This window comes from Melozone crissalis, unplaced genomic scaffold (genome assembly GCF_028551555.1).
Source record: "Melozone crissalis strain CALT ecotype California unplaced genomic scaffold, PUWL_Pcris_2 ptg000042l_1, whole genome shotgun sequence".
NCBI classification, from domain to species: Eukaryota; Metazoa; Chordata; class Aves; order Passeriformes; family Passerellidae; genus Melozone; species Melozone crissalis.
Window position 1 is genome coordinate 44,793,513 of NW_026535820.1, and position 144,179 is coordinate 44,937,691.

Below are 144,179 nucleotides of genomic sequence, written 5' to 3' on the forward strand. Positions count from 1 at the left end.
ATTTTTAGCTGAACTTGGAAAAATAGGAAACATATTGTAGTTTAAAATAAATGTACATAATATACAATATATATATATTTATACACATGTGTATGTCTACATACACATATACTGATAAAACATTTAAAGTAATGTTTAGTTTTGATCAGTTCTCTGACTGCTGGGACTACCTGGCAAATAAATCTAGAAACAGAATTTGTCCACAATTAAATAATAATTTCCACAACTTAGAAAAATATACTTTTACTAAATAAGGTTTAAATTAATTGATTTATGGATATAGGATGGAGGATCATGGTTTCCAGACTCTGACATGATTAAATCTGAAAGGACCCAAGCTACTACAGACCAGTAACAAACGCTGCCCCGCAGCCAAACACAGAAGAGCACAGAAACACAAACTGCTGCCACAGCAGCACTGGTGACACCCAAAACCTCCCTGCTTCCCTCACCTCTTACACAGCCTTCATTTCCACCCAGCCTGAGTCTCCCACCCGACCTCACGCTGTATTTAAGGTGCACTCCAGCCACAAGCACAGCTCCGCAGGGCTGATGGGGATGGCTCCTTGCTCCCACTCAACACTGCCTTGAGAGCCAACAGATCATCAAAGCCCCTAATTTTCAGCTTGGAGGACCATCAGTACTTGAGCTTCACCACATGGATTTTGATCTACTGCATAGGTAAATACATTACAGCAAAACATACATCGGTGTGTGTGTGCGTGCATGTGTATAGAAGCATATATACACATGCACACACACGTGAGTACGTGTACATCTCTGTATAAAAAATTTCATGGAACTGTATCTGGTAATGTTATCTAGCATGATATCCTGCATACGTTATCTGATCTTACTCTTTTTTAATATAGAGGCACCAGAAATAATTATAGAGAACAAATCAACCTTTAAAAATTAAAGTTAGGTCAGTGGACAAGAACTTTGGTAAAGCTTGTCAATATTTATTTTTGTTTTATTCAAATACAGTCAAAGTCTATCAGTTGCCATCACCCTCTTCACAAGAGGAAAGTGCATGTCTTTTTCCTAAAGAAAATTATATGTAAGGTGGGACTTAATGATTCAAGAAAATTCTGAATTAAATGTTTATATTTTTCAAAAGATTACTATCTTTCCGATGGAATGAATGCTAAATAGAGTTCTTGTCCTGTGTGTATTTTATTTATCAAATGCATATATATATATATAAAAATATATATATATGTATGTCTCTGTTCATGTACCTGTGTGTGTATATACACATCCACACACTTTCAACATGAGAGAGGAACCTGTTTTTCTCCACTTTTTATGAGGAGACTCCCACGTTCCTCCCTGTCTTGTACCCTGTGCAGTATAAGCTCTAGTGATGAGGCCAAACAAAAAGATATAGTTCACCATAGTATATTAGTTTATGTAGCAAAGTCATTTTCAAGCAAGTAAAATAAAGCTCTGTATTCCAAACTTCTTTTCCATTTCTGATCAAGAAAAGGAAGGAGAAGGAGAGAGGGGAGGGAGTGGGGTTATGGCAGTAGCATTGAGCCAGTGGCACGTGGCGGTGTGAGCGTGCGAGCGCAGGTCCGCACACACACAGGCGCACAGGAGCGGGGCTTTGGTTGACAAATGCAGATTGTCCAGAGAAGGTGGATGCATAAGTAAGGAAGACTCTACAGTGATGCAATTGTATCTTTTACGCTTGCATGGAGTGAGAAAAAAAAAATTCAATTGGAAAAAAAAAAAGAAAAAAAAGAAGCAAAGACCTCTTTTTAGGTCCCTCATCAGTGAGAGCATACTCAGTATGCTAGAGAATTTATCTGAAACCTTTTAAATCAAGGCCTCTTTATTACAAAAATAAAAATGAACAAACAAAAAAGTATGAGAGACGACAAGATGCTGAAGCGTCACTCCAATCGTCCCTGCAGAGAACAATTGCATCCCATTTATTATTCATTCTCTTCTCTCATTTCTACGATGTCTGTCATTTCCTCCGTGTGAGGCATGTCGGTCATTGCAGAGTCTTCACCTTCTGCAGCTGTCTCATTCTCATTCCTCTTCTTTTTCTAGATTGAAACAAGCATCCAGAAACCTATCAGTAAGTTGTGCATGAACACTCTCCCATCAGCTTTGGACACTGAGGTGGGAGAAGTGAGGTGAGAATATGGTTTGTTAGAGTATGTTATTAAAAACTAGAATATTTGTGTCATATTTGTGGCTTGCCACTAACGACTTGGCTTAACTTAGAAGATTTCTGTAGCCTTCCTGGGGCTCAGTTTTCTCCTTTCTAACATAAATGCAATCAGGCATTTCTTATGCTAAGCGACATCCAAAACAGGCTTCAGCAAGACTGGAGGGAAGAGAGCATCTGGAATCTTTTACATCACAGACTTCTTATTTAAAAAAAGGAAGGAAAACAAAATGTGAGAGAAGAAAAGCTTCTCTCGGGAGGGAGGTGAGGTGGCAACCTAATTTCTCAAATGTCAAACTTCAGGAATTTTACAAGATGTGAGCATTCCGGCTTTTCTTAGTGTTGCTGATCCACTGTGATCTCTTGCCTCAGCAAAGGAAAGTAATATTAGAATATTTTTGGCCAGCAGGAGCAGGAGGTCATTCAAGAGTCCTATGATTCATCCAGGATGTCCTGGATTAGTAAAGCTAAGAAGAGTTCAGGCCCCTAAAAAACAAGTTGAAGCATCTGTTCCTTATTACCCATTTCTCAGCAGGCTGACTAGTTTTACTGAAAACAATTGTACAGCAGACAAAATATTCCCACAGGTATTATTGATTCAGCTGAGATGGGTGTATCAGAGTTCCAAAATTTCAGAGGTGTCTACATAACATTTGATCTGCAGCTCTCCAACTGCAGGTCAGAATAACCTGGTGTAATAGAGCTACTGGTTGGCTCTGCCACTGTGACACTGAATAAAGAATAAATTAGGCTGGCACAATTATTACTCCTATTACCTGCCCTCACCACTGAGAAAAACGAAGCGCAATGTCCCTGGCCAGAAAGACTCTGTGAGCTACTATGGTAACAAACTAGCAACGAGGATGTTGTGAAAACAAAGGTCAAGACAAGTCATTTCAGTGTCTTAAAGTTTTACTCTTTGGTTCTCAAGGCAAACATGATAAATTAATCATGACAGACATTATGATTCTTCTGTTGTCTTATGAACCTTGTACACTTTGAACTTGTGCCAAAGCCTGCACTGTCAACACATATCAAAACTGATTTTAGGTGGTTCCAATTTAAAGCTTTTAGGTATTCCATCTTCTGTAGTTTGGTTTTTTGTTTTAAATAGAAGTGGTAGGTATTTCCACTTGGCACTTTCTAAGAAGTCTAATTAAAAAAAAAAGTTACTGCATAGCTTATATTTTCTGTTTCCATCCACAGAGTCCTCCTGTACTACAGAATGACATACACACCTTGCTGGTTCTGCTTGGAGCTGGACCTAGAGCCCTACACGGTGCCTTGAACACATAACTGAAAGGGAACAACATGCAGGTACTGCAATGTACCCAGACACCCAGCCAATATTTACCCTGTGTTTGACCTAATTTAGTAGAATCTTTTTCAAAATCCATATTTCACTGCTACTCCACACATGCAGGATTGTAGTGCTTAAAGTATGTAAAAAAGCACCTGTTTAATTATTTATAAGCTCTAATTGTCAACTGCTGCAGGAGTATGTTTTGTTTTAAGCCACTCCTCTGGACAGCAAAAAACCATAAGCATCTGTACTTCTTGTTGAATTTCAGCAGAGCTGGTTTTATAAAGAAAAAAAAGTGTATATACAGAGATATATGTACTACATAGTGTATACCTACAGATGTAAATGTACATATACACTATGTAACACTACATAACACCTTCCATGGGAAAGAACTTGGAACTTTAAGGTTTCTTCCAATCCAAACCCTTCTGTGATTCTGTGATTCTATGATTCTATATACATATAGATACACATATTGTAAGCTTGGATGAGTAGTTCCTACACCCACATAAAGACGCTGAGTTGTACTGCAGCAGCTAATATACAGCACAAAACTGCTGGTGGTAAGGTCAGGATGTCCATGATACATGTGTTTAGAGGAGCAAGAGGCTCTCTGACCGAAGATCAGCACGTCCCATGGCCTAGATGCCCAATAACAGCTGGAGGGCACCTTTTGGTTTTATTTCAACCCAAAGACTTTCCAAGCTGCACACTTCTGAGACTTGACAGGGAAGCAAACCAAAGTGAGGATTCTGGGGAGTTGCATTGCTAAAGTGTAACTTAATCTGAAGTAAAACCCACTATATTCACCACCTGCTTTCATCAGATGCCACAGAGACTAATTCTTACCTGTTTCCTATAGACGTAACAGGCTGCTATTGCAACCATGGTGGATTCTCCTACAAAACCAGCGAGAAGGGATCCTACTCCAAGAGTGGCTCCATGAACTCTGTTGGAGGCATAGAAAGAAAGCAGTCATTGTTGTATGAGAGTGCATGATTCATAATTACATTTTCACTGGCATATATAACCACTCTGATGATAGAAGTATTTTCTTCAAAGACACAATACACTGCCTAAGAGAATAACTGGTATTTTAAAGGACTCGTTTGTTTTTAATGGCTACACTGTTTAGTAAAAGAAGCACACTGAATCAAATTATGGACTAAGAATTTAAAGTCTTGTACAGAGTGCTGTAGAATAGATTATTAAGCTTATAAACAAGATATTGTTCCATTAGCTTTCTTAACAGTGAGTTTAATAACATGGAAATAAATTCCCCTTAGGACACATTTTGCCTCTTTGACATTTGTGTATTTTTTCCAAAGGGACATCACAATTGTGCCTGTCTACAGCAGTCATGCTTGTACATTTGTAAATGTTTCTTTTCCAGATAGTGACACTCTCTAGGCCTTGTATCATGGTTAGTATGTGGAGAAAATGTTCCCAGCTATGCAAATTCAGCTATCCAGTGACAGGGAAGAGGAATGAAGAGGAAAGCAAATCCAGGGGTTCTGTGAGGAATAACGATTTACCCTAAGTAAGGCAGCACGATGAGACTGGTGATGAGGACGATAATGCGCAGCACTGAGCTGGGTGCCAACACAAATGTCTTCTTCAGAGTCATCAGCCAACCAGTCAAGTGTGCTCTGACAGTCACTGTTCATAAACAGGGGAGAAAAAGAAGCAAGAATAGTAAAAAAATAAAGTCAGTAATTTCATATGCAGCTTTTCCATGCAGAGAGCACTGTTCAGAAATAACTACTGCAAAACTTACTGCTGGTAACTTTGCACCCTACTAGAAAGCAAGTAGATCTTGTGTTAAAATTGCCCTAATATACTGATTTGGGAAAATGAAGAAACAAAAAAAAATCAGTTATGGACAGCACTTGTTCCTAAAAGCTGTTCTATTTAGAGAACAATTTATTGGTCAGTCCATTCTGTTTTCCTCATTAAAAAAACCCCAAACTGTCCCCTTCCTTAAAAAGAAGTTCTGCCAAGGAAAAATTTCCATCTGGCTCCTCTGTGGCACAAGGTGTAACAGGTACAAAAAGGGTATCTACATGTACTTATTATTGTATTTGTAGTTTACCTTTATTATGAAACTGTCTTGTCACATAAGCAGAAAAGACTAAAAGATGTTGCGTTTAATTACAGAGATAGAAATCTGAAACAATTTGATTATTGTTGTCCACCTTGTCTTGCTCTTTGATAGAAGTATTAACTTTTATTATATGATGCTTATGCTCTGAAGGAGCCACCGAGGTCACAGAACTTTTATTTTCTTTATATTTTTTTACCTGGAAGTGGAAAAAAGGAGAAGATGCGCAAAGGAACAACACACAGCTCTGCGAAAGCGAAGTCTACTCCAATTATGTCAACTAAAATCTTCTCTGACACGTTTGGCGTCCAAAACATCACAAAACAGAGCTAGAAAGAACAAAATTTTAAAAATCTTTATATTTCAGAAGGGAAGCACAAGAAAAGGTAGACCCTCCTGGACTAAAATATTTGTTTACTTATGAGTAGATAACTCTACTAATGGTAAATATACATAGTATAGATTTCTATTTAGCTTGCATTTGAATACATGTGTGTACATAAGAGAGATACCTTAACTTCAGAAGCAATTCCTATTCTTAATTTTCCTCACATACCAAGTGTGATGCATAGAGAAAGAATTTTTATGGTTTCTGCAAGTGGTTGTACTTGAATGGTGCATTGTTATTCAAACAGTAAACTCCCAGATTTTTACAGCACTTCATCTGGTTAAAACACTTGTACTCCTAAACAGATTATCAGAATTTTCAGTAACTAAAGATTTGAAGTCCTCCAAGACCCAGAGATCTGACCTGAATCTAAGACTAGGTGTTTAAATTTGCTGCTGGAAAGAGTGCTGTTGGTATGCAGTAAGTCTGCAGCAAGGCAAAGGTGTTCAGCACAGTCCTGCAGACATGGTGCTCTCAGGCTACAGATCCACTAAGTCTTGTTATTTTCATTAAAGAGTGTACTGTTTAGTCCATACAGGAAAGGAAGATTTCCATGAAAAACCCATGGCAATTGGTACAGTGGTAGTACATGCTGTTTAATTTTTTGGCCAGTCCTGAGGTTTCCATCTGAGCTGAAGGGGGTGTTGGCAGCTGCAGTTTTGGCTTCAGCTCAAGACATTCACTGAAGAACAGTCCTGACAGTCCTTACAGGACTTTCCCTATAAGAAAGCATATCTTCAGGTATAACTACTCTGTAATTTAATTTGATTTTGTATATAAAAAATTACTTCTTATTGTTATTCTTGTAACAATATTCTTATGACAATTATTCTTGTTATTCTTATATTGTTATTTATTGTAAAGTGAATATTATGGAAGTAAGCTGACTGAATGGTGCAAAACTGGGGACCTTAAATGCTCTGGCATTTAACCTGACTCCTCTTGTCACGTTACAAATCTGTGCACCCTGTAAATTATGCACATTGGCTGTACAATAGAGTCTGTAAGACTCTATAACCACTCTGTGTACAATTTAGCCTACCACCTAGGATCATAGCAGCTAGGTCTTTTCTTTTTATCCAGTTGTCACATCCCTACATGTTCAGATGACTTTTCAAACTAGTCTCTGAAGTCCTACCACCTCTTAGACAGCTGGGATTTCATTCTCATTCTTTGATAGGGTGTCAGAAATTGTTCTTTCTGCTTAGCCTCCAAGCACCCCGACTGCAGGAGCTTCCCAAGGCTTGTCACTGAGCAGCCTGTGGGAGGTCCCATGTTCTTACCTTCTGTGTGGTGAACAAAACATTTCACATTCCTGCATAAAGGTCCATCTTCAGTTTTCTTCTCCACTTCTTAGAGTAGGAACTACTATTTTTTTTGTTACAGTTGCATGTTTTACTTGACTAATTTGATGCTGTCTTGCAGTGTATCTCCATCACCTCTACACAGAACAGTAAGTGGAGGAAGGCAAGAGCAGAAGACAAAAGAACTGAGCACTTCTTGTGCCAATCTGCTTGTACAAGGTATGACTGAAGCAGAGGGGACATCTAGAGCAGAGGGGGTTGTATGGTTGAGAATTCAGTTATTAAAAAGTAACTGTACAACAACAGAGTGAATTCTTTCACTGCTGGAGACACCCTTAGGCAGACTGCAGTCACTTGCACTCACTGCAAATCATCCATAAAGCAGTCATACAGGGAATATTTTGTCAAATCTTTCTTCAAAGCCCAGGAAATAAAGTAAGATATAAAGATGCCCACTCTTCATTTATAATTTGCTCTTTTCATGAAAGCAAGGACCTTTACACAGCTTGCACTGCCCAATGCCATTTAGTGCCATAATGAGCAGTATAGTTGCTGCTGCTGCTGCCACATTCCACACGTGTATGCTAACAGCAGCGCCTGCCCACTGCTAGCAAAAGGCAAACAGCAGTCTTTCCCTCTGCAACAGCCACTGGAAAGTGTTGAATATGGTTAGAGAGGCAAGCAAATGAGTGACCAAAGGTACTGTACTCAATTCTGCTCTCTCAAGGTTTTCTTCTGGCCCTAATAGGAACAATCCCCACCCCGCTCCCACTGGAGTAAGGTCAGGTTGCCAGTCAGGGAGAATGCCTCACACTCAGGTGGTGAGTGGTCATTCCCCCTCAGCTGTTGCAAACTGCAGTCTCCCCCACCCCTGACCAGCAGAGAGCTGTGCTGGTAAATGGCTTCAAAGAGCACTTACACAGCAGCTGGTGGGTAAAGACTGCTAAGCTTAAGAATAAGCAGTTTGAGGAGGTGAGGCATGGCAGCAGAAGGACCTTCTATTTTTGTCTCAGCATGCTTCCATCCTTTTGGTTGCAGTACTGATAACTAGTTTCATTTTGCTAAGAGAGCCCTCGCTATCATCTTATGGGATGATATTCTCAATGCCCACAGGGAACAAAGCATCAGGAAAATAAATTAATGCTTTGCATCATTCGAGCCCTCTGCAATTCAAATCCTAGAGTGCTTGCGACTTTACTGTTTCAAAGACGAAATGTAGTGGAAAAAACCCAGGCTCTACTTCAGGCAAAGAATAACACTAAACATGCAAAGCAGGAAGGTATTTCAGTTGCTAATTTTGTTACAGATGGCATGTTCTGAAAATAGGATGAAGTCAGCTTTTTTGTGATTCTGAGTGGTCCTTAGGATGATTGCTGTTATCTCAGTGAAAGGTGATGCCTGACAGAAGACTGGAGAAGATGGTAAGAGTAGTCCAGGAAAACGTGGCACAGACAACTAGAGATTGGCTCTACTGGAATATGCAGTGCCAACTTCCTGTGACTCAGATCAGGAAAGATTTTAGGAAGTAGATTTACCAAGAGGTAAATTATTACTACTGTTACTAATTATTATTACTGTTTCCTATGTTTCTCCTAAGTTAACCCTGTTTTTTCCCCCCACTTGCATTTCTATGCACGTCTGCAAGGTTAAATATAGAATAAATGGCTTGGTTAGGGTTACAGCTATACCTTCATTTAATCTAATCAAGAGATGAAGACTAAACAGTGAAAGCTTCTGCAGAGGCAAGCAATGTGCATACAGAGTGGCACTGCAGCTTCAGGCTGCAATTGCATTTTGCTGTTGAGTGTTGTAACTGGCAACTCTGCTGAGGCCAAAGTATTTCAGTGTTTTGGGAATAAGGATTTTTCTTGTAGAATTCTAGCAACAGAGCTTATTTGATTTTCTGATGCCTTATGGTATGAGTGCAGCATGATATTAAAGGATAGTTTTGTTAAAGACTTTGATTATTTAACTGGAACTTCAACTGACCAGTGATGAGTGCTTTAAAAATACAGGAAGAAACAAAGGTGTCAACAGCAGAGGGGAATGCTACAGAGAATAAGCAATTCTGCATAATGACAGTTGCATGTATTATCAATTGTATTGTCAACAACAGTTACCTAAGCATTTCTGAAGTTGTTTTAGTAATTTCAATTGATCTGAAGGGTTTTGAGTTTTGGTATTTTGCCCTCAATTGTTCTACACTAGTAAAATTTGAAAAACTTTACTAAATGTGTCAACAACTCACAGCACCATAAGGAAACTAGTGCAGCTGTACTAGCTCACATCAAAGCTCCAGCTAGATTAGTACTATCTCCCTGCTAAAGGTCACTGGGAGATGCTGAGTGGAAGGGCATAAAAAGCAGGGCAAGTGTAGTGTAAGAGATCCCTTTCCCAGGCTGCATGGGAGTTATGGCTTCAGGAGCTCAGTAATCCTGGTGCACCTTCAGCCCATGCAGGTTTTATGCTCTGTTATCTAATATTAGTGATTTTTTTTTCAATACAGTTGTGCATTAAAGTAGAAAATGCTCTCACTTGTGGCTTAGACACCCTCCTCAAAGAGGTGTGCCTATTTTTATGTGGAACCTGGCTATCTTCAGCTAACAAATTCCATGTCTAAGCATATTCAAAAGTCAAAATTAAAAACTTTTGCTGCCACCAAGCCTAAGAGAATGCACCAAATCACTTTTTTCCAATAGGGAAAGTACAGAACTGCTAGTGTTCAGTTCAATTTATCTTTATTCTCTTAAGTACAATTATATCATTTGACTTTCACAAATGATTGTGATGAAAGATTGTTCATGAGATTTTGTTTCAAAGGCTGCATGTGTGAGTCTGAATGCTTCTAGTTCTTGAAAAATAACAGTCTTTTCATAGGCCTTGCATCTCCTGGAAGCTATTTCCATTTATTCTGGTTGCTGACAGGGATTACTAAACCTCAGAGACCCACTAGATAATGCATTATAATACATTATGCTAACAAAGGCTATTGTCATGTGTATAGCAAACTGCAGGGTGCCAGACTGATTTGCTTTTCAGCACTTGCAGAAAACTGCCTATTTTTTGAGACATTCATTGATAAATATAAAGCACAAAATAGTATCTCAGTGAGCTATGAACAACAGTACAACTTTTCTAGACTTCATGCAGTCTTCAGTAAGAAGAAACACTGGCAGATGACAGAGACATGGTATGGCTCTATGTTCCTCAGAAAGAAATTCAGGAATCCAAAATGGATGTTTTTAAAAATAGGTTAGACATATGCCAACCTGGAATGAGTCTGGAATAACAGTTTTATTGTGGAAGATGGTTAACCTGGTAAAGGTTATTCTATGATGAAATGCAGTTCCTATTTTTCTCCTGCAAAAAATCTCTCAGCAGATGTTTCATGTATTTTGTTAAACCTGATATATTTGCAGAAGTATGGCTGTCCAAGTCAAGTGTTTTACCCTAAAGATATTGTTCTATGTGTGTATTGAGGATTGCAGCTTAATTTAACCCATGCCTTGTTCATTTCCTATTACCATTTATGCTACATGGTGCCCAGTGAGGGCAGAGGAAACCTACTTTGAAAATTATTGCACATCTTAGCTTTGAATTGCACCTAGGGTCTTTGGGATAGTATCAGCTAAGTTTTGAACTTTTACTACTATGGAAGAATATAAATCACATGATTTAGCCTTTTGAACTGTGCAATAAACAAATAAAAAAGTAGCCTGAGTCTTATGTGGTTGGATCTCCTGATTTGCCAAATGTCTCCATGGTCTCCCTCTTCCTGACATAAACAGAACTTCCATAATTCTCTCTCCTTTCAGAGCTTGTATCGCACAAGATGAGCTGATTTCACAGATACATTTTTGAAGTCAAGACAGTATCTTGTTCTAGCTAGCATTCATGTCAAATGCTGAATTTCTCTTCTCTGTTCAATAATCTATTCTGTAAGATGTTGGGAAAAACGGTTGTTTAAATTGTTAGTGCTAAATAGCTTTCTTACAGCTATTTCAAATCCATACCTTCATCAACCTTGAAAATTCAGTTCTCTAAATGACTACATAGTACTGGAGCTTTTCACTCAAAATCTTCCTCCAGCATCTTATTGTTAAAAGAAACTGCACTTCTGTATTTTTATGAAGTAAAAGTAGAAAATAAGTAAAGACAGTTTGTAACTATTAACTGCTTACTCATATGGAAGCTACAGTAAAGTTAATAGTTACCCCCCTTTTCAGATTCCCCTGGAGCTGTGCTTCCGTGTTGCACAGAGGTGTGGCACAGAATACAAAGTCCTACTACCTCCTGAAGCTACCATGCACTTCTCAGGTAGTTGAAAAATACAGAAGGAATTCAACAGGGCTCTTATGAAGGAAGGCTATGCAGCTACTCATTGGTTTAAACACAGAAGAGCTTTTGTGTTTTATTGTGGGCCAAGAAATCATAAAGTCAAGGTTTTATCAAAAAGGCAGGATTGCCTGTTGACAGGAAATTGTATCCGATTTACCATGAAAATAATAAAGTAAAAACCTTGTCTCTAAAGACTTAAGGGGTTTTTTTTCAGTTTGGTTGGTAGCTGTTTTCTTTTCTTTTTTTGAAGAACGGTTGTATAAAGAATCATAAAGTTCTTTGCAATCTGTGGAGGAATTACTGGGTTTCACACAACACTTGAGGCCAGCATCACTGCCTGGCTACAGAAGCTTGCTGCAGACCATAACCTGGTCCTTGCCAGAGTGAGCCTGCAGGCTCGTGCTATCTCTGCTGTATTTCCTGTCAGACAGCAGCCTTTGCAGAGACACACCTGCAGTTTTGAGGAAATTTTGATACACAGCAAACAACCTGAATTCATCATCCCAAATTGTTGGAGACTCTGAGGTGTTAAGTCATGGACCACAGGATATTCTGAGCTGTAAGGGACCCACAAGGATTATCAAGTCCAACTCTTCAGTGAATGGCCCACACAGAGTTTTATCCCACAACTTTAGTGTTATCAGCAGCATGCTCTGACCAACAGAGCAAATCTCAGGGCCAAGGCTGCTGTAGTCTGATGCTCTGTTGAGATACATTATGATGTGTGTTCATGGGCCATGTAACTCAGAAGAGGTCAGAAATTGGGTCCTTGTGTGGGAAATGTGAAGTTTTGAGGAACAGATTGTCCAAAGCCCCAGGGAACTTGTTCTGACTTCAGAGCAGACACTGCTCAGCACAAAGGCTGGACCTGAGGCCTTTCCAACCTGAAAAATTGTGGAGTCCCGTGAAACAAAAAGCCCTGGATCTGTGAGCAGTAAAAATATCAGACTGCAGTCACATCTGAAACTGATTTATGATAATGACTTGAATCACAAGGACATTCTCTGACAATGATGATCCCTCAGGCACATGCAAGTCAGTATAGATTTCTGTGCATTTTGTGTTCTGTGCAGGGGGTGTAAAGCTGCAGTCAGCCTTCATAAAATTTGTCAAGTGGCAGAGGAATCAGAGCCTGCTTGTGGGAACATCCCCTAACTTTATATCTCCTCCTGAAATAATTGGTTTATACATATCTAAATCTCCCCCCCACCTCCCCCAGCTTTCCACAGTGACAGAACACTACATTCTTTAGAAATAAAGGCATGTCCAGCAGCTGCACAATTCACTGATGCTCTGATAGCATTAACACAATGCCACATCTGCTTTCTCCCCAGCTGCTGCTGAAAGTACTTAGGTGGTATTTTCCAGGCTGGGTTGGGTCACTAAATTGTTTAAGGTAGTCATTACATCTTCCCAATGAATTATGCTGCCTAATTTTTTTTTACAGAAAGAAGAATATTTTACTTCACTTCTAAGAAGCCTCAATAAACCAAAGATGTCAGATTTCTGGTCTCCTTTTAACTGTCCATCTCCCAGCTTAATAACTTTCTTCTGTCCCAAGTTTTCTGCACCCCTTGCTGCTCCTCCTACTGTGAACATGGAGTCTGAACAGAAACATTGCTGCAGGGACAATTTTTGATGCTTCCTTTTCTGCCTGCTCCAGCCACTCATGCAAAACAGACCCTTTGTGTGAAACCTGAACAATCATGAAGGAGACATTAATCTCCACCTCACTGGAGCAAACAAGAAACCTTTGTTCCAGGACAAAGGCTCAATGCAGTACCATGGATAGGACAAGGACCTTGGGAGGATTTCATAAAGTCTGCCTCTGGTGGTCCAGCATCTTCCTGTGCAGGCAGGAATGCTTCCATTCGTGCCTGAAACAATTTACTGAAATGGGAACTAAACCTGACCTTGAAAAGGTGAAAAGCTTCTTGAGCAACTGTCTGCCAGTATGCCCTTTTCCAAATGTTATTCTTTGCCAATATGCCATTTTCCAAATTTTTTTTTTTTTTTTTTGTGCCAGCAGCCTGAAGATTAAAAAAACAGTCTTGGAGTTAAGGGATGGGCAAAATCAAAGAAGTCAAAACAAATTGCTCCACTGGATGAGTAGATGAGTTTATTACTCTAAAAACTGTCCTTGACCCTCATATGGTCTACAACAATAAAGTCAAAACAAAACAGATTAAGTCTTCAAAGTTAATGCTGCTTTTTTAAAGTATGGATGTTCTTGATAAGACTTGTGAGATCTTTTTAATACACTAAGGCTGTAATGAGACCATTGGTGAAGTAAGATTTGAGAGATTTGGAGAAGTTTGGAGAGTTGTCTGTGTTTTTCATGCTCTTTCTTTGTATACTCACAAGAGATAAGGACACTGAACTCTGTCACCCAGGGAATTTCAAATACTGGTGTGGTCAGCAGCTGGGGTTGTGTCCCCTGAGAATGACCAGATTCTTGCTGTGACATTTATTCCTGTGGACTTTACTGTCTCTCAGTCCAAATTTGCCATGACTTTAGTAAAGCTGGGTTATAACCTTTGATAATAAAGCAATGCAGAGATGCAAAGCAAAGACAGCCAATAAATTATGTGAAAAAATGAACATAAATCCAGTGGCCTCTGCAATGGCTTCAACTTCTGACACAGAATGTCACAAGTAGATATGGTGGCAGCAAAATATAGTTCCTAAGTACATTTCATAGAATCACACAATATTCTTAGTTGGCAGGGGCCCACAAGGATCATTGAATCCAGCACTGAAGTGAATGATTCATACAGGGATTGATCCCACAACCTTGGCATTGTCAGCACTCTGACCAGCTCAGCTAGTCTCATTTTCTTCCATTTATCTTTAAACTCAGAAGGAAGAACTACAAAGAAGACTAAATTAAGCTATACAGGACTTCGGTTCTGAGAAAAATACAGTTTGTACTGTTCCTTAGAGTTGCTAGCCATGACTAAGCTCTTCTTTGTTATAAAAAGGTATTCTTGAAAGTAAGCAACAAATACCAGGAATGGAGATACACTGTAGTAGCTACTCTGAGATCTTCAGGGGTAATTGATTATTCTCACAATCAGAAAAGGAGATATTCAGGAAAAATTCCAGTTCAGGAAAGCTGTAAGCATGACCTTAGAGAGGGGAGGATCTACCACTGCTTCAACCTGGATGAACTGGACAATATACTATAAATTTGACTGCTGTAAACTATGTGGAAGGGGAATGATGATTGGCAGTATTAATCTGCAATTTGACACTGTGGGATGCATTAAAAAGAATTATAACTAAAACTCTAAAATTCTGCAGTCAGACTTCCTAAAAAAAAAAAACCACTCTCCCTCCCTGCCAATAAAAATCATTTAACCTTGGTCAACCTTAAAAGACAGCAAAGGCTCACCCTAGTTAATGCAGTAACACAAGCAACTTTAAGAAATTTGGCTCTAACATAACCTTCCATTTATAAATTCTAGTGCAGTGGTTGGTAACTGACCTTCTGGAACTACAACACCACAAAACACAACACAATGTGCCAAAAACATTTGTGCTTTGTCAGAACACAAGCATTTCAAAAACTGAAAAGCATTATTTCCATCAGAAACTTTCTGCTCCAGAATTAAAATCTGTGATTTCTACAAGGTAACTTAGTTTGTGCAATGTTTTAGTTTGAGCACATGAACACTGATAAATCCACAGATATGCTTGTTCACATGAAAGAAATCATCGTGATCCTTTTTTTCATGGTGTGGCACAGCTGTTTCTTCTGGTAAGGCAGAAATGCTTACAGCAGCCAAATCCCCAAGACAGAACAGATCAATGAGGTTTTTAACTGGACATCACATTGCATTCCCCATTTGCAGGGAAGGTGTTCAGTATCTGAAATGCCAAGCAACCTAAACGTATGGCTTGTCATCTTCAGACCATGATGCTATTCCCTAGGTCATGAGTCAAATTTTGTGAAAAAATGAGGCTTTGTGAATTTCAGTTCCTTTTGTATCTACTTGTTAGCTGCTCTTCTGCACCATCAATGCACAAAGACTACATCTTTAGCTCTCTCTTTAGTATTAAATATGCTCATATTTCACCACACACCTCTCCAGTACTGCCCCTTTTCTGAATTCAGACTTTGGTCCTTGTGGGCCATCTTCAGAATGCCTGCTATCTGTCATTTCCATAAGAGTTGAGATGGGGAACTGAGGAGGTTTTAGCATTCCATGCAGGTGAGATGTAAAGCACAGAGAAGAAGGGCTAAATTAAGGATCTCAGAAATCCCCACTTTGTTCAAGATTTCAGCCTGTGAACTAAGAACCAGTATTAGCAGCCTGGAATGTTTATAGCTACCAGAGCTATCCAAGTTGCAATTACTGGGTGATTTTTTCTGGTAGCAATCCTCTCAATACAATGAGGGAAGTACATGGCATCAGTCACAAGGAAACAGCTGTCTTTTTTTTTTTCTTGCTTCCTTTTTCAGCATCTGAATCACTTGAAAGCATGGGGATGAGGCAGCAGGTACTTGGCTAAAGGGCTTGTGAGAATGTAAGAGGAATAATGGAGTAAAAGCCCCAGCAGTTTCTTGCAAGGGTCAGAATTGCAAATCACTTTGCTCCTCTCTAGGAGCAAAGGTTGTGTGTGCTCATTTGATTAATGAGCCTTACTAAACTTAATCAAATGAGCACACACAACCCTTCTCCCCTGTTTGCTCAAATGCATGAAGGTGAAGGGATAAATTCAAGTATTTCTTCATTTTCTTGCTACCTGACAGTCTAATAGTAATAATGGTAACTGACCTTATTTTCTTTTGGAAAGGAGAAAAACTATCCATTTTTTTTGTGAAAACATGTTCACATGTACTAAGGCATCTAAAAATTAATCTCAGATCAGGCCCTGAATGCAATTTTCTGTCTCTTGGCCTTCTAGGTATTTTATCTCCAAAGCTGGAAAGAAAATGGAGACCATGATATTCCTTTAGCAACTGCAGCTCAGGAAGTGCATTCAGGGTGGCCAAATGCCATGGGACCTCCTCTCCTCCTGGGACCCAGTGGGAACTGTGCACTGCAGGGATCTGCCATGAAGTTATTTCATGCTATGGATATTCCTCTTCTACCTTCAAAAGATTTCAGTGAAATGGGAACGTGCTCCTTGGCATTTTTCAACATGCAAGCCTAAATCATGTTATCCTGAGTGCAAACTAAGGGTACCTACTAGGCCAGCAGTCAGGCTTGCTGCAGAGATGCAATGAATTATTTAACTTTTCTCCTTTAACTTCTGTCAAGAGTTGCTTTATGTCTCATTATTTAGCAGACAGCATAGTTGAAAACATCAAATACATCACTCTGATGCATGTAAGAGCTTCACACAGGATAGTTTATCAAGTGGAAAATGAACTTATTTGTAAGTGCAGAAAGGGATATGAAATGGTATATTTATTACACTACAGACTGAATATTTGAGAGCAAATGGGCCTATGAAAACTGTACAGTCTTTGGTGTCCCTCGTGGGAAAAATCAGCTGCCAGACTTAAGGCTGGGAAATATGATTTGCTGACTTCAGCTGGAAATTGAACAACAATTGAGTAAAGAGTGTTTGCAGAGCATCAGGGAATAAATCAATAAGGCAATGCTGTTGCAATAATACACTGAGTCGGTATGAATATTCTCCCTTTATTCATTCTGACTCCAGTATTATCTGCCAGGGCTACATTTCACTGGCTGGTGGAGCCTTGCTGATAAACTGGACAGAAGAGGCAGCAGCCAGTACCTACTTGGCAGCTCCTAGTCTGGCAGAGCCAAATCCAAAGCAGAGAGCAAAAGCTCAGGCATCTCGAGTTGTCTTTTAATCAGACAAGGTTTTCCAGCCTGAATGAAACACAGCTGCTACTCTTCCACAGTGTTTGACTCTTGCTCTAACAGAATTAAGCAGAAGCAGCAACTACTGAGTCTTGTCTTCTGTGCCTCTCATTTTTTCATATAGGGAATTTTCCCTGTTACACTGGCTTCCTGGTTCTTGAACAGGGTTTTCTTATCTCCTAGGTGCTTGATGATTAATACCAGAGCATAACCAAGCAGATGATGACTGAGAATTAGGAAAATGATGGGATGGCTTGCAGTAAACTCCTGTCAAATGGAACAAAGACTTTCCTCCTCCCCTCTTCAGGCTGGAACTGATCTCATCACAGGGATCCAGCAAGAGAAACACTGTGACTCTGGACCTCACCCTGCTGTTTTCAGGTGGAGATGGGGTCCCCCTATTGAATCTTTCAAGTCTATTCCCAGCATCTGTCCCTCTTTTTTTGCCCATGGTTGGGGGGAAATAAAAGATACACAAGCAAACAGGTTAAATGCTGCAGCTTAAACCTTCTGATGGTTATGATATTATATAAGACCTTCACTTAGAATGGTACTATGATGACATGCTTATCAGGTACATACATTATCCATTAATCTGTGAGATGAATACAAGTGCCAAGTGATGGTAGTTTATGCTGCTGTGCTACAAGCTATAATCACTGGAGAGCTGACAGAATGTCTGTGTGCTGCTCCTCCTAAGGGACTGATAACTACCAGCAGATGAAAGAAACAACACTTGCCAGTAGTAACTCCTCAAACTAGAGTTGCTCATCAGCAGGAGCCCTTAGAAATCAGTACTTTTTAATCCTCCACCAAAAGAACAAGTTATGAATTTAAACACTGCACACTATTTAAAAAAAAAAATCTAGCTTTTTATTTATAGAATCTAAAAGATTACCTGACAAGTAAAATAGAAAATAATTTTACTAGTATTAGAAACATTTTAAAGTTATTATTAGACTCCTCAATTATGAGCAAAATAATTGAGGAGTCAGTAAACCAACCCTGACTGTAAAGTAGCTGACATTTTGACATGTATTGACACACACACACACTCAACTCTCAGGGTTAAGCATATGAGCCAGTAAACTGACCAGCTGTCTGCTCCTACGTACATTGCATTTAAACTTTCACTGAGATTTAAATCTAATGCAGGTGACCTGGAATTTGAATTTGGTTACAGCAACACAATGCACATTAATCGGTTCAGCTTAAGTGCCTGAACCTTCAATTTCATTGGAACTTCATGGTGATGGTTCTTTTTATGTATTTTTTAAAGAGATTTAAAGTTTTCATTAGTATGTTTGTAACAAGTAAATATGAAATGTATAAATCTTGCATAAATCACACACATATGAGTGTAAATGTGAACACTTTCTCTGCACTCTCTTTTATTTTCGTTCTTTTGGAATAGAAAGGAATGAAAAACCACAGGGCAAAACTGAACATCAAAAAAACATGGATTTTGATTCTTAAGCAGTGTTTACTAATTAAATATAAAACAGTATTCTATACAATTAGTTTCTTCCCTTAATCAGTCTCTTTATTCATGAAAACTGCTACCTTCCCCAATTGTCCATAACCATATGTTCATTAAAAAAAAAGCAAAGCAGGATTGAAATTCCTTTTAAATAGCTGGAAAGAGCTTCGAGCTGTTTCTAATAGAACACATGTTAAAACTTAGAGGTACTGTGCAGCTCTCCTGCTGTACATGAGCTTGGTGACAGATGGATGAACATGGTGTGGTGCACACAACCCAGGCACCTTGAGCCTGTCGTACTGGGGAAGGGAAAACCTGTTGCAATCCACAGAACACTAGAGAATATGAAGATAACGGGCCACGTGTGTTGCTAACACTTCAGCTAACATGAACCATGCAGAAACAGGAGCTGGTGTTTGGAACTGTATCCCAAAAACCACTGTGGCCTGTTCCAGCTGATGCTGCTGGGAGACAAAGCTGAATCAAATTGCAGTTCTTGAACTACTGCTGTAAGAATTGATGAACAAGTAAGTGCAGACTATTCAGGGTCACTTTCAGTGCTGGTGAGCTGGGGAGCTTCCACAGTGCTCTCTGAGAAGCTGCTTTCTTTTCTCTCACCAGCACCCTGTTTGTTCCCCATGCAGTGACCTGCTGCCAGCCACACTGAGCTGGTGCTGGCTGTGCTTTTACCCCAGTGGCAGCTACTTAATGAGAGTGCTCAGACCTCGTGTTAACTAAGACATGACCTGCCTTCCAGCATGATTCTGAGATGTGAATGCTACTGCTGCCAGTCCCCTGGGAGAGCTGACTGTCCCATTTCCCAGTGCTGCCTGCACAATCGATGGCTGCCCCTCAGCTCAGGGCACACACACAGACATGTGAGAGGGCACAGCTGTGGCCACACAGGTGAGGCTGCAGTGGCTGCAGGAATGCCACTTTTGTACAGCAGCACTAACAACTGATGTCAAATCAGCCTGCAAAGCCTTGCAGTTCAGAGGCAGATGACCAAACACTAATCACGTGGCTGCCAGCAGCTAACATTAGCCAGGGAAAAGGATCTTAACTGACTGCAACTTCTGTGTCATCACAGAAGGCTTAAAATACAGCTCAGCTGGGAAATGGGGAGAAAATTGAAAAAGAAAAAAAAAAAAGAAAGAAAAAGAGAAAAAGAGAGAGAAAGGTAATTTGGCAATATCTGTGCCCCATCACAGTCTGCCTTGGAAAATTCCCTGAATTTTGCACTCTGGTATCCAAGCTCAGAGACACTACCAGTATTCTAAGAAATAGAATTTCTTAGAATGCTATGAAATAGAATTTTGCTAAAGCACAGCTTGTTTGCTATTACTCCCCTGTGTATGGCAAGGTTCCTTTGAGTAGCTTGCTCCTCACAGAGCCTGCCCCTCTATGCACAGCTCATATGTGAGGGAGTGTCTCCCCTGACAGAGCAAACCTTTGCTGCAGTGGAGAAATGCAGTAAATTAGCACCCAGACAAATTATTTTGGGATTTCTGCAGTGTACTGAGGCTGACACATCCCACAGCCAAAGGGATATGGGCTACAGATGTACCACTTTTCTGTTAAGTCTGTGTCTTCCCTTAGTTTACAACTGTGCAGCAACCTCAGGGTGATCTGCAGGGCCATCTAAACAGCACTGAACCAAAATGTTTAGTTCTTCAACAGCCTGATCTGCAATGGCAGCAACATTGGCATTTGGAGCAGCATCTCTGCTTCTATATGGAAAGAAGAATTTTTCCCAAAGTGCCTACTGGCAGTGAAGTAACAGATAATGGCAAACAGCATTATGGACACCCTTTAAACTGCATGCAAATTACCAAGCACGACTTACTTTTTAAAATCAGAATGGTCCTTTATTTGTATGGAAAAAATTCTACAGCTGAGTCTCTTCCCTCTGCTACACAAATTCCACATTCAGTTGCACAGTCACAAAACAGGGCTTTGGTAGGAATCCCCACTTACAACAAAAACCACATCAGTGTGACTAATCACAGCAGCTGTCTTACCTATCAGGAGTTTAATGCCTTCTACTTAAAGCCTTTAAATAAAACAGCTTGTCTACACATTTTTTACTGAGCAACACAACTAATTCTCATTTTTTGAAGAAGCAGCCTTAATACCCTAGCATTAATAGCAGCTTCAAAGCCATGAGACAGTACTTATGATCATCCTTGACAGAGCACATGTTCATGTTGCAAAGTGAGCCTGGAAAGGTTCAGGTGCAGCCTTTCAGATCCCATGAGAATTTAAACAAACCATGAAGTTATGTTTCTTAACAAAACTGTGTCTTTTTTTTCTACTCTGACCTAATACTGTCACTACCACCAACAGTGACAAGGTGCTTCTGTTGCAGTAGTAGGATTGCAGTACTTCTTGTGCAGGCATGACTGGTCTGTGGAAGGAGGTAGGACATTTTTCTCCCAGTTCCATTGAAATAGGATGTCTTTGATGATTGAAAGCTTCCCAAGGTTTTACATTGGAAAGGTGCTTCCCTGCAGGGCTGCTGCTTGTACTTAAAGCTTCACTGTTATTTTTTCGAGTGGTTAATGGACTTCCTTTATCTTTACATCTACTGGAATCCTTCTACAGATCATCCACTGGAAAATGCCCTTACATTACATGTTTAAGTACTGGATTTGTTTTGTCTTATCAGCCTGGGAGCCCCTAGCTCTGACCTGAAAGAACAAGATGGTACCAATGGTGATGTCACTAGTCTGTCTGCCATTTGTTGAAGTAGAGCCCCTGGATAAAAACACAGCTATCACCAATGGCCATGGGAGCTCACCTGGCCACAACAGAGGCAAATTTGAAGTCTACTTCCTTAGAGCCTGTGGCACAGATTAACATGAGCCATCCCAACATCTGCTGAGTTTGTGTGCTGAAGCATTTGCAGGCTCATGCCTTTGAATACAGCTGAATCTTTAGAGCTCATGTCTATTTTTCTGCTCTGTCTGTTGACAAGCAATCCTAAGAATCTGTCACTAGCTGGCAAAAATAGAAATGGGACAGGAAAAGCTATGGACCTCAAAAGTGTTTCTGGAATTTCATTGCGGGCAGATCTCTCATGATGAGCTCATGAAAGAACTGTCCTTGAAAGCAAAATGAGAACTTTTGGATACAAAATCCCAGGAAGTCACAAAACAAAAGCTAATTGAGGTAATTAAAAATTACTCTGAAGAGGATAGTGATGGTAATGTGAAAAGCTTGTAATCTATCAGAATCAGAGTAACCTGATAAATATCATGGGGGATTAATAATACAGTCAGTTCAGAGAAAACTCTTGAGATTGAAATAGTATTCTCAGAACAATTTAGGACAAGAAAAGCTTTCCCCTTTGTGGATCTGTAACAACACACAGACTTTGAGGGAGGCTCCAACTCTAGAGAACATAACTTTGGTCTGGAACAGGACACAAAAGAAAACCTCAAGGCATGTGATGGTAGATAACGAGAGCTAGGGTCTCATGGAAAGTCTCCAGACAATGGCCAATTCAGTGGAGGCATATGTCTGTTTCTTGCTCTAGGAAATACAAGTTAGAGCAAGAGCCACATGAAAAAAGGTCAAGCTTAAGGAAACTAAAAGACAGAGGAGATGCCACATTGGTTCATACAATTCTGTCTTTGGCGGTGGCCAGTTGTAGCTATTTAGGGAAAAAGTATAGGAAACAAAGAACAGAAGAAACGTAATTCAGCTATGGGTGGATTGAACTGATTCCTTTTCAACTGTGAAAAAACACAGAATTCTGTGTCCCACATTCTCAGGTGGGGTGGAGATGGTTACAAACATTTCTGGCTTGTGTGCTGTAACATTTCCTTTGACGTAAATTAGTTTCTCTTCATGCATAAACCACTTGCAACTCAGACATAAAGGTTCTACACTAAAATGAAGGGGAGAGAGAAATTCTGTCAGCACTACCATACTCAATAGTGAATTTTGTGAATATAGGGAGAAGAGAATTCCAAAGCACCCAGGTACCCCATGGAAAGCATGCAATGCTCCATTATTTGCTATTCCTACCACCTGCAGTTTTCTTCCACAACTGCCTGTTTGTTGCTAAGAAGACTGCAGAAACAGTGTTCTTGGGGAAAATGCACTGTATTTATGTGTGCAAATTGGCCGTTTTGAAACATGGCAGGCTCAGCAAAATTTCTCCCTGAAAACCATCCCCATGAAATGACACAGATTTAGATCCTTTAGTCAGTACCACCTCCGAGATTGCCCTTTTTAGTTACTCTTGAGAGCAAACAGAACAAATGTGCACCAAAGTACCCTAACATGAAAACCCAGCGCCAGGAGAGGCAGCAGGGAGCAGCTACTGCAGGGTCAATCCATGCTGCCTTTCTCACCATTCACAGTACATGAAAAATGCCCAGGGACAGGCTGCCATCCCACTGCATGTGACACAAATGCATTCTTTTGTGTTCCTGACACATTGGCTACATTAAGTTTTGTTCATTTTAAAAAAGAAACAAAAAGACATGAAAAGAAAAGCAGCTCTCTGATATCTTTTTGCACAGGATGCTGATTTGAAATGAAAAGTAGTGAAAATAAAGTGGAGTAACTCCAACCTTTTTGATATCTAGCCTGAGCTAATGACAGCTGATTTTCTTGTTACTCCAATACTATGATCACACTCCCTTCTCCAGATAAAAGCAACACAGCTTCACAAGACAAGACAACTCACCTTCCTTAAACTGCTAGTGCTTTTAGCATTAGGTAGAGGAGGCAATTTTCTGGTTGAGACAAAAACCACTGAGCTGAACAAAGGTTTCTTACCGTTAAGGACAATGCCATGCAGACAAAAGTGAACTTCTTGATATGTGTGGCTGTGACGGTGCTGTTGGTGTTCACCAGTTTATTGCTGGGGTTATTCTAGGGCAAGAGAGAGAGAGATAGACAGCATTAGCCTGGCTCCAGACTACCAGGAGCTGCTGGCACCAGGGCCATGTGCTGGACCTGACTGTCTGTCCTGTCCATGTCTGACTTGGCTTGTTTGCTTTATAACCTGGAGCTTTCTGAGCACTTTGTACCACTACAGAACATTTTCTGCTTAAACTGACAACAACTGCTGCTATGGTCACTGAGGGCTGAGTAATCTCCCTACTTTTCCAAATAATAAGTCCTATTTAACAAATTCAGTTTTGAAAAAGGTGGGTAGCTCTTTCTAAGAAAACACCACATGATTTTTTTTAAACCTTATTTTAATGTTTGTTGCATGTTTTTACAGGAAAAACTGGATTTGATTCCCTTTTACCACAAATTGGTACCAAATCAAGAATGCAAGCATCCTTACTGATCCAATTAGACAAGCAGGTAATATAAACAAAGCTTCTGGAACAGCTGGCTCCATTAATGCAGTTTAATGAACAGAACATAATTAGGGCTATTAGATGTTCCACCTTGAACATGGGCTCTGTACTCACATGGCAACAAAGTTTTATTTAAAACAACAAAAGCCTTCTTCCAAATGTCTAATATAGCAAATGAAGCTGAAGATTTAAAATTGCCCTTGGGGAATGCATAAAACCAAACTAAATGGTCTGTGAAAGGAGAGGATGGGATATCAAAGCAGGTTACCTTTAGGAGCCCTTAAGGAAGAGGCTGTTAGGTCATCTATTGCATTTACCCTGGGACTGCTTGATACACAAGTTTGTGCACATGCTGATAAAACCTGTACCATGAGATGTACATTTACACACCCTAGATGTGACTGGGGTAGAGCAGCAGTACCTGTCACAGAGTCAGCCTTCTCTACTGGGGTCACTTGTAGGAGAAATAGAACTATTGCAGATACATTTGGGGAGTGGAGCACTGTGAACAGTACATTATTTCACACACATTCAGGTGCTAGATGGAATTTTGCAGTTTAAGGCTTTTGTTCTGATCAGTGCAGCAACTGCACCTAGATAGCCCCACGTTCCTGCCTAAATACCTGCTTGGAAGTTTGGGTGCTTGAAGATGTAGGCAACCCAGACCCTAAAGCAGGAAGCCACTCCATCTGACCATTTTGGGAACAGGTTATGAAAACTCCCTGTAAACATTTTTTCATGCATCTGCTACTATTAATTGTGTTTCTGAAGAAATACTTTGCTTTGCTGTTAATTTTCACAGATGGATAAGCTTCGCTTACATCACTCACCACTGTTTAAATGAACTTTTTGCTGCATGGCTCAACTTTCTAACAAGCCTAAAATAACAAAGAAGAAATAAAGCACACCCAAAACAAGCCATCCAAAAGGGCTGCTAAGAAAAAGCTTTCTCATCTGTTTGTATCTCTCTGCTGTTATCCCTGCCCTTGCCGTACTCTGCCCTTTGCTCCAGCTCTTGACCACATACTCTTTGGTCATAACTCTTCCACACTATTTAGTTCTCAGAACAAAACACTATGGAGCAATAAGAATTCCCATCTAGTCATCAGATAAATAGCATTCACAAATCTCAAAATTGGTGCTGTACTGAGCCAGGTGGCAGGGTCCATTAGGAGCAATGGCATTATCACCATATAAAACAGCACAGAGAGCACAGAACTAGCATATGCCCGCTTTCTTCCAAAATGTCAGTAGTAACCCTCAGCCTGAATGTAACTGCTAGGCCATGGGGTTGCTTTGGACACAAAGTCTCATTAAAGACTGAAGTAGGACCCTGCATCTCTCTTACAAATGTGAAGAGAGATAATGATTTCCCTTGTGAAGACAATAATCTGACTTCACCAGTAGAAGCCCTGAAGAGGGGCATCTCAAATCCCATCAGTCAGTGTGCTTCTGATGGCCATCAGCATTGCCAACCTCCTGAATAACTAACAAAAGAAAATGGGAGTTTGAGTGCAACACACTGTTTTGGCTTCTGAAAATCACAATGGACACCTTACAGGGTCCAGAAATAAAAAGTGTTTCTATTTGGGCTCTTCTGAGAAAAACTTATGATAAGGAAACAAAGCTTTTGGAAGGCACAGTGACACAAGGTGATGCATGACCAAGGGAAAAGCAATTCTCACAGCAATCTTCAAAAACCCACTGTGGGCTTCAGGTTTGGTATTTATTGTCTGAAAAGTAGAGCGAAGGCAATTACACATATGGTTGCCAGGATGAAATACCCTTTATACTGCTGCTACCTAATTTTGTACATTTTATTGCAAATTGCTCTTACACATGGAACTAAAATTCCCATGAGTTCTTTTCCAGCAGTTAGATAAACTGTACCCATCTGTGCCTTATCCTAGCATTTTCTTCCTCACAGTGTCCCACTAGAGCCCTGTGAGAAGCCATTTAACTGAAATAAACAAATGGACAAATCCTGGTCAAATCCTGTCACCTCTGCAGTTGTCAGTGTATCTTTCACCAGCTAAATCAGACCTGAATTTAGGAGTCTTAATTGCTGCTACGACTGCTTGACAATAGTGCATTTGATTGTGGCTTGCATCAAATGAGGTTAGCAGCTCCTGAGTTTCCTGTCTCAAACTATTTTTATCTAGCAGTTCACTGGGTGTGCATCTGCAGTTCCTTTTGAGCAGCAGGGCCTCCAAGAAAACCTACATGTGATATTTTATCTGACAGATCAATTTAGTTGTACACAGGCAGGTTAGGAGGTTGTGATTGATTTGACTTCGTGTTGGTTATAAATTCTCCTTGTAAATATGGTGGATGATGTTAAACAGGGCTTGCTCCAGTTAGATATATTCCAGAGAAAACATATTTTTCATGAGTATTTGGAACCAGAAAGTTCAGTTACTAATTGGTAAATAAAGGGAAGGAGACAATGTGGCATTTGAATTCTAGAGTCACAGGACAGGATTGTTCTTTGCATAATATATGGACTAGTGAGTACCAGTCATAAATCAGAGCAAAAAAAGAGACTAAACAAAATTAATTTTTGCTCTGCGCCCAGTTCCATCCAGGAGCAGTCCTTGCATTCTTACATAATTACATGATTTACCAACAAAAATCTTCATAGCCTTGGTCATTTAAGTCAGTACTACTAAAAGAATGTCTGTTATCTCTGTTAGTGTCAGTCTGTGAAACACTCTTTGCTAAATATTAACATAAGCAAATGAACCCAAAGCCACTTGGGAGATACCACAAAATCCAGAGCAGAGATGTGAGCTTGCTTGCTTGCTCATTCAGTGATGACACTTTGTGAGAAATCACTTCATTACCTGAGTAGCTACCTCATAGTGAGAACTTTTTTTAATCCCTAAAATTACAGCACCTATCTATCCAAAAGGCAGCTTAATACCTTGTAACACAGAGCTAAGGTTAAAATCATAAATCAGACAACAGCTTGAAGCCACTGAAAGCCAATTAATTTTAACTAGATTTTAAGAAAACCTATCAGTGGAACAGCAAACAGAGAGAACTAGGAGAACCACACATGCAAAACCGCACCAGAGGTATTTATGACAGCCCTAACAGGGACACTCACCTTGTCAAAAGCAGGGTACACAGCTCTGATCTCTGTCAGCCAGCCATAGGGCATGTGTCCCACTGGATATGTAGCTGTCAAAATCGCCACTGCCTACGAATAGAGAGAGAGAGAAACATGAACCTCAAATCTTCAAACACAACAGTGAAACTAACACAGGGTGCTATTGCCCACAGTATCACCTCATTGACCTTGGCACAATGCAAAACCAGACCAGGGACTGGAAGCTTTTTGTTTCAGGAACACCATCAAAATGGCAGTCATTTGGTCTGGCATTTTAAGCTTATGAAATTTTTTTCATGCCATGAAGTTACCTAAGTCAACTTTGTCATTTCACCATCACTCTGATACTCTGAGATAATAAGTTAACTTGAGCTGTGGTGCACCCCTTACCAGGCCAACACCTTCCTCCCAAATTGCTTCCGAGTTATTTTACCTACAGATAGCTGAGCAGCAGAATGCCTTGCAGCTCACAGTAGTTTTGGATCATACCACATAATTTCAATTTACATACATTTTACTTGGTTATCCATAAATAAAATAGCTTCAGGTAAGGCATACTATATATAAATCATTGGATCTCAGTGGCTGAGTGAGTTTGGACATCAATATGACTGCTTGGAGGCAGGAGGCACTTATGAGACCAAAAAAATCTAGCTCTGTCCACTTTGGTGCTCATCAATGAACACCAGACAAAAATAATTCCAGGTGAACATTTTTATTATAAGAAAAAATTCACTACCTGAAATTTTAACATGTTACTGCCCTTTTACTCTCCCATAAGTTCAGTCCAAGAGGTTTATCAAAGACATAAACTCCCCTCCATATAATGTATGAAATATTTTAGTGTTTTTTCTGGCTGCTGAAGAAAAAGTCCAAATGCATGACCTTCATGTAGGAAGGGTGTTTAGGAGCTCTTCCTGTGGCTACCTGTAAATCTACTGTCACTCCAAGTTTTCTAGTCCTCAGAGCTGAAGTATGCATCTGAACTGAGAACTGCCTGACTCTCTTAACTCTAGAAATCAAAGTACTTGGGTGCCTTTTGTCTGCAGGTTCAGATCTGTAACAATCCATATTTCTGATTCATTTTACATCTGGCAATGGTAGTGTTAAGAAAGACCTTTTTTAACTACTGCTGTTTCTGTTTCACTCCCAAATTTTCAAAATACATTTTCTTGAGCCCATTTTCCCATTATAAATGTAACTGCTGTCTTTGCTTGGTTAAAAGATCTATACAAACACAGGACCATGTAGCAAGCTAATTTGTTCCCTGTGCTGTTTAAAAAGGGAGTGGAATGTGATGATATCCACAGAGAGGAAGAGAGTGGTATAGATCCTTCCCTGCTAATAACAGCATTAATAATGTTTAATGTACCTGGAAAAAGTAATTGGTTCAAATAAAACAAATTGGAATTTTAAGATAGTACCCTTTTTAATTGCACACCTTCCCATTACTGTATTTTAATCAGAATTTCCATCTATATGAAACCTTACTAGGTTAAATCAAGTAAGGAATATAAAAGCTATTTTGCTTATTTTCATTGTTAAATCCAAAAAGACTGCAAAGACACAGTTCCTGTTAAAGGAAAAAGTATTTCCCTACCATATTGTGTATGCTAGATTCTGCTTGGATGAAAGTGTTAAGATTTTGGTAGTGATTTTTTCCCAGTGTTTTTCCTCAATTAGTGTTATTCCAACATACATGCATGAAAATTTTCCTAAATGTCTAGCACCTGTGTTTGACAGATGAGAAAGGCCCCTATGACAGCCACCACCAAAGGGGCAGCCCAGTTACCACAACTGTGCTGGCAGTCCCAACAAAGCAGAGGGGGCTGGACAGTGCAAGTGGATTTGTGGTCCTCATGAACATGTTACAGCCTAGTCCTTCACAGAGACTTCCTGCCCACAGTGAAAGCTGCTTCTATTATTGAATAGGGGACCTGCAAAAAGTCCTGTGGATACAGATGCTCCAGACACTGGTGTTATCTGTATTGTCAGCACCTCCCTTTGCAAAGGCAATTATTTCAGAAATCAGAGAAAGTTGGGATGTGACCATTACTGTTAGTGTAAAACTGCCAGTAAATCCCCAGCTGTGACGAGTTTTTGGAGTCATCCTAATAGCAACAACATGGAACTGGCTAGCCATGAAATGTGATGCACCTAAAATTGAAAGTCACCAAGAAATGAAAAACTTATCTTTGCTAATTTTTGGCTCCCCTTGTACAAAGGCCACTGTTAACACACAGATTGATCCCTGAATCACACATGTAAAAGTTTTAAGTTTCCTAAGTTCTTTTCTCAGAGCTGTTTATTTGCAGTCCCTGGCACCTCCTGAGTGAGTGAAATACACCATATCATGTATGACAAATTTACAGCAGCTCTTTGAACTTCTCTTTTAATTTAGTATCTTACAGCTTTGTTTATCCTATGGCTATATGCATCTAGACATCCTTGCAAGAAACTGGCAGCAGAAATTCCCCAGACTTCTTAGGAGAATGGGTCAGCTTGTGGTGAGCATTGGTAAAGACTCTGCACCACAGTCAGAAATCTGCTTCCCAACAGCTGTAGGAGACTTACTGGAGTAATCTGAAATTCCTCAAGAGAAACAGGGTGCATTTCATATCCCAACCAAGGGGGAATTTTTTTTATATGTACTTTTTAGTGTCTCTGTTCTGTGTGATGCAGTGACTGTTAACAGTAGTTTCACTTCAATTTGCACAGCCATAAAGTATACATGACAGGAGACAGCAGGACATGGGACTACTGTAAATTGTCCTAAAATTCCTGGGATCTAAATGCTCCAGACTCTATGTACCCACGTGTAGAGCATGAAAACTTGGGATGCAGGCACTGTTCAGCAAAAAATTCTACTAGTCTCACTGAGGGTGAGGTCCCAGGCAGAAGGGCTCATAGTGAGAGTCCAGGCAATCTTCTTTTCAAGCATAAAAAGAGCACTAAAGAGAAATGTACTTAAGATAATTTTTTCTTGTCAGCTTGCCTGAGGAGAGAGGCACAGAGATAATGCCATGGAAATGATCATTTGCAGCAATGGAGAGCACTGCCTTTCTTACCTCCGTGGCTGCAGAACTGCCACCTAGGTCCCGGGAGACAAAAAGGTTGACAATGGGCCTACTTATTCGCTGAGTTGCCAAAATTAATGCCAAAGGCCACCAGAAACTCAGCATCTTCCTTATTGTAGCTTCTCCCTGCAACACAGGATAAAAAGAAAATGAAGTGAGTTTGGAAGAAAGCATGCAGTACACGACCAAAAGCATGGAGAAAGGTTTTCTGCTTTTCCCCTCCATTGTCAGTTTGGTACATTAATTTCAATAATTTTCAATATGAGGAGCCTAAAATATTTTCACTCATGGTAGCAATACTGATTCAAAAGATGTGTCATGGATCTCAATAAATATGCATAAGGTATCTATCTGCATAATTTTTTCTGACTACTAGACAAAGCTACATGAAAAACAATATGACATTTGAAGAAAAAGAGAAATTTTGATATCTCCTTCCATATGAAGTAAGGTGTTCCCTTAGTTCATGCTGTGCTGTCTTACAGCTCAGTACGGAGGTCCTCAGCAGACACATCCAAACTATGGAAGGCATTGTGTCACATGTGCTGTTGCTGGAATAATTTCCACCATGCCTCTTAAACTGAAAATGTTTTTCCTGCAGGACAGAGAGAAGGCCCTTCATGCACAGTGGTTTAATGCAGTATTACAACATAAAAAAAAAAAAAAAATCCACATAAAATTATTGAGTTCAAAAAACCACAAGCATGAAGACATACCCCCATTTCAGGCCCACTTCTGTCAGGAATAACATCATGTATGTTCCTGTAGTAGCCCAGGCAGAGCGTGGTGCACCGCACAAGTGCTCCCATGTATAGGGACAAGATTGGGATCAAGAGAGGCTCCCTGCACTCCAAGTGACTGTGAAGCAAAATGGCTACAAAAACAACCTGCAGAGAAAACAAACAGATGATTAACAAATTGTCTCTGTGCTTCTCCAGGGCCAACACACCTCCTGGCTGATTCCTGTCTGATTCCTACTAAGCAACAACTTGCATGGCTACAGTTCTACAGAAACTTTAGTCAGGATCCCTCAGGATTTGGTCATGTACATGAGAAGAACAGGAGTTAAATTCATACTCTATGACACAGGACTTGAAGTTTGGGCAGGTGACAGACTAGAACCCATAAATGGGAGAAGGCTGGCATGAAAGTCTGGCAGGGTCTGGCAGCAGGCATGTGGCTGAGGGTCACCCTTCCCAGGAGAATGTGCTATTCTGATACACACTGAGGCTGGAGACATGCTTCTAGGGTCAGCTTCTAAGCCCTACTGTTGTGGGGTTTTTTGGGCAGTGGGGAGGGTAGTTAAATTAAAATGCCAGATTTTTAAAATATTCACTTCAACATTTAGGAGCAGGAAGTCTTATGTCAACCTAATTTTCAGCTTTTTCGAGTGAAATTTCATTATTTCATTATTTGCTTTTCAGCTGAGAGCCACATTAATGTAAATTAAATGGAAACTTTCAGGCTAATGAACAGTTCATAATTCTGCCTCTTAAGACTAAATGCTCAATCTGTAAAATGTAAAGGAACTGATTAATATATTATTCTCTTTGTTAAGTACAGAGTGGATGAAATGCCTGTAAAATTCCAAATGACTCAGGATGGGGGGCACAACTGGAAAGCCAACTGTGTTTGGTGCTGTGAAGAGCGGAACCAGGACAATCCTGCCAGGACATTCTGACATTTCAAGTGAGTTACAAGAAATAAGATACACATTGTTCAGGTGCAGATTCTCTCCTTCATTGCTAGAGCTGTAGAAGTAGTTAAGAAAAACCACGCTCTGCAAATGTTCCTGAGGCAGGCCACAGTGCTTATGAGGGTTTTCAATCCTAAAAAAACATTGCTTTTCAGTAAATAGAAGCAAAGTCAGTCACAAAGAGTGTGCACATGAAGCTACCCAGGAAAAAGTGGCTACTGCCTGTGCCCCTACTTCCTGTGTGGGGTGCATATGTGGGTGCAGAGTTCTGGGCTATGACAGCCACAACTTTTTGTGTTCTGGATTTGCTCTTGCTCTGTGTAGTATTCTGTTGAGAGAAGATGACAGGTGTCTTATTCTTCACAACCCTGGCACCCCCCCTCACCAGCCGCTGTGGAAAGGGCACGGCCAAAATAAGAATTTGTTTCTGTATTTAGCTCACATGGCCTCACAGCCAGGGTCAGGAAACTTTGTGGGTCACATCGGAACAAGAGCAGACCCTGAGGGCTAAGGTCATTTGCAGTAATTGGTATTATCTCTGGGGATTTAGTGCACTACTGTAGTGGGGCAGAGCTGACAAATACAGAGTAGCAATTGACTGAACAGCTCAACCTGGTTTATGGTTTCCTTATGTTTAGTGGAAGGAAAATGCTACAGAAAATTGAACTGAGTGCCATTGACTTCATATTTCCTTCGATGTCGTACTGTTCTATCCTCTTTCTTATCCAGTCATTACACCATAGAGCTGGTAATGGGGCACTACAGCAACTGTTTACAGTTGCTGGGATTCTTCATTTCCAAATATTTTTATATGTTTTCAAATGAGGGCTGTATGTTGGTTCTTAAATGCTACAACATGTGTATGAATGTTGTTTTTTCAGTGTGCCTAACACAAAGCGATAGGATGGTTAACAACTCCCTTTTGAAAGTTCAAAATACATTTTGTCTTCTCTGAATCACCCAGGGGTTATCACCACAGACCCCTTCTGGAGCACTTCTGAGCCTTCACCTTTTGGAACAGTAATAAGTACTCAAAGGTGGCTTACACTGCATTTCCTTGGATTAGACACCCTGTGCACAACTGACAGATCAGCTGGAGAATCATGCCTTCACCTCCAGCTCAGGATTCACTGGAACTGTGCAAAGTGCTGGGGAGAATGTACAGAGAGAGAAAGATCTATTTCAAAACATTCTCTCAGCCTGAGGATTGGTAACAGCCCGTGGTCTCCTTGCCTGACCCTTCTTTCCCCAAATGTACACGTGTACGTACAGAACTTGTTTCTCAGCCATTATGAATACGGCTGTGGAAGTGCTCCAGGACACGACCCCAAGGCAAACAGCCTGGGAACTGACTTGATCCAGTCAAGTGAGACTGTCCTAAACCACAGCTGCCAGCAAACAGCCTTCACATGATGAACAGTCAGAGGGCAGCACACAAGATTACCTCCTCTGGTGTCTTGCTTGTGGAAGAGAGAGAAGGCACAGAGAGACTGTCTGTACTAGAGAGCTCCTGTTTAGGAAAGCATCTGCTCCATAACACAATGGGAACAGTGGCTTCTATGAGGAGCCTTTACCTGAGCTATGACATCTGAGATGGAGGCACATCCCACTAGGAAACTGTACTTGTGTTTCAGCAGAATCCCAGCATGGGTCCATGCCTGAAAAAGAGACAGAGAAAAGCTTGGGAAGTGATTATGATACTGTGATTGATTTCAGGTCCAAGAATGCTGTTTCCTGGTTGCTACACTGTACACAAACAACCTGCAGCAGTACCTGTTGTCAATCTGGGCAAACATTAGGCATTAATGCAGAGAAAGCACTGTTGCATTGAGTTCCTCAATGTTGTCAGGCTGGCAGGGAGAACAGGGATAAACTTACAGACTGTATAGACATTTCTGAGCACATCTAGTAAGAAAGCAGCCCTTCACAAATCAGATGTGCACAGGATGAATTATCATAGTAAATCTAATACATTTAATAAATCTAATAAATGATAAATCTAATAAATGCACCTGCTGGATGCGCCTCAGAAGTGTAATATTCATTGGCCCACTGAGTTACACTGAGTCCTGTCTGGAAAAGAAATCCAACTTATTTTAAATGATCCCACTTCTTTTATTGTCAGCAACTGTTTCAAGCAGACAAAGGGGTGAGAAAGTGGTGGAGGCATTAGCATGAGAAAGTTCTCCTCTACCAGTTTTACACACAGGTAGAGGCATTAAAGAGAGCTGCCACATTTTCAATGAGCCTGGTGACCTGGGAAGCAGCAGCTCTGCCCATGTGTGGCTTCCTAGCTCAAGCATTTGAGATATACTTGTGTTAGCTGTGCTTGCAAAAACTGATGGTAAGAAACATCTTTTTGACAAATTTGCTCTGAGAAATGATTGATTTTATTCCTTGTGAGCTCTGCAGGTCTGGGAATGCGTGGCAAATCCAAATCTTTCACTACAAATCAGAATGAGGTCACATATGGACAACCAGTGCAGCTCATCACAAGACTACCAGTGCTTTCCAACAGGCACATACTGTAACTCTGACAAGGCAGCTGAGGTTTTTGACATTTGTCATGATCTCTGAATGTTTAAAGTCCACTCAGACAATTTCTCCATGTAGCAGGAGATGAGTCAAGGTATGTAGAGAATTACTGCTCACCAAGGACACCCCTTACTTCTGCATACTTCAGTTTCCCATCAGGTAACAAAGTTTGTGAACTAAGGTCACAAAAACACAGCATTAACATTAAATTTCAGTTCTGAATCAGGCACTCACCATGGCATCCATAAAAGGGAAGGCAGCAAGATAAAGGAAGGCCCTCCGAGTTTTACTTCCCACTGATTCATCCACATGGTGCAGCTTATTGATAATGTAATACCCCAGGTCACTATATGCTGTAAAGAAACAAGGTAAGAATGAAAAACAAAGCTTGCATATGGACACTTGGGTGAGATATTCAGAAGTACCTGAAAGGCTGTAATGCCTTGGAGCTCAGACACACATCCACTTAGCAAGCAGCTGCAAGGGCTTCAGATACTGCAGCCTCACCAGCTGCTGTTTATGACTAAGAAGTGCTCTCATGGTTCTTTTTAAAGTAACCTTTGGCAGAGGCGTGATAACAAATGGCTGGGTTGGGAGATGAGTATAGTAAGTGCCACATCTGTTTGCTAAATGAACACACTGGTACTCCAGAAAATCTACTGCTCCTTCATTAAATCAAGGCTCTTTGTTAGAAAAGCTTTTTCACCAGGCATTGTGTATTTCATGGGATTCAGTGCCTTATAAATGCTGAAACCATCTATTATCACTGCATTCTCATGACATTACCTGTAAACCTGCCCAAAGCTGTAAAAGGATACAGTGATTTGTGATGGCATGCAACAAATCACACTTGTTATGTCTCTCCCTTACTCTGCCTGACAACCACCTCTGCCAGGACTGTCAGGACACTGTGCTTTGCTATGCAGTCCCTGGGCAGCCTTGACCTGCCTGAGTTCCTTCCTTATCTAGAGCCAGCACCTCCAGAGCCACAGGTCAGAACAAGGCACCTCTGGAAATCAGGGGGTTCCCACTCCTGATTGCCAGCGTGTTCTTCACCGTCCTGTCTCAACCCAAGACACCTTTTAATGTTGGACAACTCTCTCTTTCCAGGCCTTTCTTCTCAAAGTGTTGGGTTGAAGGCTCTACAGACATGGGAAGTCCCCACACAGCTCTCTGCAGAACTGCTTACAGTTCTGTTTGTACCCATGTTATACAGCTGTTTTAAAAACCTCAGTGTTCTCCCAATAACCAGGAATAACAAAGGCTGTGACTGGGGTCTGAACTATGGAGACAAATATAATATGCAGAGGTAAATAATACAAATCAGCTTTAACTTTTTATAAACTATGTTCTAGACCTGCACATCATTACTTGATTTCCTCTATACACTTGCAATAGTTGTTACAAGAATTATTAGGCTGTAAAGCCAATCTCCCCCAAGGCAAATAATGGCAGAATTATTTGTGTCTGGGGAACCTTATTTCACTTCTCTCCTACCTGAGTATTTTCTAAGTTAACTACTTCAAATGTGAACATCTATCTAATTTTCCATTTATAACAACCCTATTATTTTTGTACAAATCTTCATATAGGGTATTTCAGGAAAGATCCTTTTCATGCATGCAGGTCTCATAACTTGATTGACAAACGCTAACATTAGTCATCAAATTCAATCCTCTTAGCCTAAAACTGCCTTTCATAACTTGTAAACAATATTTGGAAGCAATTAAAGAGGAGTTTAGGTTGTCATTGTTTTGTGATGGCTTAGAGATACAGCAGTTAAATGATTAACAGAACCGAAAATACTATTTGAGTCCAAATAAGACAGTGTAAACAAGATAGTAAAATAAAAGAAGGTGGTATGACAGCACTGTGAACAAACACAAGCCTCATTCCAGATAACCAGGACTGCCCAAAAGCTGCTAAAAATGTTTAAAACTCCTCCTTTCCCTATGCTGTTCCCTATCTACATGTCTTTCATCTGAACTATAACTGTTAGACTCAGTCTCCAAATTGACTGAGTGAATCCCAAGTTGCTTAGCCATCTTCCTGACACACTCCCAGCCTTGTTTCCTTTTGAAGAGGGTTGGGGAAGAATTTTAAACCAGGACTCCAACTTTTCTTCAGTTCTAAGAAGGCAGTTTAGTCCCTTAAGTGCTCAGGTGCTTGTTGCAGTTCAAACATCAAGCACAGCCTCTTTGTATTTTTGCATGAATAGCCATGCACCAATCTTCACTTGGTGTTTTGAAAACTCTCAGCTACGAACGGTTTTTTGCATGGTAAGTCCTTGTGGAATCAGTAACCTTTTTGTCTCTAAAGGCCATTGTGGGTAGTTTTTTTGGTTGATTTACTATTACAGAAAAATTCACCGAATCAGAGGGTCAGAGGATGAACTAGTCTCACTTTTTAGAAAAGACTAATAGTTTATTGGCAGGGCATTCTCAAGGCACTTATGCCATTACAACTCATAGCATCACATTTTTAAGGTTTCTAGGGATATCAGCACTGAGCTCTGTACTCATGAAAGATTTTCTTTTTCCTCTCCCCATCAAAAAAAAGTTTAACTGCATTTTGTAATGTGATTTGGGTTTTAAATATGTAATGGTTGAACTTAAAACATTATTTTCAAAATAGTCAACTATTTCATATGTCAGTGAAAGCACACAATCACTTTCCCTGATGTCCATGAATGTTTTTGCCCTCACAAAGAAGGATTTAGCAAGCTGAGATTCACTGACAAACATAGAGGCATGTGTCACTGAGCCATGAATCAAGCAATTGCTGATGCAATTAGAACTTAACCTTGGCCAACCTTACAAACTTATTATGAAGAATGGTACAAAATTAATAACACAGACAACAGAGCCAGAGAGTATTACATGAATCTAAAGCAGATGGCACTTCCCACTTCTTGCATCATTTCAACTAAAACAGAAAAGTCAAGACAAGCTGCTTGTTTGCTCTTCTCTAGTACCTCATTTGTTTTGCTATGTCTAAGGATCTGATTTGCTACAGAGGCTAAGCAGGAATTCTTGCTTAGCGAGAATTAACTTTTGGTTTTTCCAGTTGAGTTTTAAGACCCAGGTCAAGAACTGACACTGAAAACTGTACACCTAATTGGAACTCTTGGTCCCTACACGGATTTCTCTACAAGCCAATTACTATCACACAAACTTCAGACACCCTTAAAACAACACACTTTTAATGATGCCAGCAATCTCAGACAAATACCTGTACTATAGTTATTTTGGAGCTGACTGCTACTGAGCATGTCATACTTAAATCACAAAGAAAAAACTCTCAGAGGAAGTGACACCATTTACTTCCAGACACGGAGCTACATATGTCAAAAATAGCTTTACCAGAAGAAAAAATCCAAAACATGATTTTGGATAAAGTGTGTTCTTTCTAGACACATTCCATTTACATACTTTGCTGCCAGTTTTAAAAATGAACTTGGAAACTTGAGAAGTAACAAATCTATTCAGCTGCTTGTCAGAAAGATGGTTCACATGGCCAAACGGATGCTCATGAGTTTCTCAACCACAGAATGTTCTGAGTTGAAACAGACACACAAGGACATGTGTGGCCTGTACAAGGACCAAACCCACAACCTTGGTGTTATTAACACCATGCTTAATGCACTGAGCTAACTTGTTCAACTAAGGGATTTGGGCAGATAGGAAAATACCAATGTGAAAAAACAATAGCAAAACTTCATTTGGAGATGCCACAGGGTATATAGATTTCCTTATGTCTTTGGTTAGCTTGAATGTAAAACAGAAGAGAAAGCCTCTGTTTTCCCATGTGAAAGCTCAGATTGGTGTTTAAGGTGTTGAGATTTTTCTTCTTTGCTCATTATAGTAATACATAAATTAAAGAAAACCAAAACAGCTTAGGAGCATCTCAGTGAAGACTGATTACTGCAACCATATTTTTCTGTGCTCAGGTCTAGCTCCAAAATTGCATTACATAGATTTTCCCAAATCTATGAATGACTTTTAGTATCTGAAATATCTTCATATAAGCCAACATTTTGTAAGTCTCAAAATTATCCTGTTTTAACTGAGACACAATCACTGCTATCCAAAAGTGCTTTCTTCTTTTGTCCTGAGTAGCTTGTTGAAAAGCAACTGCCCCTGTTGTGGGAAAAGGGTGGGGGCAGCCAGGGAAGCATGTTACTGCTTTAACAATGACCATGCTGAAGTAGGACAAATTTTTAATGAATAACATTTTACTTTTATTTAGAGAGGAGGAGCATGGAGAAAGCAGCAAGCCCAGATATATTCTGATTTGTGTTTCTGTGCTGTCCTTTATTCCAGGGAAAAATGTTTAGCATACCCCAGAATAGTGATCTTGTTGGAACAAGACTGAGTAAAAGAAATACCTCAGTTTATTACAATCCACTCTGTAATTCCTAGTCTCTAGAAAATTCCAGTAGTGTTACACTGGAATTGCTGGGATTACACCTATGTCTCAATTCCTATGGAGATTTTTAATGTACATGCAGTGACCATGCATCTGGAAAGTTCAAAAGTATCAGTGGAATTGCCAGGAACTGCTGAAGTGCTGCCATGTGCAATCTGTGGCCCATGCTCAGCAGCCTGACAGCAATAAATAGGCACAAAGCAAACCACTCAAGTGTCTTGGCCATCCAATCTGCCATAGATTACTGCAGAAGTTAACCTACACTTAAGTTCCAACCTTTTTCTCCTGGTGATGACAATGATCCATCATATTGTTTTAATCAGGGATAGTAAAAAGCAAAGAGGATATTTCCTCAAAGTAACTGCTGTCCTGTCATTTCTGGAACTACTGAGAGTTATTCAAAACGAAATAAGCTTTCTCAGTATACTATTTCTCAGTAAACAAGTGAAACTAGTGAAAAGTTGTGTTGTAAACTAGTGAAAAGCAATAAAACAATGCTGTTTTATTGCCAAAGGAAATGTGCATACTCTTCATGACACTGATGTTAAAAGGCTCACTTAGTATGGAGGGCTTACCAGCAACACTAAGAAATGCATTATGTTAGCATAATGTTATATAAATGACTTTTCTCCTCTATCAAGCTGGCAATTTTGAAAGATGTCAAAAATATGCTGAGACAGGCTTAGCATCTTGAATCCCTTCTCTTACAGCCACCAAAAAGCCAGTCTCTGAAATAACAGGACACTTTAGACCCTGGCTCCATAGTGACCTTCCCACCAGGAGACTAATTGGTGGCACTAGCTGCCCTCAGAGTAGCCCAGGGCAAGGAAGGCAGAAAGAATATTATATTGCAGATCACATCTGAAACAGCCAGTCGAGGAATACTGTACTGACAAGTTTACAGCAGCAAGCATTGGAAGCAGGATGAGAACATGGCTTTGAATCCCTTTGGCCAACTTGGTTCTCAGTTGCTACTGCTACCAGTACAGGCGCGTGACAGGAGCTGCAGGTGAGGACTTTGCAGACCTTCCTAAGGATGTGGCTGGGTGATGACTGAGGGGCCCAGAGCTGGCAGCTGTGAGTTCAAGTGGTTTAGCTCAGCCAGTCACTGGCAGTGAGGATTGTGTGAGCCCCAGGAGGGAAGCAGCAGTGGGAAGCTGGTGCTGAAGCAATGAAGCATGAGTCAGGTGGGTGAAACGCTCTGGTTTGATATTTTCCATGAGTAGAGGCCACTGTTTGTGAGGAGCTTTGTGTGTAGACTGCAAATAGTCTCTATCACAGTTGGAAATGTGGTGATTCATCGTGGTCACTGTGTTTCCACCATCATTTGTTTTCTTCCTTTTGGTACTGCTTATTTCATTGGGCTTTTTGTTTTCTGTTTCTTCCTGGGCTTTGACAATCCATGGCAGATAGACATGTCATCTTCCTTAGCCCTATATTTACACCATGTGGAAAAAACAAGTAGTCCCCTAAGTGTTATTTTTTTTCTTTTTGATCCATCAAGCACCAGGGACCTGTATTTGTGTCTCTTGTAGATAGCCTGTGGTGGGTTTGCAGCTGCTGGGGAGCACTTGCAGGTCCTAGGAGGCCGCCTGTCACTGGGCTCCTTCTCTTCTTCCTGCTAGGCAGGCTGTGGATCTGTGGGTCAGAGTAAAATAATCAGGACTTGAAACAGGTTCAAAGGAAACTTGGAACATAAAATTTGGCCACATCACCCAGGCAATTGGTGCTAGAATCTGACTAACTCCATTCCCTCAGGCGCTCTGCCAGTCTCTGCTGTGGCCTTTGCATATTTTCAGGCATAGACAAGTTAAAATACCAAAAAATATTTTGCAGTCTGTCACCATAAAAAGCTGAAAGATTGCGTGCAGTCCTTTAATTCAGGACTTTAAAGCATGGTAAGCACAGCCTCTTTTTTTCCCCAGTGTCTGCCGAGTGCATTTCAGAGGGTCTGAACCCAGCAGGGCTCTACTTACAGGCAAAGGCAAGAAACTTAGCTGACAGGTTTTCCAACCATTGTTCCAAACACCTCCTTTGAATAAGATGTCCCACATGGAAAATCCAGTTATGTCTTTCACCTGGAAATCTGATAGTTACACTTAAAACTTTCTTAAAATCTATTCTAGCTTAAAATAAAATACTGTATGACTAGAAAATAACTTTTTATCCAGCTGGCAAAGGCAAATCTTTGACCAGCACTGGCAGACAAGCAAGTGAGCAACTAGAAGAGCAGCTCTGGGGGATGAAGAAATATTCCAAGCAAAGAAATATGAGAGCCAAATGTACAAATGGGCCAAAATTTATAACACTGACTCAATAAAACAGCTTCAAATGTAAACATGTTTAAGAAGTGACCAGTTGAAATCAGTGAATTATATTAACTGGATTCAGTTTATAAAATTAGCAATATCTAATCCCTGGCACACATTAGCAATATCTAATCCCTGGCTAGTGAGCCATAACTGTAAGCATTTTTTATGACTGTAACATGGAGCAAAGCTAAATAGCACAGGGCTCGCATACCAGTGGTGGAATAAGAGATATGATGCTCAAAACAAACTATAGTGCTTGGGAGGCACATAGAGCTGGTGAATATAGCTGGCAGCCAGAAAAAGGGTAAGAGCTGGGGGCATTTGTGTTTACAAAGATGGATCTTGAACCTACTCAGGCAGGAACTAAAATAGTCCTATTCTATTCTATTCTATTCTATTCTATTCTATTCTATTCTATTCTATTCTATTCCATGCCATTCCATGCTATGCCATTCCATTTCACATGATGAACTGCAGCACATGTTGCCCTTGAGATAATAACAGCCTGATAATGAATGCTCTCTTTGAGGCCACTCTGAGATTTCACAGCAGTTCAGGATGTTGCCTTTATACTTGCATTTCCCATTTTTTTGTGATGGAATGACACCCTACTGGTGCTGATCCAATCCAGTGCCTGTCGACCAACACATGCCTCCATAGGCTGTCACAATTACCTCCTCCCTCCCACCCCTTAAAACTCTCAACTTTTTAGGATTTTACCTGCTCAATGCAGTGCACTCTCTGCTTCTTCCTCTGGAATCTCCTGTTCCTCGTTGCTGTGGTCCAGAGGTTTCAGCTCTGCAGAATGAGCCAGAAGGTGCAGAGAATCTTGTGGAGTTCTCGGAGAGGATGAAGTTAAAAGTCTTCCAAGTTAAATGGCTTTTATTGCTGTGGCTGATGCTTGAGCTGATATCCCATTTTTGTAGGCTCTCAAAAACTGGCAAATCCTGTGGCTGCCTTTTTTAATGTTCAGTTTGTGTCTGCTTGTGTATTTTCTTTGTTTCAGAGTACACTCAGGGAGTTGGTCAGTTTGGTACAAATTGCTCTTACTAACCTCTTCCTCACAGATTAATTATTCAACAGAAGTGGATGATGCCTAGCAGCAGTAGAGAGCACTACCTGATAGTTTAATGAGGATGCTGGCTCTTGCCTGCTGAGAGTTTGTACTGTGAGATAAGTAGCAAAGGAATAGGTACAGAAGGAGTACACCAACAATGCCATCAAGAATGACAAACAGCCCTAGCAAGCACACCTGGAAGTCTTGCCAAACCAACCCACCAGATACTGCTGGCTGATCATTACTACTTCACAGTAACACTGAGCTATCAGCTTCAGGGAACCTGTCACCCTCATCAACATTTTGCTCACACACCTGACTGAAAGAGATCAGCAGCATGCTTTGTTTCCAGGCAGGAGAGCCCTGTGCTTAGAATCTGCTCCTTAATAGCCTGTTTAAAAAGCAATAAAAATTGCGTGGATAGGCAAGATACCAGCCCAAGAGAGCTCATCTCTTCTGCATCTCCTGCTGTACTTACAAAATGAAATATTAAGCCTACAGCTTAAGCAGTGTGAAGAATGGATGAGGGAAACAAATTAAAAGTCATATTAACTAGACATGAAGTGACCTTACCTATTAAAGTATGAAATACAGCAGCTACAGCGCCAGCCACAACCATGCACAAAACTGCTTTGGTCCTGTCTCTCTTGCTGTTCACAAACACCAGACCTACATTTTTGAAGTCACTCATGGGACCCGTGAAGAACTTCATCAGGGAGTATGCCAGCCCATAGCTGGCCAACATTTCCACAGCATCTTCCTTGACAGCAGCAATGCCCCTGTTCAATGCCTGTGGAAACACAGAAAGAGCAAATGATGTAGTGCATGTGGAGGGGTACCAAACACAATCTCCTGCACCTGGTTTCTGAAGGAACAAACAAGTTTAGCTGCCAATGTTTTCACCCAAAGCTGGACTTTATTTCTTTGGATTCAGCAGCAATAACTTGTGACCTGTGACACAGGCAAGATAATTCAATATAGATTAAATTCAGGTAGACTCAAAGATAAAGTAAATATCTACTTTTGAAGTATACAATGGAACTTCTGCCATACCAGAAGTCAGTCTCTTTGCTTTTTAGAGTAATTTTATGGCCTGGTAATGGATAATACAAAACCACTGAAATACTGCTGTGAGGTTTCAGCCATGATTTCACCAGAACATAGTCCTTGCAGCTCATTTTTACAGGCAAAAGTTCTGACATACACTCAAAGTTAAGGAGCTAAAATTTTTTTCCATGTAACAAGCTTTTCACAATATCCTATGTAGTTGCTGCAAATAGCTGATATTAGTCTATTACTTTCATTGTTTAATGAGGCCAAATATGCATGTGATTAAACATAACTGATCTCCTTTCATGTAGTTGACATATACATATTTGTGTATATGCAAATTTGTGTATTTGTATTTGATACCATATTCATTTATATGCCCTTGTAGGAAATTTAAAAATAACTACAGCACATATCTTTCAAGACATATTCAGGAACAACTAACTTACTAATTTATTCTAGGTCTGTGTTTAGGAAATGTCTGCCAATTAATTACTGAGAATTAGACATTATTTTTATAACTAAGGTGAGCTGTAAAAAAGATGTATAACATTTCTTCAGATTCCAGCTTGAACCAAAATGCTTCTAAAGTATTGAATAAAAATGACAGAATGACAAATTTTATCTGCAGTGTGACAGCATCAATCATCTGGTACACCCAGCAAACTGTTGAAACAGTATTAGATTCAAAAAGCATGAAGGATGAAATATGATTTTGTTTTAGCAAGTATTTAGTTCCTATGGGTTACAGCTGATGTGTGTTGACAGGGCCATGGCAGTGAGGCCAACCAGAAACATCTCTCCAAGCCACCATCCAAACCTCACAGACACTTACACAGTTCAAATACTCTTTTATTTGAATGAACAAACCAGCTAGAGTATCATCAGGTAATTGTGGTGAAGTCCTTACATTTCAAATGTAAGCATAAACTTTTTATTGCAGCTATTTGACTTTATTTGCCCTTCCAAAAATCATACAAGCAAGCAACTCCTATTGACTTGAAAAGAACCTGCATCCCTGATGTAGAAATGAGCCTTTTTCCTACTGTTCTTTTCCACTCTTTCTATAATATATTCTTAATTTTTCAGACTAAAGCTGCACTGTCGACAGAGCAAAAAGCTGTAGAAAATACAAACTTCACCTTTGATGTCTGCCAAATCTCTCTCTTTTAATGTGCTCTGACCTGAATGCCTGAAGCTCCAAATATTTTCATCTGTCTTGCTTCAGTTTGTTCCTTTCTGAAAGCACCATGTGCTAGATATGGAATAGCTGCAGCTGCTATATGTAACTATTCCTGGGATATAGACAATTCCGTCTATTGCATTGATATCAGTTCAAATTATATTAAATCTGCTCATGCCAAAAGCACTAGTGTGTGCACAAAAGTGTATTCAAACAATTTGTGAAAGACTGTGGCCTCTGAAATGAATAGTCAATTGTAGTTGTCTTTTGTGATGATACTTGTGATGGTGAAGCAATCATTTCAAGGTGTATACAGAGTTACAATCTTCTAATTTAAACCTGCTAAAAAGATGCCTAATCTGCCAATTGCTATTGCCAGTAATAGACAAACAGGCCTTAATTATGCCAAATAAAGGGTTCCTTGATCATGGCTCTTCCCCTCTTTTTTCTTCTGTCAAGAATGAAATATTTCTTGCAGCTTCAATTTAAAGAGAAACAGCTAACCAAAATCAGGCAGGCTAGTTTAGAAACTTCTCATCACATGTAAACAGCTGGATTATTTTCAGCAGTTTCACAAGCACAAGTGCTTTCTTCCTGCTTTGTACAACTACAGAATACCAGAGTCTGTGGAGGATGGTAATCCACTTCTGACAAGGTCATGGTATAAACATGGCTTTAAGAAATAACTTTTTGTCAAAAGGCATGGCACTATGATCCCTCTGCAGAGAGAAACCTTTGCCTAGCACGGACCTCATGCCAGTGAAAACAGCTCCATATGACTCTGGCCCCAGGGTAACTAAGTTTTTCCATCTAAGTAGGACAGACAGAAAGACTTGAGCACTCCTCTTTCTCTCACTCTGGTTTTACTGATCTCTTTTGAATGAACAAATGACAGCCAAGTAGATAGCCTCTGAGTAATGCTCCCTGGAGACACCCTGTGTACCAGGTTAGGTAAACTGGCAAAATCCAAAAGGGACTTCTGCAAGAGATATGCTGCCATTAATTTTACTCCTGTGGAACGTGTGGCTGACATGATGAAATATTCTAGAGGCTAGGCTTGAAAAAGCAATCCTTCTAAATGCTTCTTTGGAAAGATCCTTAGGAAATGAACAGTCAATAGGGCTGTGTTTAGGGATGGTTTAGCTTCTGTAGCCTTTTCCTTTTTCACTTTAAGATGTCAATATAAAACTCTTCATCCTCAATTTTCAACTCCCTATGAAAACTTGCATAGCTTTTCTCCCCTATGTACTTCCAAATATTTTTGCTGCTGAAGCTGTTGATGCCATATTTGATAGCCTAAAATTCACAAGAAATCCCAGATAACTGATAAGCTGCTTTGGTGTGCAGTATGAAAGGCACAGATACTTGATCTTTCATGGCATGCCAGCCACGCAGTTGGCAATCTTCCAGTCTAATTTCCTGTTAGATTTCCAATTAAATCTGTCATAAAGGAAGGCAATATCAACCAGGGCAAGGCCTCCATTTTTTAATCTGACTCTATTTTGAACCCTTTTTGTATGAACAGAAATCAATAAGGAAACTTCATCAGTAGCATCTGTATCACAAGCAAGCATCCCTCTGCAGAGATTTGTGTAGCTTGTTGGTGAAGTCACACAGAACTAGGCAGCAATAATACTAATGACAATATTTAACACAGCATGTTAGCTTGATCATACACATTTCAGGTGTCATCCTACTTTGAACTGGCCTATTCATACCATACTTGATGGCATAACTAGGCAATCCAGATGCTGGAAGACAGGCAGATGTTGGTGACATCACCTTTGCCAGAATCCTAATGAACCACTAATCTAATACAGTAGTAGGTGAAAATGTCACAGTAAAGTGCAATTGATCAAATGTGATTAAAACAAAGCCATAGATATCGCTGACCTTTCCTCTAGAAATAACAGAAAAAACCCCACAGAACAATTCCAGGCAGAGCACAGTCTGGTAGACACATGGACAGTTTAGCTGAAGTTTAGCTGAAGTGTTTTAGTCCTAAAACACTTCTCAAAAAGGCAGGCACGAAGATGCACTGTTACTTCTATGCAATGTCTTCTGTAACACATTTGTTACCACTAGAAAGATGAAATCTTTACTCAAGGACTGCTAGCAAGCCTTTAAACCTTTTTTAAATGAATAATGGTGTGCTGTCTTTAATGTTCACTACAATCAGAGAGGAGCAGCATTTTTAAATTCCCATCCAGAAGATTCAAGTCAGAGGAATATCAGTTACTGGCTTACATTGCAAGCCAGTAACCATGTCTTTACAATTGGGTACTGCAGCTGGATTTAGCCTTTCAGAAGGAACCTATGAGACATTTATCAAATTTCTAGGACATGCATAATGGATGAATCCAACAAACGTTTGCATGCAAATGCAGTGATTTGAAAAGCAACAGTTGTGAGAAAAATGTCAAAGGTCTAACTTGTCCTATTTTGCATGAACTTTTAGCACTATTCACTGATGTTGGCAGAAAAGGTTTGGTTCTAATCTAGGGCTACACACCTCTGTTGCCAAAAATTCAAAGGCTGTCTCTTAAGCTGGCTCCATAGAGTTTGACCATTATTCACATGATACTCCCTCCCCAGAGACTACTGGATATTTTACTTAGTATTGATTCAAAAGTATAATATTTTTTTTAAATCCACCAGGAAAGCAACATCTATTGTACAAGTTTTCTTCTGTTTTTAAAACTGATTATTACCTACGCACTATCTACACTTCACTAGTCTATATCTAACCATGCAACACTTTCTACTTCATTTGAAGTTAAATACTGATTGTGCAGTCAATACTTGACCACAGTGAACAGGAGGATGTAAAATCCAAGAAATGTAATTTTTGTCAATGCTCAATTTTGCTTATTTCAGAAAAACAGAATGTGACATACTGGAAGCTGGCATGTTCCTACGACTTGTTTGAAACTGGGACTCTGCCCGAGATGTTTTCAAGTCTGTCCAAGCTAGTTATCTACTTACAGGTGACATCAAAAACCTGCTCAATTTGGCAGTATCTTGGTCAAATGCATGTTTGGTTCAGCAAACATTTGTAATGTGTTGCCCATCCCTAAACAGATCTTTCTTTCTACCTGGTATTCCCTAAGAAAACGAAGAGAACCAAAGTGTCCAGTTAAAGAGCAAGCTGATGTAGGGGACAGTCTACCTCCTGTGTCAAATAATCTCTCTCCTGATGACTCTTGGCTGAGTTTTCATTTACTAAATCCTGTCCCATTGAAATATTCTGCATCAAAGGTACCAGCAGGCTCTGGCTGTTCTGCCTCCCGCTGTCACCACTGCAGGAGCTGTGCTGCCAGAAGGACAGACACCTCACAGATCTGATGCTCTGAAAGCATGGCATAATTGAATTGCTGTGTAGGTGTTACCTGAGCACCACTGCAGCTGCATCTCTGCTTCTGGATGGGTTTTTCATAAACACAGGAGCCCCCATGGGCAATCTGAGATAAACAGGTAGTTTTCACCTCTGACACAGGCCTGTGTAAGACTTCCATGGACACAGGTAGAGAAGTGAGAGAAAACTTGGGAAAAATAACACACACACATTTATTTGGGCACAAGAAGATTGCCCATACTGTATGAAGACAGCTCTGCAATGGTAGAGGGAGTCAGACCTTGTCTCTTGAGGATTATGACTGAAGAGTGTTTATTCTTTTGGGTCTTTCTGGGGGAGTTGATGTTTGTTTTGTTTTGTTCTGCAGTACCCTAATTCAGTATCTCTAATTTTGGGTCAGCATCTGTTGTAGCTCATGTGTCAGATATCTGAAATGCCATCTGAGGTCAATTCCTATTAGCCCACTATTAAAATACTTGACTTTCCCCCTGCTCTCCCTACTGAAGCTAGCTGTGGGAGAACAGCCAGTCACCCCTGTTCACAGTGCTCTAAGTGCTGACATTGGTTCAACCCAGAGAAATGATCCCAGTCCTCAACAAGAGACCAGAGCTCTGAACCCCACCTGAAGGAAGACAAAATGCCTGTCCTGAGAGAGGAACACTTCAACATCCCTGTGGAATGTGGCCTGTCTCTGGAGAGGATGTCCTTTAGGACTGACCTGAAAATGAGAGCTGAAATTCTTCTGTTGCTGGCTGCTTTTTAATTCACAATGCAGGGCGAGTGTCACATTTTATCTTTTAAAAAAGTTAGTGTACAAAAACAATGTCATTCTAATTTACTCTGCCTGCTTAAGCAATGAGAATATGGCCTAGGAGAAGAAAGGTTACATACCATGTGAAACAAAAACCAAGCCATGAAAACTAGAATGCCATTGGTTGCAGTGGAAACTAGAATGCCATTGGCTGCAACTTTTTCCCCCCCATCCACCTTCCTGAGCAGCAAAAAAAAGCAAGAATGAACATTTCTGCAAGGTTCTTACTTTAACAGAAATGCCTGTGACCCGGATCAGGATCTCAGTTTTACTTGTTGAAATTAGCCATTTACTGCCCAATGTCCAGGCTGTGTGTCCTGGGAGAAGTTTAAATAATTACCTTAAATCCAAAACAACATAGTTCTAGAGCACTTGCAGCTCTCGCTTGACCTGGGATGCATGAGGGAACTGCACCTTTAAATAGGCACAGCTAAGAGATGCAGGAATAACTACAGCAGTAGTGGCAACAGTCACCTCAGTGGAAATGGAAAATACTTCCCAGTGCAAAAATTAAGGCAGAGGAGGACATGTGTGGGAGCTGCAGGAGCAGCTGTGGCACACTGCCCCAGGGCACCTACACTGCTTGTGTACAGGTTCATGAAAAACAGGTTACAGCACAATGAGACAGAGAATAATACAGAAACCACAGATGATAGTGGTGCATGACCACAGGAAAGAAACCAGACTCAGTGAAGCCAAAAAGTGGCTCATTTCAAATTACATTTGACAAAGTTCCAGAATATTTATGACAGGGAGCAATCCTGGAGAGGTGAATCAGCTGCTGCAGATGGCTGCCTCCCTATGGGATGTGGAGAACACTGGTCCCGCAGCCAAGAGAGCTATGAGCCATGACTGTGGGAAGCCCTTCAGGACACACATCCTTCTGTGGAACAGGGATGCCTGACAGCAGCATGAAGGAGACCTAAACCACTGCCATTTCCACTGATTTCTGCAGAGAAACACGACTCCTGAGGCAAGACCATAGGCTTTAACTTATCCTGGCCTTTTATAGGCAAGCAGTGCTTCTAGGGGAACAGGACAAAATCAACATCAGAGATATTCCTCTGCATTGTGACTTTCCTGGTATCCTCTGACTGATGCTAATCGATTGTCAAAAATTGATTCAAGGGGAAACATGCAAGGGAATGCTTTGTTCCCAAAGCAGTGTGCAAGATTTTCATTCAGGTTTCCCTGGAGCTAATCATCAAAGGTGAGAAGCATTTGGGATTATGTTGCATAAGCATGGCAAAGTCTGGGCTGAGGTTATTTGTCTTCAGATCTTCATGCCAAAGACTCATTCTCCTCTCAAAAGCTTGTTTCCAAGTCTAGGAGTACAGACAAATAAAATAGAGACATAAATGGAGACACAGAAAACTAGGAGGAGGTTGGTTCCCTGTCTCTTCAGAATGCCCAGTGGAATAGTTATCATTTCTTCACCAAATTCCATTTTGATTACTTTTAAGCGCTAGAAAACACTGGGGAGGATACAAATGCATATCATACGGATCTACACACAAAGAATATTTGCTGTAATCACAAGCGATACAGTATTTACAGTGGTGCTCCTTCTTTTGTTTTTAATTTCCCACAGAAACAGGCTCTGTTCTCTTCCACACATTATATCCCCAAAGTAAAAAGTAAGCTGATTTGCTATCAGTTGCACACTTCATAAAATAATTTTTTCTCATGTTTATAAATTAAATCTCTGCAAGGATGTGTTACAAGACTTGTTCATATGCACACGGCAAATCTAACCCACGCAGGTCCCGCACCTGTCAGTCTCACAACTCTGGCATATTGCCTTTTAGTTAGCACTAACTCAGTCTTTGCTGAAGGACTGCTCATGGCTGTCTCATCCTGAAATGCAGAGTGCCACTTTCTCCATAATTGCACCTCACTAGGCTCAAAGTGTACAGACAGGTTCAGGTTGGAAGGGGCCCTGGGGCCAGTTTAGAGTGCTGCCCCAGGCTGAACATCTGGGAGATGTTGTGGAGACCCCACACCTTCCCTAGACACCCACCTCAGAGGCCACTCTCACCCTGGACTTTAACATGTCACCAAAACTGCCATCCGAAGGTCCACATCTGCCTCCCTTGCACACTAAAGTTTGCTAGCATCAGCCTAACTCCACTTCCCACGTGTTCCTTTCTCTCCCTGAAAGATCTTTTGTTTCATCATTCAGTACCACTTCTCCTCACTTTCACCAAAGATCTTGTCCTCCACATTAAACCACCTATGTTTTTGCCTCACAGCAAAAATATATTTAGCTCCACTTATCTTTTAACTTTCACCCCTCCTGTTCAGTATTTTTCAGTAATTTAGATGTTGTGTTTGTTTCTTTTGTATTTCTAGATTCATGCCTTGCATATGAAGACAGGCCTCTGCTTTCACATGTTTTCACATAAGCAGCTTTCTTAAGTCATATTTTTTCACATAAGGTCACTTGACACACATAATTAAAAGATCCTATATGTAGTGTAAATCTATTTTTTTCCCCTCAAAAAAAAATACTCCAATTGGGAAAAAAAATCCAAGCAAACACTTCAACATATCTGCAAAAGTACTTTTTCCAGCTGAAGGATTAGGGAAAATTAATGGGGTTTGTCCCTGGCTTTGTAGATTTTTTAAAACATTTTCCTTAAATCTTTCAAGTTCTAAAAAGTCTTGATGCATTTGGTGAAAATTTCTGAAATTTGGCAGAAGCTATCAAAAATGCCTTTAAGCCAGAGCAAAACTTGGCCAAGCACCTGCAAAATATGAATTGCACAGGTTCAGTAAAACTTGTTGAACTACTTTAACTGCACGGAAATCTTGCCTATATTTCAGCTGTGCTGTGTGCTCCTGGGCATCAAGCTCAGAGCAAGTGAAGGTCAAGCATCAGCACAGAGCAGAGACCACACAGGTTCAAGTCCTTAAAGAACCAGGACATAAGAACACTATCCATGTTTGCTTAAAGCAAAGGGCAAAGTTATTTCTCATTCCACAGACTGAAGCTGCAGTACCCTACTATGAATTCTTTCTCTCAGGAATTGTGAGGTGATTGATTCTCCTATTTTGCCTCTTTTGGAAAGGACACTAAAGGCAAGATAAGTAAAATTTACATTTTTTGCTTAATTTTTCTTATTTCTATACACTTTCCACTCTTTATTAATGATTCAGAGCCCATGTCCTCCTACGTGGAAGACAAATAATTGACATATCCTGTCAATTCCCTTTCTGCCTGGATTTTAAGGAATGTATTAATTACACCCATCAAACTGTGTGAAAGCCAGCAAAAAAATTCAAAGCCATCAATACTACAGCAAAACCTTTTATTATAACCACATGTACTATTCTACCAATTCATGGCTGCTCTAGAGATCAGCCTACTGCTGCTGTTGTTTTGAACTACTGATTTTGCCAGAACTGGTAGTCAGCTGGGAGAGGTGGGCTGCTTCACTGGAGTATGGTCCTGCAAACATGTATTCTGGGGTTTCATGTAAAGAAGAAGAACAAATTTGTTACTCAGAAGTTGAAAGTATGATAATTAGGGAGAGCTAGCTCTTGTTATCTGCTCTTTGCTCCTCCTCTCCCCTAATGTGGTTCAAATTCATCAGTAGCCAGCAGCAGACCAAAGTAAGGGAACCTCACAAACTGCAACTCCTCTGCTGTCAGTGGAGCTGGGCAAAATATGTAAAGCAACTGTGTTTCTGCTATTTAATTAACATTTCTTGCATGTGGTAAAAGGCTAAAGCAAACCAAAGCAAGACTGCAGGCTTTGTTCATTCAGCATGAGTAAATGTTCTCCCACTTCACTCAGGAGAGGTTAAGGACCCTGCTGAGCAAACGCATAAAATTCTCGACTTGTCCAAGACTGGGCTTAGGAAGAAGCCTAAGTACTGCAGTATGTCAAAAACCCCTGAACAATCTACAAAATACAAAGCTACTGTGATTGCAAAAAATACACATAACCATCAAACAAGGCTTCTGTGCCTGACTTTGGAAGCTGGAGCTTGACCAGCTGTCCCCAAACACACAGTACAGCCCCACCTTTACATGCACTTAGTGCGCCATGCAATTATCTGCTGCCCATTAGCTTGCTCTGGAAGCATTTATCTGCCCATGTGGCCCAGCAGGGACTTGTTACTCATGTTCCAGGGCTTTGCCCATCCTCAGCCCAGCAGAGCATATTTGAGGTCTGCTGTTTTCCTCAGCTGTTGTGTCGGGAGCAGGGAGCACGGCTGGTTAAGGGCTGTCATTAAGCAGCTGCTCCCTCCAGCACGCTGTCGGCCGGGCAAAGCGCAGTTTGGGCTACACAAAGCTGAGTTTGTTAGGTGTGAGTGCCTGTGACTGCAAGGGGAGAGCTGCCAGAATAGCTCATGTCTTAATTGCTTAGAAGCGACAAATAGAGGGCACCCAGATCACCAGCCTAAATACAAACTTGGTGTTTCCTCTGCTGGAAACACCCATCATAAATAAAGTCCACAACAACAGTAGGAAAACCTTTCATTTGTATCTGTTTTATTTTTCTCTTCCATTCTTATTCTTTGTAGCAGCTTTATTAGGATAAGATTGAAGTTACTCAGTGGACTTGAAAACAAATTGTGGATAGTGGCTGTGGTTTCATTTCTCTAAAGCTGGTGCAAAACACACTTTAAAGTATTTCCAGTTCTTACAGAACTTTGCGATACTTCAGTATCTGCAGAGAGTGAAAGTCCCACTAAATCAGTAATTTGGCCTCTAGAATTTAACCTAATGTATCCATTGAAAATAAATGGAAAGTGGGTGGTAAAGGTGTGGAATAGAGGAAGACAGAAAGGAGAAGACGTAGTCTTTCCCCAAAGTAAAATTTTCCCTCAGAAAATCTAGCCTTCTCTGTCCTCATCCTAAGTTTTGAGAACCTTGGACTCCTTGCCTGGTTCCTGCAGGTGTTGTTGACAGGACTGGCTAACATTTCCTTTTAAAAATAGCTCGGCTGGTTCTCTCTGTATCCAATGACACAAAGTCAACAAGTCATCCCACAATGAAAGTATTGCACATGGGTTTTTCCAAACGGCAGCTATATGCAGCACAAGTAACAAACAAGTTTCTCTAGAAATCATGCACTCTTTTTGAAGCACCCCATCTTTCACAAGGGGAAGCACAGTAGTATTTCTACACAAGCAAAGATGAAGTACCCTTCTGACCTAGAAGAGTGGGATCCATGGGAGAACCTGATTACTGCTGCTTATGTTATCTCATGGCAGCTGGGAGCCAAATTGCTGCTCTTATAATAAGTTGCTTTCTGTGACAATGGAAATAAGGTGAAATACCAGTTCATCTGAAATGCAATCAAGCTAGATATACTCTGTCCTCACTGGAGTCAATGAAAAAGGGGAGATTTGGAAAATGTATCATGTTAACCTCTTGGTAACACATACGTTTATAGAGGGAGTCAAAAAAACATTCTTTTTGAATATACTGGACACACAGGCCACAGAGACAGGGGTCCACTGGAGCAATCTTTAAACGCCTGGCAATAACTACTTGCCTAATACCTTCAGCAAATTCTTTAAGCAGTACCTAGGCAGTTTTCTCCACAGAGAACAAGAGCCTTGGAAGTACCCATGGAGTTGTAGTAAGTCTTGTGTCTTTGATATTCATGTGTCCAGCAAAGGTGAGTCAATCAGAAGTGCAGTCACAAGTCAATTTGTGAGTGTTCTTGATAACATGCCAAATGCGTGTTATGGTTTGATGCTTACTCTAATTTCAAAGGTGTCTACTTCTGGGTTCACAAAACACAAATTAAAAAAAAAAAACCAAAGAAGAAAAACCCTGACCAAACAAAAAAAACATCTTCCAGCTAAAGAGGTGGCCAGGCATACTATGGAGGGCTTCCTCCTCTGAGGAACTGCTAAAGTTGCCACAATAATTCTTAAACTGGGTTTTGCTAACAGCATTTCTACAGACTCCTTCAGCAGCAGAATATTTGCCACCATGACACCCCTGACAAACTCAAGGCTCTCTTAGCTACCCAACTTAAAGCTTAAAATGGTCTTTACGGACATCCTTTCTCATTCCTGTATTCCTGATGCAGTGACCCCTCCTTGCTAAAAGTTACTCTTTCAGTTGCAATGAACATTTTTCCCACCAACCTGCTCCCTTTAACTCCTCAACTTGAATTGCACAGGTAAAACTTACTAATTCATTTTCATTTGTTTTATACAGGCATGAGAGTCCAACTTTTTAAGTTCAGGAAAAACACTCAGGAATTCTCAAAGCTTAAGTGAAACTGATGCTGGTACACCATAGTGCAACAGGTAATTTTGCCTAATAGGTTCTTTATCTGAGTCACTGGTTTTAAATAATGGGTGTCTTTACTCAGGGATTTCAAAAGTGGTAAGAAATGCAGTGAAGATAGACTATCTACCACTATTTTACAGCACTTCTCTACATTGTGCTGAGGTTTCATCAGAGGAACAGCCTCCCATTACAGTCTCCCTAGCCCCCAGACCAGCCTTGTTCTACTTTCTGAGTCATTTATCCCTCTATTTCCACAAAGTCAAATGAGATGCAATCTCTTTTCTATCTTCTCCATATGTGAGGTTTTTTGTTCTCTTGCTGATGAGCAGGGAAGTACAGAGGATGTAAAACATTAATTCAGAGCAGCTATAATTTATCTCTGACTTGCTCCAATGCAAAATACAAAATTGGCTTCAGATGGGCATCCTGCCAAGATTCTTAGGCAGGGGGAGAGAGCTGTCACACTATTGCCATTATGGGGGTTGAAAAATTGAGCTGGCTGGCTTTCATAGCACAGCAGAGCCTGTAACCTGAGTGAATATTTCACTACCTTTCTCTGTCTACCAGAAAAACAGGTTACAATTCATCCTTTGCTGACTCTTGAATACTGAAGGACAAAATATGGCTGTTGGGCTTGCTTTGTCAAGGCCTGCAGGGCAGTTGGGCAAAAGCTTTAAGTGCTCCCAAAACAGCCTCTGAAATGTGCTGATGCTAAGGCCACCAGTTTGCACTGCAGTGGCATACACCCTAGGAGTAAAGCTCTTGTAGGGGTGGTGTGTAATACCAGAAATGCAAACACTGCAGACATGTGAATGAAGCCAACAGCACACAGCAATCCCTACAGAACTCTGCTTTTTCTACTTGCAGGGTAGAAAAATTGAAATTAGGATGTGCACAGCCACTGGTGGAGCACTTCTGGGACCGAAGTGCCAGGAAGGCACTAAGACCACCTTATTTTCAGGTGCAGGTTGGGAACAAATTAGCCCATGCTGATCTTGACAAATAATTTTTTTCTGAAGTCAGGGAAATGAGGTCCTCAAACAGACCTTGCAGAGTCATACTGGGAGCAAACATCTGAAATATTTTGAAGCACCCAATGCTGGTTGTGTCTTACAATAAAAACTGGAAGGTATACTTGCAAAGAAAATTAAAATTTCTTTGAGATAATGCCACATGATGGTTTGATTGCTACTCCCTTTGGTCATGTTCTTGCTGATAATCTATTATGTTTGTTCTGAGTAGCCTAGAAGAAACTTACTCATACTTGTCACAGGTCCCAAAGGAAAATTTATAACTGGAGCTTAAACAAGGTTATAGTCTGCTGGAATTCAAGAAATTATCTAGCTTAGGAACTGCAGTTTGAGCTGTAGAAGTATTGTGGGATGATCTTCCAAAGGACTGTAATCTGGCAACTGTGATCCTAAAGGGGTGGATCTTCAAAACCAGCCTACTAAAACTGTAAAAGCGCATTTTTCTATGCCAGGTATTTATAGACTTCAGTGGTGCTGCACAGCATATGTATTTTCTAAACTGTCTATTTGGAACTCTTTGGTCCAAAGAGCCAAATCCATGATTGTGACAAGAGTAAAGTGAATGCAGGTGCCATGACACCTCTCTTGGGGGTCTAACTTGGGGGCCAGCTGATCCGAAAATGAGCCTTTCTCTCAGATCACCCCAGATTTACTGCAGGCAGTGAATTCTCTGAAATTGATGGCTACTGTGATGACAAAGTAGGGCAGGCCTCCTAACCCCAGTGAGCTCTGGGGCCCAGTCCCCAGGAACATGTAAGTCTCTGCCTGTTGCTGGTGGGCACCTTACAAACCCCAGTGGGTTTGTCCGTGGTGGGTTGATCTAACAGCAACTTCAGCGTTCTTTAGGTCATCATGCACTTCATAAAGAGCAGTAAATGGCATCACAGAACACAGCTTCTCACTGCTGCCCACTGTCAGATGCTTTAGACTTTAACACTCTCCTCCTCTTGCCTCCTCCATCCTTGGATGCATCCCTGGCAGCTCTCTCTCAGGCATGGGGCAGGGCTGTACACAGTCCCTGCCTGCCATCTGAACCTGGTGGGCTCCAGTTGTCTCACATGCTGGGTCTCATCACACATAGCTGAGCTGGCTTTAAAAGCCCAGCAAATTGCTTCCCACTCTGACGTGGGGTAAGACCAAATTGCCTTAAACATAAGGACTGTATTTTCATAAACTTAGATGCAGAGGCAATTATTGTATCTCTTTGTGTATATTTCCCTGTCTCTGAGGCAACTCCCTTACTACTACTGTGTTCTCTTTATAGAAATTCTGACTTTATGTTTCAACTTCCTTTTTTAAGCATTTGATATTGGAGAAAATCCTTTGTTGAGGTTACACTGCAGCAGAACTGTTGCCATCACTGCAAATTTAGGCAACAGTGTGACTGATTTCTCAACTCCAGGGAAGAGTGCCAAAAACCTTATTTTATAGTAGGAACTGAGATGCAATAATTCTGTAAGTCAACAATCTCTTCAACAAATACAGTTCAAATCTGGGTGAAGAATTTAATTTATTATGTTAGCTATATGACTTATTTCAGTTTGAACAGAAGACTCAACTACATAATCAAATTCTATGCTTTTTTTTTTTTTTTTGCAGGTTGTAATACCTCTGTGGCTGTTGATCAGAAGACTTTAAGGAAAATAAGGTATTTCTTTCTATTACAGAGCTTTCGTGATGTCTTGCCCACAGGAGACTATCTTGATTCATTTAAATAAAGATGCCTTTGAGGAAGCAGATGCCTGTCACAGTGGTATCTTGTGGATTAAGCCTTTTCTCTTTGCAACTGGTGGGATTTATAACCAAAGAGCCTTGAATTATAGGCATTGTAAGATTAAAATGCAATTCTACTCTGAAGCTCTGTTGCATGCTTATCTTGAAACCCAAACAGCATAGGACAAAGAAGAATTGTTTGAAGCTCTTTCGGCCATGGCATTTATTTCACCCCCAATTTGGGGATCAGCTCTTGAGCCCCAGTTTGCGCCAGCACAACTGCGTTCCCCCTTGGCTCTCAGACTGAGGACAAAGATTTGCAGCACTGATGGACGTACTGTCAGCAGCAGTAAACCCCAACACTCTCTGCTACAGCCCAGGCAGCTGTGGCAGGATGAAGAGGCGCGCTCCCCATGCCCGTGTCACAGTGCAAACACTCAGCCCAGCCCTGCACAGGGCACCTGCACACATAGCCCCTCCTAACCAGTGGAGGGACAGCCTTCAATCCAAACTGGCAGTGGAGTGAGGGGGCAGGAGGGCACACTCCAGCCCGCTGACTGACTGCAGCAGTCAGCATTCATTCCTTGGGAAAGGGAAGCAGGAGGGCAGTTCCTCAGCCAGGCCCATCCCTACTGCCTGCACTGGGAAAGCACTCTTGCAGCCAGCATTGGAACAGCTGCCAGCATCTCTGGGAAAGAAACAAGGGCTATAAAGTACAAAATAAAGAGAAAAGCTTCTGAAAAAGGCCATTGTATTTTTTTTTGTTAGAATTTTTTAAGAGCTACAGGCCCTTTATAAGATGGGGCTTCAACCAATACTGTGATAATATAAGCTGTTTCAAAACTCATGTTTCACAAATGGTAAGTAAATGCATTTAAAGTGCTATTATATGCAGGTGGTAGGACCTGATGCAGTGGATCAGGACTCTGAAATCAGTGCAAATCAGAAAGTGCTTTTTCCTTGAGCAATAGCTTTCTCTGAATGCTTCTGCTCTTCCAGGTGTATTACCAGAAGACATGGAAGGATGCAGTGACTGTCAAGACTCCTCCTCTCTTTTTTTCCACCTTCGCAAAATGAAACAGGTGAAATTACACCAGCAATGGAAAGAAGGAATGGTACACTTCTACATGAAGTGGTGCAACTAAGCTTGGCTTTGTTGAATTTAGTATTGCTTTTACTATTCCAAAGATAGCATCTTTTAAAGGGTGCTAACAACCCTCACCCTGCTACCTGTGGTCATGAGAGAAGTCACAAGTCTTGTTTTGTACAATTTGCACATGTTTCTCTTACAGCTGTTAGGTGAAACAGCCTTGAAGTTTCAGTCAAGTAATACTCTTTGCTTTCTGTCCTATGTTGGATATTTGAGGGCACAAAAGTGCTGTAACCTTCCATGCTAGTTTACATTCCAGGGCAATGTTTATTTGCAGTATTTCACAGTTTACATTGTGCTATGATGGAAGAATTGTATAAATTGCATTTATTTTTCTGCTTGTTTATTTAATTTTTAAAATATTGGTTCATACAAGGATTGCTGTTCTTCTCTAGAGACTCGGAGAACTGAAGTACCTTAAAGCACCCATGAGTTTAGTTATAAAAGGTTTGGTACTGTGTGACTGTGCAACATGTGAAGCAAGGCAAAGTGCCACAGCTGCAGTGAGGGGCTGCACAGAGGCTGCTGAGTGACCCACTGTCCCTGTGACCCTGGAAGCCCTGACCCAGGGCCCTTCCAACTTTCTGATTTCAGGCTGGCTTGTCTGCCTACAGCAAACTAATAAACTGCAAAGTGAGCCTACAGCAGACCTTGACCAAAATACCAAAACCTCTGCTCCTAAATAACCTGATGTTATTATCACACACTTATTGGTTGTTTCAGTGCCAGCATTCCGTCATGCCACAGATCAAGGGCAAAGTTGTTGGGAATAAATAGATTTTGAAAGAGGAAAGTGAAATCCTGGTCAGAGATACAAGAGATATTCTATAAGCACTTTGTACAGTCCAAATTCTTATGCTTTGCAACATTTAAAATATTTTTGAACACTAAGGTGTGTTGATTTGTTGATAAATCAGTGAATTCTTTGGAATGCTCAGTACTTTGAATTTGGCATGCTTACCAAACTTGCCTGTGACAGAGTGGAGCAATTTGCTGGTGGCAGGAAGGCAGCAAGCCATGCAGAAATATACAGGCAGTTGTGCCTATGGTGGCAGGTGTGGAACAGTAGGAGAGGCCAGGTTTGGAAGATGCTATGAGAAAAGACTCCTCAGGCTTAGACAGGAAATGACTTGAAGATGTCAGACCAAAAAAGAGTTGCAGGGTGTGGCTCAGAGACTCATCATCTTCCTCTTTTCCTTTAGGACACACATCTCTACTTGTGCATCTCCTCCAAGAGTATTAACCACAGAGGAGATTGTGACGTCACCTGAGAGAAACAAAGCTGCAAGCCTATTGCAAATGTTCTTTAAATAAGCCTATTCGGCCATACAGACACATTTTATTTTCAAGGAGATGGTGGATCTCATGGTGGAATGCTACCAAGGCAGTGGGAAGCAGGACTGTTGGTTTCAGCTCACAAAAAATCCCAGTCTGCTGCAGATGCCTTTGCACGGGTCTGTGGGAGTACTGCTGGCACTGCTACTCCAGTGCATTCTGACCACATTACGTACTTTGCCCTCATCCAGTAAACAACCAAACTTGCATACTGCAGCAGCAAAAACAAAACAAAAAACAAAACAAAAGAGAAGAGAGAAAATCTTCAAGCAGTGCTTACGACGGAGAGAAAGTAATGATGAACACTTCAAAAAACAGCCAATGAAGTAGGATATTGTCCTCCTTCTGTTATTACTTGAAATGATTCAAACTGGAATAAACATTATCCCAAAATCAAAAGAATACTTCCCACTGTATTTTCAGCAAATGCAACAACAGTGAACACAAGCAAAGCTGAGGACTGAAGCCATACTCAGTAAGCTCTGTGCAGGGTCCAGACAACAACAGCTAGACAGTCCACACTGCAAACCTTTGAAAGAAACAGTGCATGAAATTGCAGGGGGTTTAATTAATTTGTCATGCTGGTGTTTGTACAATCTGATTAGGTAACAGCATCTGATATGGTATCACATAGGAGAGGATTCATCAGACTGAATAATTACATGGATTAGAAGAGGACCTCTGAAATTCTTACAGGGCTGGCTCAAAGAGAAATGCAATCAGCAATCCTGAAAGGAGATGCACAGGCCTCAAAGGAATTTACTGGTGGGGCGCTGAAGATCAAGCTGATATTCTTTAGCATTTTCATTAATTTCAATTCACCACATCACAAACACTAAGAATATGCAGATAACATATGCTAAGGATGCAAATATAGTAAGTACCACAGGCACAGATAGCTTTGAGAGTTGTGTAATAAAAAGTTGAAAATGCCAAGCCAAATATTGGAGACTAATAACAAGAATGTCTGGCACAAGCCAGGAACTTGTCAGTTGGACGAGGTGCACGAACACACTGCCAAATGACTGACCGGCAGGGTGATGCAGACATGGAAAAAGGCAAATGCATTTGGAGAACTGGTGAGGCATTTCTGGTAGACACGGAGAAATATTTCCTCCTCCACAGCATCAAGGAGGCTTTCAGAGCATCCCCAATTCAGTGGAAGGTTACTAAGTTGATCCAGGGGTACAGAGAAACCTGATCAAGTGAGTGGAAACCAGAAGAGGTTGTTTTCCATAGCAAAGGGAAGGCTGAGAAGCTGCTCTGTTTCAACATAACCATGATGGAAAAAACAGGGAAGAAGTGTCACTTAATTCAGAAGATAGTGCTGGCTTTAGAACAAATGAGTATAAACAGGGCTTGCATACAATCTGGCTGAAGTTTAGAAGATGGGTCTCTAACAACTGAAACAGAAAACTACTTTCCTTCCAAAGGTAATGAGGGCAAAAAGACATGTGACATGATCCCTTTCAGCAATATGTGCATCTTGTGCACTTGTAGGTAGGGAAACAGCCTGGAAAAAACAAAGGAGTGCCTACATCTTATTGTATATTTTAAAATACTATTACAGGTATATTTTAAAATACTATTACAGGTTGCTTGGATTGCTTGTCCCATTCCACCCCTTATTTCAGTACAACACCAGATTTCAAACAAGGAGGCTTCACCTCCTTTTGTAGGGGATGCTCCAAATGACAACTGCAGCAGATGGCTCTGGCTTAAGTCCTCCAGGTCACATCTCAGAGGTGCTTTCCGTCAGCTCTCCAGCTGTTTTCTAACACCAAACAGCTGGGCCAGTCTCTGAGGCAGTATGCTTCAGTGCTGCTGAAAGCCTGGTACGTGTGTGCAACAGCTCTGTTATATAAGGGCAGGTTTTGAACTTGGTTGTTGGGAAACCCCAACAATTTTATAGTCCTGGTTTTTCCACCCCACACTATGGTTACAGCTTCCTCTTTGCCTGCCCATGTCCCCTTTCTCTAATAAGTAACAGGTAAATGTATAGTCTTTCACAAAAGCCTGCAAGGGAGGGATGGGTCACAACCATATTACCCCTACTTTCCTGTGCTCTCAAGCACCACAGCACCCAGCTCTTCTTTCTCTGTACACTGCACTTTTATTGCACCAGCCAGAGCCATTCAATATTGTTATGCTTACAGATCTTCTTTTTTTTTTTTCTTTTAATCACGCTGCCTTCACCTTTTATTAGCCATGCCCAAGTTATCTCCTTTAGCATCAGTTAAACCAATATTTTATCAGTATCACTGTCTTACTTGACTACATGTGCAAAGAGAACAGATGAATATATATTAAAAGATACAATGAAGATAAGTGTATGTGCACGGCAAGTCCAGATAATGAGAAATTGGATTAAGGATTTTTTCTTTTTTTTTTTTTTTTTAACGTGTGCTATCTGGAGAGCTTTGCATTTAATAAGGTGCTTAGGCTTGTAAGGGTGCAGAGTCTGAAGATTGCTTTGGTAAGAGCGTGTGACAGCATCTGTGTTCTTCTTCACCTACTTAAACCTCAGAAAGACAGGGAAAGGCACGAGACCTCCTACACCAGCTGGGCATAGGAGCCAGTGCTCTGCCTCCACATGGTTTGAGCCTTGCTCAAAAAATAGGCTAGGAATGAAAAAGACCCTAATTAGTTTGTTACTTCAGTCCACTGGAAAGAAAGTCTTCTTTTATCTAACATCACCCTCTTTGTGTTTTCATTACTCAGTTTTGCTAGACTTTCTTTTGTTTGCATTACACTTTTTGATCTTCCAGGGCTACAGAGCCTCACCACGTTAGACCACAGTCCCTTCCAATGCATTTACCTGCTCTAAAGTGTTACTTTTAAAAATGTATTTACTGGAACAAACTTAACCATAATGCCTGATCATAAAAGTGGCTGCATTTTTTTTCCACAGCAGCTGCAGATGCTTCAGAGGTGAATCCCAAGCATCCTCTCTGAATCTAGAAATCTTTTCCAACAAGCTTCTGTTTGAAAAATGCAGCAGGAAGAAGCTTCAGGAAAAATTCTTCACTGCCTTCTACTTTCTATAGGTATTTGCATCTGGCTGATCTGAAAAGAAGGAAGCTCTCCTCATGAAGTTATAAGATGGAGGAAAACTGAAATGGAAAATGGAATAAATCTTTCTGTTTTGACTTGTGAGTAATAACTGCTGAAGCCAACATTTCCATACAAAATGCTCCACTGGTTTATGTGGCCAGGATGTTTTGCCACCAAAATCTAGGTGGAGTCAATTGAAATCTGCCCTGTGGGTTTTGCGGTACACTAATATGTTTTCTAAATTTAATATACTTCAGGGCAGGAAGGTCTGAATTCCTGAAGATAGCAACTCATGTATTTTTTTCTTTTTTCTTTCTTGCCAAATAGACCTAGGTGGAAAGGTTTCTCACAGTTTTCTCCTCTTCCTACCACAGACCAGTCAATGAACCAAAGTTTATTCACTTTGCCCCTCTGGGAGTGGTGTTCATCTGCATGTCTGAGAGCAAATGACTGCTAAAGTGAGGATAAACATCCTGTAAATGTCTGGAGGAAGGAGAAGTAAATTGGACCTTCTCGGAGTATTTAAAAACTGAGTCTATCTTCTCCATTTTTTCAGTTCTTTGAAGAAGTAGATGTGGTGGGCAGTTCACTGAGGAATCATGAAATTTATTCCCCTGTATTTTCTGCTGAAAAACTCATCAGCACATGAATAGTTCAAAGAATGGTACTAAAAAGTGACAACAGGAAAGGCAGAGCTAAGATTTGTCTGGCAGTGAATTTCCTGATGACTAAGTACTCACAGCACACAAGTGGAAAAATCTGATACTACACTTGAAGGCCAGAGGCCATAGTCCGAAAAAACAATCTCTTCTAACAAGGAAAAGGTCATCAAGACTAAGATTTCCTTTAATCTGTCAAAGTGTCCTCAGTTTTTCATGGGCACGAGGGCAGTCATAACTTCAAATGCCAGACCTGAAATTCCGATAGAGCCAATCTGGCAGATGATGAATGAAAACCTACCATTCTCTTCCCCAGAGACATAAAGCACAAACAGCTTTAGAAGGTATCTGATAGACAGAAAGGAGTATTCACTCCTGAGTGAAGACGGGAGAATGTTCTAAGCAGTCACATGGGCTCCACAGAGGGAAACTGCTTTCGCCTTTGGCTAGAGAAGTTTAGTGCTTCTTGTCTTCTGTTCAGAGGTGGCACTGTAACGTACTAAAGGCCAAGAGATAAAGGATGGCATTAATTTAAAAAAATAAAATCCATCCACATGTAAGAAAACACTACAATTCTCTCATGGATTTTAACAGCACTTTCGAATTTGGGAGCCAAACCAGACAGTGGTGATTAAAACCACTACTCTGAAGTTCTATTTAACTAAGGCTGAAATTCAACTTAACAATTTGAGCTGATCTGAAATGGAAAATGAGGTGGTTTGTCTCCTTCCGTAGTGAACAGTCCTACCTTTGCAAACCTTTCTGCTAGAGGTTAACCTCTCAAACCTCTCTCGCTTATTTGCCAAAGAGTGAGGATACAAGCAATTCCCTAGAAAGCCAGTAAATTTTTCCAGATGGTGAACAGAAAATAATGCACAATACACCATGTAACTCCAAGGAACTGGAAGTCAGACCACACTTATTTGCAAATACTGTGGAAATGTTTTCTTCTAATCTCCTTGTTCCTCAAGGACCAGACCTTTCAGCATAGAGAGTGATTCCTCTATATTTGCTGGGCAGTGCTGCACCTCTTTTGTTTTAATTAAATCATTATGATAACCAAAAATACTGTTTCCAGTATTTTCTGATAATAGAAAGAGAGAAAATAAACTAAGGGCTGTAATGCACTACTGAAATTTGGTTGCATACCAGTGGTGATCCTATAACCAGAGACAGATCTTTATAGTTCTGTATGCATCAGAAGTCCTTTTCAAGTGCTACATTTAAAGTAGGTTCAACCCAAATCATGGCTTTTCCAGTATATATTAGTTCCCTCATCTTGAAATAGGAACAAAAAGCCCTCATGTAAAAAAAACCCAAACAAAGTGGGACATTATAGCTTTGAAAGGTATCACCATGAACTTTTACAAAAGAGCTTATCTATCACTTGACTACTATCCTCTTCTACAGTGACGTGCAACAGATAACCTGATGCTTCCTTAAGACAGCAGTCAGTGACTGAGGTCATTTTATTTCTCCACCGTTTCATGGTTCAAACAAAGCACAAATAGTTTCTGTATTTAAAGTTTGCACACTGTGAGGGAGCAGTGCTCATGGTTTGACACCAGACCATCAGCTGGGTCAAGCCCACACAGCCCCTGGATCACTCTACCCCCTCACTGTGATAGGGGAGAGAATGGGGAGGGTAAAGGGAGAGAGCTCAGGGGCTGAGATAACAATTTATTCACAAAAGCAAAAGAAACACACACAGGGAAAGAAGAACAAGCAATTCATTCACCTCTTTCCATGGGCAGGGAGGTGCTCAGCCATCCCCAGGAAATCAGGGCTCCATCATGCATAAATGTAACTTGGGAAGACAGGTGACATCACTCCAAATATCCCCTCTTCTTTCCTCAGACCTTTGTATGCTGAGCATGATGGCATTTGGTCTGGAATACCCCTTGTGTCAGCTGGGGTCAGCTGTCCTGACTGTATCCCCTCCCAAATTCTTGTGCACCCCTAGACTCCTGGCTGGTGGAGTAAGGAGTAGAACAGGCCTTAACTCTGGGCAAGCACTGGTCAGTAATAACTAAATCTTCCTTCAATTATCAACACTGTTTTCAGCACAAATCCAAAACATGGCCCCATACCAGTTACTATGAAGAAATTTAGTTCTATCTCAGCCAAAACCAGCACATACAGGTATCAAAATCTTCCATGTAAAGTACTTTAATTGAATTATCAGGCACTCTGTGTCCAATAAAGAAAAGAAAGTACTTGCCAATGAAACAACCCATTTATTCGCCCATCATTGTTTCCCTGCATAGCTCTGAAAAAACACTGGAGTCAGAGAAAGGGGAAATAAGGACTTCTTTATTGACAATGTCAGCCATACATAGAAGAAAGGTTTTTTGCCAAGTTTTCTCTCGCCTTATCTTTCAAATCCTTCAATGAGGATTGAAAAACTTGCCATGCGCCAATTAAAGGAAAAAAGGCAACACAGCAGCCCTAGTGCCTTAGAATTCTTGGAGTAATAAGGAAAAGATCTATATCTGATCTAAAAAAGATCTGTTTATTAGCATAAAAAAATTAAAGGTTTGTATTTTTTTAACCCTTTGAAGCACATGTTTTCAGTTTCTGAGCCTGGAGGTTCATCACCTCTGAAAACCCTGAACTAATATTCAAGAATTAGCACGACAAATGTAATAAAATTTGATTACACTGGATGCCCCAGAAATTTTTTATTATTTACTTTGTTGTCAAGCCTAAGTATGGCATATGCCTGTATTTATTAAATTAATCAAATAACTTCAATATATTACTTCTCTAAAGGGCTTAGGTCCACAGCTAAAATAATTTCAGACCTTCTTCCTGTGCAAAGGCAGTTCACTTCTGTATTCGTATTTAACTAAACTGGCTCACGTGTTCTAAGCCAAGTCCTTTCTTTCAATCTGCACATCAAAGGGAAAAGAAAGCCTGTGCCCTGATGCTGTTATTAATTCAGCAACTGGACACAGACCTGGAAGGGCACTTTTCTTCTTCACAGCCTTCTCACTCAGATGGCTTCTTACAGCGGTTCTCAGACATTTTAGCTGTCTAGCAGAGTTTAGGAAATCTGACTTACTGTGTTTTAAGCCAACTCTTTTGATGTGTTTCTTAGCAATATGATCAGCTTGGATTTTCTAGTAAGAAAATAATTACTTTTTCTCCCCCTGCTTATAGCTTAGATGCTTGTTAGAGGCAGATCATTAGTAACTAACTTGGCAGTATCATTACTTTCAGCTGCTGGCTCACTAGGTGATTCACTTACCTTACTAGAAGCAGCTAAAACCCAAAGATATAATGACGTGATGTTAATTCCCTTCAGCAAGACAGGTAAAATGCAGAGGTTGAAGGCAAGCAGCTTTGGAGAGAGGCAGCTATCCAAACAGCTACCACTGCTGCATTTTTCAGACTTCTTTAAAATGACTGCCTTGGCAGAAGGCAATGCCCTGAGCAATCCTTCCAAAGCTATTGTACACGCTCCACAAGGTATTGTGCAGCCTACGTCTGTATGGTGGATATAAATTTTCCTCCTGAAAGGAATAAATCTTTCACAAGTAAGGGAAAGAGAAGATATGGTTTCTAAATGAATGATTCATTGTTTGAGGGTGCAGCCTTGATTTGTTGGAGTTGCTACGATACCGCAGCAGCAATGCCAACTTATCACAGCCCTAAACGCTCTCTCGAAGCTCAGCAAGCCGAAAAGGCATTGCTGAGAGAAATTATTTTTAAACAGGACATCTGTATTTACCACAAAACTACTTTCAATCTCACATATTTCTCCATAGGCTGGCTTCAAATTATGCCTGATTCCCCCCCCCCCCCCCCCCCCTGCCGCCACCAGTGGTTCTGGGGGAGTGAAGGGCATAAACAGGAAGGCAGCGTACACTGAGAAAGATGGCAGGATGCCCCAAAATGGTGATTTAAACAACTCTCTTGCTGAGCCTGCCAAAACTTGGGTTTGGGCCCTTTTTTGATTAAAAAAAATAAATACTGTCAACAACTTTCTGCTGTATTGAAAGCATATGTGGCTTTGCTGATTCATGTTTATCCAGACAAAGTCTAAAAGCATATAGTGCACATTCCTTGGGAAAAAGCACAATAGGGCTAAATAAGAATAAAGTGATAATTTCTTGGGAATTATCTTCTTTCTCATGTTTAAAGCTATAACTGTAGCAACACCAAATCCCTCTTTTGGCAGCATAAAAATTGCATCATATTAAGCTGATACCCTAAACCAGGTGTCTGCAGCAGGTTAACAGTACAAAACAGGGAACTGGCACCAACTAAATACCAGAACCTCTTAGACACTGCCAAAAGTGATGGGTGAAGACGGACGAGAGTGAAGTTAAAACCAGGGAGAAAGAAACCTCAGCATGCAAATTTGTGATGCAGAAAACTGAGGGGAAAATGTGGAACTGAATTGCTGCTGTTGCTGAAGGAAACTTGGCTCCTACTGCAGAAGAGCCTGTGCCTGTTTTAGGAAGAGAAAACACTTATGTCATGTCCTTCCTATGGGCTGCAGGCTTTCAGACAATGCGAAACAACAAAAATAATTTAATAAATAAATAATGCCAGATAGTCATTGCAAAGGGATCATGATGATAAAAACATGGCAGCCTCTAGGTAAAGATTACCTAAGCACACACATCTCTTCTGCTGCAAAACCAACTCAATTTTCTGCAAAGAACTCTAGCACATGAGAGCTCTTGAGCTCTTGCCACCTCTTTTCTTATGATGTTCTCATTAGTCCTTCTAAATTCAGAAAACAGAGAGTACTACAAAAATAGGAAGTCAGAGAGGACTGCTGATTGCTATTAAAAAGTTTTCTGCTCCTATACTTTGTCCCTGACAAGGCACAAAGTGCAAATAAAACAAGCAGGATGGAAAACAAAGTAGGAACATTGCTTGTAAAGAAGATACTAGATGGGGAAATGGATGCCCAGCCTATAATAACAAAAGGAACTCATGATTTTTAGCTTACCTTTTTTTTAGTTTGTAATCCTGAAGTTTTTATTTTATTTTTAAAAACGGACAGATTTCTTCCCAATTTCATGACTGAACTGGCATGAGAATTATCTTTGGGTGGTTCTTGACCAAACTGAGTACATGGTGCTTAGACACTTAGGAGCATCACTCCTTCCCGATGAAGTTTGGTAAGTGGTGTTTGATTTCAAAGTGGTTGTGCTCCTTGACTGACAAGTCCATCGTTTTTTGCTTTTGGTGCATGCTGAGAAATGACCCAGATTGGTTTTGTGGGACAAAGCTCCATTTTAGTAATGCTCTTTCTTAAATAAAATCTTATTCAAAATTGCCATTAAATTTTTCTTCTTCATATCACAATTAAAAAGTCTCACTAAGAGTACTGGGACAAGAATGACATAGGTCAGCATATATATCAGATGATGTTTATCTGAAGTGTGATTTGAGATGACTTCTATGCACAAAAGATATTTGCAAAATAACTCTGTGGATAATTTCAGAGCCCTAATCTTACTGACCCAACTTTAACATACCACTGGCATTACACTGAACACATATGCTTCAAAATATACAGCTTTAATACAAATATATGGAACCTGAGGGTAATTTGGCTCATCATTTTGCAGTTTGCTTAAAAGGCTGAATAATCAGATGCTTCATCCTTGGACTGAAGAAGGATTTTCTTTCTAAGTCCTTCTCAGTTTTTCTCCCTCGCTACTGTGGTATGTGAAGAAACTGCTGAGACTTCCTATTCCTTTGCTCCTTGATAGTAGCAGGAAAACAAGGAGGTTAAAAGAGCAATAAGGGAATTAAAAGGATTCTTAAAAGAACTTGAAAGGAAGTACAAGCAGTGTCAGGAGGAAAGCACACTCTCTGAATGAACACGCTGCTTCCTGACAGTATCTCCAGCCTTTGATTAGGCTCAGCCCCTGGAGACTCCTGGAAGAATCCTAAGGGCTAATTAGAAAAATGACATGAAGTGATGAGAGTCTCCCCAGCTAGTCTCTATTCTTTGCTTTCCTTGTGAGGGGAGGGAAAAAAGCAAAAGGAGCAGATACACAGCACACAGTAACATCAGAAATTGAGCCACATTCATTATGGTGGCTATTCTATCAGATTTGTGTTGCAGTTGCAGGGATTGAGCTGCATGAAAGGAGGCCACAGGATTAAAAAAAGGTCATTCCTAAGAAGCCATCCCTTGGAGTGTGTGTGAAAGGCTGGAGGAATAAAATGACTCTCAGGCGAGGCCGTGCTGTTGCTACACTTTTTAAAATACAGCCAGGGGTGGAAACAGCATGAATAATTCACCCAAGAGACCTGCTAGATTGAAGTGGAAGAAAAAGTGAATTTCCTTCCTTTGCTACCAGTGTTTACAAACTGTATCGTGCTTTAATCTTTCTTGTTGGTAATTCTTACTGCTCTCCTGACATTGGATTAATTTCTAGTTTGGCACATTGTCTGAAAAACTGAGGGCAGTGACACAGCAGAAAGAAAGAAGAAGATAAAAGAAAATCAGAAGCCAGAATTGATTTGCCTGCACCAGCAGCACAAATACAGATTATAATGGAAAAAAACAACCCTCCATGCAAGCTTCTCAGACTGTAGCTTATATGTAAAGGTAGCTCTACCTAGAAATAGCTACTGATGTAATTGATTATGTTATATCTTAGCTTAGCAGGAACATCCTTTGACAATTGTGGGGAAAAGAATTCATTCTCCTTGGTCTGGCATTTCTGTGCAGACAGATCATGGCTTTGGGTAACTAAGCCTCATTACTGGGTATGTGACAAGCGAAAACAAAATAAAATCACAACAACCGTGCCACAGCTGTCCTGGAGGACGGAGCTGCACCTTTCAGCCAGGCTGAACCCCTTCTGAGTACACCACAACAGCTCAGAAGTATAATGTTATATGAAAGGCAGTGAGATGCTAGTGGTGGCTGTCACAACTAAAACCTTTAGCATGATGTGGCCCTGGGGAGGAGGGGGGAGGGAGGTGATGCAAATATTGCAGGGGTAACCCTCATATAAACCAATTAGGCCCCATGTGCAAAAGAAGAGCTCTCTATTTAAGGGCTGATCTCCACCAGAAAGTGACATTTGCTTCTCTTTAATTTAAATACTGTTTTAATAGGGTAAGGGCTCTGTGGCTCTTTCACTAATGAGAAAAACCCAATTGAGAAAAAGTCTCAATTAGAGGCCACAGCCAATATGGCTGTAATAGACACAGACATGGAGGGATGCCCACACTCTGTTGTCAGTGGTAAGAAGCAAAGACTATTAAAAAAAAATAACAGTACCTTGCCAAAGGATGTTTAACAGAGACAAAACATGGCCTGGAGTTGTTAAGGATGTTGTCTGAAGTGAAGAAGTGGGTCCTGTTTCTCACCCAGCTGTGGACTTAAGTGACCTCCATTGTATCGGCATCTTTGCAATGCACATTGAGAATTTATGTAGAAACCACACCATGAGAAATGCAGTAGTAGCAGAGAAATAAAAAACACTCCATGCTGACCTTCACTGTGTGGATTTAGATATCCAATTTCTAGATATATTTTCAGAAAATGACTGGAGGCTTTTCACCCTGGCTGGAGGAATACGGCACCATCATGAGGAAACACAATTGAGTGCAGTCAACAAAAAAAAGATCTGTGCACTCCTCTGCATAATACAAGTTTAGCAAAACTGTAGTTAATCAAATCTAAATCTTGATTTTCTTAATTATTTTACTGAATAAAAGGAAACTTTTACTAAGCAGTGTAAGAGCTTTTAAACAAAGAGGATGATCCTCCTGGCCAATATGGGAGCATGTGATCTGCCACGTCCCCTGCAGTTTCACTACTGAAGACAGACACTACCTTCATATGGACAAGTCATTCCACAAAAGTCTCTCAGCAGCAGCTGTCTGAAGGAGTTGCTAGACTAGGTAGACATGCAAGTGGATGGACACTGATGGACAACTAGCAGGGCACTGGATGATCTGGTGTTGGTAACACAAATTTACTCCTTATTCAGACTATTTGAAATACTACTACTCTACCTCAGAAAATAGTTACTGATATCTGAGGTGTGCTTTGAGATAAGAGATCTATGTACAAAACATGCAGCTAAATTTATGGAAAGTAATCTGTTTTCTGTGAAGATATTTAAAATAAGAAAACTATATCTGGAACTGTATCTGCTTGAAAACAATGCTGACAGGAAAAATAACAAGGCTGTATCATTCAGCATCTGCAGGGTTAATTTGTTTTGCTAAAAATGCCATTGAACACACTGTTATATTTGTAAGCTTTCAGATACCTTCTGAATGGGCAAATCAAAGAATTTCTACCAAATAATAAAATGCTATAGAAATTAATAAATTGACATCAAACTAATCAAACTAATTGATGTGGCTTTATAGTGCTGATGCTCCAGTTACTGGTTTTCCTCAGTGCAATTAGGAGAGTGATTTTTTTCCCAAAATTCTCCCAAGGATGAGGCATCCAGCTGTTATGGACTCTCAGCAGCAGCAGTAGGCAGCCAAAATCCCTCAGATGATGCCAGGTCAGGGTATTTATTACTTTCCCTTGCACTGCTGAACCCAGGCATGGTGGGTTGCCCTCCATTAGCAGGCAGGAGCACCAAGCTTGTTCTGGTTTCTCCTACAGAGTTTGCTTCTCGCCTCAGGTGTGGTTTGTCATTCAACAGCAGGAACTATCCCATCAAGGTGTTCACCACTACTTCTGCTCACCTCTCCCCTCAGCTCTCAGTGTAAAACCTTGAGCAATTTCCCGTAGGAAGGACAACAGGCACACACACTAAAAATACTGCACGGAAAAACAGTCCAGAAAGTTCAGGGAGAGGAACTACCTGATAGAACTATGCTTAAAAACAACCCAGGTCCTGAGGGAAGAAGAGACATCACACAGTGTCTCTGTCCCAAAAGAAAGGCCTTTACCAGTGGATTTATGTTTTGATGTGCACCCTATTAATACAGAGAGAGTGTGACAAGAAATCTCACAGTAAAATAAATATCATGTCTTGCACAATAGTTTTGTTTTTGCAAGTCGCAATATTGCACATGAACAAACACTGCTCTTTCCTTAAAAATGCAGATGGTCAACCCCAGCACTGGTGGTGGAGATGCTGGAAGATGCCCAGCAGAAGCTGGCCTCGCCACAGCAGCTGCCTATCAGGCTCTCTGGCACTCCTCCTCCTCCTCACATCCAGCCTCCTCTTAGGTAAATGGAAACATTTCTTTGGCTTCAACTGACCCACTGCACCAGGTCCTCTATCACTGAGTGAACTTATTTTTGAACTTCTTCTGGAGTGGCTTCCACATTTGCAGAAAAAGTACTCGGGATAAGCCTAAATTCAGGTGGAAAAAGCAAGAAGTGGCATGCACGGCACTCATGCCCCCATGATGTTGTGGCGACAGGGAGCTGCCTTCCCCAGCTCCACAGCCATGGAAATGGGGGGACACACTGGCCCTCTGTGCCTCTCAAGCCCCCACAAGAGGCAGCCAAGCACAACAGCCCCGCCGGTGCGGAGTAGGGAAGGAAGCAAGCTGGGACAGGACACCAGAAACATGGACATTGTATTCAGTTTTCATCCAAACCGTGTCACTTGTATGGGGGTTAAAGAGCAAGACTGGAAAAACACATTGCAGCACAATGCTGTAAAGAATTTGTACTAAATCAAGAACTAATCTTAAGCACTCCTTAAAAATAGTAACTCAAGAAAACTTATTTTGACCTGAGAAGCCTGCATAAACACATATATCTCTCAATGAAGAAATGAAAAATGCTCTCAGAAGCATCCCAATAAGCTGTTTTTATTTGAAGGTTGCTAATCTTTTCCTAAACTGAGTGGACATGTAGCTGCCTATCAACATGGTTGCATGCTCCTATGACTCTTAATGACAACTTTTTAAAAAAAACTTTTTGAAGCATTTTCATTAATAGAAATGTCAGAATATTTCAGGTTCTCCAGGGAGAACATGTCACTTGTTAATATGCTGCTTTAATAATTTAAATGCCAGTGTAACAATCCAGGAATGGAAACAGTATGTTCCAGGAATGCTGCAGTGAATTAGTAATTGTGATCTGCTTGTAATTGCTGATTATCCCCATGAATTCTACCCAGATGCAGCAAAGAGGATGTTTTTCTTACTGACGAAAAGAAACTTGGGAATAGCATTAACTTAAAAAAATTCAAATCAACAGCGGCCTACTCTGTTTTCAACAAGGTTGAAAGATACAACTCTTTGTATCTTTCATCCAAATAATTGCAGAGGTTCAGTGTATGGAGCAAGAGACCCTACTGGGAGAGCAGGGCCAGAGCAGGAGTCATGTCCTGCAGTACGCGTAAATAGCGGATCCTGTTACCAGGCACTGCCACTGTCAACACAAACACTGTCACCAGGGCGAGCAGAGCTTCAGAGGCAGGCAGCTGGGCAGAAGGCAAGGTAGCAGAGCCCTGTGTCCTGGGCAGTTTTTACATGGGCCAAGAGGTATTTCAATGAGATACTGTATACACTGCAAAATAATGTATGTTCATTTGGATGTGTTGTTTCTAACCAACTTGGTCTCGTTTCTCTTTTGACAATATTTGTTTCGAGGAAAAATTTTGTGGTTTGGAGGGAGTAATAAACAGAGCATTGGCACAGATTTGCATGAGCAGATGCTGGGTCTCTTCTGTAGCAGGCTGAGAGATCAGAAGCACAGTCATCAGGCAGTGTGAATAAGAAAGCCTGTGCAACAGGTATGATTACAAAGGAAAATGTTGAAAGAGGAGTCCAAGATAACAGATGGTTATGATAAAGCAGAAAATGAATAAACAAAAGTTGTGAAGGACACTATCAAGGGACAGGGTATGCAGTAAAGAGCAGTGAAGTGCAATACAGACTCAAGGAAAAAAGAATGCAAGAGGAGAGTCAAGACCTTAAGCTTTGCCAGGCAGTATTCACTGTAGGTGAAATTAATTGCACTGAAAGGAAACTGATGTCAGTAGAGAGATTATTAATGAATTGAAGACATTAGTCAAATCCGCTCTTGCAAATGAGCAGTTCAGAGCACTATCAGGCCAGCAGCTTGTTAAATAGTTGATATACAGTGGTCATCAGGAAAATGGGAAAGAGGTGAAGGTACTGAAGGAAAGAACAGAGAAGCACAGATGAGTAGGAAGTGCTGTGGAAAGGGTTGCACAAAAAAGGAAGAAAGATGATTTTAGTAAAACTCATGCCAGATCATGCTAGAAAAAATATGCATTTTGGTTTCCCAGACTGTGACACAAGAAAGTGCTCACCTGAGAGTGGATCCCTACACTATGCTCAGTGCTTTTTGCTATTTTACCTCTGAGCCACATTCAACACTTGATTGCTACCAAGATTTTCCAAGCCTGACCATGAAATAATTTCTTGAAGCATACACAAAGCTGCTTTGAAGTTGTAGAGCACTACAAGGATCTGCCCATATGCATCATACCAGGACCACACTGACACTGATCATGATTACTTTGCAGACTACTTGTAAGACACCACTCAAGCACACAGAAAGCCTTTTTGCTTTCTATTTTTAAATTAGTAGAAGACAAACCTAAAGTATTTCTGAGGTTTATGGTTCTTGCATGGTGTGGAAAGTCATGGACTTGATGGATTTAGTTATCCTGTTAGAAGTATTTATGATACTTGGGAGTTAAAGGTAGAAGTTTCACATAATTTATTGGATTAGACTTCATCGGCAAAGGTTGTAGCTTAATATTGTTATATTTCTAAGATTTCAAGTGGGTTTTTTTCACTTAAATGGAGATGCTCAGTGGGATCAAACATGCTGGTGGCTCTGAGTTGGGAATCAAAACACTTATCAAGTGAGAAAGCCTCCAGATTCTTGGAGCTGCAACTCTTCAGTTTATGCTGAGTGATGGAGTTTTCAGAGTCCTAAGGCAATCACATAACCTTGCCTGACAGACACTAATTTATCTGCAGGTTGTCCAAACAGACAAATACAAACAGGGTCCTATGAAAATCAGGTTAAGCAAAGATGGAATAAGAACTTAGGTAAAATGAAAGAAATACTCAGACAATGTCCCTACCTCTTAAAATAATACTTCACAAGAGGGAGTACAGCACATCTTCCTTAAGTGATGTTAACATTGCACAAATCACACCATGCTAGTAATTAGTTAACTGTTGAGAATGACCAATTTGAACATGCAAGTTTACATATTAATAAATACTAACCTAAAGTCTGACTCTGAAGTCACTGCTGATAACATCAACATGTGAAAGAGAAAAAAAAATGAATAAACAGGCTTTCAAATTTGAATATGCTTGCTGCTACCCCAGAGTTCCTGTGTGCCCAATCAACTTTTCTGTATCTTTTTTTTATTAGATGATGATACAGACTTATAAAGTTTTCAGGGGTTTATGTCTGCCAAAAAACTGAGTTTGTACATGGACCTCTAGTTCTTTATTTTCCCTTGGCCTAAGGTAGGTTTAGGGATGAACCTTTTTCTCTCCCTCCAGCAGCCCCAAGATGTATTTCTTCCACACAAAAATTCAGTCTGTTGACATATAAGGAAGCAGATCCTTGTGGCCCAAGTGTCCAGTCAGAGCAATTGCTATCCCTGTCCAATCCTACAAGCCTGCCTTTACCTACACACACATACACAACCATCCTCGTTTGTTCAAGCACTGTATTTCCATTTTGTGTGCATTTGGTGGTGTGTAAATGCAGGAGCAGATATGACCGAGATCCAGTGCAGAGATGCTGCAGAAGTTTCTGTTACAGTTGCACAAGAAATGAACAGAATTAGGCAAAACAAAAAATGCTGTTTGCCTTTCCCAGCATTGGAAATTCTTCCTTTTGATCACTGTTTGCCAAGGAATTTGAGGGCCTTTAAAGTATTCAGGGACCTTGACTGACCTAGCTTTGCTTTCTGCATCTCTTCTCTTGAAAACAGCTGGCAAGATAAGTTCTTCCAGATAACCAAGGGTCATCAAGGTTTACTAACCTTCTATGGAAACCCTTGCAACATCACTGCTTGCAACTGCAGCCAAATGTGGAATGTGGAGGCAATTTAGATAACAGAAGAAGAGCCTGGGCTTACAAACAAAATGGGAGCCTGGTGGACATTGAAGATGCTTACACAGAGCCCATAATCTCTCGGTGCAGCTCACAGGTTGCACTGTCCCCAGCCAGCAGCAGGTGAGACACACTTTGGCAGCCCACAGCAGCTGGACCCGCACTGGCCGTGAGGAGAGCACAGAAACAGCAATGGTGCAGCACCAGCCACAGCCGGCCTCAGGCCAGGCAAACCCTGCTTTCCTTTTGGTGTGCTGAGAAAAGGAGGGATTTTAAACTTCAATTATTACTTGAGTTTTTCTTTTTAACCTGAATGAGCCCCTCAACAGTATGAGCAGGTGCAGGATGACAGCTTCAGAGTGAGCAACCTCCCTGTACCAAGTCTGGTGCAACACATCTGCAGGGATCTCCAGAGCTCAGTCGTGCAGGAGCCTCCACTACCCCTGGCACCGCAGAGTGCTCAGGATCAAGTCCCTGCTACTGAACTGCTGCATTCACAGCAGGAGATCTGTTTTCAAGGTGGCACATTTTCTCATTTGCTTTGTTTCTTCAGTTCAAAAACACGAACTTGAATTTTGGCAAATTTTCAGTGAAAAGTGGGACTGACTGTTGTTGCAAAAAGGAAGATGCGAGACTCGTCTCCCTGGGCACATTCCAAATATTATTATTTTGCCTTTTAAAGTCCACTTCTGTTGTCAGATACAGCCTCATTGTTCTAGCAGCAGCCAGAAATACAAGACGGCCTAGAGTTCAAAGCAGGGGGAAAATCAATGCACAGATTTCATTTTATCACAAATACACAATGGTTGGCTGAATTTGCTTCTTACCTAACAGCCTGCAGCTCAAACATAGTATTTACAGACTAATTCACATTTATTTTTAGATTGGCTAGCTATTCATTGAACAAGGAAAAAATAACTGAGCAAAGGAGCAAGTGACTTGCATCACAGAACTGCACCTGTTAGACAGGGCAGGTGAAATGTTGACAGTCACTAACAGTGAAGAAAAATCTGAACAGAGTTCTTAACTGGGACAAACATTCAGCAGTGAATTATAATTATCATATTATTTGTTTACAGCATTTCTGTCCCTAACTTTTACTTCTTCAGCTGATGACCTCAAAAGTATATCAATTACTTAAGCAAAATTTAGCTTTAACACTAATGAGCTTTTTTCTAAAAGGAAGTAGCTGCATGGGAGTGTGGTGTCACTATGTCCCCTGTCACTCATTTGTCACTGCCTCCCAGTTCAGCAGCACAGTTCTGCCAAGCTTAGCTGCACTCTTATGCTGAGGTTGCCAGAGATAGCTTTGGGACCCACGTGAGAGCAAGGGTGTCAGCACTGCAAATAATCCCCAGTGGATCCTGGCTGTGGAAGGGAAGAAACTAGGTGCTGATTGAGTAAGAAGGGCTGAAACTTGGGAAGAGGATGGGGACATGTTTTGGTGGAAGAAAAAGAACTTCCTTAAGATTGTGAGGCTTTCTGAAAAACACTTTTTTATCACTTTTCATCTTGCATGCTATTACCCATCAGGCAATGAACAACCCCACTGCTGACAACCAAGCTGAGAACACAGCAGCATTGCTGCCACCAGCTGCACCCCAGCACAGGAAGCAGCAAATAAGTGGCCATTCAGTACATCAGGTCGGCTCGGTATTTGGAGAATTCATTGCCTATATTTCCAGAAGAAACATGACTCAGACACACGTAATCAAGAGCATCTGCATAGAAATTGGAGGTGGATGTTTGCTAGCAGGCAAAGCACACACTTTAGGAGCAATGAGCTCCACTGAAAAGATGGGTCTTTGGGTTTCTGGAGAAAGCAAAATTTTTTGACTACTACTATAACTGCAAATATGGAATTACAGTGGCAGTGTCATGCAAACTAGAAAGAACATTAGAAGAAAACAGTTCTTTCTTTTTTTTCTGATCTTTTTAAACAGAATACGTTGGGTGTTTAGAATAGTAAGTAACTACAGTGTAGGTGATCTAGAATGAAACATGGCGTTAAAACACAGAATGCTGTAACCAAACTTCTTTGTTTTTTGCTTGTTTGAAACACAAAAACTCTTCTTTTTTAAAGTCTAAATTCTCTGGTCAGAGACATAGTAAGGCAGCCAAAATATTTTAATGAAAAAATCCCTTTCACTGTATAAGCACACTTAATTTTTATCTTTAAACTTTCCTCTGGTATCCCTAGGTCTGCATGTACACTACCTATGAGATACTGAAATTCTATAGTAAAAGGCAGAAGAAAAAACTACTGAAATGCAGAAAAATCAAGTAAACAATTTGTGGGTTTGTTTGTTTGTTTGTTTTAATGTAACTGTACATTTGTGTGGGATTATATCATCTTATAACCTGTGAATTTTTTTGTCTAATTTTTTCCCAAAACATAATACTACAAATGATGCTGCTTGCTCTCTACAGCTCTTGTATAGCCTCCACAATTTCGAGCTATCTGAGGCTTGCTCACTACCTGTTAATGGATTTGGCTGGGCTAATGTTTTTTTTCTATACCTCCTATTAGTTTAATAAATACGATTGAGACAACACAATATTGAAACATTGGTTCTTTATGTATTTTAAAGTAGGAAGATAAAATTTATCTGTAGCTTCAGAGCAGCCTGCTTCATGGCCTTAACTAGCCCTCCTCCTTTAACTGTGTTAAGAGTGGGTATAGTCAGCCATATGTATTGTTATTCTTCTGCAGGTAACATAAAAATTTGTCACCAGAGAAAATTGTGGAAAATAGAACTATTCATGGACAGTAATTCTCAATTTAGTTTCAAACAGAAACTCACCTGAATCACTGCCTTAAATTTCACATTCATGGGATTAATGTTAGGAGGGATCAGCTTGATCTGAGCTTTATTCCCAGAAAACGTCTCACACTGCCATATAGTGAAAATCCTCTTTTTGCCTGTTCAGGTCTGAGCTTGTTCTTCCCAGCAGTAGTCTTCTGTCAGTGGGCAAAAGTTATGTCCAATGGAGGCATCAAAGACAGCACTCCTTGGGTATCCAGTGAAGGCAAATGCAGTGGTTTCCTTATCTCTCCTGGGAGCTCTGCATCTTAACAATACCAACGATTTCTTCACAGGAGTACCCTTCAGCTTCAAAAAAAGACCTAGGCTAAGACCAAAGACTATTGGACCATTAAAAGAAAAGAACATTCCTTGTCTTATTCTATTAAGTTTCCTGAAAATCTATGACATCTGGCTGCTGCTTTCTACAATTGACATCCTGCAGCTTCATTAGAATTATCTGGTACAAGTTTGTAAGTAAAAATACTTTTTTCACACACTGTCTCCTCTTCTGCCAATGATGAGTGCCAGCTGCCTTCTCCTTCATTGCTGACTTCTCTGTCTATGGCAAACAAGTGATACAGAAATATTGCTGAAGCAGTAATACAATAACAAGTATTTAAACTACTAACTTCTCTATTCTCTTCTTTTTCTTCTGAAACATCACTACTACTATGGAACAAGCACTCAGCAGTGATTTCAACATTACTGGAAGCAAAAGAAGCTGAATCATGTTATATGAATAAGCAGATACCCTCACTTTTACAACAGCAATAACTTCTGATGGAAGTTGTGTAATCTTTGGCTTTGATGTCACAAGAGAAACTCCAAAGGGCACAGATGGTGTCATTTCCTGTAGGTGCAAAACTGGTGGATCTTCACCTCAAATCCACATTGCTCTGATGGGTTAACAGGCTGTTTTTTTACTGAGTAAAGGGAGGTTTGCTTATTGGCATATCCCAGGCTCTTGAGTTTTATTCTGCTTTTTACATAATAAGTTCTTTGTCCAGAAAGCAAAGAAATGTGATGACTATAGCTTTTGTTCCAATGTCTGGGCTGAGATTTGGGCCATTAAGACTCTTTCCAATTGTAAGATTTTGTTCCCTCAGGCTTTTTTATGTAATGGGTGATAAAGGAGTTGGAAAGCAAATTTATTGCCTCTTTTTCTTAAAGGTTTTCCTTTTCATCCTTGACAGTGCTTACAGGACCTTTACTGCTGAAGCTATTGGATTTCTCTTGAGTGTCTTATTCCTTGGTGTCATTAACAAGATAAGTTATCCTTTCCTAAATCTCCTCCTCCTGTTCACTTTCAAGGGTCATGTTTTTGCATGGCTTCAATGTTAATGTGGACAGAGTTCCCACTAGGCACAGGGAAACTCTACAGGCCATCTTGGATGAAGAGTGCATTTATTGGTCATGGATCTTCATGTATCTTTTCTGTGATACAGTATCAGACACTACAGACAGCCAAAAATTTCCAGTGAGCCAAAGAGAACTGGAGCTGCTTTTATGTCATGTGATACTCCTTTTTTCTTACCCAGGTTTCTGTCTCTCTATTTTCAGTTTGGAAACCCAGCATTGTGCCCAATATTCACATTCCCTGTGGGGACTATTTCTGATGACTTCACAGTTTCACAATGACATTGAGCAACAGCTGACATCTATCTGCACAGGCTGCACCCATTTCTATTTCCAGACTGTCTTTATTCCTCTTAGTTAATCATGATACAGCAAATTCCTAATTCACTACCAAGAGTGAATGACAAAGACCAGTCTTTTAAAAAGACTGGGGAAGAAAGAAAACCAGTTTTCTACTTTCTAAGGGCATTGCTACCTTCTATGTTTGCAGGAATCATCATGATTATCCAAGGAGTGAAGATATTTAGGGAAATACCAAATCTGCACCCATTTTCCCATGCATTAGTCTAGCAACGAGGACTGATCATAGAGATGAAAAGGGAACAGCTATGCTGCAGTGAGATTTCAGCCTTCCTGAGTCTAGGAGGTAAGTATAAAGTAAACAGATCTGCCACTTTATTTGTGGAAAAATGAACATTGCCCTGATTAAAAAAGAAAAAAAACCAACAGCTTTTATAAAGGCGTGGGGATTCACCTCTTTGCACATACAGCAGTGACAGAGTGAGACAAACCTTTTGTCTGCCCCTCTCCTTGGCTACCCCTCCTCAGCAAGGCTGAAGAAGGAGTAGGGCAGATGATGGTCACAGGTCAGAGCAGGGAGGACACACCCCATGGTTGGGCCTTTTTGCTTTCATTTGCTGTCAGCACAGTAACTGGACTGTGCTTCATCAGTGCTCAAACACTTGCGTGTATGCGGTAAAAAGAATCCCAAAGTCCCCAAGTAAAATGAAAGTCCCTCTTCCCTCAGCCTCAACTCACCCAAATGAAAATTCAGAATCTCTCAGACACAGAATTGAGAGTCCCGTGTTTCAGCATTTGCTCTTCTTATGTCATGTATTGTTCTAGTGACGGTACAAAAACATTTTAAAATCACATGTTTAACTTACTAGAACAACACCAATACAGCTTCTTAGTAGCCCAATCATGCAGGGGCCAAGAAATGTAATGCCCACACTTCTAAAATGCCACATTTTTGAAAGTACTGTGTACTTGTAGTAGATTGTAATAGATTTTTTGTAATTTTTTTTTTCATTACTGTAATAATAGTTGCTTTGCTTTCAGAAGGACCAAAGCAACATAATTCAAATGTATGGAAATATACAGAGACTTCCAAAGTGGCCAACAGAAGACAAGCATGTCTCTTCCAGTGCTCTCAGTACAGTCTGGATGCTTCAGTCTTTAAAATGATTTTCATATCACAACAGCAGCTTGCTATTTGGAATGCTGGGAGAAGACATAAGCAATGAGAAAAAACGGAAGGTATTTTATGTTTTTAGATTTTCCTAAATCAGGGTCAATAGCAATGACAGGATGCTCAGCTTTGATTTATCATTGGCAAGCAAAACAGAAAAAATGAACAGATAAGCTGTCCCATGAACAACAATAAAAGGGCATTAGCAAACCCTTCCAAATTTTGTTTAACATGTACAATTGAATGAATTTCTTTATGAAGCAGAATATACATCGTCTTCTCTCATTATGTTTTTCTCATTCTATTGAGCAACCTCCATCCCCGAGCTCATCCTTCTTCTGTCCCATTCCCCACCCCCTGCTCGTTCTGCTGGAGCACAGAGTGAACAGAGCTCTGTTTGTTCACCAGCAGCAGCAGAGGCAGCAGAGGCAGCAATGTCAGCCCTGCAGAAGCAGCCCCTGCCTCTGTGTCCCTGCCTGAGGGGACACCTTCCATTTTTGGGAATCATTCCTAGGAGAGAACAGGATTTGTGAAGGTCTCAAGTGAGCAATGACCTGTTTTAAAGAAGGTAGAAATATTGAAAAACAAGTATTTTAGAACCACAGCATACTCAGATTAAGAAGTTTTTACTACCTTCCCTTCACAAAGGGAATGGAAACTACTTGCAGGGGTGTAGTCAATCCTTTGTGGTGCTCCAGGCACACCTGCAACAGCATGACTTTCATTAATGCAATCTTAAAAACAAGTTGGTCAGCTTTCCTGACCCTGCTCTTTCCAGAGCCTCATTCTTCTGCTAGCTGGGAGCCCTCCTCATTTCCAGTTTAAAAGCACTCATTGTCTGATCACAGTCATATGTTGCTACTCAATTTCCTCTTGTTTGCAGGTAGGCTACCATCTTCCCATCAGAAAACATGATCCCATCTCCCTCACAAACACCTTAATCATGCTCTACCTTTCTTTGCTGGGCTACAGAAACCAAAACCTTTCAGTTTCACCTTCACAGATAAGATGATGCAAAAAAAAAAAGAGAAATTAATAGCTGGGGTTTATTTTGCCTAATCTTTTGAACAAGTTTGAACTAACCTGCCTTAAGTATGTATGGCCATAACTTTGCAAAGTATCCCAGGTGAAATCTGACTTAGAGCATGCATTACCTCTACTGGGGGACAGGTCATCAGATAAATCCTCCAAGACCTTCTATCTTGTTATCTTTATGTTACCCTCATAACTCCTCTTCCCCCCTGCCCCCCCCAGAAAACAGGAGCCCTTTGTGGTTATACTTCAGGCAGCTTCCAATGCCTAGGTAGGAAAACACCAATCAGTAGTCATTAGGAGACAACTCTGCTTCATCAACACTAGAGGTTTGCAATTTGAACTTTTAAGAGTGCTAGACAAGCCAAAACCTATATGCTGCTGAAGCTGTAATTCCACTAACTTTTTTATTCAGAATACTTTCTCCTAGTTGCATGTTTTGAGTCCTTCCATCATACAGTTTTCCTCCATGCTTCTGCTTTATATTTTTCTTCCTTATCAACCTCTGTAGAAACACTATCAGCAATATCTGTAAGGTAGAGACATTTTCAGAAAGAGTCTTAAGATCAATGTTGGCTCAGCACAAGTTTAATTTGGAACATGTGATGGGTCTGACTCACACTGTGCTATTCATGCCATCCATCCCTAATTTGGAACAAGCCTAGTAGTTTAGCTATGACCTGAAAATGTCTGAAGACAAATTATATATAGCATTTAAAAAATATTTATAATGTTAAAAATGGTCATGAACATCAAAGTCCCTCAAGAGATGCACAGATTCCCAATGGGGACGTTTCTCTCTGCAGCCTACAGAGACCACCTTCACAACACCTGGATCTCTCTGCACCTTATATCCATGCCCATGTACAACTGACTGAGCTTGGCATGCTTCTCCCAGGTTTCCTCAAAGGATTCTCTTTGAAAGAATACACCAAAGAAAAGAAGTGCTCTCTGATCCAAAAGGGGCTTTGTTGAGATTAGATTGTCTCAGCACTCCAACAGCTTTATCTCTGGCCATGCAGGTAAGAAAACATTCCTGCTTTCAGGAGCAATGAGACCTAACCACAGCCATGAGACCTAACAGCAGGATGAACAGGCATGTGGGGAATGCAGGCAATGTTATTCTTGTCTGTGATCCAGAAATTGGCTTTAAGACTTAGTGAGAATAATCGCTCTGACCTTGGTTTCTAGGTTCTTTGAAAAAAGCCACCAATGAGGACACCAGGCATTTACCATGTGTCATCAGACATCAGCATGCAGGGACAAAAATTTCACTGCTTCTCCTACATGGCATCATGCTGAGCAGGAATTCAAAGCAGGCCACCTGGGTGAGGACGAGAGGGAGCAGAGAGGGAGGCACGGGTCAAGTGGTGAAAGAGTCACAGCCGTGTGACTGCTGTGTGACAGCACTGTGCCATGCCAGTCCTAGAGAAAAAGTATCTGAACCAGACCGACCTGGACCTGGCTCTGGCACGGTGGGGTGTGAAAGGAGGAACACTCACAGCTGGGGAATGTGCTGCCTGGCACCACAACTGCATGTCTGAAGGAAGGAGCGGCAAGCACGGACCCTCTGCTAGATAAAAGTCTCGCAGCTTCACAAAGCTCACGTTCTTCATTTGAAGTCTGGCTGTCCCATATGACATAAATACCTGCACATCAGCTGAAGTGAGGCCTACATTTAAAGGCCACAAACACAAAGAAGATTTCTAATTAAGCATTTCTTTTGCTGAACCAGGCCTCTTGCAAGGAAGGAATCTGTTGGGGGCAGGCAGTGGGCACCTTGCTGCTGTACTTACTGTGGGATGCTTGGCTGCAAACAGCAATGGGATGTGCCTTGGAGCCAGCCTGTGGACAGCCACAGAAAAGGAAAAGCAGAGGAGACAGAAGAGGAACAGGTATTTGAAGCTTACAGACTACTGTGGATTTAAAAAAAAGGCAGTAAATAGGAGGCAGGATGACAAGGTGAAGGGACAGGAGCTGTCCAGGGCTGCCAAATAGAGCAGTGCACAGGAGGCCCCAGCCAAGGGCTGAAAGCAAAAACTCCCCTATCTTATATAGATATGTACAATCAAAGAGACAAAAACAGACAGTAAAAGATGAGATTGATGATGCTTGATCCTTCAGGGTTCAGCTTGGCAGGCTGCAGATGCCAGACTGTTGGTTATGGTGCTGCATCACTGCACTGCCACACAGGGATTCAGTGGAAGACAAAAAAAGAATTGAATTGAGGGCAGCTCCCTATTTTTATATCCTGTTTCTCTCTTTCTCAATGGTTGTTTTCTTTCTTTCACAAAGGAATTGCAAAACAAAGGGATGTACACAGAAGATTTGCGGTTATAGAATCTTACCTGGCCGAAACAGAAAGAAGGAAAGCATAGAGGTATTTGATTCTAAATGTCAAGAGACTATAGAGGCACTATTCTTCAAGGAAAGCAAACAAGAGACACTCATGCTTGCAGTTGCCTTTGAAACCAACTCCCAAAAGTTGCAATACTAACCTCTTGCAAATAAGCTACTAATCCTTTCTTGTAATTGTTCCAGCCTCACTGTGCATCCCTCACCCTATGCTGTGTCAACAGAAAAGCAGAACAGTGCTTAGGGTTCCCTAATGCTGTAAGTGTGTTAAGAGTGAAAAAACCCAAAACAACAAACTCAAGTATTTTTTGTTCTTCTGGCTGCAGACAGAATCACTTCCCTGTCCAGCCAATTTGCTTATTTCTTGTCATAGCACTCCACACTCAGAGGTCTCAAGAGACTGTATTAATATCTATGCATTCATATCTAATGGTTTCATGTGCTGCTACTATTCTCTGTTCTTGAAAAAAGGTCATATTTTAGCAAGCCATATTTTTTCCTCTATTTCTACAGTTAAGCGCAGGTTATCCTTTATCACCAGCTGGACATGTATTGATTTAACATTCTGCTCAATGCTGGTCTCAACACAGAACCTGACGGCTTTCTCATTAAGCTAAACTTGCACTGGCATGCCTCCTTTGTCTACTTTACACTTTCAGCAGAATGACAGAGGAAAAAGTTTCTAGTTTGTTATTCAGCAAGATATTAGTGATGAAATTATGGCCCTGCAGTCGCTTTGACTGGAGCATTTCAGCCCTTCTAGTGCAGTGAAAAGCTTTCATGACCCAAGACTTCTGGGATGTGGTGGTATTTCTAAAGCCAAGGATGCCAGGCCTTTTCCTTTCAGACAGCTTGATCTAAACTCCTCTTTCTTACCACTCGTTTCCCCTTTCAAATCTCTGGATGCACACAGAATACAGCAGACCCCACATCTGCAGATTACTGCAAGCATGACCAAACCCTTGGAGCTCAAAGTCACAAATATGTAACTTCACATGAGGTTTCCTTGGCAAAGTCCTGAGGCAATGATTGTGCCTTCGTTAGCTATTTTCTCCTCAGTGATGCAACCACCCACAACGTGGTAGGAGCTTGCAGCTGACAAGAACTGCATGCTGTGATTTGGAAAAGCTAGCCCACAACGACACTGGCCTTTTCTGGACAGCAACTCAAAGCTCACTGACAGGTCAAGCCTGGAATAAGAAAATGTCAAGCAAAATACCTGCTGTGATTTATTGTGAATTTACTTTGAGAAAGAAAGACTGGCCTCTGCACAGTATTAACAGAAAAAGCCCACACTACTTATATATTAGATCCAGAAGGCACTGCTGACGAAAGCTCTTCCCAAGAGTGTTACAATGCTGGAGCATGTCCTAACCAGCAGACCGTTGACTGCATCTCAGAAAGCTCATATAAGAACAAGACTCTGAATGCTGAGAGGTCGTCATGCTTTCATGCCTTGAAATAAAACACACTGAAGCAAAATGACTGCCCACTATATAAAGAACAGTGGTGCAGTGATCAGGACAGCTCTCAAGATCACATTTTGAAAAGATAAAATTCATGTACAAAACCATGGATTCAAAAACAAAACAGCAGTTGCACATGCAACACGTAACCAGAGATGGCTCAGGCTATAAGCAACAAATCACGTACATGAGCAGTTACAGCCCATCTCCTTATTTCCTTGACCATTTATTTAGTCTTGCATGTAAGTCAGTAGTAATCAAGACAGTCCTTTAGCACCCCTCTGTGTATAATTCTCCTATAAGGGCAGTCTCCTGCTCACAACACACCACATACATATGCATGTGTGTCTTAAAGAAGCATGTGAAAAATGTGTTTACCTGTGTCAAAAAAAAAGCTTTCAGTGGATGAATGTCTTTGGTGTTTTGATGTGCTGAAAAATGTTTTGTGGTTTGGATTTTCCTCCTCTTTTAAAGTGAATGCTTAAGATTCCAAAATCGTTATGACCCAACATAACTACAGGGGAAGCTGACAGTGCTGTCACGCTAAATTTGGAGGCCCACATTACCAGTTGTTATGTGCTACTAAGTGCAGAGAAAAATGACCAGAGATGTCAAGTACATCACCTGGCATTCACTTCTGTTGGGGAGAGTTGGTGGCTGGTTTGAACTCATCTTCTTAGCTGGCCTCCTGGGCTGAGTGGGCTGCAGATAATTCTTATGTTCAAAGTCATCTCCAAAATGCCACAGTGGAGGAGGAAGGGGAATGGACTGACAGAATAAATTACCCAAGCCAGTAGCAGGGTAATAGACAGGCTCCCTGGTAGCAGCCAGGAAGAGGTGCTGAACTGCAGCTCCAGTCTGGCCACAAAGCCACAGGGATGTGTGTGTGACTGACACACTGCAGCACCCATGGGACAGCCAAGCAAAGGACCCAAAGAACTGAACTGCAAACGCAGTAAGAAAGGGTAAGAGAGGAAGGTCAAGAAAGGGTACAGGGCTGTGGGCATACACCATACGGGACCACAGGACTGAAACTTCCCCTGTGCTTGCCAAGACCTGTCCCACAACAGCTTATGCCTTTAGAAAACTCAGCAAGCCTCCAGCTAAAAAGCAGTGTTAAGATCTCCCTTAGTTGCACACTGAGGACATTTCTACACTCTACTTCTCTCATACTGGAAAGGCTCCTGCATTTTGGTAAGCTCATTTTGTTTGGATTTTTTTCCCCTCCACTTGGGTAGCAAAGGGCATGCTGCCTTCAGTGAATGCTTCTAAAAGGAACAAGACAAGGGTTCACAGTCAATACTTCTACTAGCTAGGTAGCTCTGGTTCTCCTCCCAGCAAGTGCTCTCTGTATGCTGAATCTGGGAGGCAGCATGTGAAAAACAGGGTTCTGTGAGAAAACTGTATCATGACCACTGATTATTAATATAAGAAACTTCTCACCTCTGAGTTGCAGGGTTTTTACAGGTTTTTCTGCACCTTAGTAAGAGCCCATAATTACAGTGCCCTTCTAGAGTGTACTGAATGCCTTTGAGGAGGATGTGGTTCTCAAGCTCTGAAAATGTGGTCTTTGGGTTTTCGGGTTTGATCCATCATGTGATCGCTTTGCAGTGATCTCAACACTCTTTTTTTTTTGGTAACCCACTGAATTTGAGCCTATATAAAACACAACCACCACCACCACCAAATCCTGTCTGAAGGTCAGCATCTTTGTGCCACAGTTTAGAAGGAAGTAAAGTGTGAGAGGGAAAATCTTCTGCTTTTTAATTGGAAAATAATCTGGAAATCTTTTCAGCTTAAACTGTGTTTACCACCCCAGTCTTTCTCACCACTCTTGTCCACATTCTTCTCCACAGCAGTGACCTAGCTAACCTTGTTTCCCCTTTCCTCTCCTTCATGACCACACCACAGTTCATACAACTGCAGATGGTTATCAAACCCCCTTTTCCGTCCAAGCTATAAATTCTTCACTTCTATAATCTTTCCTCTTGTGTAACTGACATTTTTTCCCCTCTCAACAGAACCAAAAATGTGAAGTGTCTTCCCACTCCAAGATGCTGCTAACAATTAATTTTCTTTTCATATGGCCTAAAGGTTTTTTAATTGGTAAGATGCTGACAGAGGAAATGGCAATGATGGGCTTGCTCAAGTATCTGTCTTCCATCTGCAGGACAGCAGATTTGAGATCAAAGGCTGCCAAATTCTAGGAGCACACTGACATGTTGTGTCAAGGAAAGCCTTTGTCTTGAGGAGTGAAGATGCCTGAGGTGGATCAGAGACTACCTCACCTTAACTATCCATAGCTACAGGAACAGCAGTGACTGTATACTAACACAGAGGTTACAAAAATAAGATATTGGTCACTGGTATGCAGCAGAAGGAAGGAGGGGTGAGTAGGGAGTGAACAGGAAAAAGAGCCCAATAAAATCTAGACATAAATCCTGCATTTTGAGGAAAGTAGATGTCAAACATCATCTTTAAAAAAACAAGGGAAGAACATTGGGTGATGTGGTTGCACCCCTTATAACTACACAAGCTGCACATCTGATTTGATGAAGGAAAAAAAATCAGTCCTGGCTGACAGGCACTGCTGCATTCTTCAGCCAGCACAGGCGATAATCATGCCAGCACATTAAAGTTCAGGTGCACCCTGCATCTGACTTCATTCACTAATTTGAGTGCAAAACACAGGTAAGAAGGCCATCTCCCAGCCAAAAGCCTTTCAAATGTATTTGTCAGCAAACAGACTGGCACATTCTTTGGTTCAGTGAGCTTTCAGCCTGCAGAACCGGGTACCTTAGGGAATGTTTACAAAGAGTTGGAAACAGGTAATGAAGAAATATAAAACCATGTATGCTCTCCAGCTCCTATGCTTGTGAATTTTCTCTGCACTCCACTGAAAATTTTCTGGGCTGTAAAAATTGAAAAGGGTTGAAAAAAACTGCCTTAACAATGCAGAAATACTATGTGAAGCAAAACATCTGATAATAAGTAGTGTCTTGCAGTTTATTCACTTCCCACACTAAAAGCTGAACTCTTGCTGAACCACTCCATCAGTAAAGCAAACTGGACGTGTTGGGCAATAGTGACCACCCTTTCTCCATAAGTAACACTCCAGCCAAAACAGGAACAGTGAATTTTTTGCATCATCTTTGGGAAAATAATTTAAATGGCACTTGAGATTTCACACCCTTGTGGCACTTATTTTTCAACGAACGCCTCCCTTCTCTCCAGTATTTTTCCTTTGTCCTTTTTTTAGAATGCTCTTGCAAAGGCTGTGAAAATCAACTGTGCTATTGCAAGTAACAATGCTCTACTTCAGCCCTCTTTGGAACAAAATGCATATTTACACCTGGTATTATTCTTAGTTAATGTTTCACGCAGGCTCTTTTATTCTGCATTACACTGGGAAGGAACTCATCAAGAAAAAGTGCACACGTAGAAAAACTCTATAGCAAGGTAGTGACATCCTGTGGAAAATCTGAAAGAGAGATGATGCCATAAAGGAGGCAGAACATGGGAAAACTGCAGAGCATTGATGTTTCGGGCACCGAAGTGCACAGGCCATTTACATCTCTTATGGTGGTTCTTTTTTAATTCTCTATCTAATAGCAATCTGAAAAGACAGTGGTGGTGTCTAAAGTCATAGCAACAGCAACATCATATCAGTAGAAAATCAAGCAGGCAGAAAGAAGTGCAATCTGATGATCTAATTGCACATTAACATTCCTGCTTCCCTCACCCAAAAATCCAAGTACAAAGAGCATGAGGTTGCAATGGCTGATTAAATTAGCTTGCTAAAATATAAGATAGTTACAAATTACCCATATTTTTTAAAGAAACACATGTTCTGATATGTCATTTAAACTGGAATTGAGCTCAGCAGTAATATCAGTTATTTAAAAACATCACAGATTTCTCAAAGTAGCTGCAAAGCAAAATCTGTTTGAAATTGCTCAGTTTTATGCATGGAGTTTTCTGCATGAGCTGGCAGATATATTTAAATTTTCTATTTATGCAACAACTTACATCCATGTTTTACAAATATGAAGGAATATACTTTGTAAGTGCCTTGTGAAACACATCACAATTTTAGAACTGATGAAACTCACACAAGGAGAAATGTCTTGTCTAAGATCAAGATAGGAACAGATAGAATCTGCACTTTTAGAGCTATAGCTTTGAGTGTATGCCTTCTTTGAATATAAAAAGACACTTTATCTTTAGTCATAAGATTGGCCAAGTCATATAAGCCTTTGTATACAACCAACTTCTTCAGGCAGCAGCCAAATGAGCAATGATTAAAAAGAAATAGTTCAGACCAAAGCAAATGTGAAGAGAAATCAGTTTTCTTGGCTTTGAAAAAAGGCAGTAAAAAGAAATAAACATGAAAAGCCCCAAAACAAAGCAAATGGTCAGTCCACTTCACATCCAAAAGATTCACTTCAGGGATTCCTCAACACGATGTAGAATACAGTGGTTCAAACCCCTTTCAAATTTTCAGTTTTGAACCCATGTTTTAAAATTAGACTTGGGTTATTTTCAACTCCTGATTTCAATTCCTGATGCTAGATTTCTAGCATAGTCTTCTAGATTTTCACTGGCATAGAGAGGAGAAGCCAATTTCCCTATCTCTGAAATAAGCATGAGAAGTATTTGGTTACCCCATGCACCTTTTTCAGTGGCTATCAAATGATAATATGACTGGAGTATCTCCAGTGAGGGCCCTCCAGCCTAGAGACTGGGAACTGCAACTGCTTGGCAAAGTTGTAAATGTTCCTTGTCTCCCACTGCATAAGCTAGACTTCTTGGTAGAGAGAATAATTTCCACCCCCAGACCTCAAAGTTTTATTTTCCAGCAACTTGGTGGGCAAATATCATCTGAACTTACAGTTTTGAGATTAATTAAATTACTTCATTAAAAAGTGGCTGGTTGGTGCTGCATGAAGTTGTTGTCCTCCACCCCCTCCACCCCCCCTTCCAACCTGTCCTGGAAATAAGCTCTCTCTACAGCTCTATAGATAGAAAATGCCTTCAGACATGCTTAAGGTTACCATCAAGTACAAAACCTGCCTGCTCTTAACAGTGAAGCATAAGAAAGTCCAGAGAAGTCCTTAGAGCTCACACAGCCATGGGAGGCAGGAGGCAGGGAACGGGAAGGTGTTGTGAAGGAAGGAGAGAGCAGAATAAAAAAGGGGAAGGTACTGGCAAATTAAGCAAAATAGGTCCTAGCTCAAGATTATGTATTTTACAGTATGGCAACATGGAGCACTGCAGGGAACGGACACCTCATTAGTGGTGCAGGTTCATTCTCATAATTTCTAGTACCATGTGAAATCTCCAGTGGTGATAGCCCCAGTGCTCTTCATAACCTGTTTATTTTGTACCTTGCGTGCTATAAAATGCAAATAGATATTGGTTTAGCTGCCAGGAGTAAGTCTTTGTCACCTTTAAGAACATTAGCGCTCTGTGGAGATTTGGCTTTTATCTGCAAATGTTTTATGAGATCTCTGACTTCTTCCCAGATCTCAGCATGCACCTCTTGCTGTGAAATGCCAGCAAACGCTCTGCGTGAGCGGCGAGTGCAGTGCCTGGTGTGCAACGCCCGCCGCACTAACACTGACATAGCAGCCTAATTAATCTCTTGGGCAGTCTCAAGAGCCGGCCACGTGGTCTAGAGCCCATCTAGCACGGGTGTGAAAATCCCCAGAGCCTGGCAGATGACCATTTAGGAGCCAGGGCTGGGAGGCTCAGGCTGGCATGCATAGGGAAGTAAAGCTGAACTGCTTATAAAAAAGTCTCTGGAGAAAGCACTGCGGTATAGATCTTAAAGTTACTACTTCAGGTGTACATGGTTTGGTTTTTAATCCTTCATAGACAGTCTCACTTGGATCTACTCACTCTAAACACGAAAGTTAGATATACTTCAGTGGTCATTCCCTGACCATTTGGCTTGTGAATTCTGCAAGAGAAACTACTTCAAAATAATGCCACGGAAAATAATAACAACAAAAAAACTCTGTTGATAGTATACTCTGTGTATGTTTCCTTCTTCAACATAATTTAATCTAAATGTAATTTAAAAAGCTGTGTAGTTCACATTCATTTAAAATAAATAGGACATTTCTGTCAGCCTACCCTATTAGTAATGTGGTTGTGGTAATAACATACAGCCACGTTGTACACCAATTACAGGACGCTGTTAGCTTTCGTGTTTTTATTGGTACTAAAGTCCTACACAATTGAAACAAGTCCCTGACCTCTTACAACATCAATAACAGGGGTACTTTGCACTCATACAGCACCTTTCATCTCAGAGTGCTTCTGACACATGAATTTTCATTACATCTACATGCAGGTAGGTGTCTAGGCACACTTCAAAGGCAGGGAAACTGTGCCATGGAAAGGTTACACAACTTGGCACAAAGCCCTGGTGAACAGCTGGGAATGTGAACTCTCCCATTACTTGTTTTGAATGTCCAGACAATAATGCTTACCCCAAAACCAAGCTTCATAAGGCATTAATCAAAATGTTTAACCCCCTACCAAGTTTGCAAATGGCATAGGCAGACAATAAGCTCACTAATTCTTTTTGATACATTATTCATGACTTGTTCTCCTTTTCTGGCAACTTTTTTTTTAAGTTAAAAAAAACCCCAAAAAAACAAAAACAGTCCAAAAGAACCCAATCAAATATAAGAAAAAACAGCAATTACTGTAAAATAATTTGGAATCCCAAACACTTAGCATTTCCTTTATGGCTCATCTGTTGGACCTCAAACACTACAGCATGGGCAATGCATGGCAAGTTCTCTGCAGAGACCATACACCTGAGTGCTCTCTGGAGAAAGAGGCAGCAGGGCTGTGCTTGCTCAGTTTTAGTTTCCAAGGGCCACTGAACACCACGGATGCATACATAAATCATGTTGGCACGCTAAACTGCCCGGCCAACAGCTACTGACAGTGACACAAACTAATGATCCATGGGCTGGCTACATCATAGCTACAAAGTTAAAAAAAAACCCAAACAAAAATACCATACTAGTGTTCCTTCCCATTGATAATTACGGAACTACTGCAGACAGACCTTGAGATCAAACCACTGCTCTCTGCCTGGCCTTTGCCACCCCATGAGCATCAGGGAGAGCTCCCAGCCACACCTGCAAACTGTATTTAGTGCTGCCTAGAGCTGAGTCCGTGCTTCTGACAAAGTTAGTGAATTCATGCCCACCTCAGCTTTCTCCCTTTGTAAAAATGCTGATGCAAATGCACATTTATGTTACAAGTCAGGCCACCAGAATATATGTCAGAAGCTCTGGAACTGTGTTAAAAGGAAAACTGATGTGGGTGGTGACGGATTTTTGAGCCCACGGAGTAGCAACGCTGTTATTTGCTGGTTGAGTTGTTTGAGGTTGTGTTGCTCTCCATCACACAGGAGGCATTTATTTATTTATTTCTAAGAAAGTACATCCAACATTTTTCAAGGGAGACAGAACTTTTAATGCAAAATTCATTTTCCAATGACTGAGCTCTAAATACAACAAGTAATTATTGTGAATCTCAGGGTAAGATGTTGAGAGTTGAAAGCTCCTCTCAAAGGCAGAATAAAAGCGACTATCTCTCTTCTGGTGGTGTTAAACTCTTGGAATGGAAATGCTGTGTTGAGTATATTTGTGTGTGTATATATATATATATTTGTATATTGTGAGTGCAATATATATATATATATTTGTACATTTGTGAGGGCAGCTGGAGAAAAGAAAATACATAGAGGTGTTCACATGAACACACACATTACTGACACACAGGGACACAGATTTGAGTGGAGAAGGAACATTTAGCCAAAATATTTGGGACTATTTTCCTGAAGGCTGTACTTTTAAGAAGAAAGGTATTTAATTTCATAAAAGCCATGTAGCACTGTCAATAAAATGGAAATGAGTTGCAGAAGGAAATCAAGAAAGTAAGTTAGAAATGGTTTATCTCTCTAATATTCTGGTAATTTACTTGGGCCTGCATCAGGACTACTTTTTTAAGTAAAGGAAAAAATACCAGGTATTTGTCTGAGGTGAAGAAATGAGGTCAGCTCACTAGATTGGAGTAACTCTGTAATATAGTCTTGTCCTAAGGCATTGTTGGATTAGAGTCCAGGGTCAACAGGAGGCTCTTCACTGGCTGCAGTGGTTCTGAAAGTGACTTCAGGAGCTGAGCTTATTAGTTCTTAAGCCCTGCGCCAGCATTTTTTACTTCCTATAAACTAAACAGTCTTGCCATGCCAAGCATCTTATTTGGGGCAATGCTGACAGCCTTAACCTATGTTCTGCAAACAATCTTTAGCCTTACTGTAAATTTCCCTTAACCTAGCAAGAAACCTAGATGCAATTGCATAGCAGGGATCTGGTAAATTTCTAGTGATGTTTGCTATTGACTTCAACTACTCAACACCCAGAAAAGCTTCTCAAGGTAATAATAAAAAAAAAAAGTTATTATCTTTGTTTCTCACTTTTCAATCTGAGGTGTCTAATAGTATAAGGTTTTGCTAAGAAGGCTCTGCTTTGAATGCTCTACTTCCAAACACTCTCCTCGCTTGAGGGAGCGAGGTATGAATACCATACATCAAAAGGGTTTATGACCTACAGCATTTCTTACACATCTCTTCTTCCCTGGTCAGGCAAGATCCATTCTCTCTCTAATTTTTTTACAGTCATCTCTTACTTCTGACCTGCAGTTCTCCTGTCTCTTTTACAATACTGCCCCAGAGCAAGTAATATTCCTTCATACAAATTTTCCTTCCCTTATCATTCTTAGAAATCTGTGTTATCTGCAGTATACATTCAAAGGAGGGGGTACTGCAGCCTTTGCAGAGCTATCTGTTGGCACACCCATTCTTCTATGTTGCTTCCATTCATCCCTCACATTAAAATTTTCTCATGTTTTGGAAATGTAAAGCAGAAATGTGACTGGCTCAGCAATGTACGTTCAGTCTCTCAAGTCCAACAGTAATGTCATACAAGTGCAAAAAGTAACTTCATATATTACATAGAGGAAAATAAAATCACTGTCCTTTTGTCTGTATGAGGAAGCCTTCAGACATGGAGTAGCTTTGTCCCTGCTTCAGTTTCCTGATTTCCATGTAGGTAAGGCTGGTAAAAAACTATCTTTCCAGTTTCTAGTCCTGAAATAAGCTAGAGTTCTAGAAGGCTGGATTTCTCCCTATTCAATTAAATATCTCCCCAGGCAGCCATCTGAGACGAGGGATAAACCCAACTCTCCTGAAAACTCAATCCTATGACTTGGCTATCAAACAAAACACATTTTCTAAGATATTTTTGTCCCTAACACTGTCAAAGTTGTTAAAGTGTTTACATGTATCATTCACAGATTCACATCCCTCCTGTGTCACTGGTACCCAGCCAGACAGAAGAACCCTCGCTTATAAAATCACTTGCAAATTTTGAAATCCTGGTTCAGAGCACACTGAAGCCATGGGGATGTTTTTTTATAGGCTGACATTTACCTTGAATTGAGCTGACCTTGTACGAAGCAAACTGTATGAATGCACCTGTCATACTCAGTTTGCATGGTTTTCAATTTAACTTCTACTATATGTTATTAACATGGCATAGTTATTAGCATTTAAATCTCCTTTTCCTTTGTCATTTCTATATTTAGATTTGCCTTCCCTCTCCCACCCCTCAGTATGCTTAAAGAAGACTGACTTAGTAGGAAAGCACATAGTTGTTAGACAAGGATGGAATTGCATTTTTCAGTATTACGGTTTATTTAAAGGACTAGGACTCAAAATGCGATTCACACAGCCATGACAAACATATGATTAATGTTAGCTATTTTTTCCCACTGTAGTATTTTTCCTTTCACTTTCTTCTTTACAAATGCTTGAAAGTACCAACTAATTTTTTTATATCTTTGCTCAAGAAGCACAGGAGCAAGTGTCTGCTCTTCTTAGCCAAACTGAGTGACTTAGGACAAGGATAAAGCTATTTGGGGTGCAATACTTAGGGCGGCTGCCTAGCTTAACAATTGCAAGTAAGTAGTAGTGTATGCCATCCTACAAAAAATGTAATGATAGGTCCCATATAGTGCAGCCTAACACAAGACAGGGCCTGGATTGTCATAAATACCAAAACGTGAGAGCAGAGATTCCCCCCACACCCCAGTGCAGGGGCAAACGAGCATTAGCTTGGGCAGGGGAGTGGGTACATCAAGCCTTGAACATGTTCTCGGTGCAAACGCAGCAAGCGGGGATTGGGAGGGCGAAACGGGGTGGCGGCACGTCAGTGAGACAGGCTGACAGAGGGCTCGGATACACCGGGCTATCTTCTCGGTGCCCGTGCCAGGGGACAGCCTTAGGTCACCAGCACCGCTGGAGAACTGCAGCAGTGCCGAGGCGCCCAGAGCACCGGCGGGGGCGCAGCCGGAGGTTCCCCTGCCCGCAGGGTGCGGAGCGGCTCCCGGGGGCTGCCGCGCTCCTCCCGCCCTGCCGCGGCGGGGGCTCGGGGCCGAACCGCTGCGGCAGCGGCAGCGCCGCGGGGCGGAGGGGCCGCGGCTGCGCTCCGGCAGCGGGCGGCGGCAGCCGGGCCGCCCGCCCCGCTCCGCTCCGCTCCGCTCCAGCCGCGCTGCACTGCGCTAGGGGCTGCTGCACCTGAGCGCCCGTGTCAGCGCGGGGATAAAGCACTGCCAGCCCCCGGCCAGCGCATTATGTAATTTCAGATTATATAATCCTGAAAGGAGAGAGGGAAAAATTCCTGAAAACAACCCAAACCCTGCCATCATTCCCCGGGCATCTCCTGGGGGTGGGGGCAGCCCGTGGGCTCGGGCGGCCGCCGGGGCAGGCACGCCGGCACAGGGGCCGCAGTCCCCGCCCGGAGCGATGAGCCAGGGCAGGACGGCTCGGCTCGGCACGGCTCGGCTCGGCTCTCCGTCCCTTGCCTTCCCGGCGGAGGCACCGACAGCGCCAGCCCGGCGCTGCGCAAGGGCGGGCGGGAGGGAGAGGGTTGCTCCCCTGAGAGGCGCTGCCTTACCTGCTCCCCGAAGTCGATGGCGATGTTGGTGATGCCGAGAGGGACCAGGAACCGGATCAGGGGCCAGTAGTTAGTGAGCGCTGGAAATTTCACCATAGTCCCAGCTGCGCGGTGACCCGCGGCGCATCTGCCGCGGCAGGAGCCGGCGCGGGAGGACGGCGGGGGGAAGGATGAAAGGGCACCGGGGAGGGTGCGTGCGTGTCCCTGTGCGTGTGTGCGGGCGGGGAGGGGGTGGGGGGAGATAAGGGAGAGGGAGAGGAGCAGCAGAGCCCCCTAAAAATAAAGAGCCGGGGAGCGGGCGGGGGGCCGGTCCGGTCCCTCCCTGCCCGGCGCGGCGCTGGCTGGGCGGCGGGGCGCGCTGTGCTGCCGCCTTAGCAGGAGACCCGAGAGATCAAGTCCATCCCCGCCGCCCTCCTCCCACACAACAATGATCCGCCGCCGCTGCCGCCGCCGCCGCCGCTGCCGGAAAAAAAAAGAGGAGGGACACCGCCGCCAGCCGCTCGTGCGGGCAGCGCTGCCATCCTCGGGGCGCGGGGGCCAGGGGAAGGGCCGGGCCGGCCCCCCCGCCTGACGCTCGTCGGCGGCGGGGCGACGGCCGCGGCGCCGCGCAGGAAAACACCGCCCTCCTTCTCCTCCTCCTCCTCCTCCTCCTCCTGCCCGCCGCCGCTGCGGGGACGGCGCAGGCCGCGGTGCGGCGCGGCAGCCGGCGGCGGTGCCCGTGCGGGGCCCTGCGGGGCCAGCGGCGGTGCGGGGCCGTGCGGGGCCGGCCGCGGGGCCCGGCCGCGGGGCGCCGCTCCGGGCTGCGCGGGCTGGCGGAGCACGTGGGTTTGACACACGCTCGCAGACGGGCGGCGGGGGAAAGAGCGGCACCGAGTGGCTCCTCCCGACGGCGGAGCGGCCGCGCTGCGCCCCCCGCCCGCCGCCGTGGCGGGGCCGGGCCGGGCTCGGCACCTGTCCGCGCTCCCTCACCCGCCGGGTCCCGGTGGGCGCCCTGGGTTTCCCCATCCGCAGCCCGCCGCCCTCATCGCGCAGCCGGGGCACGGGAAGGCGTTCCCGGGCTGTGGACTTCGGGCCTCGGGCAGCGGCACTCGTGCAGCTGCAGGAGGGGTGGGAGTCCTCAACACGGCGTCTGACCCTGAGCTCTTCTGGTCAAAACCCTGGAATAAATAAATCTTGAACGTTTGGCAGTGTAACATCTTCATCTTTACAGACCTCTGCCCGAGCTCTGGGCAAGGGAATGTGCTTGTGGCCCAAGGGAGCTTGCAGGAGGGCCCTCGCTGCCTGGGGCACTGGCTGCCTTCTGAACCTTCTGAAGCCACAAGGTTTTGCCAGTCTAAGGGTGGGAGAAAGAAGAGAAGGCAACCCCCTTCTGATTAACTTGCAGAAGTTTCTCAACGTTTTCAAAATTGCAGGATGGTTTCAAGGTTTCATTGTAACTGAGTTTCGCTGGGTCATTTAGGTTTATGGCGTTATCTTCACCTTGTCCCCTTAAAGGAGAGTTGGCAAATATTTTGGGAAGGTGGGAACCCTACGAGGAGTCAGATAGTTGTATCTGATCCTCAGAGGACCAGTGGCCAGCAGAGGAGTGCTGCAAAGCCTCCCTCTCCCAAAGACAACTGTATTAAAGTGTTCCCATGACCAAGCATATATTTGGAGAGTCAACAGGAGAAGAGCCCTGAAAATCTCTGGTAGGCAAATGACAGGCTGTGGGGTGGGGCTGGAGAAAAGGAGTCCCTGATTCCTGAGGTGTTTTGGCAAAGTCAGCTCCAGTTGGGCTGGAGGCTTTTTCCCTCCTACAGCTGGAGTTTGTATCACCTAGCAGCCCTTGAGCTGGAGCAGCCATTGTTGTGAGGCACAGAAGAGCAAACTCAAATGCTTACAAGAGATCAAACCTGCCTTCATCCTGTAGATCACTTCCAATGCCACAGGGATGGTGTCCTGGAGTGAAGCAGAGAAAACCAGGAGAGGACCATGAACTGAGAAGAGGGAAGCAGAAGGTGTTAGTGAGTGCCTAAGAGTGTGTTTGGTTAACAGCACCAAATCATCATCCTAAGGGAGAGCTAATCATCTCCAGATGGAGCAGTGGTTCATCCATCGGACATCTGACCTGTGTCCAGTGAGAGGGAACGTTTGTCTTCCAGCCAACCCAACTGAAGCTGGACTTGAAGGAGGAACTCTTAGAGATGCAGAGGCCTTACACCTTCTGCCTTGTTTTACTTGTTTGCTTGCACTGAGCTGAATTCCCTGCCAGTTTAGGCATAGCCTTTATGTACACTTAGATGTAAGTTGCAGGTCCTTTTCTTTGAAGCAGGCCTTGTGCCTTTTGAACTCAAGGCCGGATATATATTGAAGCATTAATTCAATATTACATTCTTTCTCCCTGAAAATGTGTGTGGTTTTAGATAACTGTATTGCCAGTAACTAATTTCTTCCTGTCAGGACTAGATTTTATTGCCATTGAGTTCATTCTTCTCTGCCATGGGTCTTGAGAGCAACTTGTAGATGAAATTATGGAAGAATATTTTTTAAAACTCTGTGTTTTAAAATGCTTTCTTTGCAAAGTGTGCCTCTTGTTTCATTTTGGAGAGATTCTTTATTTAAGGGAAAGAAATCTTTAGTGCTGTTTTTGAGTCAGAGAAAAGTAAAAGGGAATCCCCAAAGCCACTTGTAAATATATGATTTTAAGTTGCCATTTGAAAATTCCAGATGACCTGATGTTTGAGAGCTACCTCCTCTAATTCCTGGCAAAAACAAACCACCCCAAAATTAAAGCTTCTTGAATCAAAACATTTGGACTCTGTGTGTCTCACAGTGCAAACTATAAAGAATTCATAGTGATTATTTGTCCCAAAGTCATGTTCAGTCCTGGAAATACTGAGAAACCCAAGTACTTTATGCAGTATAAGAGAAGTTTATAAATTTGGGGTTTTTTTAATGTGTTCATAAGGTAGTTAATACTTTTTAAATTCCACCAGATAATGAATCATACCCCTTACATCTTTAATTCATTTCCATCTGATTGGTCACTTGAGGGCTGTGGTTAACTTTTTATCTTCCTGTTGCTCAAAGCAGTACAGTTTTATTTTAAGAGTAGTTTTACATTTTACCTCCTCACATGTACTGAAATGTCCTGGGCAAGTGTTAACCTGACTGATGCTTTCTTGAGTTCCATATTTTAAAATCATTAGACCTACTTAATAAACTGTTAGACAGTGTTTTAGGTTTGTCTTTCTGCTTCCCATTCATGTCTTCTATTTCTGTGCTGACTCTAGTTTTTGTGTGCCTCTCTTTCAGCCCAGGTCATATTTGCTCCGTCAATTCATTACAAAAACAAAACTGTGTTTGCAACCGAAGAACAAGGATGGTTTCTCACATCTTGGAGTCAGTAGTTTGCTCAGCTGATGAGCTGAGGAAATAGGTCATTTTAGCTGTATTGGGCAAAAAGCAGTGATTAGTAATCATTTCCTTTCTAACATATTTTCTGTTACACTACATTTCTTACTCATATACCAAACACTGTCTGTTTGTTTAATGGAATAAAAAAGACAGAGAGGACAGCAGGAAATAATTAGCCATAATCTCACTGCTTTTTACAGTAAAGTCATCTGGTCCCAGAGTAACTCAAATGGAGCCATCTCACTGGAGAAGTCCACATGAATAGAGTGCAGTGCTGCAATGTGCTAGAGTGCAGAAATGATGAAAGGTCTCATAAAACTGCCTTGTGCCTGGTAATGAAATGTAATTGCTGGTTAAGCAATGGGGGCAAAGCCTGAAGGTGTCCCCAGTAGCAGAATGAATCAGGACATTACTTTTACTCACGCAGTCAGAAACCCAGCATGCAGATCAGCACATGGGCTTTAATGTGTTAGAGTCCCACTGCTGTCCTGAGCTTAAAGGAGGCCTCTTACCACAAACACATGGTGGGAATCTTGAAAGGACCCTGCTGTGGTAATGCCTTACTTCAGAACCATGCCTCTTTTTTCCTTGTTGAGGCTACTGCTAATTACCTGCCAGAGAAAACTGGTCTTGGGTTTGTTTTTTGAATCACTGCACTTGGGCTTTCCATCTCTAGTTGGCTGTTTAGTTGTCATCCCTTCTTTTTGGAGCTACTGGGTTTCTTTCAAAGCTTTTCTTCTAGATAGGATTTTTTTTTCTTTTTATCTGGTGATTTAAAATCACTCATTCTATAAGAAACTCAAACCAGCAAGTAATAAAATTTGTCAGCCAGTCATCCCATAAGAGGACAGATGAGCTGGATTTCCCAGCCTGGAGAATGGCCAGTGATTCTGGTCCCTGAATGGCCTTGGCCTCAGAGAGAGCAAATGATGACTGTCTTTTCCTGTCTTTTATCAGATAAAGTGGAAGGACACCTCCACAGTCATATTCTGCTTCTGTCCTGAGTTATTCCTCTCCCAACAACAGCTGCCCCTTCCACATTTAAGTTGGAACTGAGTGTGATGCACATTTCCAGCTCTTTACACCACAGTAGTTAAAACAATAAGATACTTAAAATTTAAAATTTATGTCATTTAAAAATGTTGTCAAACTATGACTGGATATTATTGAAGGAATGCTCAGAATGCGAGTCTTGTGCACAAAATGGAAAAATACTCTTTCCCATTTAGTGTTGAGGAATAAAAACAAAGAAATTCTTCTACACGCTAATTTTTCTGGTGGTCTGACCAGACACACAGTTGTAAGGACCCAACTAAAGATCCCCTTCTTTTCCTGGACCTGAGTTCTGCAGAAAGCCTGTTTCTAGTGTTTCTTTTCTTGCAAAGAACAGGACAAAAGAGAGCTAGAGGCACAACACTTTCTCTTACCCAGAGGTCAGCGAAGCCTGAATCACTATAGTCACTGTGAGCTGTGCAGAAGGCCTTTACCTCAAAGGGTTAGTGGAACTCTCCTTGTCTCACTCCTTGTGCATCAATCAGCCTTAGGATCAAGTGGCACTCGGTTCTTGGGTTGTGTGCCTGGCCATGGCTTCTAGGCTGTTGCAGTTCACGACTGGAAAGACTACAGAAATGCTGCAGGCAAAGAATATTTATGTAGCATTTGATTCTGTGAATTGGTAGGGTTGAACTGGAAGATCAGAAAACAGCCAAAGGAATTGGGTTGTCAGTCAGACAAGTGTCTGACTAATACAGTTCTGATTTAGCTGCATCTCTGTGTGAAGAATAAAAATGGTCTTTACAACTAACCTATGCCCCTTCCCTGAGACCAGTCTGCTCTGGATGCAGCTGGTTTGTCAGGTTAGATGATAAGGACGGTGCCCCTGCAGGAAACCCATGTCTTTCTTTTTTGGCTGGCACTAGCACCCTGGCAGCAGCTTCAGGCAAAATTGTTTCCCAGCTGATGAAGCAGAAGAAGTTTCCTATTAATTCTTGGTAGACCAAGATAAAAATGGTATTGGGTTTCAGGGGCACAAGGAGACCTGGGTTTCTCAGACATGCCTGACTTATTTTTCGGATGAGACTGTCTCTGGTCACCTGAGGTGGAGGGCTCATCCAGGACATGCCTTCTGTCACAGGGCACCCATGAATGTTGGCTCTGTACCCCCATCTTTACAATGGTGTCTCATCCGTGGCTCACTCAGGCTCGTGGCCGGGGGTGATCCCAGCTGTAAGCATCACTTGTGGCACTGGCCTTATTAGTGTTATTTGTTCTTTGGGCTTGTGTTCTGAGCCCAAAACTGTATCTTCTTCTGATGCAGCCTGGGGCACGTGACTCTGCAGCAGCTCTGACACAAGAGAGCTGGTGGGAGCAGCTGGGCTGCTGGTGGGATGCTCAGGGATGCCCAGCTGGAGCCCTGCTCACTAAGGAAATGATGCTGTGCTGTTTCTTGGCTGATTAATCCATACAGCTCCTTCCTTGGTGTGGGAGTGGTGCTAATGTAAATATGGCATTGCAGAAGGGTGCATGGACCAGGTGCTGCCCAAGTTAAAGGTTTCTGTCTCTCAAAGGCTTGTAGAGGGATATCTGGGATCCTGAGGGACCCGAATGCTTATAAACTGTGCATTCTACAGAGGGAATTGCATCCCTCACATCAGGCTGAGGCTCCAGCGTTGCTTCGTGATCAGAGGGAGAGAAACTTTCTCCTTGTCAAAGCAATTGTGTACAAATGTTGCATTTTCTCAGCATGGAAGAAATTAAATCCTTTACCTTAAATCTTATGCATTTTGTGTAGGTTTTTACCTTGCCTAATTTCCAAATTAGAGTTTATTTAATGATTATAACTTGGGCATTCAAACATTTTGAAAAAAATGCAAGTGATAATTTAAAATGTTTTCTAGAACTTATTTCTAGTTAATAAATTAAAATGTATTTATATGAATTTGCCTGGAATTCAGAATACATTTTAAATTTAGATTTGGCATCTTTGCTTTGAGCATTAGGATGTACTTTTTGCAGCCTGCTTGATTCCCACTAAAACAACTATGTGTAATTTCACTGTATATGAAATTTAGTAACACACAATGCCACCAACAGCATACCGTGGCAAAGGTCAATCTTTATGGCTTTGAGTTTTATTAAAACAGTAATCAATACCGGACTTGAACTGTTTAGAGATTATTGATGCAGTTGAATGCCATTTAACTAAAACTTGTGGGACGAGATGGTGTTTTTGCATTTTAAACTCTTGTATTCAATTTTCTTTTGTGTAGAGCTTGGTTGTTAGATTAATTGTTGAGAATATGTTTAAACATTTTAGAAATATGCACTTACAAGCTTGCCATATTTCACCCTCTCCAGTTTTATTTAGAAGGGCCTCAGCCCATCCTGAATATGTGTCTTGCCACACATGGCTTCTGTGTTACCATAGAAAGCCACAAAATAGCCTATACACAGCCTGTAGTAAAATAATGTGATAGCAATGTATTTGTGAGAGTGCAGTAATATGCAAATGCATAAGCATTATTTATTTGTGCTTGAAGGGCTGAAAATGCTATGGGATATGCATGCCTAAAGCCAGTATCTCCTGAGCATAAATTTCAGCAGAAGTTCTCCAATGATAAATTTTGTGTTTATCAAATGCAATAGGACAAAGGGTATTAGTTTTAAACAACAAGAAGGTCGATTTAGATTAGATATAAGTTTATATATATTTTTTTTTTACAATGAGGGCGATGAAACACTGGAGCAGATTGCCCAGAGAGGTGGTGGATGCCACCCTTTCCCCGTAGTCATGGTCAGGCCTGATGCGGCTCTGATCTTGTTGGAGATGTTCCTGCTCATTGCAGGAACTAGGTGACCTTTAAAGGTCTCTTCCAACCCAAACTATTCTGTGATTCTTTGAATCTATGATATAAAGATGAGTCTGAGATTTATATAATGTTCAAGTACTTTCTTGCACTTCCTTTCAAGTCTGCTATGAGAGCCCCTGTGAACCTGTTGAAGGAGTGTAGAAATCTTTTATTTCATGAAGAATAATAAATGACATAGCTATTGACATTTGCCCTTCTTCCAATAGTTTGTTGTCAATTTTTTCTCTAGTTTCAAAGGAGTATTGTGAAGAGACAAAAGAAACTGGGCACAGCGCTGGCTGTCATTTGCATGTGGACATGAATTATCTTAGGCAGGATTCTCTCAAAATTGCTCTACCTTCTATTCTGGATAATTCATTAATAGGATTCACATTCTTCCTAGGACAAGGAAAACTAAATATTTTTAGTTAAGTTATCAAACTTTTCAATTGTTTGCTTGGTTTTTTGGTTGCAGTACAATCAGCTTTTTAAGCCCTTCAGACTACAGCTTACCATCTAAACCAGGTGTATTTGTATCTGGATAAAGACAAAGAACTGTTTCTTGCATGTGGGGAGAATGAGACTCTTTATTAGCTGAACCCCATTGTGCTAGGATAAGCCTCAAAAAAGAGACTTAGCACACTTAGAAAAACACTGTAGCACGGTCTTTTCTGCCTGTGAGAATTCAGACTAACATGTTACTACCTTAAATTACAAAAAAGATGTGTCATATTCAATGGAGTAAACCAGAATTTATTTTCTCATTTACTACTGAAAGTGAAAATTGTATGTTGAATGAATTTCTTACTAAAAGTAACAAGTGTGTTGTCTCAAGTGTGTTGGTCATGAACTGCAAGGAATTTGGTGTAGACAGGTTCCAGACCAACCAATGTATTCAGCCGTTGATCAGGATGTTTTCCTTTCCTTTCCAGAAAAAGCGTCTTCTCAATCCTCCATCCAGCAGCCAAGCTATGGACTGGAGGGAAGAGCAGGTGAAAGGAGCTAGTAGAGAAACCACATGTGGCTGGGTGGGCTTGGTGTGTTTGGGAAACCTTTGTTGTTATGGAAAAAAGCTGGGAATGCTCCTGTCTTGGAGCTTGGCTGCTGGATCAAGCTGGCCAGATGCATCCCAACAGCAGAGACATCTCATTGACACCTGAGAGCTGCACAGAAAGCCATCACTGTGCTCTGGGTGCAAGGGAATGAGGATCTGCTGGAAGTGGTGGTGGGGGAGAGTGGGGAAATCCAAACAAGCCTCACAACTGGAACAAGGCTTGTTTGGCCAGTGGCAATGACAACAATAACCTCATCTTCTGCCTGCATGGGTGGAGCTCAGTGGTAAAACCAGTGATACAGTGCTCTGTTGCTTCTGCTGTGAGTTTATGGCATGACACCGGGGCAAAGAATTTATTTTCCCCAAAGGATCTTTCCTTTGCTGGATGTAACAGCATTGCCCCTCAGGGTCTGGGAGCTGAACCTGAGTAGGTGACGAGGTTAAAGGTCTGAAACCTGGTAGGACAGGGGAGCAGCAGCATCTCATGGGGATGTAGGGGAAGACAGTAATTTTGGGGCATCAGTCCAAGAATATGTGAAAGCATCTGCAGTGGGTCAGGATTGCATTGATGGTGGGTAGTGCCGTGGTACCTTGCTGTTTAAGATCAGCCCTGCTGAGAAGAATAGATGTAAGTTTGCTGAAGGATGCTGTGGTCCTCGCTGTGGTCTGCAGCTTAGAATGTTGTTTTTGTTGGTGGGTGTGATGGTTTTTTCCTTGTTTGTTAAAAAACAGGAAGAGACACCATGTGAAAGGTGTTTTGAAATACAGATTTTGTGAGGATGGTATCTGCCCTCAATCTCTTGATGAGTGACCTGTTTGGCGCTGAAACCATTGCTGTAACAAACTGGCAGCAGTGAATGCAGTTAGAAAGGACAGATGTTGATCCATGCAAGCAACAGATGTCACCATGGTCTAGTGCCTGAATCGTATCCGTGCCAGATGGATTAGAAAGTGCAATCCTCAAAACCAAATATCCGTCAAAGACAGCACATTTACTTCCCATTCACCTGATATCCACTGAGTCTGGTCTTCCTCAGGATGAAGAAGTAATCCTTTTCTCTCTACTCACTGTAGACAATATCAGACTGGATCAGGAATTTTACCAGCATGTTCTGAAGGACGTCAGTCTCTTCTGCTGCTATTTTTTCAGGTTTTTCCAATTTTGTGTTTTCCCAGTAAAGTCTGGTTTTCTTTCAGCCGGGAAGCTATCTGTCATTTTTAAATGCCCAGAAAATAAAATTTGGTTTATTGTATGCTTCTACAATTCCCAAATGCCTAACTGCTAATCCCTGAAGAACTCAGATTTTCCAAGGCTTTTTCTCCTCTAGCAAAAAATAGTTGAAGGTGGTCGGATAGTTAAAGAATGTCAGGCAAGGACAAATGGATGAACTGGCGAACAGCAGAGTATCAGACTGCCTCCTGTGCTTAGGAAATACCTAATCAGCTAAATATGACCTGTAACAACTGAGCCTGAAAAATTTTATTGTTCAATAATCTGAAAATCTTAAAAATGTCTTCCCCCCCCCCCCCCCCCCCCATTTTTATCAGATATTTTCTGCCTGGTTACTAACTTATGCAAAAATGTTGGAAAAATTCAAATTAGGTTTTCATAAAGGTGTAATGGATCCCTATGAGCTTTTAGTGCAGATAAAAGGTATATTGAAAAAAACAAACCCATGAACATTGTTTGACTGACATGAAGCCCTGGGAATACAAAGTTAGAATCAATGCTATTTGCCTGAAGATGAATTTCCCTGTAAATTTTAAGCATTCTTTGATTCACAGCATGTCAAGTGCCTAAACAATTTCTTTTAGCTCAGAGCTTTGATAGTGGAAGATGTTACAAGTACCATGAGGTAATTTTCCAACCCCAGGTTCCTGCCATTTGATCTTCCAGCTCTGACTTGAGCTCCTCAGGGTTCAGAAATCCTTTGGACAAAACGATGAGGTTTCAATATGTGCTCTGAGCTGAAGCTTCTTGCATAGTGCAGAGTCTTTAATTTTGTAGAGTGTTGTGCTTATATATTTTGGCAACTTTAGTTGACTCTTAATTATTTATATAGCTCCAGAATGTAAAGTGATTCATTTTTGCAAAAATAGTTGCTTTTGTAGCGTGAGAGCAAACACATCACTGTGCTGCCTGCAAGTCTCTGCGACAAATTAAGACCTGTCACCAGCAAGCCAGCAATTGCTGCTTGTTCCCGCTGGGGGGTACCTCTGTTTTTATATTTACAAGTTTTAGTAAAGCAAAATAACTCTTTTAATCTTATTTTATGGTGTAATGCATGCTTCATTTCAGTTACTCACTTAATAGTTACCATGCTGCAGTCATCTCTCTGTGTGAGAATTCGCACAAGAGGAAGGGATTTTGAGTGTTTCTCCTCCTCATGAAAATATGGACTAAACTGGGCAAGGGAATTCAGCACTGTGGAATGGCAGTTCCTTACTATGTTTGAGAATGTGACAGAAAAATCCCTCTGGAAGTTTTGTGCTGGACTTCGAGGATCAGGAGAAGTGGTTATGTGTAACATGAAATTGGGAGCTGATCACTTGCTCATAGTGATCAGATCCCCAAAATGTGCTTTCAGATCCTGGCTGATGATACTGATCTGTGTGGGCTAGATTAGCTATTGAGAGGGAAATCCATAATTATGAAACTTTGGTACTTGTGTGCTTATATGTGATCCTCAAGCAGACTTGCTGCTTGATAACAGAGCTTGGCATTAACTTTTATTATTTTATTTACTTTTTAAATTATTCACCCTGAGCCTCTATGTACACAACATGTTTTCACTGAGGTAACTGGAGATAGAGATGTGCAGCTGCCCTGTGGAGATGGAGCTGAGATTTATTTCCCAGTTTTTTGCCTCTTATAGTCCCACTTACCACACTAATCAGATCATTCTTCTGAAATGGATCTCTCTTTTGCTACTCTGTCAAGCAGTACTTAAAAAAATAAAGTGTTTAACATTTTCTTTTCAAGAGTGAGTCACCTGAAGCTGATAACCAGTCCTCTGTATATTCTTGGGGTTTTTTAGAGGATAGAAATATTTAGTAACATATATCAAAGTCGTCCATCTGATTCCCACTTTTCCCAGATGTTGTTGCAGACTTGGTTTGGTTATTCAGGGGTGCCAGATTTCATTGAAATCTTTATTAATGCTCTGTATGAAACTTAACTAAATTTTTGTATATTTTTCAATAGGCCTGACACTTTCAGTCCTATCAAAATTCTCTGAACAAAGCTTGATACTTCTTCCTAGCATTTCATTATTCCTCATACACATCTGGGCATCTCTGGAATGAAGGCATAAACAGACAAAACCCAGAATATTTTGGTTTTATTTTTACTTATGTATTGAATAAAATTTCTTTGTGTACTTGTGGTATAAAAGCAATAGTTCAGATAAACCACATTTTTTCTCTTTTGTTGTTAAATGAAAAAAATATAAATGAAGATGTTTGCTAGTTTCCCCTGAGGGATGCTTTTCCTTTGTTGGCATTAAGATTTTGTTCTGCCCTGATCAGCTGTTACCTTGATTGTTTTGTCAATGTTTTTACCACATAACCAGGAACAAAATATCTTAAAATTAACTCCTCTTTTCATTACCAAGTTTGTCTCATGTCTGCGACAAGCCTCCTTTGTTGAAGAAGAAACACATTTTTAGTTCAGTTTGCTAACGCAGCATATGGGAAATTCTGTGATAGCTGTTCTTGGTAGTAATCTTCCAATTTTGGTTGCATCCCTGGCTATGACTGGAGGCTTGACCTCTTGTGGCTGTCTGGACCAGAGATGGTGATCTTCCCAGGATATGGGTGAACATGTAAAGTGTGGTCTTTCTAGCCCATGAAATTGTTCATTCATGCAGGAAGCACCATGGGCTGTTAAATCTGCCATGGGGACATTTGACCTGGAGTTGTCCTTCAAGTGCTGAAGCTCTTCCAAATTTTTCTTCCATCTAGTTGTTGCCAGCAAAATGTCAGAAAGCACTGTATTTTTGGGCACTTTTTCAGTAAAGCAAGCAAAACCTTTTGTTTAAATATAGTGGATCATAGGACACTATAGTGGGCATAGGACACTATAGAGGTACTGCACCAAGGGGAGGGTGTTCTCTCTAGTTTCTGAAAATGGAAGTTCTTCTTCACTGTCACAAAAGTGGCCCCCAAAATGTATGAGTTAGTGAAAACTTGTTCCAAGTGAGGTCTGTAAATGTTTTGTACTGTACAAAGAGGGTCCATTGGTTCGGTTGCCCACCATTTCCCAAGGCAGGCTTGTCTCCTTTCCAAAGCAAACAGATATGGGATTTGGGAAAGAGTGTACAGTGCCCATCTGGGGCTTGATGCAGGTAGGAGCACTGCAACCTCAGATACACAGCAAAGGGATGGAAGCAGCTGAATTTGGGGTGGGTGGGTAAGAGCAGCTGCATCCTGAGTACCTGGTTTTACTTCAGCCCAGGCCATCCTGCATGCATGGAGCTTCAGCCTCTCAGTCACACTGTTTGTCCACTGACTGCACTTTGTGCAGCAGCAGCATTTTAGGTTTCTTATTTGGCTTGGGAGGATGTTAGTCTGCTTGTACCCTCTCTGAGCACCTGATTCTAGTTTGGCAGATCCCTTGTTGCCAGGCAGCATCTGCTGAGAGTAATTAATTTATTTCCCATCTCAGGATAAGTGAAAATACTAATTCTTCCAGATGCAGTGTTGAATGTAAATGCATTCATTAGAGATGGACAGCCCATATTGGCCCTCAGCCTCAGGGAGCCAGACTTTCAGAAGGGGCCCCAGCACAGGGCTCTCCCCTTGATACCACTTTATCAAAGGTAAATAATCCAAGATTTGCTAGTTACTGAACATGCTTTGTAAATATTAATTAATTGAATAGAGATTTAAATGTGCTTCCCATTTTTAATCTTTTGCAAATCACTATTAATCCATCCTGTTTACACTTCCATGTTCTAAGGAGGAACAGTTCTTCTTAATCAATACATCCATTTGCTGTTTTATCATGGCGGGAGGCAAGGTTTTGCTGCCTGCATGCTTTAGGCATGGGGGTATCACTGCTGGGATCCCATGAGTCTGCATCAGAAGGAGTCTGGGAGCTAAAGGAGCCTCACAGTTAAGCAGATTAACAGTGATTTCTTCATTCTGGCAGCAGGTGCTTGTAACTGACTCTATGATGTGCAAGATGATACTTCATCAAATAAATGCACTGTCAAAGTTAATTAGTTACATTTTTATTTTGCAATTTACCTCCATGATGACATCCTGCTGGTATTGAAAAGTGCTCCAAAAATGATCGTTTGTGCTGTAGCTAGTGGATTTTATGAAAATGTGAAAATGAGCTCTTGGAAAGCAAATATGAAGACTAAATATTTGATTATACTTTATTGGTTGGTGCTGACAATATAAATGCTATTTAAAGCTTCTGGAGATTTTGACCACGCTGGCAAATTTTAGGAGTCTGTCAGCTGTCTTCACTTAATAATGTCTCCTGCTCTTGTAGTGAAGACATGAATGCATGGAAACCTCTGAACTGTGGTTATTAGAAGAATGCCCATTGTTTCATGTATTTCTTGTGATGTTCTGTTATTTTCTGTTCTTCAGAGTACTTATCTCTTATTCTGAGAAATTATATAAAAACATTTGGGCTAAAGCAGTGTCAGAGAATGAAGTTAAGATGCTCATCCATCTGTCAGATATGCTTTCCATCAAAAATTACACACTGAGCATTTATTTCATGGCTGCCAAAACGCTTGGCAAGGATTTCAACAGAAACATCTGCATATTCACAACATTTTAGGCCATCTTTCTAGAGATGGGGACCCTGTCAGCTCAGGGAATGAGACAGATAAATAATGTCTATCTACACAAAAATCCTCAGCAATGAAACAGGGTGATTTTTTACTTTCTGCCCCAAATACTAGATATAACATTCATTGAAACACTTAACAACAATGAAAATATATGGCAGTAATTATAAACACAATTGTAACATTGTAAGATTGCACTGTATGTTGTCTCTCAGCAACAATATAAAATATTTTTAAAAATATATATTTAGAAATGTCTTCTTTTTAGATGAAGGAGATAGTACAAATCTACAGAGACAGGATAATAAGTTCATTTTCTTTAGCAGTCTGAAAGCTTATACTAATAATAAAAGCTTATACTGATAATCAGCAGCATCTGAATTGTTGAAGAATTGTATTGTGCTTTTATCTGCAGCTAAAATCAGATGTGCCATTTTACCATTGGGAAACCTGAATTTTATGTGTGCTGCCAAAAAAGGCTCTGATGCTGCAAGGCTGAGAGGTCATTCCTTGACAAAATAGCATCATTTTGATGCATTTAATGTCAAATGCTGATAGATTTTAGGGTCTCTTGTATGCTTTACTTTTTTTTCTGCTTTGTTCCAGAGGCAGGAAACAGCTACACTAATAAATGCCTTACTAAAAGAATAAGAGGACTCCTTGAAAGTTGGGTCCTGAGTCCTGAGCTCTCTCAGGATTATTCAAATGTTCTGGGCAGAAAACTTCAGGATTATTGAGGTGAGGTTTTTTAGACAGTACTGTTCTGGAAGGCATCTGTGCCAAAGTACCTCACGTGTCACTGGCGTTCTCGTTCAAAAGCGATAATTGGGACAGGAACCCAGACACAGCCTGGCTGTGGCATCAGTGTGGTAGAGCAGTTTCTGCCCTTCAAAATGCCAGATGAAAATTGTTCTACCCCTCTCCTGAGGTGGTGGAAGGAGATAGGTAGGCAGTTCCAAAATGCGGCTGACTCACCTTTTTAAAGTTCATGCTTCACCCTGATGATTATCTAGAGATAAGGGAATCCAGCCATGTTAATCACCAAGGATGCAGTCACACCTTCCTGTTTGCAGTGGGGCATTACACTTACATTCAAAATCTGGACTTTCTTTTTATTTCTGTTTTTGATCAGCAAGATCATACAGTACATGGGAGAAATAATGGCTGGGGAGAGGGTGAGGATGGCACTGAACATCTACCAGTGCCATGAGAGAAATAAACTCGCCTCTATGGTGAATCTCAGCAGCTTGTCACTTATTCTGAGAAGCAGCCTCAGTAAGGTGGACAGCTTCCCACTGCTTTGTTTTTTGATGGGGTGGCCACATCCTCCCCACTTACCCCCCACTGCCTTCATCCCTTGCAAAACTTCTGTGACAGGCTAAACCACAGTGACCAGAAGCCCAGACCCATCATTACATTTCCATCAGACTGTCAAATAGTAATTTTAAAACAGGAAGTCCTTGTGTCGTTGCCGAACTGCATTCTTTAGGAAGGAAACAAACAGGCAGGGGTTAAAATGTAGGTGACTGATGGTACCATCTTGACAAGCTTTGCTTCTATACCAGTAAATTTCAGAACACTTTATGATGGTGTGCTGCTGCCTTTCCTGAGACAGTGAGGTAATTGTCATGAAGGTCAGCAATCAGTAAAAAATAATGGGGCTTTTCCAAAACAACCTGCAAATTTTGTTTTGTAGTTTCAGTATTTAAGAGGAAAAAAAGCATTTTTAAGTCAATTTCTTTGGTTATGATTGTTATCTCCACATGCCATTGCTGTGCAGTACTAAAATACTGAGTCAATAGCTTGCAATTAAAGTGAATGCTTTCTCAGTGAAATTGAGCATTTATTTATCCACTGATTTTATTTTTTTTCTAAAGTCTTCCTTTACAGATCGGTCTGTCACTCTATATTGGCAGATCTCTATAGGCTATAATTAGCTGTTTATTTAGTTGGAATTAAGGGATGTCTTCAGCCAAGCTTCAGGAAGCCTCAACCTTGTAACGAGGGACAGAATCTGGATTGATGTGTGGCTATTACAAGATGCATAGTTCTGTAGAAATCTTGTTTGTAGAAATCTTATTGTGGATTAAACCTGCAAGCACAAAACATGCATGCTTCACTTTCTGTCCCACAGTGGCCAGAAACAGGAACTCCCCAAGACACTGATATTCACAAACTGGAGTATTCAAGCTGAAAAAGCAAAGCATATTTTTTAAATTGATTATTTTCTACCAGAGGAAGTGATTTTTTTTTTCTTTTGGTATGTTAAATTAAAAGTATTTAGGAATGCCATGCGTCCTATCAAGTCTGTGTGATACTCAGATACTGTAGTGCCTGTGGATGCATGCTCCAAATACCGAATTGCTCCATAATTTGCAACAGCAACAAAATCAAAATTATATAAGGGGACTAATGAGGGGACCACGTGGAACATGGACTCTTCTTTTCTGAGCTTGCCATCTGAGAAGGTGTTGTATTAAACTATAATCATGGGTCTAAATTTCCTGTTGGCCTATGCATATATGTTCTCTGAAGATAAATGAAAGAGAATTTTTTCATGTTTTTTTTCAGTGATGAATTTTCTCCAAGACCAAAACCAGTAAGGAAAGCAATCCAGAGCAGAACAATAGAATGGCTAGACCAGCTGGCACAGCTCTGTGATCAGTAGGTAGAATATTATTTTCCTTTGGAGTGTGGGTGTGGAAAAGGGTAAACTACTTTGTTTTTCCATTATGATAAATTTTCGGGAAGACCTGAGCTCCTGGAACTTCTGTTTTTCACAGTCAATTTTTGGGATTTATGGTAAATTTGGCAATCGGGAAGTGGAGTCATCCTTCCTGACTTATGATGATGAAGTGCAAATGTCAGCTCTTCATTCTCCTGAAGGTCGTATGACTTGCTGTGAACTGCTGTGAATGCTGCCTTCTCAGACCAAAAAGAATAAACAGAGTGTTTTGAACTGAAAGGCCACTAGGTTCACAGGATATTTAGGCTCAATACAGAGTAAAAACTGCTGCAGTCGTGTTATGTCTCTTCCACAACTGTCTGCCTCACATGGTCTCTTAATACTTTGAACATTGTTAGGTTTAATCAGCTCTGAGAAGCATGATGATATTTATTTTTCTCTTATTAGTATAGAAATCATAGTTCCTTAGTCCTACTTATCTTCTTGTTAATTTTTTAGGTTCAAACAAAGTTTCTAACTTGAAGAAAAATGGAGGAAGCCTGACATGATGATTTGGTATTCATACAGGGTGTGAGAGTGTCACAGTCAACACTGGTATACCCAGTAGGAAAAAGCCATCAAGAAATCCTCATATATGACTCCTTCAGTTGCTCCCAATGTTTGGAATGAGAAATAAAGGCATTATATCAGCTAAGATCTGCAAGATGAATGTGGAGTTCTTAATGGCTACTAGCACACACTAGCCCAAAACCTAACAAGCAAACCTCTTCTACAAGTCCCAAATATACAGCTGTCTTTAGTGGGGGCAGAGAGGTTCAGTGGCAGCTTGATCACTGTGTGAGTGTCTGGCATTTCCTTCTATTCAAGGAAAATTGCATGGTACATATTTACTCTTGAGAATCCATCAAGAGACTTGTGTAAGCCAAGAGTGTATGTTCATGTCAAATATTTCACCCATAATTCTTATTTTTTCATTCCAAAGCTTGCTTAAGAGTTGCATAAAGTGGATATGTGTGGGTGTGTAGGCAAGAGAAAGGTTTTCCTAGCTGAGACCCACACATCTGGAATTCTCTCTCCATAGTCATCATCTGGCCAAGTAAATATCCTGTGTGGGATCCTTCAGAGAAAAACTCAAAGATGCCTTCCTTTTCTCTTTATCATGGCTTCCCTGTAATTGATGTTTTGTGTGGTTTTGATGCAAGGGAAAAAGGGGACCGTGTTTTGAGACAGTCTTTGGAGTGCCTTTCAGGTGCCACTCTGAAGTCTGCTGATGTAATTATTTTTGTACTACACAGTTTGATTAGTTGTTGATGAACTTCAAACCAACAGTTACTTAAGAAAGGTTGCTGTTAACTTGTTGAAGGAAACTACAGTAGTCTGAACCTTCACTAAGTTTTGCATGGCCATCTTGGCAATCTCTCTCACATTCTGGTTCCCTGAAAATGTTTGGAGAGTGTCAGCTAGTCTTGTGTTGTCCCCCACTTTTGCTGCCACAAGCCTAGAGTCCTGTGGCTGAAGTCACTGCAGGTTTGTGTAGTCTGTGCTGTTCAGATTATTTTTCTAAACTCCACCTGCTGGGTATATTTGTTTTTAATAGGAATACAATGAGAATAAAACCTTATTCTCCTAATGTTTTCCAGACTGTTTGGGACTGTTGAACCCCAATTACTTGGGGTTCAACTGCTGACCTGGGGGTGTCTAGGTTGTTTTCCCTCTTTTGATTGAGTGACAAGGTGAGTTCATATTGCCGGAAGCATAGCTGCAACACAGGGAATGGGCTGAGACAGACTAAGAGTTTTGTTTTGCAGACGGGCCAGACTTATTTTTGGTGGCTTTGGCTTGGTCATGTTTCAGAAACCTCATTCCATAAGGGTTTTTCCTGCCTTGAAAACCTCAGTTGTTTTAACAATAACAATAACAAATTATAAATGTCTCCATCTGCAAGAGAAGTAACTCGATCAAATTGAAAGGCTCATGTTACCCAAGACATAGAGAACACTGTGCTTGAGTGCTCTGCAAACATTGTCCAGAAACATTGCCCTTAGGCCTTGTGGAGATTCTGCACAGCAGCATGAGTACCTGTGGGTACAGAATTTCACAAAATAGCAGTCTTTGCAAGTAGTGCTAGAAGTAGGATTGATTCTAGGCTGGCTTTTGGGCTGCTGTTCTTGGTTGTCTTGCAGGTGGATAGGTAGCTTAAATGTAAACCTAGCATGTCACTGGCAGGGCAGAAAGGCTGAGCAGTTGGCAGTACCACCATTTGGAGTTTGCTTCCACAACCGATCCACAGCTAATTCTACAGTTCTATAGTTTCTTGCTTGCATATTGTTGTCTGGCTAGTCCCTATCTGATCCCAAGTTACATGGTATAAAGTGACTTAAGCCTTAACAGCTTATTCTTCCTGCTTTACATTAGCCTGCACTGAAACCCCATTTGTATATGGGGCAGAGAGAGACTTACAGACACCCCCCTGCCATTGCTGATTTGCAGCATATGACTCACATACCATAATGAACAGAACCCTTCCAGTGGCTTTTAAAACACAGGCATTTGGGGTTAAAACCTGTCAGTACAATATTCCTTCAAAATTAAAAAAAATATTTGATTTTGGCTATGATCGTTGTAGAAATGATAAATACCAGAAAGTAGTTGGTAGGGAAGGAAGAGAGACAAGGTATATTCCATAATAAAGTACTTTTAAAAATACAGCAAAAGCTGTTTAAATTTGGGGCTCGGTTTTCGCTGTATTTTACTGTCTAATTAATCAGAAACAACATATGTAATTTTATTGAAAATGTAAAATAAATCCAGATGTTTACATTCAGTAGTGTCACCAGTGTCTACAAGGAGCATGTTATCCTATTAGATTTATTCCTCTGAACAAAACCAAACAGCTCATGCTGAGTAAGACTGGAGCTTCCGTTCAAACAGCAGTGGTAAGACTGTGGGACTGGAATCTCCTGTATGAAGGGAAAATTTTAACACTAATACACATAAAGTCTGTGAAAACATAAAACACTGGGCTCTTTGTACTTCAGAAATATGCAGTGATTCCTTTTTTAATAATTTTTTTTTACTTTGAGAATTTTGGTGTGTTGCATTTACAACTGCACTAAAAATTTATAATAACTCTATCTGAAAAGGCACTATTCCCTTGAGAAAGATTTTACTTGTGATTCTGCTTGGATGGGATTAGTCTTTAGTTTTTGACTTGATGAGAGTCCTCAAAGCTGGAGACATCTGTCAAAAGGGAGTGGGCTCCTTACTTGTAGGGAAGACTGAGATGATTGAATCTGGAGCTTCACTACATAAACTCTCCCCAGTATATTTTATGGGCCAGACTTTCATTTTGCGGGAAGATATTCACCCAGAGCATGTTTGCAGTGACTGAGTTCTTTCTGTGACGTGTCCTGGCCATAGGCCTGACACTGAGGAGTGGCTCTCTGGTTAGTCTAATGGCACACCAGTTCTGAAAGGGAGAAATGAGAGTTCTGCTTCTTTGAGAGTCCCCATCTGGGGAAAGCACTGGCAGGGAAATCTGAGACAGCCTAGCATGAGTTTAAGTCTTATTGAAAACGTAGTGCTTTATGTTTAATCAAGCTCAGTACCATGTATTAAAGGAGGAATTTATCACTAAAAGAGGCTTCATAGTCCTGAGCCTCTGTGACAACCAAGTGAAGACATCCAGTATAATCCATTATTTGTAACTTTTGCTTCCTCTGACACCTGTGATTATTTTTTGGGGGTGTGTATGTGTGAAAGTCTGTGGCAGTTAAACTGTTTGAAACATTACAGTAAGTGAGGTCATTGGGGCAGGAATAGAGGTGTGGGGATTGTTCAGACAGTCTTTTTCCATTCCTGTCAACAATTTTAGTTTGGTTCCTTGGTTGTGGGCATTGATGCAATCTTTATTTAGATCATCATATCCTATTTTTCATTCTGAGGCAAAACTGAGAATCAGCCCTCCCAAGACTGCTGTCATCCCAGAGTGGCTTAATACTGCTGTGTCTGATGCAGTAATGAAAACTGGGTATATTTATCCTGTATTATCAACCAAATCAGTATTTTTTTCATGTACATTCATACATAATGTCCACAGTAAATGACTTTTTGCACAGAAGGGTGCCAGTAAGTCCCCCCCCCCAAAATATAAATTCCCTCTCTGAGGCAATTCCTTCAATAGCCATATAAATTAAAATAACCCTATAGCAGGGGAAATAATAACCCTACAAGGTATCTTAGTACCCTGAAAGACTTTGCAAGCTCTTCTCCTCCCTTCTGATGGGCCCTGAGTGAGGGGCTGGCATGGTGGGGCAAGAGGAGACAGCTGTGTCCCCCAGTGGCCATGAGCAGATAGAAGGGTTGAGATGTTGAGGTGTGTCTGGGTGACTCAGGGCTCATGGGAAGCTGCTGCAAAGCTGACAGAGGTTCTCTTAGTCCCATTCCTTTCATAATGCGGGACCCCATTTACAACAGAGTGTGCCACATCTGCTGGCAGGACTTTTGTGAACATTTCTCTTGTGTACTTTGCACAGTGTTCCATGAAAATTAACTCTCATAGATACTTGCATTAAAGTACTTTACACATTTACTTGTGTAAAGGTCATTGCCCAAACTTTAGAGGCGATAATCAAAACACAGAGAAATTAAAGTCGAAGCTCTTTGGTGACTTGAAATATCTGATCTGAAAAGCCTTTAAAATCTGAATGTCAAAAGCCCACATATACTATATGACATATTCAGCTCTCTATGTTGAGAGCTTTTAAGCCAGATTGATGGGTGTCCTGTGAGTGTCTGGAATTAGCATTCTTGAAATTTCTGTCCTGCATGAATGTCCCACATCCCATGGGGGCTGTGTCAGAGATGGGCTCAGCATTTTCTTTTCCAGCACCAGTATCCAGTTAAAGGAAGATCAGTCAACCTCAGCGTGATTTTCCCTGCAGCTGCATCTTCTGACTCCTCATCATTCTTATTCCAGGGAACAAGTAGAATCACTAGGTATGCCTGTGAAAGGTTTCACTGTACACAGTACAGATAAAATCTTTGGGGACATATGAGCTTTGCAGTTAAGTGGTCTGCTCGGAAAGCATAGATTATGGCTAGTACAAAGACTTGTATTCTGCCTGGATTTCACAGTGATTGTGCATTCCTTTCACCCCTGTGGCTGTAATCCCATCACAGCAGACCTCATATCTTGCTGGAAAGCACTGAGTATGATCTTTAAAAAGGAGAGGTTTTCTTTTTCTTGTTAAATCAGGAAGAAAGGCTCCTCCCACTTGTTAGGAATTATAGAATTGATTTTTAGTCAATCTAAGCTGCAAAAACATGCAAGTCAAGGAAGAATTCAATAATGAAGATGTAGCTTGTCTTTTGGTAACCAAGGAAAGAGGATTGTTATAGAGAGATGCTGGCTAAATTACTAGCTACACAGCATGGCTGTTTTCCTTACAGTATCACACAAAACTTGTTCCTGTTTAGAATCTAGAAAATGCTATAGTCAAGTCAAGAACTTCAAAGAGTATTTCTCATATTGCACCAGCAGCAGTATGGAAAAAAGGAATTAAGTGGTAGTAGAATAGAAGGAGACAGAAAACTTACAGGGATCCAAATGGAGTCTGAACAAGAGCTCCAGGTTTATTGTAGAGATAAGGTGGATTAAGAAGTGTGTCCCAAAGATGTGCTTCTTGCAATTTAATTGCTTTAAGTTCTTTTGGTAGTGTGATGAATGAAACATCAATTTTTTAATTCTTAGACACATAAAGTCCCTTCTTTTCACATATTTTTGTACAAGAAGTCTCATTCTAAGTTTAGTCTAGGTCTACATGTAATGTGATTTGATACTGATCAGTAGCACTCTTTTTTCTTCTACTGCTGGCTTTTGCCCAAGTCAAACATTTCTTACTTGACAGATTACACAAGAAAAAGAAGATGACTCTCTCCTTCATCAGTAAACAGAGGCCTTGTTTCTTTCACTCAACATGTACTTCACTACCTCTGTTTTTCTAGCAGTATTTAAGGGATTTATAATGATGTTTCCCCTGTGCCCCCTGCGTCCCAAAATTCTTTCTGCTGTGGTCAGGTCTTTCCTGCCTTCTTTTGGAAAACAGGACTCTGACTTCATCATATTGTGTAATGAAGTTTAAACTAGTGCAGGAAGAGATTGTACAAAATAATATTTTTTTATTTCTATAATAAGCCTCATCATCTGAGAGTAAAAAGAAATAGAAGTTGTAGATCTAAAAAAATTTCAAAGCAATCTACATAGTTTTTGTTTTAAAATTAAGTATCTTTACCTAAAATTAATTGTTTGGTACATAGATTTCCTGCATATAGCATTTTTATTTTCAAATGGATCTTTGTAGCCTTGTGGAATAGTTCAAGATATGTAGTACGAAGAAAAAGATCTATGTTTGCATACTTCATCTGGGTAGATGTTTTTGTTTTGTTTGGTTGGGGTTTTTTATTTGTTTGTTTCCTATAAAAGGAAGGCCTTTGTATTGTAGTGAATAATAAATCATTTGTCCAACTCTCATGCAAGTGGTGGCCAACACTTTCCTAAATTGTCTAACAAGGCCCACTGTAAAGTCCAACAATCTGCTCTTAGGAAAGGATGAACAAATAAAAAATTATTTTGTGTTGCCTTCATGTCAGTGCACCCCAAGTCAGCCTGCTTCTTAAATGCAACCTCAACATACTTCCAAAAAATTAAAATTCTCTTATTTTTCAGGAATCTATTATAGCTCTAAATGTACAAATAAATTTTCTTTATTTTAGGAAAATATTATAGTTTGCAGATATTTGTCTCCTATATAAAACTCCCATATGGTCATTTGTACAAGTCAAGGTTTCCTGGTGGCTGTACTAGTAGGACAGTGACTGATGATCTGACATATGAAAATCTTATTTCTGGTTGTAAAAAATGATCCTTCAAGTCTGTAAAATTAACTCTCCCTTTGGTGTTTTGAAATAAATGTTTTGTTCATTATATCTACTTTAAAGTGATAAAAACTATTAATTGCATTTGAATTTTATTTATTTCCATTCTCGTGCTGCTCTCCTCTTCCCTTGTGGGGGAGATGTCTGTCCCTAATTTGTTATGCACCTTTACAATAGAAGTGAAAAGCAGCTAGTAGCACAACTTCATAGAAAACCCGCTGCATACCTATTACTTTTCTTCAGCTTCTCCAAGTTAAATTCCAGGTAATTCTCATCCATTGACTTTCTTTCCCTGTAGAGTGGTTAGTAATAATTTGTTTTAATCATGGTGCAGGACAGAAAGGTCTAATTCCAGGAATGGGTCAGCTAAAGGTGTGCCAGGTAAGCTACAGCAAGTTGCCTTTATTGCACTATAGGTAATACTGTCTGGGACTAAACCAGAGCTTGGGCACTGAACTCCGCATGAATGAGTGTGACTTTTGGTGTTATGAGCTTCTGAAGTTCATTTTACTTTGTATTTCTGATGGTTTTTGTCTTCAAATAATTAAGCCAAGCATGTCTAATGCACATAAACATTAGACGTGATGAACCAAGGAAATGCTGAACTTAAAGAAACAAGGCAGGAGGACTCTCAGCCCCTGTGCTTTGCTCTCCCAAAAGGGAGTATTCTGGCAGCAAATCATCTTTTGACTGTCTTTCTAAAAGTAAGCTTTATGCCTATTGATTGTACTGTGTTGTGCCTACAAACTGTTTTGAGATCAGGGCTGCTCCCTAAGGGATGGGGAGATGGAAGTCAAGGGTGATCCCTGCAGTAGCAGGATAAGGGCCTCACTAGTCCCAGCCCACCTTCCAGTACCCACAAGAGCCAGGCAGGATCTGTAGGTGGTAGACTTTGTATCATCAAACAATGTCATGGCCATAGGGAGACTGAAGGTCAAGCCAGGAAGTCAATCCATAGGTCAGGGTTAGGAACAAAAAATCCCAACCAACCAAAGCAAAAACATCTACCCAGATGAAGCATGCAAACACAGATCTTTTCCACATAGTTTGAACTATTCCACAAGATTACAAAGATCCACAGTCAATCCATAGGTCAGGATTAGGATCATAGGCCGGTGATCACCCAGCAGGAATGTAGCAATAAAGCTAGGCTTAGGTTGAGCCAGGAAAACAGTCTGTGGGGCAGAGCCTAAATTAAGGATCTTCAATGGCCAGCCATGGCCATGGAGAGCAGCACTCCTCTGTCATGGCCCAGGCAAGGGGGAAGGCCCAGGGCTGAGCCTGAATGGACCTCCTGGGCTCAAAGGTGTGAAGTGGCCTCAGCTGAGGCTGGTTACAGCTATTTATGGAGTGTCAGTGGACTCAGGGCCTGCCAGACCAGGGCTATCTTGTGATGCACTTCAAAATGTTTAAAGGAAATGGATACATATTTTTCCTTTGTTATCCTCTTCCTCCATAATGGACACACCAGTATGTGAAAACAGCACAGGTAGGAAGATATTCTTTTAATGTACTGAATTCTTAACAAAGGCCCTTGTTCCCATGAGCTACATTTCAGAGATCTTTGTGCTGCATCTTTAATAAAGTCTCCTTTCTGCAGACTGCTAACGTACTCCTTGAACATCACAAGTATGAAAAAAATATATAGATAAGATGTTTCATTATGAGTTGAAGATGACTTCTGAAAGCAAATTTCTCAGTATGCAGAGCACCAGCTGAGCAAAGGCCAAACTTTTTGTTTAGTTTGAATATTTCTTGTTTCTTAAGAACCCCTTAAAATTCACGAGGCAGGTGGGTGTGCAGAGGAAAAAGTAGAATTCCTGTAATATTAGAGTGAATTGATGGAAGGAAATAGAAAGAGCCTAGATTCCTGTATCTGAAGATATCCTGGCAAGAATGAAGGGGAGAGTGTTCTATGCCATAAAGCTGAGACACTAAATGTGATCCTGAGCTGCTGCTGCAGCATGTCACAGAGGGGATGAGAGAAACTCCTGTTTCTCTTGGTAAGGTGCTGGAAGTTGAGTTGTGAGCAGCTGAAGTGTAAAAACTTGGGCTCGCTGATGGATAAGTTCTCTCCATGAGTTGGGTCAAAACCTTCTGTAAACAGGTTCACATTTCTGTGGATGTGAGCTAAGCAATTTTATGGATTTTTTTCTTAAAATTTTAGCTTCGTAAGAAACCTTACATGACATATTCTTATCTTTTTCTTGTCTGAACTGCTAATCATTGTGTGGTCAAAGCTGTACAATGAGTTTAAAATAACATTAACTGATACATGCATGCTTCACTTTACATCCTGCATTCAGGATGTTGTAAAGTGATGAGCCTGATAGAAACCTGTGAGTAAGCACTCAGAATAGAACTGGAATAAAGAAAGAAGTGTGGAGTTGGAAAAATATGGCAGGAGAAGCTCTTGGGGAAGAGAAAAAAAATCTTACCAATTTGTCATGAGTCAGGTTTCCAATTTCATGAGGTGTTTCAGTGCATACCTTGTATGGTAGTTTATGTCCTTGAAATTATTGGAGAACCTACACAAATGTCTGGATTCTTTACCTGAATGAAAGTCAGAATGGTCTCTTTTCCATGCTGATAAGTGTTAAAACACTATTATTCGTCTTTTCTTTCATCTGTGAAGTTTTGCTGGATTGTTACTTCACGTGGGTTGACTACAGTTGGATCACTACCTGATTTGCAATGAGTTGTGTAACGTGGTGTTAATTTTTTCCCAATTTCTCATTTTTTTTCTCCCTTGTATTGTGAAATTCTCAAAGCATAGCTGTCAAAAGCAGGGATTCATGCTGAGAACATGGATTGCCAAGCAGGAAACTCTCTTTAATACATTTTAAGATTGCCATTTATCCTCTGAACAGGATATCTTGCAGAAATTTACTCTGTTCCTTTCTTAACCATGGTTTCCAAGGCCCCTGTGATATTTGTGCTTGTAGGGGCAGCACGAAACAGCTGTCTTCTCTCACCTTGGGTACCTTAAAAATGGTGCCAGCTGCCTCATTACAGGGCTCTACAAGGAGGCAGAAAGTTTCTGTGCAGAAATAGCAGGCTAATTACAGCACTATCCTGCTCTATCACCAGTGACTAACTGTCTGAAACTCCTTCCCTGGAAAATACTGTGCTCTGACATCAAAAGACCCACACTATATGGGTAGTACTCATGGTGATTTCACTCTTCCTGATTTGACTCTTGTAGTTTCCAGACCACCCTCCCCCTTCAGCTTAAAGGAAAAATAATGGAAAAAGCCTGTGCTGTAAACATTTGATGTGCAGGACAACCTCACTGATTCTGTGAGGTCTGTGTGATGTGAGGAGTGTGTACTGACAGTGCATGGTTTAATACTTGCTTGTGTCTTTGTTTTACTGGCTTTTATCTTGAGATGATCTGAGTGGGTGCTTTTTTCTTCTCCAGAAACAAGTCCTGCTCCCAGTGAAGTCCTGTTTCTCATCCTGCCCTCTTTCTCTGGTTTGTGTTTTAACCTGTGCAGCATCCTTTCTTTCTGATGGCTCTTGGCATCTGGCCCTACATACCAGGTGGCCTGAACAGAGATAAGTAACCTGTGTGTTGTAGAGCAAACAGCTTTGAAGAGTGAAGTTTCAGTTTGGTGAATAGTTTTGTAAAGGAAAGTCAAATACTGAATGCTTTCACATTTGTTCTCCTGGAGAGTAAAAGTTTTTGCTTGAAGTGTTCTGATAAAACCCTTGAAATTAGAAAAATTTCTGCATTCTGAAAAACACATATAAAGGATGAGTTGTCAGAAAAATGGAAACCTTTACAGTGGCCTGCTTTAATCTCTCTTTCTTGCTATAAAAATGGTGCCTAAGATAATTGTGATGGGTATTCTGAAAGCATAGCCATATTTTCCAAGTCTCCCATTTTATTATGTACTACAGAGCATTCCAATTAATTGCAAATAGAATAATTGTAGCAGAGAATGGCAGGGGATCTCTCTTCAAATGGCCTTTTGTTTTTATTCCTTATTCAACATCTAGAGTTGAGTGACTCTGCTGTTTTTTTGAAGCTTCTTGAACAGATTTGCCTGTTTAAGAAAAAGTTATTTGTAGGTAAATTCTATTTTCTACTTAATAAGTTCTTTCTCCTCCCCTTTTGGTTCAGTTTCATTTAAAATAAGCTCTCTCCCAGTCACACTGCTGAACTGTGAGGTGGGTACATGTAGAAGTATTTTAGCCAGAAGTCACAGAATACACAAATATCTTTTGTTTTACACAGCCTCAGTGCATGTTGTTTGCATCTGAATGAAGGCCTAGAACCTTATAATTGTGTTAGTTAAAACCTTCCTATTGACCCTGTGTCAGTAGTTTGGAAATATTGGTCAAGTGTTGCTTACTATTGCAAAGTTAAATAACTCACTTTGGGATTTTCTGTTTGTAAAAACTCTTTCCACGATATAAAGCAATCCATTTTGAAGCTATCTCTCTCATCATAGTGTTTTTCCATGTGACTGCAGCCTCTTAAACTGTCATTCACCGAAGTTGAATGGGAGTCATGGAATATAGTAAATCCCAGATGGACACATTGCTGACTGCTTTGTATTGAGGCATTGCCCTCCAGATTTGCACTAGTGGTGTTACATGCAAGAATGAAAACACTGAAAGGCCCTGTTCTTGGTGCCTGTGATTGATAGGCACAATAGAGTTGGACAGCACATAACCCACGTGCATGTGCTCTTCAGGGAGTAAGGAATATCAGTTTTGGATCATTTCTTTTACTGTGGTGTTATGGGGTTAGCTGATGTTTGGAACTGACAACATTGTTTTCTGCTGTATGGTTTCTGTATAAATATATATAATAATGTCTATAAGAAGGTAGGTCTCTGTCCTTTATGAAAGGAGGTAACCTGTAAACCATGTTGGTTTTTTCAAGAATTTATTTGCCTTGAAATCTAAAGGATGACTTCTTGGTGTGGTACTTATGCTAGGTGAATAAGTGACATTCCTTTCTGTTGCTTCAGTTTGTGAAGAAATTGGAATCTGCAGAAACGGTACTTAGCATATTCACAAATTATATTTATCAACAGCATAGCCTAAAGGAAAGCCAATTTAATTGCAAAAGATGTCTAGTTCAGAATGATAAACTGCAAATGTCTGGCATAAAATTGTAGATAGCTCCTTACAGAATAAAACTCTCTTATTTATTTTCAACATTTCATTTTTTTTTATCTTTAGGCACAAAGATATAAAACAGGTTTTTGCTGTACCAAACTTTATCATGCTGAACAAAACTTGGGTTTCCATGGTATCTGACTGACAGATGATGATGTATGAGACTGTGTATTCAAGTGTGGTAACCTGAGGTTTTTTCTTCTCTTGGCACTTGAAACCATCTAATCATCCCTTAAATGATGATCAGCTGGATTATCAAAATAATGCTCTCTGCTTGATAGTACAAAGGATGTATTTTGCTTTATTATCAATCTCTTTACATTAAAAATGGTAACTTCAGTTTTAAGGCTGCTTTAACCACATAGGCTGATAGCCCTTGTTAGGCTGAAAAGTAGCACCAGCCATTTTGAAAAGCAAACCACACCTTTGATAAATTGATTTCAGTAGAAGTGTAGGGACTGTGAAGCTGTGTTCTGCAGCCTCAGCAGAGGGTGAGGAGCACTGAAGTGCTTGAATAGCTGCTTTGTAATTGCAGCTGTTAAATCTGTGTAACCTTTACCTGAGCTGTGCATCAATGCCTTGCCCACACATCTGTGCTCTGCATATTGCTTGCAAGTACTTCAGTGTGTGTCCTCTCAGCACAGGCACAGGTGAGCAGTAATTCAATTCTGTTTGAAATTTCTCCGATTGAGCATTCATGGGGCAAATTGCTACAACTCAAATCCCCCTCCGTCTGTTAACTTGGTGCCTCTGTCCTGACAGGGTTGATTGATTGCAGAACTGTGCTCTGGTCAGGTGAGTGGCAATTGAGCTGACAAAGCAGTGGTTTACCCCTGCTGACAGGGAGGTTTATTAGTCAGGATCGTAATGAGCTCCAGTGATGAAAAAGGATAGCAGTAAATAGCAATTTTTTTCTGCTATACCTTTCTGTTTAGAGATACCTCAATACTCAGTCCACATGTAAAAGAAAATAGGTTGTTTGTCTTAAAATAACATTTCAGATCACCTTTATTGTTAGGTTGCTTTTCAGCTTCACAATGGGCATTATGATGTTGATCACCTTTGCTTTTTTCCTGAGGCATTGCAAACTATTTGCATAAAAGCATTTTATTTTAATGCAAGTGCATTTTAATGTAATGTGTCTGAGGGCCTTTTTTTAATGTGGTGGCAGTATATTTTGTTTATGACAGTAATGTGTATTCTGTCAGCTTGGAGTCACGTTGGAAGCTGGTGTAGCAATTAGCACTTGAAAGACAAAAAAAGGAAATATCAGTATTTGTGACTGAAAACAGGAGTCTCTGAGTTTAACTACTTTAGCATGTGTTCTGGTTATCGCTACTTATTTCCAGACTAAAAATGATTGTCAGGGGCTAATGACATCCCTCTAAACTAATTTTTTGTAAGATCTGAACCTGTACAGGCACTCCATTTGCCTAGGAAGACCAGCCAAGACCTTGATTTTAAACTATATTTAGAAATGCAAAATATGAGTTTTATCGTGCAAGTGTTCTCATTTCCCTGCCGTGCTAGCTGCCACAAAAGACCTGAGGAGAATTCCTAGGCAAGCTAAGTATTGGGTATTTTCATGGAGTCTTCCCTCTATGCACAAGAAAATCAGAAAGGATCAAAATGTTCAGACTGAAGTGCATGTTTTTCAGAGCTTTTTCTGGTAGCTGGAGCTAAACAGTAATGTTCAATTTGCCTCAGTATGGTTCTGATTTGTGAAGATGTATGAAAAATAAGGAGTCAAATGTAATCATATTACAGCTCCTGAAGTTAAGTATGCAGGAGATTAGTTTCCTTTTAGACAAGGAGGAACAGACCCATTCTCTCTGAAAGCTCTAATTAGAGCAGGCAGGAATATCATCAGCATTGCTTCTTCACTGAGCCAGTCAAGTTGTGCTGTTGGTCAAGGCAGCAGAGCAACTCTGCCAGCTCACAGAGTGTGGTCAGGTGCCATTCAGAGAGGATGTTCTCACCTGCCGAGCAGGTTTGAGGATGTGTGTTGAGAGATGAGGCTGCTGGGGTTTTAAGCCTAGTGATTTACAGGCTGGTAAGGTGTTGTACTCTGAAATACGACTGAACATCACCTGGCTTTTCATTTCTTCAGGAGACAGTTATGAATCTAGTATCCCTTGGACTAAAAAGGGGGAAAAACACCCTGAAAAACCCAGAAAAGCAGCCTTGTAAATGCCATTTCTGAAGAGGGAAGGAGAGAAAACAGACAGATGCACTTTGTTGACCCTTCATTCTCTTCCCCCACGCTCTCCTCCCACAACAGCTTAGATCATTAAGCTCCTGTATAATTAAACCTTGGTCCAAGTCACACTAATTCTGTTTACTGGGCACAGTGAAGGATATAAATACCTAATCACTTCCTTACACAGAGGCTGCTTCCTGCTGGTGGTTTGCAGTTGTGAAGGACTCAGTCCCTCAGCAAGCTCCTTGTCCAGCTGCTTGCCCTCTGTGAAGGAGCCTTACTCCAAAGTGGTCCCCTGCTACAGCACATTTATTTCCACAGATTCCACCTCCTGTTTTTTCAAAGGGAGTAATGTCACTTTCTATAAACAAACAGCATAGAAAGGCTATTGTCAATGCACATAATAACTGGAATTAAATTTACAGAGTGAAATTTAAAAGGGAAGAAGAGATTGTCTTTTGAGGGAGGGACTGCTGTTTTAATGGTCGGCTGAAACCACAGCACACAAGTCCTTACAGATGAAAAGGTCCTGAGCATATATCCACTGAAGTCATAGCAGTGGTTAATTGGCAGCATCATCATTAATACAAAGTGTTCTCAACATGGAATTCAAAATGCCCATCAGTCACCCTCAGAGCACGCAGAAGTTAAACAAAGCTCTGCCTGCAGCAGTATTTAGTGGGCATGTTAGAAGCATTCAACACCCTTCTCTCTCTGTAGGAAGGGATTACTGCCTGAGGGGAAAGCAAGGAGAGGGAGAACCTTCCTGACTCACCTTACCATGTTCTTGTGAAGCTGTCATAAGTGGCAGCTTGAAATAAGTAGCTACTCTTGAGCTCCTGTAGAGTAGACATGGTTCTGACTCACTGAGGAGGGAGAGATGTACTAACAGTCATACAGCCTGCCTGGACACTGCATGTGCAAGAAGTCTCAAAATTAGACAGAGGGTTTCCTCGAGACACTAAGAACCCACACCTGTAATTCTTGATGGCCTTGGGCTCAGCAGCTCCGAGAAGTTACTGCATGAGCTACTGCTTCTTCTTGAGAGGAGAAAAGGTAGAATCGCAAATCAAGTGAAACTAAATGAATGCACTGCAATCACAGCCCTTTGACTGCACTAGCAGTTTCAGAAATACCCCCTGTTCTGCTGAGGGTTTAGAGCAAATTATTTCTGTATTTTCTCTCTTTTCTTTCTATTTATGAAAGGTGAGTGCTGCTGTAATCAAATAAGGTTGGACTGCTTTATCTATGCAACTGCATAAAGTACCTAATGATGAAAGATACTAGATGAAGACCTTTAAAACTCTTTGATAAAATAATTTCCAGGTTGTAGTGATTAATCTAGTGTTTAAGCTACAATCAAAGAGTGACACAAAATACATCAGTCCTGTCAGAATGGACAGGGCTTGTGCTTTGGTGTTTGAAGTGAGTCTATTTTAATACTTTTTCAAATCATGTGGGGGAGTGCATAATAGTTACACACTTAGCCTTTAGTATGTACTGGTGCTCCCACTGAATCTCTTAAAGCAGTTTTAGTTACATGGGCTATTAGCATAAAAGTAACTTTGAAGTAGTAGCCACATTAGTAACACCTTAAAATTTATAAAAATTTATCTGGGATACAAGATAAAGACACATTTATTTGAACCAAACCTGTGTGAAATAGAAGCAATTTAACAGATATGAGTGTTAGACATAAATCTATTTTGGCTTTACTAAGTTTTCGCATCAGATTTATACCAATAAAAATCCCTAGGCATTTAATGTCTGGCTAATGTTGCTTTGTTGTAGAATTAATGGTTCAAATCATTTTATTTGAATGCAAGCCACTTAGTGAGCATTTGAATTAATTTGTCTTATTCTTCTGTATTCTATGCATGTTGCCCTGCATATTTCTTTATTACCTTCTACTACCCAATATCTGTCATGCTTTTACTTCCCACCTTGTTGAGGGGGAAGTGCAGTGGATTGCCTTGTGTGTGGCTTTTCCCATTTATTTTTAATTACTACATGAAGTTTAATAGAAGAAACAAAGCAAAGAATTTCAGATGAGGTTTGTGTCGGATATTTATTTAACAGACTGAATGTGAGACTTTGTCTTCTACACAATCAGCACTTCTTCCTCCCTGGCCCCCTCCTTCCTCTCCCCTGGAGATACTCATGGCAGTCACAAAGGAAGGGCGATCTATTCCAGCTGTCAGCCAGAAGTTGTGGGTGGTTTTTTTATAAAATAAGGCTGCTGGTGGTGTGACTATCCTTTCACCTACCTCAGCTTCAGTTTCAACCAGCCTTCTCTCATCTTGTATGTGGTCTTCTCCAAATACCGAATCCCTGGGTGTAGCAGTTAATGCTCTGTCAACAAAGAGCTCTGTGTCATCTGTGTGTTGATATGCATTATCTGGCCAATTTATCTCAATTTATCTCAGTGTTTAGCATAGGAAATACATTTTTGAAGGGTGCCAGTAGATCTAAGGCAGAGAATTCATTAGCATAAAACAGAGTTTAAGCCCTTCTAGTATGTTTCCACAGGACCATGTTGGATGGGAAAACAACTTCTGCTTAGTAGAGTATGATGATGCAGAGTAGGCCAGAAGACAGAAATTTTGCCTTGTTTGCTATCCAGCTTGGTGAGAAATTACCACTAAACAAAATCTCTAAGACAATGACATTTCCAGACAGGCTCCTTTTATTTTTAAAATTTTTAAAAAATATATAACATAGGAAGGATTGCTTATATATCGCATATTTAAATTTCCAGAACTTCATGTAAATAAATCCACCTTTTTGAAGCCTTTTGATTCAGCCTTAGGCATGGTGTCACACTGGTATCTCCATAATTAACTATTGCATAACAGCTGTCTTTGTAATGACAGTCATTAGCTTTCTTGGTGCTTTTCCTTCTCATTTCACAACTTTCACATTCTACATTTAGTTGTCCTAATATCATATTTAGTGGTTACAAAATCGTTGTATATGAATAACAAGATTTTTCAAGCTGCATGCAAAGAATGGGAAAGGAAGAGAGAGAAATTATTTCCTGAGTATTAAAAAAAAATATGCTTTCATAATTTTAAAGATAGCATGCAAAACCTCAAAAAAAGATGCATAAATGATGTTTCTGAAGCCCTAAGAGCATAACAGGTTCAGTATAAAATTCAGAGACTCAAAGAGATTTCTAGAGAAGATGTGGAGACTTTGTGGGCGTAAAATGAAACTAAAATCCTTCTCTCCTGTTATTTACCTTCTCTGGCAATTTAGAGTACCCTGCATGTGTAATACAGGCTGGAAATAAGGACATGCTTGTTGAGCTAGTTTTAAAAAAGCTGATTCAGTTTTAATTTTATATCTTAGCAAAATAAGAAATTTCTTCTCAAGATGAAAGAGTGAACCGTAGCCTGGAATCTTAGCACTGGGAACTCTCTGGCACATTTCTTTGGGTATTTTACTTGTTGCTTGTGTAATTATCTGGGATTTATATGCTGCATATATAGAGGTTGCTGTAACTTCTGAATTCTGCAAACTGCACAGGTACTTCAGCTGGACTAGGTATCCAGTTGTTAGGGGTGCCACTATGCAAATGCATCAGGCTAGCATGGCTGTGATACCATGCAAAGCCTGTGGCAAGCATAGCAATATTCTTTGCTCATCCTCCTTGCCAAGTCTAGATGATTTACTTTGCAGGTCACCCTATTGCTCTTGGCTACCTTTCAAACTCAGTATTATCTAATCTACAAATCACTGCTCTTCCAGCAATTCAACTCAAAAAAAACCAAACAAACAAAAAAGAATTTAAATGAGCAAAAGAAAAAAACTGCCTAATTGAATAATTGAAGATGGAGTTTGGTCCAAAGAGAGAGGTATTTCAGTCTGGGGAATAAAGAGCAGAAGAACTAATGGCAGCTGCATAAATAATTAATAAAGTCTCAGCACCCATTCTTTTGCTGCTGAGACTGAGGGAAATAAGGATTCAATGCTTTTCCCCTCACTCCTCATGTGGACTGCAGTGATTTATCCTTTAGGCAGCTACCTGCATAACTGTGATATGAAAGGAGAAATTCTTGAAGGTGACAGCATGGAAAGACAGTGCTTGGCTTATCTGTCTTTGATTTGGAAGACAAGTGATGTTCACTGGTTCTGTTGCAGAGAGGAGAGTGTGTATTTTCACTTTGCTTCTTTAGGAAGATTGATCTCTGACCTTCATGTTAGAAGTAACGTGTATTGCTCAATCAAATTCTAAGTGTTGCCTCTGCTGCTCTTTCTTGGGAAGACAGAGGTGATTAATCTTGTGAGGTCAGCAGTCACTGGTATATAGCAGTTACTACTGTCCATATTTCTATTGCAACTGCTTCCTTAAGATGAGCAAAAGAGTAATGCTAAGAAATTGTTTCTGCTCAATGTATCTGAGACTGACAGTGCAGGTATTATCTAATAAACAGGGGTTTTCAGCTGCTGCTTAAATGATGCAGTTATACATTCAAAAGCTATTGCTGTCAGTTTGATTATGGGTTATTCCCTTATGTATGAAAATAGAAGTAACTTTGACTCCCTTATGTCTGGTCTGTTAAAGAAGAGCTATGAAGAAGTGAATCCTGCTATTTCCCAGTGGTGTCCACATGCATTAAGGTAGTCTTTTGTTTTGTTTCCTTTGGCTGAAAGGTTTGCTGTTCAAACCCCCTAAGACACAAGGTTAATTTATTTAACAGCCAGTTGTAGCCATGTCTAGTGTGTGCCACATGGCAATGAAATCACCTAAGTCACCTATGGCTACAGTTGTCTTGATTCAGGTAGGTAGCACCATTTCTCCCATCTCTTATGTACAAGAAACAGTTTTGTGTTTGTTCAGAAAATTCTCCTCCATGAAATTCTGATGGACCCTTGTTTTTGCGATGGTGCAGCTGAATAAGACCAAACCTAACAGATGAGTGGAAAAAAACCAGGGGAGTAAGAAGTGCAGCATAGTGGCTAATAAGTGATGCAGCATCAATATGATTGACTTTCCCAGCTGTTTATGCCCCATTTTTACAAACATTTACATTTTAATATGGAACATGCTGGAGCATTAATTTTGAGCTCACTTCACTTTTAATAGTAAACTTTTGAAAGTCAACTTCAAAGGTCAAAAGCAGAGTCAGAGTGTGCATGAAGATGTCTTTGATACTAGCAATGCCATGCTTTTCAGAAAAGGAAGGAAGATATAGGAAGACAGCATCATTGTCATAAAAACTGTTGGGTTTTAGCTGTAACAGATGAGGCAGAGGAGAGATCCTCTGGTGTGTGTATAGAGAGGTGTTCATATTCCTGTGTCTTGCACCCAAAGAAGTGTCCATGAGACTATTGCCATCAAGTTTGTTTAAGAAAACCTTTTCAAATCAATCAGTGTGTGAAAGTTTAAATATTTGTCATTGGGGCAGCACTGTCTAGTGGTCAAAAAACTGCCTGCAGATTTAAGGCTTACCACAAGACAGGGAAGGCTAACTATGCTGGACTGAGATATAAGAACCAAGTTTTCAGTGTGAGGATTAGATATATTCTTAAATCATCTCATTAGCTTACAGTGAAGATCTACTATATAAAGTTTCTCTCAGTGATGGAATGATGACAATTTTTTTGAGTTGTCACAGCACGTTTCCAGGGTTCTGTCCCAGCAGGACTCCGCTGTGTAGGATGTTAGCTTTGCATTTGCAGGGGTCCATACACTCATTAGAATCTTAAACTTGTCATCTTCTTTGTTACTGGCTGAAAATACATATTTAAAACCCCAATTTTCTTGGCTCTGTGACCTTCTAAAACAAGCCAGTGTGCAGTGATAACCATAAACCAGCCATTTTGCAAATTCATCTCTGAGAACTTCATGTGGTAACACTCACTGTTTGTATGGCTCTATTCAGACCTCAGTGATGAACACAATAGGGGATGTTTAGACTGGAAAAAAAATTAGTCAGCATCTAAAGTGCTGTCTATGTTTTATGGAAAGAAAGGGGAATAAAACCCTTAAGTCAAAGCCTCTTTGTTTATGTAGAAACACTCAACTTCCAGCATGAACACAAGTTGGCACAGCCTGTCTTACCCTTCAATACTCTTAAAAATTTAGAAGTGGTCAGATCAGAAATGTTTAAGTAGATTTCTTGTATATATCTGGGGTTGAGGATACTTGAAAGTAAGTAGTTTGACACCCAGATTATTAAGCAGCACCAGTATTGTAAAAAAGCTACTGTTTTAATTGTTCTGCTGTCAATATGTTGGCGTTCAGGATGCAATAATCAAGGCAGGCTGTAAAGAGTTGCAGAAGGGAAATTAGGGTTTCAATAACAGTTATTGAAAATCTCTGTAGACAGATAAGGAGTAATGCTCAAGGAGTATACGGAGGGAACAGCTCCCATCTTGCACATAAGGCATTGTTTGTCCTCCCAGATTTCGGAGGAATGGCACAGAGACAAGGCCAGGCTGGATGGAGCCCTGAGCAACCTGATCTAGGGAAAGGTGTTCCTGCCCATGGCAAGGGGGTTGGAACTAGATAATCAGGTCCCTTCCAACTCAAACAATCCTGTGATTCTATGATTTTGTTGCAGTCATTTGTTTTTCTGTCAGCTCAATGCACAGTAATGGTAGAGTCCAGAACAGGCAGCCCTGGACCACTCCATAAATTCAGAGTATACCTATAGCTGGCACATTGTGTACTCTTAGGATATTGCTTCTCATCCTGTACTTCTCTTTCCCACTTAATCCTCCACCAATTCTACCTGCAAAAGAGATGATAAAATGGAAGGAAAAAAGGTCAGAGGTATGCAATGACCTCTGGATGAAAAATCAGCTCAGCAAACTTCAATTCTTCAGGCTGGAAAGAAGAGAAGCAGATCCCACATTTAATATTTGTAATGTCACAGGTAGTGAGGTTAGATTGCTTAGTGGGGTTAGAATGCTTAGTGACCATTCTGATGCAGAAATAGGGAATATTAAATGAAACTGGCAGTGCTCAGGTTTGAAAATTCTTGTTAAGCATTAGAAAAGCCTATCACAGGATGTTATTTTGATTTATGTTTTCATATATGTATAAAATTTTATTTTGTTATTATGAACATACTATGTTTTATGTATGTTCAAGGGGGAACTGGACAAATTTGTGGAAGAGAATATCTTCTATTATAAAATATTAGTTATCAGTTGTTCAGGAAGTTTGTCTGAGCTGAGTCACTGGAGAGTGCATGGATGTTAGAGGAAAAGATTGCTCCCCACTCATTCTCGTTGTACACTTGCTCCAGGCTGTGTGCCTTTTGTCACTGCCAGTGGCAAGTACTGGGACAGGTCCTGGCTTCCCAGTGCCACTGTCCCCGTCTTCTGAGAGGCCTCTGCACCTCAGCCTTGTCTTATCAGGTGCTCTTTCAAAAGCAGGTGACATTATGGGAGAAGCCAGGTAAGAGGAATCATCAATAAACCCAACTGATGATTTGGCACATCTGCTACTGAGTTAGGCTGTTTCTGCTCTTTCTGCCCCCCCTTCATGTATATAAATGTATGTGTGTATATATTCATTCACACACACAGAATTTATGTACCAGAAGGCCATAGAACCACCAATTCAGCCAAAGAGTCTCGATTAAGAACTTCATCTAAAACTTCACATTTTCCCATGTGCCAAGAAAATACTTTCAAGTGTTTTAATTGAGCCTGTTTGTCTTGCAGGCATAGCCAGGCTCACTAAGACATAAAAGCTTTTGGTGAGGTTCTAAGTTAAATTTACGCAACCTGCTATACAGGGACATCAATATGTGAAGATTGCTCCTCTCCTGAGTAGCTTTGGTAACCTCAGTAGTGGATTTGAGATGTCAGACTATCCATTGCCTGTGCAGAGGGTATTTAGGCTCAAAGCTGAGCACACTGCTGCAAACACTATTCCCCAGAGGCTGCAGCAGTGGGTGTAGCCTGCAACCCACTGGGCTCAGCAACACAGGGGCAAACTAATCTTTTTAGCTTGGCATTAAAATGTGCCTCAGGATTCACCAGATGATCAAGGAATTTGTCAGATAGTTTTTGTTTCCAGATAAATATGTTATATCTGTAAAGGAGATATTTCACAAATGCACTCTGTCAAGATTCTTACATTTCCAGTAGGGAATGAGATATTAGATACTTCAGTCCCATCATTGAGGGGACACAGTGCTTTATGTAGTGTGTGGGCTGCATAGATTCAAGTTACATAAATTGCTGTTGAAATTAATTTGGTTTTCACACCTAAGTACCACAAATGTATAGCTAGTATTTAATTATTTTTCCCTTTAAGAATGCTTAACTCATTTTTCATTGCAATTTTGAGCAAGTAGAGAAACCTTGTGTCATAAAAACAAATGCTATTTTTTATGAGCTCTGACTATGAAAAAGGTCTTTTAATTAACAAAACCAAGTTTTGTATTAATATGCAGAAGTGCCTAAATTCCAACACAGGTAAAACAAAGTAATGAAACATTTTCTTTTAAGTTTATATTGCTTGTTGAATTGTCATTTTCAAACCCAGAAAAAAATGTTTTTGTGCCCTCACATGATCAACAAATGAAGTAATTGGTGTAGAGGTTGCAGATTTTTTCTAATGATCTGTCACAAACTGTGACAAAGCCTTGAAGGAAATGTTTTTCGTTGTCAGTAAAATGTCTCAGTAGGAGGCACCAGAGAGCAAAGAGAAGGTTAAAGGGTCATTGAGCTAATTCTGCTAGGCTGGCACCACCCTTCAAGAAGACAGGTATTTGGTGGGAATTACCTTCTAGTCAAGTTGCAAGAGGTTTTTCTCCTGTCCTTGATTCCCTACTTTCTGAGCAGTTTAAATACATACACATTGCTTCCTTTTTTCTAACTTTCCCTTCATTTTTCCTGCTCCAAATAAAGCATTAAAACCCCTATACCTATGAAATACCTACATTATAATGAGGAAGTTCCTTTCAAGTTCTCTCACAGTTATTTCCATATCTTTGTTTTCTGCATAACAGTATAGTAGTCTTTTTATAATCCAGGGGAAATTTCTTTACAGCCTTTCCCATCTTCTCTAGCAGTCAGAAAAACTGAGCTTCTAAACCTTTTTCCTTTACCCTTCTACCATGTGGCTGCAGCTTTTTTTAGCCTCAGCCATCACGTCACCTGGGCCTTTTCAGGCACTGTGTTTAGGCTGGGTCAGTGCTCTCTCACCCTTTCTTACAGAAAATCTGCCCCACCACTTTCTGTTAAAAATGCTGAACTCTGTCAAAAGTGCTCTCCAGTTTCTGATGTGCAAGCCTAGAGTCCTTTGAAGTTAAGGGGAAGCAGGATCTTTCTGCAGAAATGTCACAGGTAACTTTCTGGCTGCTTCTAGGTCTCTGTGTTAGTGCTTCTCGTTGAGAAGAGAGAGAAACTGCTTTCCTGGGGATCCTTTTTTTGCAGCTGGTTCCTGTGGCTTCTAAGGCCAACATCTGCAGTCCTGAAATAGCCATGTGGCAGCAAGTGCTGTGGCTGCTGCCTTTGCAGCTGGTCTGTATAAAATAGCCATAATGAGTCTCTTTTCCTTACAGCTAATGTGGCATAATACTTAGAAGCTATGATTTCTGTCTTCCTCTGGCATATCGTAAACTTCCAGATTTTGAGCTGGCTGGAGGAGGTTTTCCTTTGGAAAGATAAGTATAGGCTAGTCAACTTCATATAGCTGGGGAAAAAATAGTGCTAAATATATATTTGATAGACAAAAAGGATGGAGCAGTAATTTGGTTTGTATCCTGATGAAAAAGAACCACTACGTGCACTTAAACTGCTGAAATTGGGGTGAGGCTTCTGTAACCTCCAAAACTCAGCATGAAGGTACTAATTCTGAGGGACAGGCAGGTTGCTAATGAGCCCTGCCAGCAGAGCAGATGCCTCTCTGGCCTTCATGCCATCCAGTGGAAAACCAGGTGTTTGAAACGGACCCATCCAGAGTCATATTTAATTACATCCTTCTGCAGTAATTTCCACGTAAGTTTGATGTTATCTGCTTGGCCTTTTCCCTGAGATAGGAGCACATGAAGAGGGAGAAGAAAAGGTTTTTATTAACTTTTTCCCTCCCAGAATCTCAAAAGTTTTGGAAATGGTCTTAATGTCAGGTGACTTTGTGCCTTTAACTGCTGAAAGAGGCTGCAGGATGATGGTTCTTTTATTCATGAGACTTGTTTTGACTCTACAAACTGTGTTTTTTCTGTGACTGATAGGCTGCTTAAGGCCACTTGGGACTTAGCTGGGGTGGCCCATGACCTCAGTTTCAGTTCATCTCCAGGCCTTCTGCTGCTCCACAAGAGCCTGTCACACTCCTGCCCTGACCATGGGCAGTGCTGTTCCTGACCTGTGCTGCCCTAGCCTTGACCTGTCCCCAGGGAGGTGCCAGGAGCCCAGAGCCAGGGCTGCCACCAGCCTGCCCTGCTCCCTGGCTGGGGCCATGGGGTGGCCCTGGTGCTCTGCTCCCAAGGCAGCAGCCAGTCCTCACTGTGCCCCAAAGCATTTTGTGGGTAAGCAACAAAAAGTTTTGAGCTGATCAGGACTCTGATAACAGAAATTTTGTTGGTGGCAAATCACAACCCACTTCCTCTTGTACAGGTCAAGTTGTTGCTACATTAGTATTGATGTATGCATGCTGAATAATGAGCAATAAAATGAAAAAAAAAGCTTCACAGAATGTAAGCTAATTACATAGTTCAGATTCACTGTGTTTGCTTATGTATATGTGTATGAAGATTAGAAAATCTGGAGAGATCATTAGGCTCTAACAAGTACTCACAACTATTTGGGGCTCAGACTTTTTTAGATTGTAGGTTTGATAGCTGCTCTGTAAAGGTCACACAACATTCAGGGTGCAGAGGGCAGGAAACACTAGACTGAGGGTTATGCCTGCCTTTCTCTGGAGTTTCAGTTTCACCTGTCCTGGAGTTTAATTTTCAGGGCCTGCCTTCCAAAAAGATTTGAGAAGTTTGAGATCTAATTTTCTTATATTCCAGAAATTTCTCCTGCAGGTCAGAATCCAGTATTGCATTGACACTGCTTTTTTAAAGTCAGGTTGGTGCCTGGTATCCTTCATTTCGAGGGAGAGCCTACTGTTGCACTGCAGTCTGGTCTCTACAAGTTTGCAGCCTCTGTGTTTACAAACTCATGGTTCAAATCTGTGTGTGTATGTGACTCTACAGCTCTTGCACTGAGATTGGTTCCCTTATAGCAGCAGAGGTCGGGGACTGGGCTGGCTTGCAAGGTAGCACAGGCTTTATAATTGACTTTTCTCTCAGTAGCATTTTGCCTTGGCATGAGCCTTCTGTAGATGAAGTTAATTCACCTACACGAATTCATCATGGGGTTAATTCTCTAACTGTACACTTTACATATTTCAGCTATCGTGTTCAACTCAAGTGGCCTAGCGTGACCTTCCCAAATAAAAATGAAACAAAACACTTCAGTGCCACTTAGTTTCACCTAAGGGGATGACGGTGCTTGTCGGCTCACTGGAGGTGCTTGTGGCACATGGCAGGGAGCCAGGCAGGGCACAGCCTCTGTGGGCAGGGGCTGAGGCTCAGGCCAGCCTCCTTCATCCTCTCCCGTGTTTGCACCCACTGGAACCAGCACACTAATGTTGCCAAAGCCCACGGTTTGCTGAACACTTGAGTAGCTGCTCCTGAGAAAAAAGGGTGTTTCTATTTGGTGTCACTCCAACAATTATTATTTTATTCTGTATCCCTGATACTGGTGTTTCTGTCAGTTGTTATCTCTAGCAGTCACTGGGGTAGCTAAAATTCCTGATAGGCTGATATAGTAGTTAATATTATTGCAATTGTAGTGTGTATGTAGTTTCTCTCCTCCTCAATCTTGCTGTATATGTCGGAAGATAATCAAAAGAAGCTTGTTGGTTTTGTTGGTATGGTTTGGCTTAAATTTTTAATAATTTATCATTGATATGACATAAGAAACAAGTTACTCATCTCTGCTACTTTCCAGCAGTACTGACTTGTACTAAAATAAGCTGTAACAGTAAAATATCATCACTGAATGGGCTGCTTCCCTGGACTTGTTTTCCCCTTAAATACTGTTTTGCATTATTTTTTTCCTCTCTGAGTAACTGACTTCCAGAAAAAAAAGGTGAATGTGAATGTTTACTTTTCTGTTCCTGTTACCATCTTTTTTGGTGGGTTTTTTATCTTTTTTTTTTTTTTCCCCCTAATGGACCTACATAAAGCACTACTTGAGTGAAAAACATTTTGGATCATAACAGCCAGAGTGACCAGTGCTGCTCATTTCTTGGTTTTTTCCAGAATTTTATTTGGCAGGCAGGATCAGTGTCTGTGGGAGGAAATAAACTGGCTTAAATTTGGGGAAATACAGGATGGAGCTTGGAAGGGTGTGTCCTCAAAGATGTGTGCACATGTGTCACACTTGCAGGCTGAGTAATTGCATATTTAGTTTCCTGTCTGTATACGTGTGTGGGAGCAAATGTACGGTTTGCCTGCCATAGGGGACGTAGATCCATGCACTGAAGCCATCACCACTTCCAGGCTGTTTTGAACTCAGTGCACTGGAAGAACTTACAGGGTGGTGTGAGCCATGCGGTGACTCAGAAATTCAGTCCCACTTTTACGCCTGTCTACCAAATCCTGGTAATAATTGTGATGTTAAATATGTTTTTTCGTATACTGATGTCAAATAAACAAGAATATGCTGGTGGCTTTTAAGGGGCTGTTCTCCTCAGTCCTTGGCTAACAGCAGCATTACTCCACCTGAGTTTTAAATACTAGTATATCCTTGGTGCTACCTGTGTCATCCTTGTGGAAAAATACCCCTGACTGCTCTATTTTAGTTGTTGATACTGCCACTTGGATAGCCTGATAAAAAGCTTCAGGCGTAGGAGCTGAATGGAAAAAGAGAGAGAGGGCACGCACAGGTCAACATTCAGTGACAGTGGTGGTGAAAGACAAGAAAGATGATGAGGTTTTCTTGTAAACAGTTTGTATTGGTAGCTAACGAAAGGAATAAATTTAATGCTGGTTTTCATGTTTCTATTCTGTATCCCCAGCTTCCCACATGGTGATGCTCATCTTCCATTTGGAGTCCTTCTGATTATAACTATGAAAAATAAGCTATTTCTGATACACCAATAAATATGCTTGCTCACTAGTCCTGGAAAACCACTCCTTGCAATTATGATTGTGGTGACTGCACATAATGAATGACAGAGTTAGTGGTAAAAAGTTTTGCTGTCATAACCAACCTTTTAAAAATGTAAACTTTCAAAACAAGCATCCCACTGTTGACAGTTTGCATTTCAGATACTTCAAAACATGTAATACAAGTTAAAACTTATTTCTGCCATGAAAATGCATGATATGGCCACCCAGGCATGTGTTGTCCCTTATTTTTCCTGTTGTGATGAAAGTTTATAAATGAGTATTTTTATTCAAAGGTATAAACATCCTTTCCTGTAAGTTATGGAATTAATTAATTACAAGGTAAATACTCTGATACTCCTCTGAGGGCTGTGAAAACTTTGAAAAGCTAGAGACCACTCAAAACTGCAGATGTGATATGACTGACTTTCTGGAGGGGTTTCCAAGCTTCTTGCAGAGGTTTTGGCAAGCCAATAGCCTGACTCTAATATTGTATTTTTAAATGGAAATTAAGGATTAATTTCCTTAAGGATTGGTGTGGGGCACTAGAGTGGAGTACAATAATGTAATTGTCACTAGCACAGGTACATCTGTTGTAACATAACCTGCCTGCTATGAGCTGGTGGGGTTTGGTATGGGCCCTGGAGGGTTTGGCATTGTGTTGGGTCTCTGTTCAGAGTCAGGACATCTGTCTAGGACTCTGCCATGCAAAGATTTAGGCCCTGCTCTTCAAGTCTTAAACACACACTGGGAGAGGTCTAGTCCTACAAACCGATGCTTTATTTCCCATAGGAAGTGATAGCAAGGGAGATATGGAAAAGACATTTTTGTGTCTTTTGGGGCTTTTCTGTGTAAATTGATTTAAGGTCTTCAAGAAAGATTTAAGAAGCTATCATGCCCAAAGCCTGGCTCAATTTTGTCACTGTTACTCTTGAATATGCTCAATTCAGAGCTCTACCACTTAGGTCAACCAGAACAAGGACAATAGAGTCATGGCAAGATCTGAGTTGGAAGGGACCTTGAAGATGATCTAGTTCCAACCCCCCTGCCCTGGGCACAGACACCTTTCACTGCACCATGCTGCTCACACATGCGTAGGCTCTGCTTCCTGGTTAGGTGACCTGTAGTTCTTGGAGTGTGCTAAAACTGAAGGAAGGTGACTGTAAGAAGTGTCTGCTAGCCCTTCCTCATTCCTCTTCTCAAATTCCTTGCACTTTTTTTCTACCTCTATGAAAATGTTGTGGTAGCAGTCTGGTGACTAAATTCACCTGGTCTGGTTCCTCTGAGCCTTAAAATCACCTTATCAGCATGGATTGATTTCCCTTTTGACCAAAAGCTTCCTGTGATA

At 41.0% G+C, this 144,179-nt stretch overlaps 1 protein-coding gene across 1 annotated transcript; it reads right to left on the bottom strand.

Annotated features, from left to right (window-relative positions):
* Positions 1-1,385: 1,385 nt before the first annotated feature.
* ANKH (ANKH inorganic pyrophosphate transport regulator) lies at positions 1,386-99,188 on the bottom strand. Its single transcript, XM_054284558.1, has 12 exons — positions 98,642-99,188; positions 43,054-43,270; positions 34,918-35,036; positions 33,723-33,806; positions 31,169-31,339; positions 30,444-30,578; positions 27,373-27,465; positions 23,731-23,826; positions 5,789-5,918; positions 5,024-5,147; positions 4,338-4,437; positions 1,386-2,057 (listed from the first exon to the last, which is right to left on the bottom strand). Exons 1-12 carry the CDS (start codon positions 98,735-98,737, stop codon positions 1,941-1,943), a joined length of 1,482 nt encoding a protein of 493 aa, XP_054140533.1. The 5' UTR covers positions 98,738-99,188; the 3' UTR covers positions 1,386-1,940.
* Positions 99,189-144,179: the final 44,991 nt, after the last annotated feature.

Excerpts from the sequence above, each read along its gene's own strand:
- ANKH (XM_054284558.1), bottom strand. The coding sequence starts at position 98,737 with ATGGTGAAATTTCCAGCGCTCACTAACTACTGGCCCCTGATCCGGTTC. Across the intron at positions 33,807-34,917 it reads TCCCTTTTATGGATGCCATG|GCATGGACCCATGCTGGGAT; the intron begins GTGAGTGCCTGA and ends TCTCTTTTTCAG. Across the intron at positions 23,827-27,372 it reads TGTACCCTGCTTTTGACAAG|AATAACCCCAGCAATAAACT; the intron begins GTGAGTGTCCCT and ends CTCTTGCCCTAG.